The sequence below is a fragment of the Paramisgurnus dabryanus genome, chromosome 15, assembly GCF_030506205.2.
Source record: "Paramisgurnus dabryanus chromosome 15, PD_genome_1.1, whole genome shotgun sequence".
NCBI lineage: Eukaryota > Metazoa > Chordata > Actinopteri > Cypriniformes > Cobitidae > Paramisgurnus > Paramisgurnus dabryanus.
This window is the reverse complement of record NC_133351.1, coordinates 15,077,658-15,199,553: the sequence shown is the minus strand read 5'-3', so window position 1 is coordinate 15,199,553 and position 121,896 is coordinate 15,077,658. Positions and strand designations below refer to the sequence as shown.

The 121,896-nt window shown below is 38.0% G+C and overlaps 3 protein-coding genes across 4 annotated transcripts; 2 read left to right on the top strand and 1 right to left on the bottom strand.

The window, feature by feature from the left end:
- Nucleotides 1–24,667: 24,667 nt before the first annotated feature.
- On the top strand, nucleotides 24,668–98,271 carry clybl (citrate lyase beta like). Its single transcript, XM_065251772.2, has 8 exons — nucleotides 24,668–24,732; nucleotides 59,079–59,289; nucleotides 77,826–78,014; nucleotides 85,786–85,887; nucleotides 86,512–86,605; nucleotides 86,739–86,906; nucleotides 93,596–93,720; nucleotides 94,823–98,271. Exons 1-8 carry the CDS (start codon nucleotides 24,689–24,691, stop codon nucleotides 94,916–94,918), a joined length of 1,029 nt encoding a protein of 342 aa, XP_065107844.1. The 5' UTR covers nucleotides 24,668–24,688; the 3' UTR covers nucleotides 94,919–98,271.
- Nucleotides 98,272–108,802: 10,531 nt separating this feature from the next.
- zic5 (zic family member 5 (odd-paired homolog, Drosophila)) lies at nucleotides 108,803–113,790 on the bottom strand. The gene is made up of 2 exons (XM_065251773.2): nucleotides 111,908–113,790; nucleotides 108,803–110,278 (listed from the first exon to the last, which is right to left on the bottom strand). Exons 1-2 carry the CDS (start codon nucleotides 112,950–112,952, stop codon nucleotides 109,836–109,838), a joined length of 1,488 nt encoding a protein of 495 aa, XP_065107845.1. The 5' UTR covers nucleotides 112,953–113,790; the 3' UTR covers nucleotides 108,803–109,835.
- Nucleotides 113,791–115,596: 1,806 nt separating this feature from the next.
- zic2a (zic family member 2 (odd-paired homolog, Drosophila), a) lies at nucleotides 115,597–121,373 on the top strand. Of its 2 annotated transcripts, XM_065251775.1 has the most exons (4): nucleotides 115,597–115,727; nucleotides 116,963–118,525; nucleotides 119,916–120,079; nucleotides 120,417–121,373. In XM_065251775.1, the coding sequence occupies exons 2-4, from the start codon at nucleotides 117,547–117,549 to the stop codon at nucleotides 120,609–120,611; spliced, it is 1,338 nt and encodes a 445-aa protein (XP_065107847.1). In that variant the 5' UTR covers nucleotides 115,597–115,727; nucleotides 116,963–117,546; the 3' UTR covers nucleotides 120,612–121,373. The 2 variants fall into 2 exon arrangements, with proteins under 2 accessions (XP_065107847.1, XP_065107846.1); XM_065251774.2 differs by lacking the exon at nucleotides 115,597–115,727 and having other exon boundaries at nucleotides 115,737–118,525.
- Nucleotides 121,374–121,896: the final 523 nt, after the last annotated feature.

The following is a 121,896-nucleotide window of genomic DNA, read 5'->3' as shown; positions in this document are numbered from 1 at the left end:
TATAGATGCTATTATGTAAGCAAGAAATAGGGTTTGTCCATAGAAGCTATTTAGCCATACCTAAAATGCTGACTAAATAAAATCTTTCCAAACAACATTAGTTATATTTATTTTTGAGTTAGAATTATTTTTATTTGTAGTTATATTTGTGTTAAAGCAAAATCTTCTTGTGGTGCTTGGTGGCAGTTGGCAGACTAGCCCCTTAGTGCCAACTATTGAGCAGGAGGGTGAAGCACACTTCCTGTATGTGTACACTGTATTTTTTTTTCATTCAATTTACTAAATTATTTTAAGGTAAGTGGTTGCAATCAATTTATTTAAGCTACTTTTAAACAAAAGGTTTTTGTTTTGTTTTGCCTTTCTAATTTTTTTGTTTAAATGTAGCTTAAATAAATTGATTGCAACCACTTACCTTAAAAAATTGAGTAAATTGAATGAAAAAAAAAAAATTCAGTGTATGCAGGGGCGCCACTAGCAATAGGGTATATGCGCAACTTACTTCCGCATTTCTGTTCAACATAGTAGATCGCTTCCGGTTCTGTATGCTCTACGCTGAAATGGTGCCGTTTTCATACATAAAGCCTTAAGGATCTGACAAAGACGAGAATAACCAATGTCCAGTGGATATGCTTGTTAACATCCTAAACCTGTAAAAGAAAATGTAATAACTTTTTTAGACTTTATAGCTTTTGACAAAGGCATTTTCAGATATTAGAATAAAAAAAACATAACACAAATAATAATACTACGAATAACAATAACAAGCTACGATAGCACATACCGGGCGGCAAACGGAAGTGATCAACCCAGTATGTTTGTCTTGCCTAAAACTATTAAACCATCCCACCTTTGTAGTACACAAGGCTCATCATAATGGATGTTTTTAATGAAGGCTCACTGACGAAGCTTTGCAATTACACAAAATAAGAGGTGAATTCATTGGTGTATTTTATAGGTTTTTTAATCCCAAAATTTTACATACCTGACATATGGCTACTGCTATTGATTTTACTTCTTGTTTCTTGCAGTCTGGAAAAAGATCACTCCAATTTTTTTTATCTTTTTGCACAGTCGATCATACAATTACTTTTCCCATTTTAGACCTGTTTGTCACGCTATGCTAATGCTGTCGCTCTGACTTTTTGCCATGACATTAGTGTTGATTCTGGGACAACACAGTAAATGCGTTGTCCCAGAATCCACCCATCTCTGAGTTATTATTGAAACAACACATTTTGTGTTACTTTTAACACAACATGTGTTATACTTGAACACAAAATCAACACAAAACGACACATAATGTGTTAAAAACACATAATTTGTTAAAAGCTTACCGCACAATGATGTGTAAAAAATTAAAACATCCTTTCTAAGAGTGCACTCAGTGGACATAACCGCAGTCACTTTCGCCGAAGGTAATGTCATGTTCATGCCCTCTTCTTTACCGTTTTTTGGGCCCTATAAAAGAATATGAGGTTGGGCCTCGTACCACACCAATTTTCTACAAAAAATACAAGGCTTATTAAAAATCTTCTGCAATTTAATAATACAGACCTATTATGTTTGCTATTACTTTTGACCACTATTTTCAGTCTTTAAAGACCTATCATGTCTGTAGCTATAAGATGATTTATTGTGCAAAAATGTAAATTTAATTATCCTACATAATAAAAAGAACATTCTGTGAAAATATAAACTTGATATATTTAAGATTGACTGAGTAAGTTCATGTCAGACTCAGCAACTGAAATCTTTGAAATAAATGTTTGAAATCAAACCGGGTTGCACAAACGTCTGCTAGCATAATTTGCTAGGAGAATGCTGGCAAGTGGCTACAAATCAGGATCTATATCTGGACCAAATTACATCCTTCTCATTTTCAGCGGTGATAAAGGTAACCTGTGGTTGGCTAACATTACAGCAAAAGGAAGTTCCGTAAATAAATTATACCTTTCTTTTAAAAGTACTGGGTCATTTTCAGCCCATTGTCTCTCTCTCTATCTGACCTCTGTAGCCTCTCTTTAAATTTCTGATGTCAAGACTTATACTTCCTCGTTAAAACATCTCTAATTTGGCAGTTTTTCATTGGGGGCACGTTCAAGTTCAAACCGGTGCACAACTTTGTGCTACGGCTTCCGGGAAAAACTACTTTTGGCCTTCCGATTGAGTACACATTTCAGAACAATACAGGCCAAATGTTCGATTCTGTGGTGCACATTTTACGAAAGAACTTTCTAAACACGTGGGAGTTACAAGGCTGGATGTTAACAAAGCCTTTGTCTAAAAAGTTGAGCAATGGCGGAAACGTATCGTATCGTCCCACATCGGCCGTTGCGCAGGTTCTGAAAACAAACTCGACCGTACTAAAGGTTATGGCTAAAGCAGTATAACAATGCCGCTCCTGCAATCTCTTGCTAGCCCCATGCAATATACAACTTAGTACACAATTCAAACTATAACCAGAGGTTCAGGCTTACCACCATCTAGCCAAATACAGTTAAATCATATTACCATTATACAACTTAATAATAGCAGAAATAATGACCAGCTTATGACTTATCACTCTGATAGCCCACATACAGTATGATTACATAACAACTAAGTTAAAGGAGCATTTCACCCGTAGAAACATTAATCTTTATTGAAAGTGTGTCATATTTGTAGTCGAAATGTAACATACATTTAGAATTTGGTGCCTATTTGACCGAGAAAAGGGGTGTTTGTAGTCTCACCCCCTCAACAAAGATATTGGACTTCCTTCTTTCAATGATGCAAAATGATGACTGCATAACAACTTAGTTAGAGGTAGAACTTAATTAGCATGTATTAACCCCAATGGTAATAAAGGATATCGTAATACTTTACAGTAACTAAGAAGAGTCAATAATACAGAGCAAATTAGAATGAATGCAAACTGGTTACAGATTCCTCAAAAATAAAATAAAAATACTTGATGTTGTGTCAAAGAAACAGCATCATGGGGGTGCATTTCTACATTTAGAAAATCCCCCCGAACCATTTACAAACTTTTCCTTAAATATCCAGAGAGAACAGAGCATAAATGAATTTGGTACTAATTGGTTCCTGTGAACACAGGGCCGGCCTTAATTTGCATAGAGTGGGTGATTGGTTTATGCCTAAGAGATGTATCTATCAACACTGAGTGAAGTTTGCTTAAAGGGGACATTCCATGAAAATCAGACTTTTTCCATGTTTAAGAGCTATAATCGGGTCCCCAGTGCTTTTACCAACCCAGATAACATGAAAAATAGCAATCCCTGTATCTTTGTTTTGGAAAGGCTCTCTCTGCAAGCATGTGAATATATAGGTCATTCGGATTTCGCTCCCCCATGACGTAGTAAGGGGATCTTATTATAATGATACCGCCCCTTCATCTGCCGTATCCAACCATGAACGGCCTCACGAGTGCGATAGTCAGAAAGAAAGAATGACTGACAGCACGACGAGTTTGTATTCCCTCAAACACAAACAGTAGCCTACAATCTTATAACAACACAAGGATTAATGCACTGCAAGAGTGAGAGAACAACGCGTTTTCACTATCATACTCAATAAGCATAAATATGTTGTTTAATGTTTCTCTCAAGTTTCAAATGAATACGAGGAGTCATCAGAGAGACTGAGAGAAAGGCGAATGTGTTCAATCACAATAAACTAAAACATGTCATTTGATCTGTTTCTCTAAGGTTTTAGCATTAAACGTTTTATTACAGATCATTTAAATGTGCTGGTGTGGTTTGGTAAAAAGTAAACTTCTGAGTGTTTGTGGAAGAGTTTTTTATTGTAACATGCTGAATATCAGTGTGCCTGTTTAAAACACTGGCAGCAGGAGACCTAAAAGAAGTATTTATTTTTAATCCAGAATGTTCCCCATCTGCTGATAAACATGTATTTAGTATGCATAAAACAGATGATTGACTTTTTAAACTTGTTCACATATATAATGCTGAACATCGCTTACTAACTTCTTTCATGAGAGAATCTCCCTCTTGATGCTCTGTCTTGTCTACAGCGGAGCTCTAAAAATATTGGGTTGTTTATAACCCCGGGCTGGGTAGGACAGAACACATTTCTGGGTTGACCCAAATAATGGTTTGTTTTAACCCAACTGCCGGGTTGTTTCAACATGGTTGATTAGTACAAAAACCTTTATTTGGGCATTATTTGGGTCATTTTAACCCAGAAATGTGTTCTGTCCTATAGTTATCCAGCCCTGGGTAAAAAAAAAATTTAGAGTGTGGATTTAAAGGGATACACACAAAAACGGTGCATTTTTGCTCAGACCCATAAAGTGCCTATTTTAACATGCCACAATAAATTACCTATATGCAGGGCCAGATTAACACTTTGTTATACCCTGGGCAACAATATTCAAGGGCCCCATCATCACGACCCCAGGATCACCATAATATGGTCATATACAGAATATATTACTGTAATATACTGTACAGTAAATATACTCAATACTTCAAATTCTAACTGTCTTCAGGTGTATTTTGATTTACAAATATTTAAATGCTCATACAAATGCACTACAAGTCCACTATCAAAGACATTCACTCACATATGATGCTATGAAAACACATCAGCATCTGTATAATCTCCAGGCTGTAAAAGTAAGCTGGCGGTGTAGAAAAGTCCTGGCTAACTTAGCTGAGTTGTCCTCGTCGTTGACGGAAGCTAACTTAACAGAACTTTTTAATTAACACACATTTAAGATGACCATGGATTAACTCTAATTTGCATAGTCATTGATAAAAAGCTTATTTTTTTGCATATACAAGCATTGTCTAAAAATGAAAATAGGCTTTTACTTAATTATTATTACAATACCATCATATAGCCTAATATTAGACACCCAAACCAAAGTGAAGAAAATTATCTTTAATTTGCAAGTCTGAACTGAACATCAACGCAGACATGAATTTCCTCACAGAAGTTTAAGATCATATAGGCTACATCTTGAAAGTAGATATATAAATGAACACAGGGAAAGAAAGTTTAACACTGTGAAGCACAAGCAAACATGCTGAAAGGCAGCTAAAAACCATCAGGACATAAACACCGGCTTATTTTATTTTATTGGAGCCTTACCTCCAGATAATGGATTGATGATTTAAATGTTGTTTACTCACATGTGCGTTGTTTACTCTCCGGATTTTATGTTGCAGCACTCGTTCACTTCTCCACATGGTCTGTGTCTGTTTGTTTACAGTGTCGCGTGAGCACCTACACTGCAGCTTCGACTTCATTTGGCGCTAAGCAGACATCTTGGTGATGTCAAAGTACCGCGAGAGCGATTCAAAGCAGACTTCTCCATGTGATAACTGGAATCGCTCTCGCGCTACTTAGCTGTCACTCGCCTGTGGGTTCTCTGCTCCCCAATCACTTTCGCGCCGCTATAGTAATTTGATTTCATACGCCGATCGGATCGCGCAGATACCTGTGTATCACGTAGACTACACCACTGTTTATACTTTACATTTTCTGCGTTTCTGATGTCATTTTCCTTTTTTAATTTCCGCTTCGCACTCCCACTTAGCTCCGGGTCTCGTTTTTTTCTGTTGTACCAACGCCTTGCGTCACGTAATGCTCGGCGAACCTTTGACCCGCCTCATGCGGACTGACCAATGAGGAGAGGGTCTTAACCTGAGGCCCTCTCTTCATTGGTCAGTCCACATGAGACTCAACCGCTCTCAACTCACGTTCAAAGTCATAGGCAGCGCAGCGTCTCTTTTGCAGCGCAAAAGCCCGTGTTGACAGTTTGTTTAATATAAAGCGGCCAGCGGGAGATTACCAGATATAGGGCCAGATTTACTAAACAGGGCAAATTAGCGCATGAGCGCAATTCCAAAAATGCGCTGATGGGAGTGGTGATATCTGCGGGTTATTTACTAAAAAAGCGCTTTTTAAATAACACAGGCGCAACAGCTGATTTCCATAATAACCAACCAATCTACTAAGAGCAGCGCAAATTAGCGCATGGTTGCAAATAAGCAGAGATGATGCTCCTGCAGGTGCATGTGATATACAGGCCGATAAATAAAGGCAGAGAGACGCGTGAACTTATCTGGTAAAATGATCCTGGAAATCCTCTCCCTTCTACCATGCAGTCTCTGATTTCTGCGATGTCTCCTCCTAGCAACAACAATTGCAGCCATTTCGAGCGCAAAATGATTTAAGACATGCTTTTTTTCGGCGTTAAATAGTCGCGCAAATGCCATACATAACACATGCGCAAACATTAGTAAATCGCGTTGCGTGAATCATTTAAATAGTCTCCTCCCAAAATGTTTGCGTCTGAAAGGGAAACTCCTAGAAATGCATATGCAATCAGGTCAGTCGCAAAAAGAACTAGACCACACCTTTTCAGCGCTAATGATCCACTGCGCGTCTTTAGTAAATTCCGACATCGCTATTTACCGCCAAAATGATGGTTTACGCTGGCGCAAGCGCTTAGTAAATCTGGCCCATAGTATTTTGCTCGTGCCCTTGCTGCCCTGCGTATGGTTAATCCGGCCCTGCCTATATGGTATTTTGAGCTAAAACTTCACATATGTACTCTGGGGACATCAAAGATTTATTTTAATATCTTAAAAACGTCTTGTGGAATGTTCCCTTTAAGGTTTTACTTTAAAGTCGCAAAAGAGGATGTTTTTCGCCAACTGAGAATCCAAAAACGGTTACTGAGTTTTTTAAATGAGCGCATGCGTAAGAACAGCCTCCCTCCTTCACAGCTCATTTCTAGGGAACGCCTTCCAAAACTCGTGGACAAATATTTGAACACGTGTGTTTGTTTAACACCGGCATATGCTGTGTCGCGTGACTCGCGTCACCGGATTCATTATGTGAAATGATGATAATAAACAAATAAGACGTTAAAACGTTAGATCAGTCGACGCTACTCCCATTTCAACTAGCATGTAGCAGACTGGTCACTGCCTTACAACTACAGTACAAGAACAACGTCAATATACTTGAATAACAGTACAACAATAATTATTCCCCAAAGAAAGAATAATCACTGTTACCTGTCGGGAAGAATTTTGCGAACTGCGCGTCTGTCTTGCTCTCCAGCGTTGAAATGTTTCTCCAATAACGACTCTGTTTACATTACGTTCTTCTGACAATTTTCTCCTATTCCCAGCGGCTTAAAAAAGTCTTTTTTTTTGCGTCCTCCTTCGAGTTTCTTCTCTACCGTGGTGCAAATTCGAGGAGGAAAGGAGGATCGACAATGAAAACAAAACGAAACTTAAGACGGAGTTTCATGCACTATGCGCATGCGTCGCCTGTGTTTAGTTACTGGAGCGCGCACGTCTTTCACAAGGATCGTAATGGCAGTGATTAACAAGCCAGAGGGCCAATCACTTATGCGATGACCGCATGAGCAATTGGCTGATGTTTTTAAGGCCCTATCTTGTGCACAGATGACGTATATTAATAATATTACTTTCAGTGCAGCTAATAAATAGTCTTTTATCATTTAGTAAAGAAAGTTTCAAGTAATATTGCAAAAATGTATAAAACAAACATCCTCTTTTGCACCTTTAATTAACGTTAAAGGTGCAAAAGAGGATGTTTGTTTTATAAATTTTTGCAATATTACTTAAAACTTTCTTTACTAAATGATAAAAGACTATTTATTAGCTGCACTGAAAGTAATATTATTAATATACGTCATTCTGTTGTTATATTAATAAACCAAATTGTACCACTTACATTGAAACACTTAATATGACAGCAAAAAAGACCAGTTTCAGATACTTTGTGTATACAGTTTGTCCTGAGAGAATGTGAAGAGGTGGAGATGGGGAGGAAGTGAGGTAGAGTGTGACCTCACACCATGGAGTGGTTTTCTCGAGTTGTGAATTTGAGAGGGGTTTTAGATTACGTAATTTTTTTTTAATGTTAATTCAACAGGAATTAGAAAACATATCCCTGTGTATTCAGCCATTTGGTGCTGGTTGTCAGGTTTATTCAACTTATATCTTAACAAAATTAGACACATCAGACCAAGAATAAGGATTTAATATTTCTCGCGTGGGAGAGAATCAGAGAGCTGTCCCATAAGGATATGCTCAGGGTGTCTCTCTCTGATTCCCTCTCTGCAAGAGTTAACACCCACAAAGACAAGTCAAAGGAAACAATATGCGTCATGAATTTAACATGCACACACACATATCTAAAAACATATTAAACTGGACTATAGGTGAAAGCTGTGTGTTAACTAAGCAAAAACTTTCCAACACCCCAAAACTCTGTAGGGTGGGGGTGTTAAGATTCAAAGAACAGCACTCAATTTTACCTTTGTTGCTGTGAGGAAGTAGCAAAGTAATTGGTTATAAAGAAACTATAAATAAATCATTTTCTCCAACACTGGTCTAAGAAATATCTTTTGTCAGGGTTCGGCACCTCCTTACAGCTTGTCAGTGGAGACCAGGGGCGGAGTGGCAATCGGGAGAGTCGGGACTTTTCCCGGCGGGCCGGTAGTGTTTTAAGGCCGCGAGGGCCGGTCTGATAATAGCCGTGCTTTCAGTCTTTAGTCGTGCACTCCGGCCACACTAAAAACTATTTATCATATATTTAATATGCTTCAGCGCTCAAAATGTATCTGGCCGCACCGCTCTCTCTATCAAGCCCGTCTCCCCTGGAATTCTATCAGCTAATCAAAAAAACGAAAAGAAAGAGGCTTCACAATAGCCAATCAGAAAATAGCACTGTTGTATCTGGGTAAGATTTAATGCAACAACCAATAAAAAAGCATAGCCTCACACACCCATCGAGGAATGGAGCTCCGAGCATCACTTTGAGCAGCACAGAGTAGCCTAAGTCTGATCTCCTGTTTTAATGTTACAACAAATGCACAACTTTGACACAAACAATGACAACTTGACTGCTGTTAGAGAATGTTTCCCAGATAATCAGCATCAGTTTTTCACGAGTGTATGTAACTTAGCCAACAGTTTACAGCCTGTTCACTGACAACACCTGCTCAGAACATGTAAGTTGCGTTATATTTTCGTTATCACACGATGACTGACAAACAGGCTTAATAATTTTATAAGCAGCTGCTTTGCAACCATAGTAAGCTTAATCTTACCTAAAACTAGGGAACTGTTGTTGACTTTAAGATCTTTTAAATAATAGTTATTACACTTGGTATTTCATGTTGTTGTGCAGTCATTTTATTGTAATTTTAGATTTCAGCATTTGCTAATTTACAGGGAACCATTTTCTTTTTTCATTTTTTTTTGACCATGGAGGGCTGGTGGTCTATGAAATTTCCCGGTAGATTTTTGGGTCCCACTCCGCCCCTGGTGGAGACCTATCAGACTTTTAAAAATAAATATGGAGCCAGATATATATATATTTTTTTTTTAGAAAATATGACACATTGATGCAGATTAAACTACCCAACATTATGTAAAATTCACCAACCTTAGAAATATACAAAAGCAAAATGCAACACACACAATATTGCAGCAATAATATTGGTCTCCTCTCCACTAATAAGCTGGTGTGTGGTGGGCGTTCTGGCGCAAAATGGCTGCCGTCGCATCATCCAGGTGGATGCTGCACATTGGTGGTGGTCGAGGAGATTCCCCCATTCATATGTAAAGCGCTTTGAGTACTGAGAAAAGCGCTATATAAATGTAACGCATTAATTAATTATTATTAATTCACATCACCAAAAAATCATAGTAAAACAGTAACAAGGACCTTTAATTTGCAAAATATACACTTTTATTTAACAACAGTTTTGAATGTTTATTTCAAAATACCCAGACGTCACAGGCACACATTGAATCTTGGGATATTCCAGGCTGTGAAGGATATATCTATGGATCCTTGGTACAGTATCAGCAGAAAAAAGACCACATTTGGAGGCTTGCATGTGAATGAGACTTCGAATTGATACAGCTTCGTTGCGGCCCGGTGACGTCATTGGCCTTCAAATTTGGCTTTGGAAGGCCGTAGCCCCTGAAATATGCACCTCTTATACACTCTCAGAAAAAAAGGTACAAAACTGTACCTTTTCTGTCACTGGGGCTGTACCCTTTCAAAAAGTACAGCTTTGCACCTTAGGATTTCATTTTTTTACCTCAGAGGTACATACTGGGACCAAAGAGAGCTCATTAGTACCTCAAAAATACATATTAGTATTTCAAAGGTACATATTGGTACTAAATGTGTACAAATCTGTACCTAATGGTCAATACAATTACCTTCTTAAGGGTGCTGCCCCACTGAGAGCTAGGGTACATATTTTGACTTTTTTCTAACAATGTAGGTCCTAAAGGTACGGTAATCTACCCAAAATTGTTTTCTTTTTTTTATTCATGTAAAGGTACCAAACGGAAACTTGGGATACAGCCCCAGTGACAGAAAAGGTACAGTTTTGTACCTTTATTTCTGAGAGTGTAGCTAAGAAGTGCGCTTTATTCTCCTGCTCTATAGGTGGCGCTAAGAGGCTGGCCGCAACCAAATACTACAAGAAGAGCGGCGTTCTCATGTTTAATATTAACACTAATAATGTTGTAAATAACGTTCTGTTTCCTGCAAAAACAATCATGAGGTTTCAATATGCTTCATGAGGTGTCAATATGTCATTGGGAGTCGTGGGGATTACTTTTGTATTGGATACATCTGCTTTTTGAACTCTCAAAGTGGCGGAAACCACTTTGTTCTATAAGCAAAAAGTCACCCACAAATCAGATGGCATGAGGTGAGTATATAGCATATTTTATTTTTTGGATAAACTATCCCTTTAAATTACAATGCTAGCAGACTGATTTTATCCCTTTTTGACCCAACGCTGGGTTGAAAAAATGCCCATCACTTTTTAGTGTTTGTAAAACTATTCTTTTTATAAACTGTTAATGTATTTTTTTTTAGCCAGACAGCTTTGCCACCATCAGTATGTCATAAGAATTAAGGTACAGTAAGTACAGTTGTGGCCTGGCATGGTCACAGCTGGTGTCCACAATAGCTTCTCTACTGTAATTGAAGTAAATAGTTTGAGACCAGCAAAAGGTCACTTATCTTCACCAGTCATTTACAGTTATGATACAATACACACAGGTCACAACAATAATTCCTTGTGTAGACAGAAGCTAATACCACACATTAGATCAGTATTACTGTATGTGACACAGGGTTACAAAGCTTTTCTCCCCCCCCCCCCCCCTTCCAAAAAGTGTGCACCTTATTACCTCTACATACAAAAGGATATCATGCATGATATCCAAAAAAGATTTATAATCCAAAAACTTACAAATATGAAGAAAATATTTGCATTAGAAAACCAAACCAACTGCAAGCAAATGACTTTTCTTTGCATTTTTACTTTACCTTGTTTTAATAGTCATTTTAGTAAATGAAACGTTAGGTTTCCCTTTTTGTGACGTTTATGTGTTCAGCCCTGTCCAAATAGGCTTTATGCCCAACTGCACTACTTCCTGAACTTCAGCCAGCTCCTTGTTTCCTGTCTGCCATTATTGGACAAACCGATTAATCCAGGTGTGCCTGACCTCAGTAGACACAAACAAACTGATTAATCCAGGTGTGCCTGACCTCAGTAGTCACAACAACAATAATCAGACACACCTGGATTAATCAGTTTGTCCAATAATGGCAGACAGGAAACAAGGAGCTGGCTGAAGTTCAGGAAGTAGTGCAGCTGGACATAAAGCCTATTGGCACACTTGGAGTCCACACTTTGATGACATCATGTAGTGCAGCCTTTAGGGCCCCTTAACACGAGTCCACGAGGCTACCCCAAAGGCGTATTTTAGGACAGTGGCCCTGTCCCAAATGGCGCAATTCATGTTTACTTTCGGTTTCGTCTTCTTAAATCACACATGCTCGCTTAGTCTAGTAAGGTGTCCCATCTGCCATTTTTACGCTCAGAAATGTGCTCATCAGCACCCCTTCCCGCACGTTACCAACCCAGAAGTCCTTGCGAAAGAGCAATCAGACCAATCAGATGAAGGAAAGGGGGAGTTCACACTGATGGGCAACTTCTCTTCCTATTTCCGGCGTGACGCTCGAGTCTGTCCCAAAATACGACTCCGGTGTGCCCTCGTGGACTCGCATCAAGGTTCCCTATGGTCTGCACTTCATGATGTCATCAAAGTGTGGACTTTGAGGAAGTCCACAAGTCCAGAGTGTGCCATATGGGACAGGGCCAGACTTGACCGCATCAAGGGTGCAAAGGGGGTGCTGATGAGCACACTTCGGAGCATAAAAAGGACAGATGGGACACTCTACACACGTTATATGATGCTCGCAGGTGTAATTTATCAGTTTTATTAACTATTAAAATGTTTCAGTATGTTTTACAAATAAGAAGTCTACAAATACATTACCTAAAAAAATTTGGGGGTTGATACTTGTGCTAGGTTTGATGTACTATCTGATGCAAAATGCATTCAAAACATTTTAAAGTATGGCACAGTAATTATGAAATATTTTTGAGGTCATTGCATGACTCAGTCATTGTTCCAACCAGATGGCAGTCTATTCATTCTTGTTTTTGGTAAGAAAAAAACTGTTTCATGCTCTCGTTCATTGAATATAGGAAATGAAAGTCAAGCACACATGGATAGCTATACAGTACTTAAATAATAAGCAGAATCCGAGTTAGTGTATGCAGTGTTGATGGCCAAGTGACAGAAAACATTTTTGGATATTGAAGTGATGACCCAGCGTGAGATGAACATGAAAGTCGGTTCTTAGAAGTTTGACCTTTTTCTGTTTGTTCAGGAAGGGGAGGGAGATCAGGGTGAAACTGATTTGGAGGGTTTTTGCATTTTAAATGCAACTACAGCTGAAGAATAAAAAAACAGTGAAGCAGGATGCTATAAGCTATACGCAATTGCAGATTTCGGAGAATCGGTTTGCCAAAAATAATTTTATGCAATGCTTAGTTTCCTCCTTTTGGATTTCAAAACAACAAAGAAATGTAGTGCTCATTTACAACAGTACAGGATCTTTGTTCAGGTAATGCTGCTGCTATGAACTGTAATCCTGCGGTTGTATTTAAGTATTGTTTCACACTTTATGCAGTTGTCAAGGGTATGGTCTCAATCATCCACGCAGGGGTTCAGCACCTAAGACAGAGATAGTAATTATTAATGGATGTGAAAATGCCAAGTCAAATGCCATACCATGTGTAGAATTTGGGAACAGTTTTTTAAGTCGGTTTGGTTGAAAGGCTATAAATAATAAAATATTATTTTCTTATAATATAAGAAAAGAAGATGTTGGTAAAATACAGTTTCACCACAAACAGAAAATCTCAATTTACAAATGGTAATTAATTTTATGACCACTAGAGGGAGGAGCGTACTTGCCAAATCACTTGAATTTTAATTCACTGGAGCACCTGGCAATGCCATGCATTTTATAGCTGCTGCTATATTTATTTCACAAAAATAATTAGTGAACTGTAATAAATAATTATTTTCTGGCTCATAACAGTGGATATGCTGAATAGTGTATTTTTTTATTTTGCAAGCATGACTACCTCAACCAACTTGCCCCCTTAGATTTTAGCACACTGCAAATTTCCTTAAACAATAAAGTGTTTTTGAATATCTTAAGTTTACCAGCTGTATATGACTGTTTGTTTCTGTAGCTTAACTGTTAAAGCATTGCGTTAGCAGCACAAACCACATGGGTTTGATTACAAGGGAACACTGATAAAATGTATAAAACAAATGTACTTTAAGTCGCTTTGAATATACATGTCTGACAAATTCATAAGTGAAGATGCATAAATCTATTTCTATTATATATAAGACATTTATGAAGTATTGAAGTTTGTTTGTATTGTGTTGTGTTTTATTCTATGCATAACAATTCCAGCCATATAAAGGGTATGATGTACATAATCTTGAAAATATTAAAAGGACAGGTCAAGTTAAGGTAAAGATAAGTAAACTAATTACAGTATAAGTTGTCCACATGTGTAACCTGGCACGACCTGACCATTTTATTATTGACTCACCCCATAATCTCACACTATCTCGCTTTCATGCAAATGTTTTAATTCTTGATTGTGAATTCATCCAGGCAGAATGATAAGATAATAATAATATACCAAAAAATTACTTTTTAGAGAGCTCTGGGTGTGTGAAGGAGAAAAGAAAGATTCCGGCAGGCTTTGAAGTTGCCTTGCCCCTTTTAGAGCCGTCATCTCTCCCACCAGCCCTTTGTTGGTGACAACGGTGCTTCTTTGTCAGTGACCTCACGTGGCTTGTGTTCATTTCCATCATCACCAATTACACATGGCTTTTTTGGACACACATCTCTAGCAATGTCACTCATTTGCAATCGCGTGAAAACGCGCTACATACATTCAGCTGCATGTCAAATGTAGCACAATGTTTTTGCTCTTACAGGAAACCAGTGGTATGCTGCATTCTAGATCGCCTACTTATGGCCTGAAAGATTTGTTCATTGTCATTTGAGCTGTATGTTTGTTAACCTACTGTACAACGTGTCTTAAGAACCCACAATTATAATTTACTATATTTAGGTATTGTTGAACAGTTCATAGCAGTATTTTAAATAGATTAAGTTTTTGATTTTGGTGGCTCCGTTTACTTGGCCTCAACAGGATTGAATAGTGTCTACTCTTTTTGCATATTGAGGTTTCGGACATCATAATTTGGGGCAGAGGGTTAAAGGGCATTTCAGAAATGTGAATGTCAAAAGATATTACTAAAGGTAATAAAAGTCTCCTACAAATGTTTGCTTGTGTGCTCCACAGGAACTGCATTGCTGTGTTTTAGGCAGAGATTGTCTTTCAGAGTAAAGGCCGGTCTGTACTTCTCAACTGCACTCAGTGGGAGACAAGTGCTGTGCTCTCGGGAGATCACAGCCAGCTTGCTTTACACAGATGAGCCACGGCCCCACTGTCTGCAATGTTGAGAGAGACACGTTTATTCTACTACCGTTCATTATACAGTATAAAGAAAATATTTATCTTTTTTATGTTTTCAGGCATAAGTTGGTGAATAACATTCGTGTGCATAGCAAAAATGTCAAATGCACTCAAACCAAGGTTAAAAATAGTTTACAGTTTGCTAGATTGTAATTTTTTTAGCTTTTTCTTTGCTAGGTTTTTAGTAGATAGATTCACAAAGGTTTGGTTATTTTGCACATTATGTGAATGGGTGATACCTGTGTTACCTGTGTAATGATATTGATAGTAGTTTTACAACTCTTTTAGTTTTAGGTAGGCCTATGCCTTATTAATTTTGGTGGTTTTCGATTACTTAACTTCAATCTTTAACCCCTTAACTGTCACCCATCCCTTTTTGAGTGTGGGGGGGGCTTAAAAGGTGACATTTTAATGAGTATAACTCTGGCATTCTTTAGAAGTCTAATCTTGGTCTCTTTATAAAGTAGACACTTTAAAGTTTTAAGAGGTGTTAATGTAGTTGTTAATATTAATATTTATTAATACAAATCTATAGCAGATTAAGTTTATTTTAATAAATAAAAAACACAAAAAAATATAAATGTTATATTAAAAAATCTATAAAAATGAAAATATTTCAGACAAAAAAGCTATAGTTTCTCAACTAGTTTTGATCAAAATTTCAAGTTAAAATCACAAAAAAACGTTTTTAGTAGATTTACCAACAATGGCCACTAGGTGTCAATGGTTTGCTGCATACTCTTGTCACAAATTGATACATTACTTTCTCTGCACTATAGCAAAAAGGTTTTGAAATATTACTTTCTCTGCACTAGTGCAAAAAGGTTTTGAAATATGAAAACTATACATTCCTAGAGCCTTATAAAAAGTGACAATTTTTAGCATTTTTAAATATTTATGCACATAAATTAATCAATTACTATGCATAGATTATTTTATAAATATTATTTATAAAATAATTATTTTAAAATGTTTATAAATATTATTTTTATGAATAGTAACAAATATATAAATATAATTTTATAAATGTATACCCTGGTGAAATGTGTATTCTAATGTGTAGACCCCTAGACCTTTCCAATGATATACAATTTGTCATGATTAGATTAGATTTTAAGTGTGAAACATTAAAGTAAGGTGTTCCACTGGTGGAAAGGTGTTTTTAAATACAATAATGCAAGGCAACAGTTGTTGTTGGTGTATTGCTCTATGCCAGTGTTTCTCAAACTTTTTCAGCCCAATGACCACTTTATCTACCGATTTTTTTCTGAGGACCACCTAACAGAATCCGACTCTAACACGCCCCCAAAACACAACAAAATAGGAAAGATAAGCTAAATTTAAGTTTAATATGCAACTGTTTTAAGTCAAAAACTAATTTTTTAAACACAAATGCAATGCTATGTTCAGAAATTATTATATGAATTTTATTTCATTTGCAAAAGTAAATGTGAAATGAGTTGCACCTTAATATGAACAACAAACTGCACATTCTGTACTGTAACAGCCTAGGTCCCACTTAATGTCATTCCAAAGACATAGACATTAATTTAAAATTGAGGTGGTGGGTATATGAAGTTTATGGTTGTAACTATGGTAACAATAAAATGCTGAAAAAATTTTTTCCCCTTAATGTCCAAACTGCTTTCAGTTGATGTTTGATCTTTTCTTTTGACTCCTCTTTGGTTTGGCCACTGATCCATTTTTATGTTATTAAAACAAAATGCTAAGAACTGATATCACAGTTTCACAAGTGCATTAAAAATCAAATTAAATAAGTGACGATTGTATAAACACTTGCCTAGTTTAGGTCATCTTTTGGCGGACCACTGGGAGGGTTTGGAGGACCACTAGTGGTCCGCGGACCACACTTTAACAATTACTGCTCTATGCTTATAAAGCAGCAACCAGACTTAAGCTATAGTCTGTTTGAGCTAATTTCAAGCTGTCACATGCCCCATTTATGCAATACATATTAATTTAATTCAAAAATAGTTATTTTTCCTCAGTACTTACAGTTTTACTTATATAGAGATCCTTTGACTCATTTGTTTAACTATGATTTTTTTTAGTTCTCTTTTGTTTTGCTTTTCTTAATAAATCATCTTATAAGTTTATGTATCTAGTCCATAGACATGTAATTTTATATATAAGACCAAAATGGCATGTGCAAATAGTCATGCAAATAGTTTAAAAAAAATGGCATATAGGCTACTAAAACAAGGATCACTGACATGGATTCAGTCTAATTCCCATTTAACAAATATATTCTCAGTCTATTGAATATCTTGTTTTCATGTCATAAAAGGGAGGGCCCATATTTAAGATGTCATTTGGCTTTTATTGTATTGTCTTATTGGACTAATTATTTCAGTGGGCTGCTTTGCAGCTAACAGACTGACAGTTGGTGTTATCGGAGTGATCAGTCTGCTTCTAAGCCTGTGCCTTTACCCATTTGACATATATTAACAGTAATTGGTGCCACAGCCACAATGATGTTTTGTAAACCTTATGCCATTTTCCAGAAGGATGCCTAAGAGGAATTCAGAGTGGAAGCTGGTCTGTTGAAATGTCCCCAAACCCACACTTGATTTTGATCATAAACACTTCTGAGAAAGTTCAGGCGTACACACTCATCCAAAAACAAAAGGTCTCATCTCATTTGCATAATTGACAAGATCTGATGTAGTTTACATCTGTTCCCTCTTTTAAAACCTGGGGAATTTTTTTGCACACACTGTACATAAACACAATGTAATAAAATGGATAAGGCTTTTGCATATATCCGAAACCGAGTCTGAGTCAGCATCTCCCTCTCTACAGTATATACTGTACTGTAATGACATCATCATCCACAGTTCATGTTAAAGTCATACTGTACAATTTGTACGGGGAGCAGGTAAGGTTATCAACACACCTCTTTGGGACCATCCGTATGAAGGGCTTCCTTCCTTATATTGATTTTCTATATGGTTTATTTGCATGTGAATATTACCCAATGCACTCTTATAGTTTCTTTAGTAGTCAGCAGAGGAGTTTCATAGACTCCAGCAGGTTCCACAGCTGCCAGATTGTACAAGCGTACGCAGAGGAGAGATGTGTGGTGACAGCACGCCGCTCATTAAACCAAATCAGCATCAGGGGGGTGACAACTGGACAACTCAAGCCCTGCCCGGTCACTCGGCCACATTCTGCGGTTTTCTTACTGGTATCAGGTCAACGGCGGGCATGGATTTGACTCTCCGGGCTGTGCTTGTGATATCTATTTCAGTTTGACTCTCCACCTGACATGCGGGATTCCACGTGTGCCATGCCGCTTTCATCACGCTGTTGAGTTTCGGCATCTCCCACGTCTAGATCGCTTAGCCTCTAGTGGGCTCGCCTTCACCCATAGCGAGTCTCATTTGGGGAGGCTCAGACACTGAAGGAAACAGATGTGTGTTGATCTATTCAAAGGGTGGTTTATATAATTCTGCCTGTCTTGGAAGTGATGTGTGATCTTTGTGTTTTCTCCCTTGTGGGCCTTCACAGTTTAACAAAAGTGTCTCAGTCACTATACAGAGATGGAAAAGAAAGCAAATTCCACAAACTTCAATGACAGCTTGAAGTAGTTAATGTTTGGCAGTGCTTTCGATTACACAGCAGCAAATCATGTAGCTATAATGTTTACCTGAGAAGAAAAGCAGGAACTTAATAGTTTCAATGTAGTTCCTCTTTGGCCTTTGTCTAATGCTCTTTCAAGTAACACATACTAAAGTTCATCGAGATGGTCTCTTGTTTTGTCTTACAACTTCTTAAAATGCTAACCTTGACATGCCTAATTTTAGATTAAACAGTGCTTTTACTAAAATTGCGAAGTAAATGCAATGCAAAGTAATGAAGTTATGTGCAGAAGTGCAATGATTTTTTTCTAAAATCTCTTAATAAGTGTGTTAAAGGGATACTTCACCCAAAAATGAAATTTCTGTAATAATTTACACACTCTCATGCTGTTACAAACCTGTATAAATATCTTTGTTCTGATGAACATGAAGGAAGTTATTTTAAGGAATGATTTTGAGCCCCATTCACTTCCACTGTATTCTTTTATCCTATAGAAGTGAATGGGGCTCATGATCGCTTTGGTTACAAACATTCCTCAAAGTATTTTTTTGTGTGTGTGTTCATCAGGACATAGAAATTTAAATGGGTTTGTAACAACATGAGAGTGAGAAATTGATGACATCATTTTCGTTTTTGGGTGAACTGTCCCTTTAAGCATTGTGTACTGTATGACCCAATGTAAAGCAGTATGCACATATTCCATCCTGAACTTTGTTAGTGCACTCAAGCGTACATTTATGCAGTGTGTGAAATCAGTGGCATTGATCTGAATGAGAGAAAATGAGAAAAAAATAAAACGGTGTCAGATTAAACCCCATCTGCTAAGCTGCTAAAATTTTCTGAAGGGCAAATAGTAAGTGTTGGTGTACATTTTTAACGCCTTGTCAAACTTTGGCCTCCTGAACAGCCCACAGTGGTGAAAAATGGAAAACAAATGTTCTGCTGACAGCTTTCTTATGCCCAGGGTGGGAGGATATTTATATAAAAAAAAGGTGCGAACATTAAAGAGCTTTAGTCTAGAGATCAGCTAGTCAGTGTTAAGGGTACGTCAAGGAGCTCAAGCAAATTTGGCAAAAATTACCTTAAGCGCTTTTAAGTGTTAATTATGTTATTTTGTTACTGTAGCTGATGAATGGACACAATGCAAACAAGTCAGGGATTGTGTAAAATGGTTTGTGTATACGACTTGAGGAAAACCTGTAAACCTGTGACTAATCAAGTGGCTTAGAGAGATTTATACACTAGGTGGCGCAATAACAAAAAGTTAGTACATTTTAAAGCATGTATATTTAAATTAAACAATAGGACAATAACTATTGTGCAGTGACTTATTTTTAACCCTTTACCTGGCACAGCCCTTTTTGAGTGGGGGGTGAAAGGGTGATGTACCCCTTCAAATGAATATAACTTATTTTTTGGGTCTAGAAGCCTAATTTTGGTCTTGTTTTAAAGAAGACACTTTAAGGTTTATACGGTGTGGAGTGTCTGGAGGTGAAAATATTAAATAAGATTTTTTTATAGCAGTTTAAAATTATTGTAATAAATAAAAATAATATGGTTTTATTTTATACATAAAAAATTATTTAAAAAAATAGGTTTTGTTGGTTTGCTGCATACTCTTGTCACAAATAAAATGTTTTGAAATATGAAAACTTTGAGACCTTTAAAAGGCTCCAGGAGCAAAAAATAATAATTTTATATTTCTATTTTTGTTTACTTTTTATGGCAAATAAAAACTTCACTGCAAAAAAATAAAATAAGTTTAAAGTGTGTTTAAGCTATTCATAATGTTGTTTATTTTTAAAATAATCATTGACAAACCATAATATGTTTCCACATTATACCGTATTTGTTTATTTCTTTAACCTGACAAACTGGCTTCAGCAAATTTCAGATTTGCTTTTCATTTACAGAATGTCTTGCAACTTTTTTGACAACATTGTACATACTCAGCTAAAGAATTATGACCATTCTTGATAAGACATTGTGTCAATTCAAAGAATTTATGCATCGGGCATTGCATGCGCATTGGCGGTATGATAATCTTTAGCAAAAACTCACGGTTTCACGGTGTTGCGGTATTGCCATTGCAACCTTAAATTTTGTTATTTTCAATTGTCAGGTAAAAATAAAGCCTTTAAATGATAATATGCTTTCAATCAATATATAATATTTTTGTAATGTATATTAAATGTAAACATAAAATCAATCACATTAATAAATTTTGTATAAACACAGCTCATACCTTGGAGACGGTATCACATTAGTGTTTTTAAAACCTTTACTGTTGAAAACCTCGGTATACCTTGAAACCAGTAACCGGCCCATGCCTAATTGGCACCTACATAATTAGACCCAATTTGTGGCATGACCTCCATTAATGTGTCCGGCCAGTAGAGTAAAACCTGTTTTCACCTTTCCCCTCATCACCGGCATGTGCTTGAGGGCCAATGTATTCATGCTTACCCAACGGCTTTGGCAGTAGGGCATGTTTCCTCGCCCCAATAATATTTTAATAATCAGATACTGCCACCACTTGTCTTGCTGTCGCTGTTTGCTTGTTTTTCTAGTTCACGGGTCAGTGGAGAGGCATTTGGTGCATGTCCCCTGTGCAAGTCATGTCTGTACTAACTAGCTAGTTGTGACCACTGTGAAGAGACGAGCTGCTTTCATAATGTAGACTATGTAAGTGACAGACATGATAGGGAAATGCTTATGCAAAACTGAGCATGAATAATGAATGAACTCATATCAATTCATTGATCATACGACCATGGCATAAGCAAACATATTGTCCTTGTCTGTTTGATGAGAGGGAAAGGTCACCAGAGAGAAGAAAGAGAGAGAGAGAAAGGAAATGAGAAAAGTGAATTTATACAGAGAGGAAACAATGCAGCACAGGAAATAAACAACGTTGCAAAATGATAATACAAATATTTAAGCTATAAAGCTATAATGTATTAAAGGAACCAAAAACTTTCCCAGTCCTTTGTATTTAGATTTTTTTTTAATCTTCTAAATGAAAGCATCTGATGAATAAATTAATAAATGTTATTTAAGATCTCCTCAAAAATGTTTTTTCTTATTTGCACTTTCAAACCTGTTTTTTATGTTACCGGAATACTGTCATGTATGACTTCAGAAGACTTTTTCTGAGTAATTCATTTGTTTCAACATAAGGGCTTTGAATGAGATGAGGATACATCTTTCATTGTGAGAACGCAGTACATGCATGTTTACTTCAAACGTGGCAGCTGCTGAACTGTCCACTTTGATCATTTTCCTATTTATTTTCGTTGTATTTTTAAATGGACCCAAACCTGCTCATTAATTTAGTTAAATGAGGTGAAAAAGTTGTTTTCAGTGTGGTTGGGGGTGGGGACTCCTGAAAGCGTTTCCTGTGATTTTGTTAATGTGTTGACCAGGTCTATACCAACCCTGACTGCAAGCAACTGGCAATTACCACAATTTTGCTGTCACTATTCATTTTAGGCCTCTGTTGACATTGCAAGTTATGCTCAAATCACTAAAGTTCCTATAGTTATTCATGGATAGATTTCACTCGGTGCAATGTCTTATCTTTGTTAGTATGCATAAAGGATGAATTGATTGTTTTAAACTGCTATTACTCCATCAAAGAGCAGGTGTTTCTCCGGCATAGATCAATGTTGTTATCTTTGAAATCTAGGCAAGATACTATCACAGGCGTTTGTCTGTTAAAAGCACATATCGAAATTGTTGCTTAACCCAACCAGTGACCCTGCCACATGCAATCTCCCCCCCTCCATCCAGATTCACCAGCACACAAGCCCCCTTCGAGGCAGGCGATACAGGGTGTGTCAAAAAGGGCCACTAGAACCAAATAGGAAACCTGTGATTCACAAATCCGAAGGCTTGGTCCGTGGCTGCTTACTCATCTGTTAAAAACAGAGTGATCTGGAAAGTTTGTATGGGAGGCCTTTTGACAGAACCCTGCTGCTCTGTCAGTGCAGCACATGCTGTAGACACTGGCATCCCCTTTGCCTTCCAGGTCATTGGGCAGCCGCAGAGGGGGGTCTGCTCCAAACCCCATGCCAAGCCTCTGATTCGCAGCTGGATCTGTAAAAGGTATCATAGCAAATGAGTCGGTAAAACATCACTGAACTGAGGAGCGTGACAAATTGCCATGATATCATTTGTAATACCTAATCTGAGTGGTGGATAAATGTAGTTCAGTGATGATGGACTCTCTCTCCCCCCTCCTTTTCTCTCATTCTTTGCTGACGGCACAAAACTGAAATACCTCCTAATGCAAGAAGGCGATGAATAAATTGATTTTGTGTTTTTACAGGTTCTAGGTGTTGGGACCATGACACGGGTTGTTTGTGACATGTTGCCCTTCTTAATATCTGGGTTGGGGTCTTCATTATAAATGAATAGTGATAATGTCACTCTGCTGTCGAGTTAGGTCAGGTTGCGCAGCCCAGTATTGTTTTGGCAGTTTAGAAACCCCAAAAAACCCTCAAAAACAAAAAAGGGACACTCCAGGTGCATGAATTTGAAAGTCTGCAATGTGATTGGGTGTGTGTGATAAAAAAAAAACATTGGGGGAAACCACTGTTGTGGTTTAGCCTATTCTGCTTTCAGGGTTATTTTGCATGTGTGTAGCTAATATTTGTAACAAAATAAACTAATATTAATATGTACCACCAATATAATATTCATTAACATGCAGGTAGCCCTATAAAAACATTATATGTTTATTCTTGTACATGCATATGAAACATGTATGTCTGAGAAAGTTAAAAACTGAAAAACAAGCTTCCTGAAAATCACAAAAGATATCTTGGGTCTAAATGTCATGGTTTCATACCAAATCCGGTGACATTTCTGTGATGGGATGTACCCCTGGGTGAACATTGCCAACACTGCCAAGGCATTATGGCACTTTTAGGGAAGTATTGAGATTTGCATTTGTTAATATGGCTCCTTATAAAAAAATATAAGGAGCCATATTTTTTCGATATTGCATGAATTAAAAAGATACCAGGAAAATATTGATGCTGTATGATATCATTTTTGACAACCATATGTATTTTCATTGACTCTTAAATGAATTAACTTTTGCGAGCTGGTAAAAAGTTATATAGCTAAAAATATATTCACTAATTATGGGCAAATAATTATGTATAATGTGTAAATTATAGGGACTAAAGTATCAACATGCAGATGCTTAAAATACCATAATACATTGTTTACTTTTAATATTTTCTGTTGGTCTGTAAATGACTGTTAACATAATTGTTTTTTAGGATCTTCCAAAGTTCCACCCCCTCAAGCAATGGTGTGCAACCACTACGTACCCAGAAAAAAGGGTTTTGAAACCTGACATTTTCTCAAAGTCCCCTGCTGATTTAATCATGGCAAATATTGCGTGTCATTTGTTTGCCACGCATGGACCTGGCTGATGGTAGTAGTAGTAATTCACCACTGCTGTGCGCCAGCTCCTGGAGCGAGCTCCAGTGATGGTGTCGTGCACGTCAGAGCATAGACATGACAACCAGAATCACTACCAAACGGAGGCATGTTTCGAATGGGATATTAGCTTACTGTATACTGCCCAGTAAAAATTCCATTATTGTTTTTTACTTTATAAAAGTATTATATAATTACCTTATTAGGCGTGTTTAATATAACTGAGTCGGGCTGAAGAATGATCTTCTACTGAAAAATGCCATTTAGGATAAAAAAATTCAAATTCTGTGTAGTAAAGTTTTACCTCAGTCATATCAAATAAAGAGTTAAAAAATCTAACCCATTGAATTGTGGGATACAATAACTCCTGCAATGTGCTCTGGCACTGCAGATTTTGTCACATATTTATTTATGGCATATATAAGAAAAATAGAAATGTATTAAATATATTAATAACGGGTTTTTATCAACAAACCTTTAATTTATTTATTTATTTGATCCATGTATTATTTTCTATACAGTACATGGTATGGAACTTCAACCTAGAATGGGCGGTTCCTTAAGGCACCTGTTTTTTTGCCTGGCCAATCAAATGTCTTTAATTTTACACACAGCAACGCGACAGCCAATAGGAAACAGTTCTATGAGGACGCTGGAAACATGGCGCTGCGCATAGCTCATGCTTACGGAAGAGAAACACTGCTGTAAGTTTGAAGCAGCTCGACATTTCATATAATTTCTGTTTTTAGGATAAACATTGTACATACATGACAGTGTTTTATATCAACTTGCATTGAAATTATGGAGTGAAACTTTTAAAATGACCTCATATATGTGAAGGCAGAGAGAAGTAAAATCGCTTTATATGATCATGACATTGATACTGAATTTCTCTTTTCTGAAGGAGTAGTTAGTTATCAGTTTGTTTGTCTGGTTCAAAACGCAAGCATTAGCGTGAAGTGGTAGTTAAAACTCCACGATGGGTGTTGTTTGCTTATGTCTGTTAGAAACATCCTGTCTACAGATTAATTGTGAAAAAGCTGAGATGTCTCAGATGTAAACAGAAGCCGTGTTGTTATCGTATTCACATCATATTAAAGCATGATTTAAAGGGATAGTTCACCCAAAAATGAAAATTCTGTCATCATTTACTTACCCTCGTGTTGTTACAAACCTGTATAAATTTCTTTGTTCTGATGAACACAAAGGAAGATATTTAGAGAAATGTTTGTAACCAAACCGTTCGTGCACCCCATTCACTTCCATGGTAGGAAAAATAATATTATGAAAGTAAATAGGTTCCATGAACGATTTGGTTACAAACATTTCTCAAAATATCTTCCTTTGTGTTCATCAGAACAATGAAATTTATACAGGTTCATAACTATATTTTTATTTTTGGATGAACTATCAATTTAATTGTTTTATTGTATTTACGATTTACACTATAAAATACACTTGTGACAGAGAGATGTGGATTTAAAAAGTAAATAACTAGTAAATAAGTTATATCTTCATAATTTCTATTATTTATATCAGTGACGGCTGGTGACTTCTTTTTTTGTAGCGCACGATGCGAAGTTCGTCACAACATGTATGTAGCTTGTCATGTGTGTCGTTTGTCATTTCAAAATATGTGTTCTGCGCTTTGAGAGATCGTGTGTGCATCACAAGTCGTGCCAAAAAAAGTGCCTGCTGCCTTGAACTTGAAAGGAGACGCTCGCGTTTGCCAGATACTCGCATATCTCATGCATGATCACAGTTTACTGTTAAGGGAGTGTCTTGCGTGTATTTAGGGAACATGAGCGTCTCTTTTATTATAAACGGTTTTGACGCGTCTGCAGCAGGCACTTATTTTGACAAAACACGTGATGCACACAGAATCTCTCCACACGCAGGACACATATTTTGGAAAAGGGAACCACACACATGACAATCCGAACACTTATTTTGAATTAGCGCATCCTCGGAAGAGCAGCCACGAGCCACCACTGATTTATATATATTTTTAGTTTGCTTTATGATTATGTTTTCTTTATGTTTAATTCGTATTTTTAAATTTGTTTTCTTAGTACTTAAAAGGCTGCCAGACAATTCTAATTTAAAGATGAAAATCGAAATATATTTTTTTTTCAATGTACCGAGAACATTTGAATATAAAATATGAATTTAATTAAAACTAAATTAATTTCTATGCATTATAAAACAAATATGTGACTATATTCACAAAATATAACTATTGCTTAATTAAACTGACCTTGAATAAAAGGGAAATTACGTAGGCTTAAGCATTAGACAATATTAGAAAATCTTCCTAGTATTTCAAATCAAAACCTCTATAGCAAATTAGTACTGTACTTCTGCATGGTACATCTGTGTTTAATTCCTCTTGAGAGACTTTAATGAGGGACTTCAAACAGTTTAAATGTCAATAACAAAGAAGGCTTGGTTTTAAGGTCTCAGTAATCTCTCCGTATTGGGCATTGGTCATCAGGACATGGTGCCAGGTGGCTGTAATTCATAGCAGATGAATTTCCAGAGGCGCTCTACTGATAGACCAGCTAATCTACAGTGTGAAGTGACTGTCACGCCAGGGTTTGTCATATTTGCAGTTAGTATGTGAATATGAGATGCATCCAATGACATTTTCGGTGCCTGAGGTCGGCCAAGAGGATGTATTTAGCCCTATTAATTAAACCAGTATATAGTTCATATTTGTTAGCACTTAAATAAGGTTTTCACTTTTAAATCTGTATGCATGTTCACATTTAGACACAAGGAAGAACTGCATTTTGTTGGCGCTCTTGTGATTTTTTCCCCCTTCTCACAAAGCCAAAAAGCAAACTGATTTGGCTTGTAAGGAAGTATGAACACATGGCTAACTGCACGAGCTGGACTCAATTCTGAGACCTGCGAGCATAATGTGTGTGCATGTTTTATAGAGAGCCCAGAGCCATTGGCTCACAGGCACACTGGGATTTGTCACAAACACCCGCATGTCAAAGATGCATCAGCATCCTAAAGGAAACATGGATTGCAGCTATGAACTCGACAAGTGATGAAAGTAGCCTAGAGCTTGTCAATTACACTTCCCGGGCCTGGCCCCTATAAGTTAATGGGCAGCTTCCCCTTTTGGGGCCTGCCTGGGCTTTATAGTACTGGTTATAAAACCATGAAGTGTAATGTGCTACTATAACTTTTTCAATTAAGAGCAAACGCCTTTGGATATCTCAAAGCAATGGGAAGCAATTTTAGAGGGTTTTTTTTTGGGGCGATGGTGGTGTTATGGCAGTCTACTTTTATAAAGCATACATGCTAATGCAGTCTTGATTATGCTTATATTTTATGGTCTATTTGAAAAGATTTTCAAATTCAACTCACATTATTTTTTTACCTAAATGTTTTGCCCTTAAATATCCCTCTGTGCCCATCGCCATCAAGTTAATTGTTCATATTATTTGCTTTCAAACTACTACTGGATGAGATCCACCCTCAGCCTACGTTTTGAATTTTATATCAACTGCTTCAAACTCACTAGTGCATGAAAGGGATAAATTAGGGTTGTTGTTGTTTCCTGTTCTAATATTCTGTGTGTGTGCGCGTAAGGACTGTGACATTTCCGAACAAAGTCAACAGGAGAGGACAGATCATTTTAAATGTTCAAAGCCCCCAGTCCCCCTCATCTGGTGCCTTTTAGTGTAGCTGCAGCCTTAGGCATCCCTTAGGAAAATAAATGAGTGCCGAGTAAATAGTGATGTGTTGACAACTCATTTCCACAGTGATTGGTGCTGGTAACAGAAGCTGAGGTGTGTGGCCTTAATCCAATTAAAGAAGAGAGCTTTACTGTAACCAAATTCTGCAAGTTAGTCAGGATTACAGAATAGCGCTTTCAGACAGAAATCTTGCTAAACCGTCTGACTCGGTGCGATCAAAGCGAGCCTGAGATTATTTTAGTGTTACGTAGGTACGCTGCACTCAAAGATGTTTCCCTCATAAACCCTGTGAGGTTTTAGTCCAGAGTCAGACATGTTTATTTGTCTCCGTCGTACACGGATCCAAGTGAAAAAACAATATCCTTTTTCCATCATAAAGTGTTCTTCTCGCTCTCGCCTTTCGGAATAGTACATCAATAAATCGGTCTATTACCTATTGTTGACCCCCCCTTAGTTGGCCTTTGAAATTTGTTACAGTGCATTAACTTAACACATGTTCTGGGGCAAAACAAAGGGGAGGTAACAGGATTGAGAGCCAGCTGAGTAAACTGAATGTAGAGGGATGGCAGTTTAGAAGCGTTCTTGTCTCAGAGGTAACTGAGAAGGTCCATACGGCCAACAGATGGAGATTTGCGCTCCGAGTCCCCACCGACCCAAACAAGTGCCTCTGCTCTTGCATTAAAACCTTTGATCAACGGAGGGTCTCAGCCAGAGCGCGGCTCCTCAGATAGCCCGTGGAATAGCATCTGTATAAACATGGCCTTTCAGGAATGTGTGAACAATGCAACAATAGAATCTTGTTCTAGAGCCAGACCTCTGGACTCATGCGGTTCATAGATCCAGCTTGCCGCTAGGATTGAATGAACAGTTTTGGGAATATGCACTGTTTTCAGACATAACAGCTATGGGATGTTGAAACGTTTCACATGAATTTGGACTATTTAAAAAGGTTATATCAGAAAAGATTATTTTTGGTCAAGATTAAGCTACACTTAAAGGGATATTTCATCCAAAAATGAAAATTCAAGTCATTTTGAACTCACCCTCAAGTTGTTACAAACCTGTATACTTTGTTCTGCAGAACATAAAGGAAGATATATTGAGCAATGTTTGTAACCAAAAATCTTTTGAGCACCATTGACTTCCATGGAAGTCAATGGTGCTTCTGTTTCCTGCTCTATTACAAATATCTTCCTTTGTGTTCAGCCGAACAAAGAAATGTATACAGGTTTGTAACAACTTGAGGGTGAGTAAATAATTGGATGGTCTTTATAATGGGCCACTAAATGTGTTAGGATATCAATAAAAACACACTGTGCAAAATTTTTAATTGTTCCTATCTAGAGGTTGCTCAAAGCCTTTGAATATTTTCGAAATCACATAATTTTGCAAAAACTGTGCAATTTAAAAACGCACAACACACATAAAACTTGCTTCTTTGAGGGTAACTTTGTTATTTCAGTCTCTTCTGATCCAAGTAACCATATAGACTTGATTCGTGTTGCTTTAGCCATTGTCTCAATGTATTGTCTATTGTCTTCATTCACATTGAAGCTTTCTTGCTTTGAAAGACATATCACAACGAAAACAGTTTTACTTGCATGTAGCATGGCCAAATAAGTCCATTGCTGCCATAAGCATATATTACTAAACAATTATACATGCTAGCACAAAGTATCACATAATACGCAATGTGTTCAACTTCAAAGGTCTTGAGCAACTTCTAAATATTAATTAATGTTGAAAAATTTTGCCCAACTTGAATTTTCTTATTTAGTCAATGTTGACGAATTCTTTGGGTGAACTATCCCTTTAATAAAGCTCATGCATTTTCTTCCAACAGAAAACAAATGTAGTTTTTTAGAAAAAAAAAAAAAAATACACACCCTATTTTATATTTGAATAACTAAACTGTCTCTCCGCATGAACATAACTATAGAATCAAAACCATCAGAACTAAAAATAAATGCAGCAGTAATAATTTTCTCTGACAGTAAAGTGTTACACTGTCCGGTTGTTTATTAGCTCTCTAAATGCTTTTGCTTAACAAATACGCTTCATTGCTTGCCGGAATAACAAGACAAATTCTGAGAAACATTTATAGAGAAACCACTGAGTCACTGCTTGCGTCAGGTGAACTGGCTGGAGTGTGAGGTGTGTGGGTTAGCGTGCATGATCTCCTGCCACAGCATCTGCCATGCTCAGTTCATCATACTGCTGGAAGACCTCTGGAAAGACACCTGGACCAGCCAGCCTCTGCTGGGAATGCCACAGTGTGCCAAGATCAGTCGTAATCACCATGCATTTCCTGTCTTATACATCATAATCATTAACTTTAGCGCTACGTTTACAGCAGGCAGGATTTTTTCTGCACTTGTTCAGTTTGGAAACTGGGGTTGTGGAGGCAATTCTTTTAGTGTCCCCATGGTGTCAGTGTTGGCAGTGTTCTCAATTTGATTATAGCCCTGTTGTCACACATCGGTTAGGTATCCCTGCAAGTCAATGAAAAGTTGACATTTTATTGAAAGGCATACACCTGTATTCTATATTTGATATCCTAGCGTCTTCATTAAATATCAGTATAAAAAGTACCTTAACCATATTGTACAGATAATTCATTGGCTAGCATTTAAAATCGTTGGATTATTATTTTTAGGGTACACGCACTATTCATGCTTGACGTATTAAGAATATTGATCAGCCAAATAATGTTGTACCATCATTACTGTCTTTATATGTATATATACATTTTAATCAGTATTAAGTGCATGTGGCTGGCATATGCCAAAATACATAAATCTACTTCTACTCCACCTCTTAAATCACTAGAGACTGCAAATTTTATGTAGAAACACGGACCTTAAGTTCTAATTCAAAGGCCAGAGCAAACAGCACTTACAATGAAATTAGTCTCCGGCGATGAAGCGTGCAATGAAATGATATCCGTTCCTTTTTTTAATGACTGAATGAAATATTAAAAGAACATAAGCAATAAGAGAAGAGATAATAATGGGAGCAGATTTCCCATGGTGCAGCACATGTAAATGGGGAGATAGGAGCCCTGAGGTTGGGCCCGGTTTCCTCTCTCTGTGCCTGTAAGGTTCCACCAGTACGCCAACGTTCCACCGTTTCTCATTAGCTTTGGAAATGAGCACATCAGGGTTCAGGCTACGCAGCAGGAGGTTCGAGGGTTGCATTCGGCAATGTTTGAGAGACAGGTGGCGCTGAGAGTCTTCAGTTCAGCCTTCTTGTATAGCTTGAATATTAGGATAGTGTCTGTAGCTTATTTACATCCTGCGCATGGTTTATATTCTTACTGCATGCATTGGACTTTTAAAATACCAGTTTGTATTGGTATAAATACCAGTATTGGTTTAAAGCTTTTCCCCCATTGCAATCCCAAGTATGTTTCATGTTATTATGGGAGTTTGTAATTGAATTTAAATAAGTGATTAAATGTTAATTTTATAGTAACTGTTACATTTCAAATTTAGGTTATTAGAGTTATTAATAGGCTTTTAATACTTTGGGGTTGTGATGTTTGTGAGAAAAACTCCTGCTTGGGAATTCTCTGTTTCCTCAGGGAGTCGTCTCTAGTTAACACTTTTTTATCGTATGAATTAACAAGTAACACCACTTTTGTCATATTCACAGAAATGCTGTGCGTAAAGTGTAGTGACTGTGTACTGTAAGCATGGCAATTTTAATTTTAATGATATAGTTAAAGCTAGTAATTAGCTTAATTCTCATTTCTTAAATATCTGTTAATAATTAAAAGATAATTCACAGATAAAGAAAGTAAAATATTAATTCAGATTTGTTATTCATATATAAAATGCATGTTAATTTGTGATGACATGTTTTTATTCCTAAATTAAAAAATACCAAAAAATCTTATTAAAGCACCTGCCACTTTCAATTTACAGATAATTAGTGCTTTTTTTGCCACAAATGCAATACACTCTCTCCAATTTGATTTTCAAGGTTTGGCTAAACCTGATATCTTTTCAGGTATTCACACATCTGTGGGATTTGAAGGGAGCTAATCAGTTTTCCCTGGTTTCGGCAGACATGTGTTAGGTGCACGACGAACCCGAAAAAACCTACTAATTATGGATATCACCCCCGCAACGATTACACCTCACTATCTCTTTCTCCTCACACTTTCTCTGTTATGTGTCTTTTAGCTTAAGACCAAAGAAAGTAGTCAGCAACTATATATGTCATGGACATGTATTCAGCCAAGAGGATTTATTTCCCAGCAGAACTAAAGGTTATTCAGATGTGCTATTAAACTACATTTAGGTCTGCTCTGACCCCTTTTGCCCTTTACCTTCTGGATGTTTTCCGTTTAGAAGGTCTGTTAATCTCACCCTGCATCCTTTTCGCAGAGGGGTGAATGGGTGCGCCTGTTGGAGGTGCATGGGAGCCACGCAGGCAAGCGAGACCGTTCACTTGCGCCTCTTAATGGGGAGCGTGATGGGTGTCTGTTCACATCAGTGGAAATAAAAGGGTGACGCTGCCCCGCTAGTTCTGTAGCTCATTAGAACCAGGCCAAGATCCTGGCATACACAGGAAGTGGACTGAGTCAGTAACCTCATCACACTTGAGAGAAATCTGTCCTTTGTAGGACTCATCCGTCTGTAACACCAGCCCGTATCCATCCTTCGATTTGGTTACAGTTTGCGCCTCCGAATTTTCCTCCTACACACAATATTTGTTTGCTTAGTTTTTGTTTGTTTATTGTTTCCAGATGGCAGCCCTCAACTTTGCCTCCATGGCTTTCAAGTTCCCAGCGAGCGTTTTATAGTCTTGGCTGGAGTGCTTATCCTGTTTCCTAGACTTCGCTTTATGATGGGCGCTTTTTTACCTTGAAACTGGGAGCGACTGTCAAAAGCTGTCTGCAGTTTGCCGACGTGAAAAGGTGCAGTGTAGCTTTGTTATGACGCCACAAGGTTTACCCTAGGTTTAAGGGTCACTTGTGAAGGCAGTGGCAATTTATTTCTGTATTGGACACCAGCCAGATCCCCTTTGTTCATGGAGGTGCAGTGAAATGTGGCCCTTTTGTTATGAGAAGGGATGACGAGGCTGGAAACCTTTTCCCATGGCTGAATCTGGGCACCGTTAAAGCCACGTCACTTATTTACAGGAATACTGGGGGTCCTTCGCGGCTGTAAACGAGGGGGGTGGACGGCTTGCCCGTCGGATATGGTTAAAACCAGGGGCCCAGTCAAGCCTTGGAGGGATGTTTTTTCATTGCTCCTATATGACTGATTACTCTGGCATGCCATCTCTGCCTCTAATTTAGCTTTTAAGCTTTAAGTTAAGACTGCCGCCCATAAAGGCCCGTTTTGTTGTCGTGATGCGTACATTATGCATACTTTCTCCGGGAAAGCTTTCCTGTTGCAGAGGTGTTATGGTAACAGTGTCAGGCAAGGCTTATCTCATGTCACTCTTAATCACGGGAGCATCGTGTTGTTAAGGTGTCGAGAAAGCTGCGATACAGTATTGAGCGTAGCACCGCAACGCTGTCTGCCCCGAGGCTGACCCTGGGAAGAGGTGTGACCGTGACGTATAAGCTTTGTTTTTTCTCCAGACCACGCTGTCTGTTTAATCTTTTCCCTGACCGCTCAGTGGCTTGGGTTGGGAGGAGGACAGCGACTCTTGGCTGCACTTTTTCTGAACTGCGTTATCATGTCACGCGATTCTAGAAATAGCAGGGAATCCTCAGACGTTGCATGTTGAACCAGATTGTCAATAGTAATCCATGAATGTTGTGTGCCATGTGGTTTTTTGCATAGTATTTTCAAAGCCTTTGACTTGCTTTTTGACTAGATTTACTGAGAGGATTTTTACTCCTCTAGAAATAATTGTACAGAATGGATAAAAACGTTTTAAACAGTCTCAAGGCTAAACTAATAACAGAGGCAAATCAATGTGCCAGTCTGTCTATGGGACACTAGGGTGTAATACAGAAAGTCCCTGATGATAGGACTATTTTTCAGTTTTTCGAAGGTTGAATGGTTGTTTCCATTATGTTACAAATCAGTAGCTCAGATGGGACTCTATGAAGATGATATTATTTGCAATGCACTCTGGTTATTCTTGTTCTATCACTTCTGACTGCTTTAAACAGTGGGCTTTGGGTCAAATATATTTAACTTTATTGCTGATTTGTTTCGATTTATAAATAACTTTGACATTCAGATGTGCATCTGAGGGAAGGTTTAACCGTTACACGGGATGTAGAGATTAATTTGGGAGGTGGTGCGTAGATCAAACGGCTCTTTTCAAACTGTTTGCTTCTGAACTAATTATCACCTAATAGCTGATGTGCCAACAAACAACTCGGCTAATTATTCTCTGATTTTGTTTCCGCGAGAGCACAAAGTGAATTATTTTAGCACCTTTGTAAATGTCCCCAGAAGAGCGTTCCTATCAGAATCATCCGCCCCAGCTGCTAAATGCTCAAACAGGTGAGGGGGTTTCCTACAATTTTGCCTTACATATTCATTGTATCCAAGGAAGACACAATTTATGACGCAGTCACTTCATTTTATGGTTACTTGAGAACAAAGAAAAGCCTTGTGAATTAGCCAGAAGCATTTTTCTTTGCTCACGTTGTTTCAAAGAGTGAGGGGGAATGGTTTGTTTAGCTGAAAGGGTCCTCTAAACGGTTTAACCTTCCCGACCGGCCCAACAAACAGATAGGCTGAAATTGGTGGTGCCACGGCCAGCCTTTTCAAAAAGCAAAGGCCTTTTATTTGTCTGATCCGCGTGGATTTGTATTCAGTCGGCATGATTCGGGCCGCGATTATGAAGACGTGTGAATTACAGACCAGGTCATTTGAAAGTGACGACCTGGGAATGGCACCAAAGCCTTCAGAGTAACAGCCTTTTGAGGCATTTTTCCTTTATTTCTGGCACTGGCTTGTCCCCACAAACCCCCCCTTAGTCCAGTTGGCACAGCTTTGATCTGTCCATTTGACAATGATGTTTGCAAATCATGGCAACTGGACACCAAATATGAAAGGGAGTTAAAGTATATTGAAGGCCATTCTTTTGGTCCATGCGGTTCGAATAGACCTAAACCCAAAATATCAGCCTCCATCGGTTTTGAACACCTGTTGCGATGCCTTTTTTCATTCTATCCAATATTCGAGATTTGAAGCACATTGGATAGATCACAGAAAGCATCTTTCAGACACATGCCTTTTGAAACCGGCTGTAGCCATTCCCTGCTTCCTACAGGCCTTTGTTTACCCTCCTGGGCCCCAGCTGTTTGGATAGGTGATAGCCGTGCTCCTCGCCCCAAGGCCTTCCAAAAACCTGAGTCCGTGCACTGTTGCACCCCACAACCTAAATGGGCACATTAGACACAGCGCATTAAGAGGCTGCTGGTGTGGAGGTGGGTGCGTGTCCCAGGGGCCGTCGTCTCTCTCCTCCTTCACACCTCGGCCCCTTTCCTCTGTCTGGACAGATCAGGGGCCACGACTCTGCGAAAGCTCAAAGCAGGCCTTTGTCCCCCCAATTCTCCATTCTCATGGTAGCTTCCTGATTTAGATATATCTCTGCCAGTGCGAACGGGTGCCCATTGTTTGTTTCTTTTCTTTTTTTGCACAGTGTTTGATCTGCTATTATGTTAGCCTGGAGTGGTGTTGACTTTTGCGTACGCACAGGCGAAACAGTGAAATTACCCGGAAGCGGCGCAGGATTTTATCGTACAGCAGCCGAATTACGCCACAGCAGGGTTCATCTAAACTTGAAAATTTATTTCCTCTGTAATGCAGACAACAGCATTTTCTTGGAAAGACTTTATAGGCTCCGATACAGACCCTGAGTTGTGCAGCGCTTTTTTTCGTAGTCAGCAATACAACTGGAGTTTCAGCAAAATGTTACACTGCGAAAGCCTCTCTTTGATACAACATATTTTAATTCTGATCTGATATCAGTTGTTCATTTGCAATTATAATTTGGCATTGTGAATTGTTAATATAAATAAAAAACATTATTAATATCATACAAACTAAATTAACAAGCTTGTTGTTTTCTATTTATTTTAAACAATTATAGAAAATGAAAATTGTATTGAAATAAAACAGTGCAAAAACCTACAGTATACGTCAATAGCAAATGCCATATTTATGCAGTGAAAACAAGACATTTTCAGCTGTAAAAGGCAGAGAAAAACGAACATAAAGCAAACTGCCCCGTTTATCCCGAATAACAATTTTCTCCTCTCTAATGAAGTATATTTCCCCGTGGCTCACATTCAGCATTCTGATTTTGTGCCGATTCTGATTGGTGTTATAGCTGAGAGAGCGCGAAAGATTGGATCAATAACACAGGCCCGGGATCAGAAAATGAGGAAACCTGTTCCCAAAATAATGAAAGCAATGATGGTGTCTCTCCACTCGTAATGAACTTTACTATGAGCGTACTTGAGCATGACTTTGTCTCAGAGCAATGCAAATGGAATTGCCCCCTGATGGTTTGGAATGCACCCAGCTGGCCTTTAAAAGGTGATAATTGGAAAATACAGGATACAGCCGTGGTCAGAAAAGGGACTTCTTGTTCCACTGATTTAACCACTGCACGTTTGATAAAGGCTACGGCAAGCTTGCTTTTGAAGAAGATTTTTAGATTTTGCTCTTTAGTGTGTGACTTTCCATGAAAATGGGTCACTTTTTTAGTTGATGTTAGTTTTAACTTTGCGGTTAAGAAGTAGTATTTGTTAAAGGGCTGTACTGTTTATTTGAATGTAAGGTCATTCTTAAATTTATCACACGTATGCGTATTTTTAGCCATAGATGGTTTATAAACAGTGGTATAAACAAAAACAGTAAAAAGGCATAAAAAAAACGTTTTAAATATAAAACATATAGACAGTTTCAGCAGTAACAACACAAACAAACAGCTTTTGTGGAACAAATAACTTCCGGAAAACTCTGCAAGGAATCAATAACAACAAAGTCCTTTTAGAGTAGTTTATTTCTAAGCAAAATAAACAAGAAGTAGATTACCGTAGCTCATATTTTATAGCTAAAGCCTATAAAAACTACACTGAGGTAACGTTACTGTGTAAAATCAATGTGTACTATAATGTATACAATATTAACTACAAACAGGCTGCCAAACCTCCCTTCACATAGAAGTGATCCACGATCGCGTCTCCCCTCGTCTTAAAGCAACACCAAAGAGTTTTTTACCTTAAAATAACGTTTCCAAAAAAGTTTCATCCACTCGAAACAGGGTGAAGGGCACTTTCACATTCGATTTGCAGCCCTCTATTGGCTAAAACCGCACTAAAGAAGTTTCCAACCGTTGGGTCGCGGTCCTGTAGTTCGAGTGAAAACTACAAAAAACTTGCTTTACGGCAAGTGACAATCCAATCAGAGCCAGCTTTGCGGCAGTAGGCTAAATTATTTACGACAGTGGTAATGGACAATTCTGTTTCCAACCTGTAGGGGGAGCAAAGAGCAAAAACTCTTAAGTGTTGCTTTAAGGAAACCAAAAGATTTGTTATTTTCGACAAGGTATTTGTTCAAGAGTTCAGTTTAGACATAGTCAGACCATTAAACAAACAGGACCGGAAGTAAAGTAACTGCGACAACGTGCGTCTGATGAAACCGTCTATAGGGGTGGTTTCCCAGATAGGGTTTATCCTACTCCCAGTCAGAATGCATGTTTGAGCCTTAATTTTAAATCATTTTGTACAAACATATCATAACATTTATAAGTGTAATTTTTTGTCTCAAAATGCACACCAGTATTGTTTTTTGTAAGGTTTGTTTGTAAAACTACTTCAATGTCCTAATATAACTAAGGCCTAGTCCTGGATTAATCTAAACCCTGTATGAGAAACTGTCCCTTAATTTTAACATTTTGTTTTATTAAACACAAACCTAGCTTAATAATTTATTCATTAGTCATTTATTTACATATTTACATGTATTTATACATTTATGCATTGACTTTTAAGCAGTGCATTTGAGCTATTGTAAAAAAATTGCTGTAATTATGCAGCTGGTTGCCAGTAATTTAATGTAGAAGATAAAGACGGAAAATGTTTCATGTTCATTTAACTTTGAAGAAACTGTTGCCAGTAAATAACATAAATGTAAAATCTACAGTAAGTTACTGGCAATCAGCTGCCAGTAATACTGTAATTTCTACAGAATGTTCTAGGCAGATATTTAGGGCCCATGCTCCCCGTCCATACAAGATGTGTTTTTGTATTTTGTCTGCGATATGTTTTAACTATCAGCCTACAGTATGTTTACATGCAAAAACCAGCTTGCAAGTGGTTGCATTGCATGCAGTAGTTTTGTAGCATTTCCACCCCTGAGTGCTGCTTTTTTAAGACAACAACATCAAGTTAAGACTACTTTGAAGAATGTGTTTGGAGACCCTTGCACTTCATCACATTGTTTTTAAATGCGTTCTGTCTAGAGATCTATACTCATTCGATGCTGCCTGCTTTTCTATAAGTGTTGTGCTTTGACTTTTGTAATTTGGGATGAGCCGTTTTCTTTTAGAAAACAGCCCTAAATTGTATTTTTCATATTAGCTTATCTTGGTATTATTTTCTTGATGATATTTTTTGTGTCGAAATTATAATTTTTTTGGTGTTGACATGTTTCCAGAATTGAACCACATGTTACATAATGCATAATACTTTGCTATCATACCCAGCTTTCTGTCCTTAGATTTATGGCTTTTCTGGAAAAAAATTTTGGGGGGGGGAGTTCAACTTAATTCCAACTTTAAATTACTGCTCAGCTTTTTCCCAGGCTTCTGTATCAGATGAAGGTAAAGTGGTGCAGAAAAGAGGTAAAACCATGCCCCCTCCCCTTCTTCTGGCTTTATTGTAGTCCTACAGCAGTGCATAAAGCCAGGCGCAGCATTCCTCTACATCCACGGAAGGAAGTCATGAGGCCTGGGATTTTAAAAAGCTTCTGTCCCTTACAAGTCTAAATTGAAACCAGTTTGCCGCTCCTCCTTTACCTCGGGTTAAGGAGACACAGCCGGACTTCATTAGAGTTACTCTGTGGTGAAGCTCAGTTCAGACTTCCATTGACTCTGAGCACCGTTCGGTTTTGTTTATGGTTTGATTTGCGTAGGTGCTTGTAGAGTGATGCCATCCCATCTATTTTTGGACTCCTGTCAAAGCACAAACAAGAAAGATAAATGTTATCAATTGACTCCACACTTCAGCGTTCCAAGCAAAATAGCGTGTGTTTGGTGCCATCCTGCCTGACCTGGGTGTCAGTCGGCTGAAGTTTCCATCATTAGCGCATGATATTCCGCCTGTACAGGAAAAGCTTCTGAAATATCATATGGAACCTTTTCAAATAATTTCCTCTGAGCCGCGAGGCGTGCTGCCGGCGCTTAGTAAGTTAGCCGAAGGTGCCAATGCTGGATTCCAGTGAAAGATGCTCCTGGCCTTGCTTTTCTCAGGCTTTCAAAGTCACCCCAGCCAATGCTATCTCATAAAAGTCCTTTCTCAGCCAAAGACACCATGCTTTCTCGCCTTTGCTTACCTGCTCTAAATGCATGACGCATATTTTCCGCGCTGATGCGTATCAGGTGGTGAAAATGTTGTTGAGGTGGAGCTGGGAAGGAAGGGAGGTGGTTGTATGAAGCCCATAGCCAAGCACAACAGCCTATATCCCTCCCTTTCACCCTCCCTTCACCATAATGATAATTCAACTTACTGTAGGTGAGAATTAATTTTACTGAGCTACTCGGGAATTAACTGACATTGTCTGCCACTAACTTTACTGCACTAAATGTGTATCTACATTATTTTAAGAAGCATGGCGGTATTGCATGTGTCCAGCTGTGTAGGTTTTCCAGTAAGAGATTTGTATGACACAATGCTACATTGGTTTTACATAATGTCCTTTTAAATCAGTTTTATATATTAGGTTGTTTATTAGTAATTGTGACCCCGCCTGTGAAAACCCACCTAAAGTCATTTTTTTGTAATAAATCATCTACCATAATGCAAACATCATTCTGTGAAAATATAACATTCCCTGTAGTGTAGCCTTCTTTTCAGATCCACCATCCATGTATGCATTTTTGAATATTTATTGTGTCCAAACCTTTGTATGAATACATTTTGGTAATGTTGAATTAGAAGGTAATGTTGACTGATAAATCAAACTCCCGTGACACTCTACTTAGCTGTTTGGTGTTAGCTGTAATCTGTTGACAGTCTGTTTTAAAGAGCTGTTTGACTGTATGCATTTCTCCTTAGGGTTATTTTGCCCCCCTGCCCCCCTGGTTACACACTGACGTAGGCCTTCTGGATTTACTGCGGCGTTTCTACAGATGCTGTGAAGTTTGCTGTTTGCAGAGTCAAGGCGCCTGCTCTGCTATTTGCATCCACCTGGCAGTTTAGTAAATTCATTAGCCAGAGGCAAGAAAACAAACATGCTGCCCTTTTCCACCCTCCCACCTCCGCTCTGCATTTCCACGTTTGCTTTTATTCCCCCCTGCCCTTCGCTCGGCATTTGTATTCCAGATTCAATTCGTTTCTGTATGTAATAGACTGCATTTAGTGGTTTGCAACGTTGGGTTATAGCCTTAGCCTTCAGTCATGTTTCCATTGTCACGCTAATTAAACAATACCCGGTATTTACCTTTGAGAAATACACATCTGCTAAAAATCCTGCTCCAGTTCAAATAGCAAACCTATAAAGTATTTACAATGAATGTTTCCAGTACGGTAAGCCGTCTGATGTAATGATATGTTTCGCGTAAGTGGCGTACCGTACAGACCGCAGGTTTGCAGATCGCAAAGGCTACTGCACACAGAGCGAAGCGGGATGTCTGACACACACGTGCTGGCCTCAAGCGGTGCGCCGTACTCCAGGGCGCCGCAACGTATGGGTGAAAATGTGGCAGCGATAAATGTTGGTTAGATGGATTTGCTACCCTTAGTGCTACTACTGTCACTGTGGTTAACCTGAGGGAAAATGTTTAGATCATGTCCTTCTGTGGTTTACAGGAAATTATAGAGGAAATTAAGTTTACAGCTGTGCATTCGGCAGTTGTTGTGCACAAGTTATTACCATAGACCCAAATATTTAGACCGAATGTTTTGTGAGTGTTAGTTAGTAAATCCGTTTACCACAGCAATGCTTATTCAGAATCTGTCAAACATTGTTAAGAGCCAAACTAGCACCTGTATACACCAAAGCCTATTATTCAAGCAGATTCTTAACTAAAATATGGTTGGATTTTAATTACTGTCCTCGCAAGGTCTTGTGTGTGAGTGGAAGTGGGCGGCCTCTGTGGATTTGGTCACTGTGTTGTGGGGCAGAAGTAGGCTGGGCCTCAGGAAACTCCCCGTAGTGTCAAAAGCAATCGGGTCTAAGCCAGTATTAATTAAAGGATCTGGACTGGGCCGAAGGGAGGGCGGTGCGTGGGGGAGTCCTGCCTGCACTATTGCAATCACAAAGGCTGCTGCTGGGTCAAACACACTCACAAACACACAGATGCACACAACCATTACTCACTTGTGGTCCAAAAAAAAGCCCCAAACAGATTATTCTTTATCTGCTTAAATAGAGATGTTTCTATTTATGTTTTACAAATCATCATTTAAGTCTTACGTTTTTGTTTTGTATTGTGAACTAGAAATAAGACACTTAAATTTTCATTTTGTGATCTTTACTTTATCATTTACTTTTCTTTACATTTATTTTTATCTGTATGAGAACCAATGAAAGTAAGTGGTGACCACGGCTGTCAAGTATTTCAGTGCATAATGACCTTAATTTAAGTCAGTTTATCACACAAGCCTTTATGTGACTATGAGTCATGGTCTGCTTTATGATGCTTTTTTGTCCCTTTTGGTCCCCATTTACTTTTATTGTGTATGTGAACATTCTTTAAAACTTAGTCATAAGGTTTGGAACAAGAAGCTGAGTAAATGAATACAGTTTTTATTTTTAGATGATCTTTAAATATTCTTTCACTATTACATTGTGATTATCAGACTTACATATTTGGCTTTATACAGAGTTATATCTAAGCACAAGCCATGCGTGCAGCATTTGAATGGCCGTCCTGTTGATATTAGCTGGTTAGATGCTATTAGTGCAGGTCTTGTGGAAACATTCATGCCTGATAGAGTCTGAATCCTGTTTAAATGTGCAATAATGCTGTAAATGCACATGGTGCATGACAGGTTTCACCCTACCCGCTGACCCAGGGTCAGTTTGTGTCACGGGGTCTTTGTTGAGTAATGGCAGTAGACAGTTCTGTGTCTTCTTTGGGGTTACGGGCAGAAGGGATACCCGTGAAAAAGGCAAATCTCATTTGGAGTGCAGAAATATTATTTAAAGCATTCATCTCCATTACTTTTCAATACACGTGTCTGATTTCAAAACTCGGCTGTTTGTTCTTGTTTAGTGCGTTTTTTCATGATATAGAAAGAGCAAAGCTATTTTATTTAAAATATTTAACTGCAAATTATCACACTTAAGTTTGGTTTATTTATCAACAAGAATTGCATGATTTTTTTTTGCATTAATATCAAACCTTTACAATTATGCAATGACATTTTAATAAATGCCACATTTTGCTTTAATAATGTGAAATAATCCAGAATCATTTGTTAATGCATTAGATTTCTTCCGACGTCTCCACCCTATAATGTCAGTTGTTTAATGTTGAATAATAACTCTAGGCACCAATATGTTTTATGTATACCGTAAACCTGTTTTGATATCCCATATTATCATAAGCTTCAGCTGATGCACAGAAACACCTGCAGTTGCCTGTTGTACCACTAGAGGGCGAGGCAAACCCATCAGGCTGGTGTCTGGAGAATTTAGGGGAAGTGTTTTGGGTTAGATGGAACTGCATCCCCAAAAAAGAGCAAATTGTCTCACACAAACATGGTGCCTAAAGCGGAAACACACTGAAATAAGTCAGACCAAAGCTGATTTGATCTGGTCTACATCTGCACCTAACTCAGATATCCAAAAAGGTTTGAGTTGATGAACCTCACAGGTGGTACAGAAAGATCTTACCTGTGCTGATCTGTTTCTATCTGCCTGTGACTGCATTCTTACCGTTTGTTCTGTATTCGTGTGCCCTGCAGAAAACACATGAGCCGCCTCAAAGCTGGAGACAGAGTCTCTCTAACTCGTATCCTCCTTGCACCGGGCCTCACCCACCTGTGGTGCAGCTAGATCATCCATCTTTCCTCTACACACTCAGCGCTATGGGTTGTGCCCCCTGACAACAGTCATTCGGAAAGCGTACTGACGTCTTAATGTAACAAGGATAATTCACCCAAAAATTACATTTCTGTCATCACTTGCTCATGCTTTATTTTTTTTCCATGGGACATGATTTGAGAATCTTCTGAACCTTCAGAAGCTATGATGTGTTAGAAGAGGAATAGATTAATAAGGGCTCATCAAAGGAATCATTTTTTTTTTGTCATCTGTCCGAGATCATAGACATCATTGTTTGAAATGGTGACAGAATTTTTCTTTTTGGGTAAAATTACCATTTAAAGGAGATTTAAATTTGGGTGTTAAAATACTCGGTTCGTTTGAACAGCCTGACATAGCAACACTGGCTCAACCAATGGAGTCAATGTGGGGCGTGACTAACCCGGGAAAACTAGATTGGTTAATATTTTGAAATCACGGTTGGTGCCATTTGGGGTAGGCTACAGAAATAATATGTTTCACAATTAATCTCTTCATTGCTTCTGTTTAGTTATTGCTAAAAGAGTTTCGATAAATTCCAGTTTGTGAGACGATGGTAATCGACACCAAATTGCATGTTTATATAATTTAATTATTTTTGTACATTTGCTCATCTCCAAAACGCTGATTGTTAAAATGTTAAAAACATTTATAGAACTCCTATCCGTCTGGTGTGTGTGTGAGCAGAGAGATGAGTGTTATGCCAGTCAGATGGCGAGTGTTACGCCGTGTTTAAAAGCCAGTCTTTGGCGCCGGCATGCTCGTCCCTGCAGGTCGCAGTCCGCTGGGCTTTAGTCAGGTAGGCCCTCTATAGAGAGATGACTACAAAGGGCTCAGATCTGTCCATATGGCGGAGGGAGAAAGCAAGGCGTGCATTTGAGGTGCTCTGGAGAACCGCCAGAAATGTTGGGCAGGGCCCATCGAGAGCAATGGTATGAGAAAGCAATGCCGGTCTAGAGCCGAATGAGATTTTATATATGTGTCTGCACTGCTCACTTCAGATTTGTTTTGCCACCTGTGTGTGGGTGCACATAGGAGTGTGTGGGCGCATGGTTGCATGTTTACATAGACATGCACCTGCGTATCTTTGATGATTTTTTTCTTAAACTGAATCTAGGGTCTGTTCAATCCTTTTGCAACATGCAAGTAATAAACTTAAATTAAACTCATCTTTTGCAACATTTGTGTTACGGACAATACATTTTGTCCCATAAGCAATATCTTAATTGACATCTTCAGGATTTGGGGAGAGCTTGTTTTTCTTGCAACCATTTAGCAACCATCCAGATCAACCTAGCAACCAATTATCAATGCTTTGGTAACCATCTTTTTCCTCTCGTATATGTGAAAATCAAATTTGAGTTTATTGTCTCATGAGACAATAAATATAAGCATTATTTGATTTCTTTTGTTGTTCATGTCTGTGTGTGTGACAGGGACGACTCGGGGGCTTCTGCCAGCGAATTTGGATGTATTTGCGCGTGTGGAGAGGAGTAGACGCGCGGAAAAAGCAAGCATTTGACACGCGTCAGAGGTAGGGCTGGGCGGTATGACGGTATATTCCGTTACCGCGGAATAAAATGTCAGACGTAACAGATTTTTCTATTCCGTCTATTCCGCGGAATGCAAATAAGTGGGCGTGGCCAACTCTGCCCTCAAGCATGTTAGACTGAGTGTGACGGAGAAACATGTAAAATAGTTCACTTATAAAAAATGAACGAGTTATTTGTGTAATTTTTATAATAAGTGCCAGTGAATTCACCGCGGGCCACGCAGCGAGAGTCTTGTCTTGCTTGCTCTCGCGCTCTCTCTCTCTCTCGCGCTCTCTCTCTCTCTCTCGCGCTCTCTCTCTCCTCATGCAGCAGCCGACCGTTCTCTCGATGGGGAAGAGGTCTCTCTAGGCAAGCGCAAGGAGCTGCGACGCCAAATAAAGAGTTCTTCTCGCACATAATGCTAATAGTTGTAAAGTTTTCTGAACTTTAAGCAAGCTAAGACAAAACTCGCGTTTATATCAGTGACACGTGCGCTGCTGAAACAATGTAGTTTGACGCGCCATTTGCTTATACAAACATATTTGATCGGAAAGACGAGAAAGAGATGCAAATGTTAAGGTCTAATAGAAAGTAAAGGGCGTCAAGAGTCAAGACCTTAAAACAAACTTTGATCATCACATCTTAGCACCTGTCACATTTATAATATCTAGAGCTTCTTCTCTCATATACAGGTATTTATCCTGTCTGTAGGTTTTTGCATATATTTATACCTGTTCATTTTACATATTGCATATGTTTAATGTAATGTATGCATAAATACAAAATATGATGAAGCCATACTATAGCTTCAATAGTCTATAAAATTAATAACTCAATTAAAAACAAGATTCTGTCTAATCAAGACTTATCTGTTGTTATCTTCTGGGCATTTTCACTTTAACATTATTAACTTTAAATTGCTCATATTTTAAAACTGTGATGAGCATTTAGTTAAAAGCTATAGAGTGGTGTATTTCTGTACATTTTTATCATCAAAAAACAATATAAACTGAAAAACATGTATACCGTGAAATATTCCGTTCCGTGAAATAAAATGACTCATTCCGTGAAATAGATTTTTGGTCATTCCGCCCACCCCTAGTCAGAGGCAAACTCCGCTTCTTGTGGGAGGGGCAAGTGCTATGCGGTTGTCTGTTTGTAGGATGACTTATGTTGACTGTGCATTTATTGAGAGAGTTACCAGTTTGTATTTGGTAACCTTACTATAGGGGGAAAATAAACGGTGCGGGTCAATAAACGTCACGTGACTCAAAAGTGAAGTGTGTATCACAACTTAACAGGTTGCCCAAAGTTCTTACTGACACTCTTCCAAGCGAGGTCCTTTTTATTCCTGTCTCCTCTATAGAAATAAGAACTTGTGTCGTATAGCTCTGGGTGACTGGGGCGGGGCTGCCACCACAGCAGCAGGCAGGCTCCTGATTGGTTAACGTGGCGCGAAATTCCGCCAAAGTTCAAATTTTTCAACTGGGGCGTCAGACGCAAATTCGCGTGAACCGCAAAATGCACAAAAGCACAATTCGTGCGTACCGCGCACAACGCTCAACTCGCGCGAGCTTCCGTGCCGCGGGACCTCTTGACGCGCGTCAATGCGTCTTCACATTGACTTAACATTGAAATCCATCGCGCTTCTCGCCTTTACCGCGGTTGGTGCAAACGCAGCATACGTCCTTATCGATCTGAAATCACTGTTAGTTTGAGTCGTTTTAAAACATGCATTTGAAAAAGCAACATTCGTCAAACATAATCATTATACATATTTTTTTTATTATCATGAAAATACCTGAAAAGGTTTGAAGAACAGCAATATAAATATATCCTTAAGCCATTTCCTGGAGCTGCGTGTCATAGCTGCATGTGTATGGTTCTTTGTCTGCAGCGCATATTGAGTTTCTGCACGAGATCGCTCTCTGGCTTTTGGATGTTGCGGCATTTCATCGTAATTCATTGAGAAGCAAAGCAAGCATCATCGGCCGATATATCGGTGCACCAATATTTTTTTCAACATTTATTTACCTCATTTATTTATGACTCTTTTCTTCCGTGGAACACACAAAAAAAACATTTAAAGAAATGTCTTGGTGGTTTTGTGCCCATACTATGAAAGTCAATCGGGGGCCAATGTTGTTATGTTACCAACATCCTTTAAAAGATTTAAAGATTTGAAATTACATAAAACAAGAGTTCATTATGAAAGAATAAAAAAAATTAAACTAAATCTGGCAAATTTATGTGAGTTTTTCAGGAACCTATATAATAATTACACTGAAGTGAATTTTTTAACACATGACAAAAACGGCGGTAAACCGCCACCTATCCCGCAATGCAACCCCGCAACACCTCAGCGACCAGTAAAAAACGCTTAGCGCCTCAGACGGCTAACACCTCGCGGACCCCGCTGTCAGGTTAGTAAAAGCCCGGATCTATTTGCATGAAATAAATAAAAGTGATTGCACGTCAAGCCATGCTGCTGTGGCAAAAGGTTTCCTCGTCCAGGTGCAGTCTCCATCTGTGCCTTGGCCACCCGCTCTGTCACGTTACGTCTAAAATTATTTAACAAAAGCAGTACTTTTTATCAACATTGTGTTGTTTTTCTATTTGTTTCTCAATCTTTCGTCCATTCCACTTCAGTTGCGTCCTGCTGAGAGAACGTTTTGTCTTAACGGTTTGGAACTATAGGCAGGTGGATGTGGACTAATTAATAACGTGTTGGATAATGATGATTAGCGAACATAGAGCTTCATTCTGCCTCACGGCTGATGAAAAGGATGAGGTTTATTAGTGCTTCCAGAGGAGACTGACCCACTCAACTGTCTCTGTCTCCCTCAACACGCCCTGTCTGCCCTCTCAGTAGAGGGTTGAGCTGAAGGGACGATACGCACACAAACGCGCACGCACACACTCGAGAACCCAGCGCCTCCACTGTGATTTAGAGCGCCCCAGATAATGAAGCCATATAAGCCTGTTATTTGCTGTTTTACAGCTTGTTTTATGAAGGTGAGCTGACAAGCACCGTCCATAATAGTTCCTGTCAGTTAAACTGACAGCATTACCAAGAGAAAAGGGCCCAGAGAAATTCAGCGCCCCAGAGAATAGCCGGCCTCTTTATGTGGGCTGCGCTCCTTTGATGGCCATCAGGCTGCAGGCTATCATTTTACATTTTATGTCGGCTGCTATTGTCAGGAGACTATTATTGCCGCTGAACTCTGGTTAAATTCACACCTTGCCGCTAATCAATTACAGCGTTGATCCATTAATCAGCTAAAGTGAGAGGAAAAGAAAGAGTCCTGGGTTAAAAGTGGGATCCTCTCGGTTGCTTGGGGCAGCGCTTCACTGAACCAATGGCTTGATCGGCAGAACTAGTTGCCTGGGAATGCACAGATCTGTTATCAGCTGTTGTATCTTAGTGGTCAAATTTATATGCTTCTTTTTTGAAGGCATACAAATACAAATTGATAGATAGACAGACTGACAAACAGACAGACAGACAGTGTAAATATACAGACAGACAGAAAAATAGATAGATAGATAGATAGATAGATAGATAGATAGATAGATAGATAGATAGATAGATAGATAGATAGCAGTGTTTCCCACAGGAATTTGGGGAGACTGTGGTGGTGATGACGTCACCCGCTTATTAGCATATATATGACGTCATCATGTTGTGTTTGAGTTTGATCTAGTGTTGGCACCTGAAATATGTTTCACTTCTACTCATTGATCTGTATCTGTATTTGATCTGTATTATATATCAAATTATATTTTAAGCCGAATTAAGCTGTTTTAAATGGTGAAATAAAAATGTAAATGGGAATCATGAAAATTCTATTTGTGGGGGCCAGTGTTGATTCTGTGGTGGGCCACCACAAATAAATCAATGTATGGGAAACACTGGATAGATAGATAGATAGATAGATAGATAGATAGATAGATAGATAGATAGATAGATAGATAGATAGATAGATAGATATAGAGATATAGAGATATAGAGATATAGAGATATAGAGATATAGAGATGGATAGATATAGAGATAGATGTATATGTAGATAGATGTATATGTAGATAGATGAATATGTAGATAGATAGATAGATAGATAGATAGATAGATAGATAGATGTAGATAGATAGATAGATGTAGATAGATGTAGATAGATGTAGATAGATAGATGTAGATAGATGTAGATAGATAGATGTAGATAGATAGATAGATAGATAGATGTAGATAGATAGATAGATAGATGTAGATAGATAGATGTAGATAGATAGATAGATGAAGATATATAGATGAAGATATAGATATAGATTGATAGATGTAGATATAGATAGATATAGATTAATAGAGAGAGATAGATATAGATTGATAGATTTAGAGATAGATATAGAGATAGATAGAGCTAGATAGAGATAGATATAGATATCTGCAGGGTCGCGGAAGGGTTTGAGCTTTTCCCCCCATCATGGGCCATATGCAGGAAACAACCTGAAAAAATGGCCAATATATCGCAGGACCCTTAGATTTGATTTTTTTCCTGAATTTTTTTTTTTTTTTTTTTTATTGGAATAGATAAAAAAGACATGTATACATATATATATACATATATATGAAATACAAATATCAATTCCTTTTGTTTTTCCCTCATTAACAAGTACTAAGGGTTGACACAAACATGAACAATCCCAACTTTTTCCTGAAAATTAAATGTTATTTTGAAGTACATTTTATGATCTTTATAGTTTCAATGCTTTACTTCTGAATCTGATCTAACTTAAGAAAGTTGACTTGCATATAAGTTTTAAGGACAAGCACGCGCACAACATTTCAAACTATGTTATGCATATCTCAAAATTGTTCTTTCTGTATGCATATCAGCATTAATCTTTCAGGCCGAAGATGTGTGTCAGAGCATGCAAATGAACCGATGCGGGGGGAGGCGGCCATCGTTCGGAGAGATTTTTTAAAAACATGTCAAACCAATCAGTCCCCCCTTTCCTCCTCGCCCGCTTGCATTCAGATGCTCTCAGTCTTGGAGGTGACACGATTTAACTGTAAATGAAGCCCTGCCACTTATTAAAATGGACAACGCAGCTTGGCTCCGCTAAAAGAATCTTTTCTGTTCCAACAAAGTGTCTGCAATAAGCAGGGGAAATGTTAGTGGAGGGCATGATAATTGTAGATGGGACTTATTTAGGTCTGGAGTCACGAGGGCTTTTTGCCAGGACGAGATGAAGGCAAACGGCTCTTTAAGAGTCATCCACATGTTAAATGGGTAAGTGGGTGGGGATGAATGTTTCTTTGGGGGTTAAAAGCTAATTGTGTTGATGCACAAAGAGGTACTTCAAAAGTCCTGGAAAAGAACAGAGCCGGCGTCAGGAGTAGCGCCGCTGTGGCAGAGCTTTCACTGTGGGAATGCATCAGGGATCCAGCATCACCTTTAAAGTGTCTAACCAGACAGGAGTGACTTTCTTTCTCCTATTCTGTCTGTCTGTATGTCTTGCATCTTCATGTCTTTCCCTCAAAAGCGAGCGTGCGTTTGTGTCACCCTCTTCTTGTCATTTTCTTTGAAAATTCGCTGTCAGTCCTGCGTCGTTTCTCTTGCGGCTCCCTCGTCCCCTTCCCCTGTAAGACACCCCGGCCCCTCTGCCATCCAGCAGTTGCTTGTGGGTTTTTGTGAAGTGGGGAGGGAAGCACTTCTTGTGTAGATTTTTCCGTTCTTCAGTGTGTCATTTGGCCGTGAGGGCCATTGTCTACGGCTCCTTTTCTCCGCGCCCCTCTGCCGCAACGAGTTGTGTCTTTCCCTCATGATCAGCACTTTTGTTGCCTTTGTTTCTGGCTGTACCTCAGAAGTCCATCTCCCCTTTTATCTCCCTCCCATTCAAACCGAAAGGGAACAGTTGTGCTCTGTTGTGGAGATGTTCCACTGGATTTTCACCAGTGGGGTTTCCTTTCAGACCCTTCAAAGTGCTACAATGGAGCTCCAAAGGCCTGAATGGCTATTGCCGAGTGCACGCTCTTAGTTGGATCCCTTATTTTGTTTTCCCGGAGTCAATAAAAATGCTAAGTTAAAAGGTAACCCCGTTGCCCTCCCCACACCCAACGCTTGCAGCCTCCTTTTGATGGAACCTTCTCAATTATTTCTAAAGAAAAATTAATGGGAAAATTTTCAGTGTCGAACCTGCTGTGAAAGAGAATCGAACGGCCAGTTGGTTTGCCACGTCAACTCGGGATAAAACTTTATTTTTTATGTGTTTATTAGCGCGCGCACATCTGCAGCTCCTGGCAGAAGTTGGTGTGGGACCAGGTGGGTTTTGTCAATGTGTTGCCGTCATTATTTTGCCGGTGTGGTGAATTGAATATAGACATTTCTTCTGCTACGGACAAGCAGTCATGAGCCTTTAGTCCAGGAAACAAAAACACTCTGATGCTTGACAGCTGAGCTGTCTGTAGTCTGAGCCTTTGTGTGGAGAAGAATTAGAGCTTAGAGTTTGCGGTTTGTCGGCCTTTGTGTGAGTGCAGCTTTGTGGAAGAACAGAAAGAAAGAGCGAGTCGCCCTATTCCAGAAGGATTACAGGTAGATGCGTAAGCCAGTGCACATAACTGCTATGACTTCAGCCTCATTGTGCAGATTAGGGCGTAAAATCCATTCTAATGAGAGGACGATGGAAAAACGGAGAACGGGCAACTTCTGATGTACTGTTGCCAGGGTCACCAGCCACCAGCTGATCCTGTTACGAGAGGATCAGATATGTCTGACGGCCCCTTAAGGGACAAGCTGAAAAAAGAGGGAGGGGTGGAAAAGCAGAGGAGAGAAGAACGTTTTACTTCGCCCTATGGACCCTATGGTTAATTTGGCCACATTTTTAGCACTGGCCCTCGTATCTTTAGACTGGTAAACAAGGCCGATCCCATGCTGAGAAGCAGCTTTCATTGGGATTGTTTTAGCCTGGTGCCAAGAAGTGGCGGGAGGGGAAGACAAGGCCTGAAGATGGGATAAATATTGATGGCTCCTTGACCGTTTATTTTTCCGCCGTTTCATGTTTATGCAACATGGCATTGATTTGTATGTCGTTGTTTCCCCCGCCTTCTGTTTCGTCCTTTTACCCCCCCAATTTTTAAATTTAATTTAAAAGCCTGAACGCGACAGATCCTGAAAATAGTTTGCATATTAAAAAGATGCTGATTATCGTAGAGTAGAAACACCGATCTTTAATTTTGTGCATTTTAGACACAGCTACTGCTGTTGCTGCCAGGCGCTGGAAATAATTGTAAAATCTGCATATTGAGAGGAATGCAGTTGACAGTGCTTTCACGAGACGGGAAGGTGGGGGGTTAAATTGGACAACATATTTATCCATGCTTCCGTATCGAGGGCTGTTCATGAATACATGAAACAGAGAAATTTAAAGGCTGAAATGTAATGCTTTAGCAGATGGCTAAAATGAAGTGTAATTTTGTTCATTTGGAACTGCAGTTATTATTATTTGATTTTCAAGTTGGCCTATTGTTTGTTTTGTCGATGCAAGGCAAGATAAAAAGATGGTCTTTTGGTTTGATCATAAAATGCACTTTTAATCTAAAGTTGTATAATACACATAATATTCAAAATGTCACCAACACATTTTTATCTTAGGAGAACTCAGTGGGCGGTTAAAAGATTGCATTTAAAGTTGTTTGGTATACAGTATCATTAGGAAAACTATAATAGCTACTTACTGTATGCAGATGTTTCATTCCATCCTTAAATCGTGTTTTCCAGTTGGCATTTTGAAACTGAGGGCATATGTCCCCATACATACCCTCATCTTCTTCTTGCAGTATCATCTTAAATTTAGAAGAAAAACACTTTACATTACATAAGAAGATCTGAGAAATGTTAATGGTCATAGTTCATTCCTAATGCGTTTAGATCTGCATTACAGAAGCAATAGCGCTGTTTAGGTAGTAGATGCAAATCAGAGTATTATCAGCGTCTCCACCGGAGGTTTCTGTATTCTCTCTCCCCTCTGATATAAGGAAACCAGACTCGCATATAATGAGGACCAGGCCTGTGTTGAAGCATATAAAAACCGCAAAGAGCAGAAAACCTCAGAACTCTCACCAGTAAATCCACCAACTGCCTTGTGTTATCATAGCCTTTAAAGTCCAAAAAATAAGGACTGGAGAAATGTTGTCTGCATCAGGGATTGCTGAACTTATAAAATATATATCATAGTTTAATGACAAGGAAAAATCCAGGACAGATGTTTCAATAAAACGCTCCAGATTGCGTATCTCGGAAGCACTGTATCTGGTTGGGAAGGACGGCGCTCCTCGAATGGTTCCCGAGCTGCCGTAGTGCTGTAATAACATTTATTGCTTCTTGTTTTTATTGCTCATGGTCTGTGTTGCTTTTATATGATTTATTCTTCACGTAATATTGGCCACTTGAGTTACCACTGCGCTTATTAATTTCTGGGTTTTCCTAGCTGAGTGCGGATCCAAAGGAAAAATGGCCAAATCATCTAATCAAATAAATCACTGGGAGATAAGCTCATTTTCCTGCAGTGAATGAATTGCCATGGTAAATGTTGGTATAAAAATCTCATTAGCCATTGTTACGTGGATTTCTGGTTGGTTTATAATGTACGAGTGGTGTGCCACAAAGTTTTAAGACTTTCATGGCTGAGTAAGCCAAAAGTGCAAGCTACTGCATAAGCTAATACTAATTAGCTTTGTGGTGCTTGGGCATTAGAATTATTATAACTTAAAAGTGCTATATTGTAAACTTTGAAAACGTTTCGGTTTATAGGTGTTTCATTAAAAAGGACACACATTGTCTTTTTCTGCCTGACATGCCTGTGGTGTTGAAACATATCTAAGTTTCTGTGTGAATAAGAACACTATTCGTATAACACATTTTTTTGGCTGGACTCTGTCAATCAATTCTTTCACCTGAGAATTAAATTCCCAAGTCAGAGTGAATTTTAATACTCTGTGCTGGTAAGGCTGGTCTCTCTATTGGTGTTCTGGCAGCATTACAGCTGATCAGCCTAAGACACCTGCTAAACCAACCTAGCACCAACATGGCCAGACTGGAAGAGCAGCTTAAACCAGCTAATCCCAGCAAACCATTCTAACAGCATTCAATATGTTTTTAGCATTTGTTTATTTTTTCAAACCCCTAACTTAGATACCTAAAGTATGCATGGGTCAGAAAGAGTGTGGGAGATGAAATATTTTTCTTGTTTGTGTCATGATCATCCGATACATCTGTCTTCATGCAGCTTGGATGAGATCTCTTGTTATTAAAAAGCCTGATGACATGGTCATGTGCATGTATACAGCTGAGGAACACACAGGCAGAGGCCTCCCCTGACGTACACACAGCATCACAGTCGACCACAGCACGCGCTTTCGTGTGAGGGTTACCCTGTGCTTTTGAAAACACCAAAGACCTTTCCCTCCTCTATTTCATTTGAACATAAACGGGTCAATGTCAAACCAAGCTGCTAAAAACATATTTTTAAACAAATGGCATGCCAAACCAAAGCTCAGGTCTTAGAACAATGTGTTTAGACAGGTGTTTATTGAACAATATTTCAATACATTTTGATCTTTTCTTTTCACAGTATTTTTGATATCCCGTTTCAGAAAATGTCAGGTGGTACAACCAATCATTTGCCAGATAAGTTTTAATGTGCTCCCTGTGCCATGCTCATTGTTTGTTTATTTTTGACAGTGGCACTTGAAATTATAACCCTAAAAAATTGTTTAAATGTATGAAACAACTTCACCATAAAACTAACATTTGCTGGGCCGTTCGGGTCCGACACTGTCGGTAAACCCCATCGACTCGGCGTTCGGGTCCGCCACCGTTGAATGTTTGAGAACTATAAATTTAAGAACAATAGTGCTGGGCAAAGATTAATCGCGATTAATCGAATACACAATAAAAGTATAAAAGTGCATTTTTGCATAATATATGTGTCTGTGCTGTGTGTAATAATTATGTATATTAAAACGCAGACACATACATATATACATTTCAGAACATTTTTTATTTATATATATTTTTTTGTTTATATATAATATCTAACAAAATAAATAAATAAATATATACATATACACACACATGTAAATGTTTTTTAAATACATACATGAATGTGTGTATTTATATGAGTGTGTATATATGTATATATATATATATATATATATATATATATATATATATATATATACACAGCACACACTCATATGTGCAAAAAATCACTTTTATGTTGTATGCGATTAATCGCGATTAATCTTTGGCCAGCACTACTAGAGAACCTTAGCTTGCATTTATAAAAACGTACATTTTAAACTAAATTATTTTAAAATCTAAAATTGAATTTATAAATAATTTAGCTTAATGTTTTTTATTCCATTGGTAGCACTCTTCTTCTCTTTTCTTGTTGCACCACCTGACCTGAATGTACTTTTTAAATACAATAAAATGTGTTTGATAAAATAGCATTTTTTTTCTAGTTTTACACTGGTTGTATCACCTCACACAGAAAGTGTACCAGCTTAGACCTTACATTAAAGTAACTATTGTTTTTTTTCTACAAACCTACAAAAAGTTACAAACCTAATCTACAGAAATCTACAAACTTTTCAATTAGCCACAAAGACCACCTTACACTGAAAAAAAATATTCATTCAATTTACTACATTTTTTTTTTAAGGTAAGTGGTTGCAATCAGTTTATTTAAGCTTCATTAAACGTTTTTTGTTTTGTTTTTTGTTTAAATGTAGCTTAAATAAATTGATTGCGACCACTTTCCTTAAAAAATTGAGTAAATTGAATGAACAATTTTTTTCATTGTAGGTTCACTGTATGATGTGATTTATATTATGTTTACTGTATATACGTTAACCTCTTAATAAAATGCCCATAATCGAGGTTGTGCTACCTTGACATTTGATAACATCAATTATCTGAACATCCAAGCAACTGATATTTGTGAAATTTCTTTATAGGTAAGGTTTCAAAAATAAAACAGTGCAGTATCCTTTTGTATTTTTTTTTATAATTTAAACACAATTTTTAACATTTGTCTTTAACTGCTAATTTGTATGGACAGTTGTCCTGCCATTTTAAAAGTTCAAGATAAAAAAAGTTGTATTTATTATTATACTGTAAATGTATTTAAACTAAATAGGTTTTTTATAGAATAAAGTGACGCATGTCATAAATGTATCAGTTCTTTTTATAGTACATAATGCCCCCAGATACAAAATATGCATGTTGTGTCACTGACCCAAAAACGACAGTGACAACTAAACACAGCAAACTTCACTCTTTTCCCCTGTGGCAGCCAGGTTGATGCTAAGTGAGACCCCTACTGTGTTTTGAAAAGGCATAGATAGAGTAGCACTGAATGGTGTCTCTCTATTAGACTTCTTATACCTCCGTCAAGCGATCCGCTGTCCCTTTCTTTCTCTCTCTGATAAAGATCCATCAAGGCAACTCCACTTCCCCATGGTGATTTTTTATGTTTTTCTTCTCTTTTATGAAATCTGTTCTTTAATTACATGTGCTATCATTTTGTAAGCCTCCTACTTACAAGATAATTTATTTCTTTTTCAAGTGCCCACTTAAAATGCCTTTTTAACATTTCACCCTGCAGCACAATGCATCGAATTTAGAAGATTTAATTTGAAACCTCCATCTCCTTTTTGCTTTATACTCATTCTTGTCAACCCCCTACACGTGCATAATGCCCAAATATCGCCTTCACAATTTTAATTTCCAATTTCACCGTTTGGGTTCTTCATTACCAATCCATTGCAAGGTTTGAGATATTGCGTAATGTTAAGTTCCTATCTTCTTTCTCTCTTCATCCATCCACTGAACCTTTCTCTTGCATAAAGGTTCTTCAGACTATGAAAAGGTGAAAATGGTTCTTCTTTGGCTTTGCTGTGAGTGCTGAATATACTTTTTATTATATTTATTTGCATTTCCTTTTTGGAAGGAACTCTTGTTAAGTGTCACACCAAATCTGAACACTATAGTATTGAGAATCCCTACTGAGAGTCTGTGTACTTAGGCCTGTATAGTACTCACAGCCATATCTGAATTGCTTTTAATAGCCTGGTGTAGCTACATCATCTCAGTGAAGAATATGCCTGCTTGGTTCTTGAGGGCAATTGTAAGCATGAAAGATGGGATTAAGTGGCTATTGATGTGACTTTAGCTTCTTTTGACAACAAAGACCCAAAGAGGATTCTTAAACCCCCACCACCCCAAAATCACTCCCTACCCCCTTCTTTATTTCAAGGAGGACAGGGATACAGTCAATACATACGATCTCTTTATGAGCAGTGGCAAAAATTCGACAAGCGAAGACGGTTGTCGGAGGTAATTAGTTGTGTGTGATTCCAATTATTTGCTGCATTTATTAAAGCTAATTGTTTGAACAGCCAGATTATTAGTGTATGTGATAAGATGTGCTTGAAGAAAATGAAGCCATAAATGAGGCCCTCTACAAGCCCACTGATGTTGAGAAACAGATATTTTGGGTCTCTCCGACAGCTGTTTATATAGATGTTAATAGAAGTCATTTACCAAAGTAGCACACAGATTTGCGATCTTGTCTAAACTTTTGATTGTTGTAGTGAGGTTTGTAATCTCTCTGAGTCTCTTTCAAATCGTAGTGGCTTGGCCTAAATAGATTTTTGTTCAGCTGTGCTTGCTGATCCTTTGTAAATTAGCATTAGAGAAGAAGCGGTCGCTCTGATGTTGTCAAAGATAAGAGCCTCAGGTCAACAGTGCTTATCTATTAGGACGCAGAAAAGAAAACAAACTGTCAGTTTGTAAAGATTTGGAAATTGAAATTCAGTCTAAGTCCTAAGATTAGGTGCTTTGTTGTCATAATAAAGCTCTTTAAAAACTTTCGGTAAACACGAAGGTAATTACAAGTAATATTGCTTGAAATTTACATTTATGCGTTCTGTGCACACCCAAAGTGACTTAAAGTGCATTTAATTTACACATTTTATAAATATAGCCCTTTTCAAACAGACATTATGGAAAATACACAGAAAATGCGTCTGGGATTTGTCCTGGATCATTGGATTTTTTGGTTTCTTCACACTGCCAATGATTTTCTGGAATCAGAAAAGATTCCGTAAAGATACGTGATGTGTTTAAAGTCCTGCACTTGGTAGGTTTTTTTAGCAAGTCTAAAGTTTGCATATTACAGTATTTTCTGGACTATAACTTGCTCCGGAGTATAAATCGCATCAATCAAAAATGAAGTCATGGAGACGAAAAACATATAGTAGTCGCAATGGACTACACATCACATTTATTAAGAAAATTATTTTACAAAATCCAAGACGAAGAACAGACATTTAATCTGAAAAGGCAAGTTATTCCACTAAACAATAGCACACAGAACAGCAGGCTGAATAGATGTCCTTACGTTAACGTAACATTATCAGTTATTTACATGATACACAATAGCATACTGGACATACAGTACCTGGAAAGCTGAATAGGCTAAATTAACAGAACAAGCCAATGATCATCAAGTTCGCAGGCTTGTCATTCCCCATCACTAAATCCATTGAATTATATAAATACAGGAGCAGCATAGCTGACTCTCGCGGCTGTAGATGGTAATGTTGTCTATTGGTTCATATATGTCAAAATTAATTCATACTGACTTTTAAGTCGCCCTGACTAGAAGCCACAGGACCAGACAAACTATGAAAAAAGTTAGACTTATAGGCGGAAAATACGGTATCTGTGATTTCTCTCTTGAGAGAAACCACACACGTGCATTTTTGCTTATGATAAGATCATAAAGGAGCACGTAATGTGCTGTTCTTGTATGCTAGTAGATGATCAGAGTGGATATTTGATGAGCTACCTGATCTCTGCTTCAGTCCAGTTTGCAGAGATTTCTCATCGTGAATGTAAATCTGCATTTAAATTCCCTGTTTTAAAGAGCTGAACCATAACTTCTTGTTGCGATGACATGCGCATCCTCACTACGGCACACCCCTGTAAATGTAACTCTTTCTGTAAAACCAATCTGTAGTACCAGGTCCTCTTTATGGGAGCGATCCCAGAACATTTATGGGACATTTTCTGGGATCAAAGTGCTGTATGAATGTGGTATCAATTGGAAATCAAACATATCACCTTTGCACTGTTAACATGATGCTTTACCAATTAAATGTATAGTTCACCCTTATGTTGTCCTAAACCTGTATGAGTTTCTTTATTCTGTTGAATAAAAAAAAAGATATTTTGATAAATGATGGTAAGTATGCGTTTGATGGTATCCACTGACTCTCCAGAGTAGGAATAACAAATACTTTGAAAGTGATTTGGTACCATCAACTGTGTGCTTACCATCATTTATCAAAATATGTTCTTTTGTGTTCAACAGAATAAAGAAACTGAGTAAACAATGACAGCTTTTTCATTTTGGATGAACGATCCCCTTAAGCTACAGGCATATTAAATATGTTTGAATTGAAATTTAATTTTTGTGTGTACATGTGAATATTCTCAGGGGGATCAGTCGGAGACTCTTGGCTGCTGTGCCCTGGTGTCATTGTTCTCAACGTGCCCACCATACTCCTGGCACCTCTTTGAAGTACGTACCCCGCCGTGCCGTGCTCTATGTACCGGGCAACGATGAGAGAAAACTGCGGAAGCTGACAGCGCTGGACGTGGACTGTGCCGTTTTCGACTGCGAGGACGGGGTCGCCCTCAATAAGAAGGTATCGACCGCCTCAATCTCCCATTCTTTGTGCGGCACCTGACGCTGTGAGATGTAAACGCAAAATCCTCATCATTTAAAGCTCTCCTTTAGCCAGGTGCTGATCCTTAATCACTCCAAAGAAAGCTACCTAAGAGCATTGCTTAAAACAAGCACATTTCCGTCCCATTATGTGCCGATAAAGGCAAAAATGCCCCCCTATCACATTCCCTTGAAACAAGGTGCCCACTTCACACTGAGCAAACAGCAGGAAGTCAGCAGATGCTGCAGGTTAAAAGCATTCTCGACCCGCCCACACAGCCAGCCAATTGGCCCTGTTTACCCCTCTCCGTGAAATTGTGATTGGTGCAGGAGCTAAAGGAGAACCAGTGGCTAACAAAGGTTTTAAGTCATGTTAATAAAGATGATTGATATGGCCAGAGGCTATTCCTGCTCGAGTGGGAAAAAGAGAGTTTGACAGACAGCCTAAACTATGACCTCTGAGGAAAAGGTGACAGAGACCCAATGTTTGGTAACACCCACTAATTTCTTTATCACTGCTAAGTGGGGGAAAGGTTTCAAAAAGAAACATTAAGTATCTGGTAAAGCCAAAGAAATGACTAGATGAATGCTCTCGTGTTTTTTGTTTAGTTTCAGTGCCTTGGTTACAAATTAATCCGTATTTAAGTGATGTTCTGGTTCTTTCTTTTTTATGTACAAAGCATTGAATATTCCTTTCTGTACAAAGCTCTCTGAAAATGGCAAAAGGGATAGATTAATGACTCACCCATATGTCATTCCAAACTCTTAAGACCTCCGTTCATCTTCGGAATTTTTTTAAGATGTTTTATATTTAGTCCGAGAGCTTGTTGACCCTTCATTGAAAATCTACGTACGGTATACTGTCATCAAAGTAGTCCATGTGACATCAGTGGGTCAGTTAGAATGTGTTGAAGCATCGAAAACACATTTTGGTTCAAAAATACCAAAAATGACGACTTTATTCAGCATTGTCTTCTCTTCCGCGTCTGTTGTGAAGTGCATGCGCGAGACTAAAGTGACGTGACTGCAGTGACGCGGATGACGTATGGCGAGGCTGACGTGTTATCTGGTGCGCCCCAGCTGGTTTTTTTATGACTTCGGGCTTCGTTTACAGTCTGAGGGAGATGCACGCTGTAAGTTTGAAAAAAAAACTTTGCAAACATGTCTGAGGATAACATGTCATCCGCATCACCTCAGTCAAGTCACTTTAGTCTCGCGCATGCACTTCACAAAAGACGCGGAAGAGAAGACAATGCTGAATAAAGTTGTAATTTTTGTACTTTGGACCAAAATGTATTTTTGTTGCTTCAACACATTCTAACTGACCCACTGATGTCACATGGACTACTTTGATGATGTTTTTATTACCTTTCTGGACATGGACAGTAAACCGTACATAGATTTTCAATGAAGGGTCAACAAGCTCTCGGACTAAATATAAAACATCTTAAACTGTGTTCCGAAGACGGTCTTACGAGTTTGGAATGACATGAGGATGAGTCATTAATGACATTATTTTCATTTTTGTGTGAACTATCCCTTTAAAGGAATAGTCTACCCTTTTGCCATATTAAACTATGTTATTACCTCAACATAACGAATTAATAAATATCTATCTTTTTTCAATGCGTGCACTGTACAGCGCGTCGTGAATGTGTTAGCATTTAGCCTAGCCCCATTCATTCCTATGGTACCAAACAGGGAAGCCACCAAACACTTCCGTGTTTTCCCTATTTAAAGACTGTTAGATGAGGAGTTATACCAGTAAGTATGGTGCCACAAAATAAAACTTTTTTTTGGTACCATAGGAATGAATGGGGCTAGGCTAAATGCTAACACATTCATAACGCGCTGTACAGATCACGCATTGAAAAAAGATAGGTATGTATTCATTCGTCTAGGTTGAGGTAATAACATAGTTTAATATGGCAAAAGAGTAGACTATTCCTTTAACTTAAGCAGATCAGCATACATGTCTTGCAGGTCTTGTAAAAGCAACCATTACTTTATAGCACTAAAGAGAAATTAAGATTTTAAGAAGGATGCTGTCTGTATGGGATTATATCAATGTTAAGTGATCTGTAAGGGGAAAATAACCGAGTGTTCCTATCTAAGCTGAACGTTTTCTCTTTGTTAGCTCATGTCCCTGTCAGGATTGATAAAATAAACTGCGTTTTAGTCTTTCAGATAAAAATGCTAATAACTCACTCTGGAAAAATAACATTGTACTTTGCGAATATAATCCCATTGCTGTTTAGTTTTTCAACGGTGTAAATCTGTTAGGGCCGCAAGCGCTTACAATCCGTACAAGACGCAGTCAATTTTAAAGACCATATGTCAGCTTTAAAGAGCCTGGCATAGAACGAGGAAAGCTGCGATCCATTATTTATTTGCTAGAGCGCAACTGCGTAATGTAAAAATGAGTTATTAACTCAATAATAAAACACTTCGCTCCTCTGCACTCGCTCTTTCACTTCCCACACTCTCAGCTGTTTTCCCCATTCTGGCAATTGGAAATCCATGGGGGTTTGTGTATACCTATAGATAGATATTTTATTTTCTGCCCTACTAAATGACACTTCTCCTGTAGCTAGGTTTCTTTTGTATGGACCTGTGTAGAAGATGGAATAGGAGAGGATCTGTAAATAACTTTTATGATTAAGAGTTACTTACATGAGATGATATAACCAACAGGTTTCTGAGATACTCCTGTAATCATACATCTTCGGAATAAAAAAAATGTTAGACTTGTATTTTCTTGCTGTTTAATCTAAATTTGAAAGCCACTTTTTTAAGAAGAGAATGGAAAAGATAGGAAATAAGTGAGGGTTGTGACTCATGCAGAGCTTTCCAAATCACGTATGAGGTTGCGTGGTGGTTAGGATGCTGCTTTAAAAAGTAGTATGTAGGCTGTACTAGTGAAGCAACTCGGAACAAAGCTAACTTTTCTTTTATCATATAAAAAATTGACCCGTGGTAAAATCACTGTAATGCTAAACTTGCGTTTTGTGCATTTAAAAGTTTTTGTGTATTTTGTCTGGTGTGAAAAGTGAGGGTACTCAACAGACTTAAAGTGTTGGTAAATACTTGCTTATATTATAGTAACCGTCTGTTTGCCACAAGCATTGTTGTCCCTTGGCAAACCAGTGCCAGCCCCACCCACTGGGTGCAGACAGTTCAGACTACCCAGTAACTGCTAACCACCACTCTCATACTATTATTATTTAAAAAACATCACTCCTTACTGATAAGAAGGGGTTGAAAGTCCACTTTCTCTCCCTCTGGCTGGGCTGACAGCTACACCTGTCTTTTTCTCGCTCTGGGGGCAAGTTTGTTTATTTGTGTGTTTTGTGGCATAGATGCCCTATAGACGGCGGCTCAGTTTGGGGCATTCCACCCGGCGGCTCAACCCTCCCAACCCTTTACCGCCCGCCTTCCCTTTCTCTCCGCGGCAGTCTCACTCCGCTCTGCCCCCCCCAGCTCCAATCCCTAGAAGTTTGAAACTAATGAACTGACTGCTGAGCTGCCGCCACGGAGCTTGGTCCCAAACTATACTGTACTTCACACTCGATTTATTCTCCAGATGGCAAGACTACGCAGCCCTGTCGGAGGGGGGGCACCTCTTCCACTGAAGTGTGAAAGTGGACGGATGTTGTTTTCGGTTTCTCTGTGATCAACTCTTGAGCTCCCGAAGCCGCCCGACATCGTATGTAGAGAATAAATCCCCCCGCTAACGGGCCCACTGAGGCTGTATGTCTGTGTGTGCCCTTGGTGATTTTGATTTGGTGGTGTAGTGTCACAAGCATCGGCCTCTGTTATCTGATGCACTCATCTGCGGGTGGTGATGGCTGATGCTTGGAATCATGACAGTTATCCCTGCCCTCTCTCTTTTTTTAAACCTCTTCTTGCTTAATCTCTCCCTTATTTTTATGCTCTCACTATTTCTGTAAACTCTTGCACCTTTGCTGAGCAGAGCAGTTGCAAGAACAACTTGCTAAGCAACAGGTTTGCTGGTTCGGCCCAGCCTTAAGTCCTTAATAATTTTTTTTATTTAAGTTTTTAAGGGATGATTCACCTGAAAATGAAAATGTTGTCATGATTTACTCTCATGCCATTTGATCCCCAATGGCTTTCTTTGTTCTTTAGAACCCAATTGCAAATGAAATTTGTTTTTGGTTTTTCTGGTTACTATGGAAGTGGTTCAAGCTTCAAAGCACCCCAAAGGTGTTAAGTGAATAACTCCACTCGACTTATGCCATATATTTTACGTGTCCTGAAGACATACAAAAGGCTATGGTGAAAAACTAAAATATAATTCATTATTTAATAGAGTTTGGTTCCAAAACGCAATAAATCCATTTTGACTAATTTCGGTAAAAACGTATTTTCTATACCAAGAAAGTGACAAGATAAAAACCACTATTTTCTCATACAAACTTTCACATAGCTTCTTTAGGTTATGAAAACGTTAAAAATTCAAATCCATAATTTGATTTTTAAAGATTTATTATAAAAACTGATAATTTTTTCCACAAAATGCAATAAATGAAAATCCAAGTTTTTTTTTCAAAATGCTATAAATCTATTGAATCAATATATAAATGTGCATTCATCTTTGCCATGTTATATTCATTAAGTTGACTAGTGGTATACACCGAATAAAAAATAAACATTAATGGCATTATTTAAAAAACTTATATTAATAACACTGTCATTGCTGCTGTTATGCTTGGGACGTCGACTCACCACTGAACTTTTTTGACAGCTGTAAAATGTTTTGGTCTTGCACGATTTTCATTGACTTCGCTTAAAATAATGGACATTTTTTCATAAGATCCCCTGGGGTCAGTGTGTTAGCATGACAGAAGCTTGATGTTGTCGGGAGAACAAGCAATCGGCATTTTTCCAACTTCCGAGTGCCTCTCCCGTAAGATTTTGATGGATTATGTTTCTTTCCCATCACAGAAAACCACCACAGGTTTAGTAATGCCATCAAATTTTTTTGTTTGTGTGTTTGTTGATCACAAAGTACAAAGTACAAAGATGCGGAAAACTAGGATTCTGTGTATTCAACTTGCCGCCATTATTGTTTACAGTGCGTGGAATGGTGCGCTGTGATTTGTTGAGCGGATTTATTGCATTCTGCAGAAAAGGAGGACTTTCGTTTATTGCGTTTTGGGAAGAAAAGGGAAAAGATGACAGAATAACACGGCAGATATTGGATTTTGCATCAAATTAAGAATTTTCTTTTTATACTGACCTGATAAAATAATGATTTTGGCGGTAACTCATTTTTATCGCATTTTGAAGCAAAACTCTTCATTTGATGAAAGTCTTCATATGTGCCTCAGTGCACTATAGCTGTGTCCCAATTCAAAGGCTGGGACCTCCGAAGGCTGCATTCTAAGACCGATTGCATCACAGCAGTGTGACTGAAGGCTAGTAAGGCTTAAAATGCAAGATTTTTTTGTATTTATAGTATGCTGTGTATTTTGCGTATATTTCTAAGGTTGGTTAATTTGATAGAAGCTGTGTCCCAATTCAAATGCTGCAATGCGAGGCTCAGAAGTCGAGGACTCTGTCTTTGAAGGGGGCAACCTCCGAAGTCCACGAAGAGAACTGAAATGAGACGATCTAGCCTTCGGAGGATCCATAATTTGCATCACCTGCTGTACGTGCCCATCGCGACTGTCAGCAGGACACAGCAGAGACGTTTCTTATTTATTTAAATAAATATGGAACCAGAAAAATATTAATTTTATTTTAGAAAATATGACACCTTGATGTAGATTAAACTAACCAATAGTATATCAAATTTATCAATCTTAGAAATATACGCAACATACACAGAATAATATTAATTCAAAACATAAATTATAATAGTAAAACAGTGACAAGAATACACACTTTTATTTAGTAAAGGTTATTAATGTTTATTTTAAAATATACATCTATTATATTCAGCCGTAACAGGTGCACAATGAATCTCGGGATAGCCTAGGCTGTGAAGGATCCTTTTGTTCTATCTTTAGCAGCGCAGAGAAATAAAGCCGCATTTTGAGGCTTCATTTTAAGCAGCCTTTGAATTGTGACAGCCTTACAAGCCTTTAGTTGCGCTGCTGTGACGCAATCGGTCTTAGAAGGCGTTCTTCGAAGGTCACAGCCTTCGAATTGGGACACCGCTATTCTCTGTGTCTGAACTTTGTTGAGGCAGTTTTAGGGTGTTTACTTTTAAGTTATGTGTAACAACTGAAACATCTTCAGGACACTTAAGCTATATGACACAAGTCAAATGTAATTTATTTAACACTTTTGGGTCCAGCATCAACGATTTTCTGGACCGAGGCATTCACCATCCACTCCCATGATAACCAGAAAACCCAAAACAATGCTTTAACAAAAAAAAACTGCATTTGGCCTTTAAAGAACAAGGAAAGATATTATGAGTTTAATTGACACACTGTAAAAAATACTTTGCTGCCTTTTTTGTTGAATCAACTCGGATTTACAAGTCATTTCAACTTACTATTATTTATCTTGACTAGAGATGAGCTGTTATAACTACAGGTGAGTTGTTATAACTTATAAAATTAAGTTGACTTTTCTCAACTATATTTTATAAGTTGTGACAACTCATCTCTGTTTTAAGATTTTAAGGCAGCAAAGTTTTTTTTTTACAGTGCATGAGAATGAGTTAAGTTTTTGTTTTGGGATGAACTACCTTTAAGATCCGCATTAGAAATGTGCATTTGAAAATTAACCAAAAATGAAAAAAAAAAATTAAATCATGGCCTAATTAAACCCCGGTATATTTGGCTGATTTTTATATATCTGTTTTTTTTTTTTGGAGACTAGAACAGAGAACAGAGAATGTGGTTATGCTTCCGAGATGATGAATTTAAAGAGACGGCAAAGATTTTTTTGTGCAAACTGATTTCCTTACAGCACATCTACTGCTGTGAAATCTTTAAAATTTAACAAACCTAAATCTACTCTAATCTACTAGTTGGTTGTTGTAATATTAGACCAGATTTGTTGCTTAAAATAAGTACTTACATCTTGTAAACATCTGAACATATTTTTCCAAGCACAGATGGATGTGAAGATCACATTAAGCTATAAAAGCTAATTGTCAGCCATTAACATTTCATTACAGTTTCCATCACTGTGTTTGGCAGCAGACTGTCATGTTGACATTCTGTTTATATTTGGTCTGTTCTTTATCAGCCCTGGTGGTGGCAGTAGATGAAATGATTTGAGAAAAAGTATAGCAGAATGTCTAGATTTTTTTTTAAATAATGCTGCATCAGAAATCAATGAAATGTCAAGCATTGGATAGCTCCATACCTGCACCGTGGCGTGCTGTGTGAAACCGCTTTTGTTGTCTTTTGCTCTTGTAAGCCTTCACAAGTAGTACTCATCTTCTGTTTGTCAGGACTGGCTCTATAATACACTATTATAGTCTTGGATTTCAGTTTGAGCTTATTTGAAAGTGAAATACTTTGGCTTCCTGTCAAGATTTCCAATTTACCATAATTTATGCAACCAACTGTTATCTGATATAGAAGTCCATAACCCAATGTCTGTATTTTGAAGTCATCTCAAATTTCTTCTGCCACACTTTCACTGGGTCGGTTCAAAGAGGAAATGCCACAATGGATCGCAGCAGATATGTGTTTTTGTGGAGTCTGCATGACAAATACTGCAAAATAGGATGTGGCCTTTTTAATTTTAGGTGGGAAGTTTCTGTAGAAAACTTTCCCGGTAATCATGGGTGCACAGAGAAAGACGCCTGTGTCTTAAAGCAATAGTTTCCCCAAAAGAAAATGTTTTACAAAGCAATTACACAGATTAAGAAGACTATATGTATGTACAGTATGTATTATGGCTGAACACACTTTTAGTTTTATAGAAAAGTCCATTTTGTGAAACTCAAAATTTGTATTCCACAGAAGAAAAAGGTTTGAAATGACACGAATGTGATGACAGAATTTTCATTTATAGAAATCTATTCTCTTCTAACTACTCCTTAACCAGAAATGGCACAGCTAAGGAATGTTCCAGAGAAACACTGGGCGCTCGGCTGCCAAGAAATACAAACTGCGATCTAAAGGCGCTCACACAGAAAATGAATCCCCAGCATAAGTGAACTTTGACAGTATGTGTGTGCTGACAGAAACTGCCTGCCAGTCAAACCTGTGTGTGAATGTCATACCTACAGTATATCACAGGAGCTGTGTGTGTAGTTCTGTTAGAGGGGTCAATATGGAGGGCTGTCCCAATTGCTTGAAACTAAATAAGCGATATAATAACTTTAATATAATATAATAATATAATAACCGTATTTGTATTAATAGGCTACATTGCTCACTGGAATGAATGCTTATCAGAGGTGTTGCAGGTGAACGGTTATAACAGCTTCATATAGGATAAACCGATTATTGTTGATCAATCTTTGAATAAAATAAAAGCAGAACAGGACAGCAGAGACTAGAATGTCACAATTCTGTCAAAATGTGATTTGTGTAGTTTGTATTATACCCCATCAAACAAAGATTCACCTTTGATTGAAAGAGTTTTATCCAGCATATTAAATATTATGCATGTTATTTTGCAGTTCAAGGGTCAGTGACGTGTCTTGAAATCATCAATCTTTATGCATTTTGACTTATTTTGAATAATTTCATATCTGGCAACGGTGGTTTGGCTAAGAGTGGGCAAGAGTGGGTGTACCCTATACAAAAGCGCTGTCTTTTCATTAATGGTGCGTTCACACCAGACATGGAAGAGGCGGCAAAAACACGCTTTTCGCGCGTAGTTGGACGCTTGAAGATTTGGAGTTTACTCACTTTATTCGCGTGTGAAATTCTAGTCATTCCAGACATTCACGCAGAAATTTGCATCGTAAAACGGGCTTCTGCAACTCCGCTCGCTTCCTGTAATCACGTCACTACTAGAGCAAGCTCATGATTGGTTAACGTGGCGCAAATATCCGCCAAAGTTTAGATTTTTAAACTTGCGCGTTTCCCTCAGCAACGCTTAATTCGCCTATTGGCGTCTTTGCATTGACTTAACATGTAATCACTCGCGCTTGCCGCCTCTTCTGCATCTGGTGTGAATGCACAGTAAGAGTGTGTGCACTCCAAAGCTTTTAAAAGCGGCTGAAAATGCCTGTAGGACGCCGAATGCCAGCTGTTTTTTTCAGCTGAGCGCCAGCTTTCTTCAGCTGAGCGCTTTGGTAGCTATGATACTTCTGCTTTGTTTATCAGTTGTTGTACGATGTGCCAGTTGGTTGTTGTGATATTTGTCCCGCACTTCCTCCACTTTGATTGGACGGCCGAGTGAGAACTGACATTGACGAGCGGAGATTTTAACCCAAAGTTGAATCTTTTTCAACTCACGGCGCTCAGCGCCGAGTGCTGAAAACCGCCGAGAGCTGGCTTTCAACGTGAAAAAACCGCTACCCACTGGCTTTTTTTTTTAAAATTGCGCTTCCATTGGAAACAATTAAAAACATACGCTGCCCATGAGTGTAAAAGCTTTGGTGTGCATGCCCCCTAAGGCTATACATTTTATCAGTATGTGTGATCCTTCTGGTCGAACCCATGACCTTTTGAGCCCCTAATCCAATGCTCTGCCAATTGAGCTACAGGAACACGTGTTAGCAAAGATTGTCTTTTACACTTTGTGTGTATTTGTTCATTATAGTCAATGTCTCCTATTATACATTTATTTATACATTCTGTAGTTAAAGTGGCCGTTTTTCGTGATCCCATTTTTCACATTTTAGTTGGTTGGTAAGGTTGCTGTTAGAGCATAAATAATGCCTGCAGAATTATAAAGCTCAAAGTTTAATGCCAAGCGATATTTTCTATACAGATTATAATTGTTCTAAAACAGAATTAGCTTTCAAGGACTACAGAGAACGTTCGATTTAGACTACAGCCTTCTACTTCCCGAATATATGAATACTTTCAGGAATACGCCAGTCGCCAGCTAAGCTCAAAAAGCTCTGGCTAGGCTAAGCTGCTGTCGAATCATAACACACTAAATCAGCTGCACAATCAGAACTCATTACAAATTTCTGAAGTGGGAACTTCATAGAACAAGGAAGACATCAACCCGTTTTTAGGAGAGTGAAAACAGCGTATCAGTATAGAGATAAGTAAATTGTGTGGAAAAATGCTTCGTTTTTTACACACGAAACTTGAAGATGTGGTATATTGCGCAACGTAAACATAATCAAAGCTTCGAAAGCACAGGAAAAACGGGACCTTTGAGATAACAGCAAAGTGCTTTTATGTATGGTGTACATTGAGATATCATTACTCAGATCTATATGTCCTGTGGAATGTTTATTATTATTTTGATTCACTTGTGCTTCACAGCTGCAGGTTGCATAGAAGGACTTTGTTACAAAGCTCTGACCCTGGCAGCAGGTGTGAGCAACTCTAATGACTTGAAAATTGAAAGTCAGTTACTGCTAGCAGTCCTTGTACCCCATGTACTCGATGTAATGCCAAAAAATAAAAAACAGCCTATGGTTTTATAAGTGTACATAAATAAATAATTAATCCTTTCTGAGCTTTCTGTCAGGAAAAATGCTCCCAGGCTGCCATTGGGGTACTACTTAGGTCCTAATATGTGCCATTTAGGTGTAGACAAAAGATACAAAATTTGTCACTGGGATGGTACCTTTTAAAAAGGTCCTAATATGTACCATCTGGGTACAGATATTTACCTTTGAGGTACCAGTATGTACCTCAATAGCAGTGGTTCTCAAACTTTATCGGCGTATGACCAAACATGTTCTTCGAAGTACTAATATGCACTCGTTGGTGCCAATATGTACCTCTGAGGAACATGAACTCTTCAGTTGCAGAGGTTTACTTTTTGAAAGGGGACCGCCCCAGTGACTGCTAGGGAACATTTTTTTGACCGTTCTTCTCACAGTGTGGAGATTTTAAAGAGCACCTATTGTCCAATTCGCGATTTTACATTTCCTTGGGTGTGTAAGTGTGTTTTAGTACATGTTAACGATATTCAAACCCCAAAGTAAACGATGACGCAAGTCGTTTCCAACGCAAATCTTTTTTCTTGGACTGCAACAAACACACGGATTGTAGGCAACAGTTTACTTCCTGGGATTGGTGATGTAGACAAGACCGACATTATCATAATTCCTCCCGCTTCAGACTCAGCCTGTAAGTTAACTCCTGTTAGCATTGCATTGTGAGCGAATCTTTCAAACATGGTAAGGAGCGTCACTTTTCCGGCTGATGTCAGAGGTTTTCAAGCCAATCACAACGTGCAGGTTAGCTGGCCAATCAGGACACAGAGCTTTTCAGATTGATGAGTTTTGTACAAAATCTGTGTGTTTCACGAAGACAGGGATATCTGGAGCTACAAAAATTTACGGTATGTGGAAAATAATGTTTTTTAACCATAAACCACTTAAACTATGTTTCGATTTGTTAATGGTTAAAAAACCACATTATTTTACTTACAGGACATACAAAACCCTTTAAAAACTCTACTTTTAGAGATTCTCACTTACTGCCTGCATTATAGAAATCATATATACGCTGTTGTTAAACATTATGGGCCCTATTTTAACGATTTGAAACGCAAGTGCGAAGCGCAATGCGCAAGTGAGTTTGTGGGCGGATCTTGGGCGCTGTTGCTATTTTCCCGGCGGGAGAAATAACTCTTGCGCCAGGCGCAAATCAATAAGGGGTTGGTCTGAAGTAGGTTCATTATTCATAGGTGTGGTTTGGGCGTAACGTCAAATAAACCAATCAGAACGCTATCCAACATTCCCTTTAAACGCAAGGGCGCAAGTTCCATGGCTGGTTGCTATTATATGACGGATTTACCAGGCGCACGCCAGGAGCGGTTCACAGCCGAGGAGACTGACGTTCTTGTAAGAGCAGTCAAAGACAGAGAAGTTGTTTTGTATGGGGATGGGAGAAACCCGCCCAAATCAGCGTCGGTTAAACAGGCGTGAGAGGAAATAGCCACAATTGTTTCATCAGCTGGCATCCCCATCATTGTGCCAAGCGCTACAATGATGTCAGGAGACGGGGGAATCCCAAGCTTGCCAGCATAAATCGGGCACGCCATGTAACGGGAGGTGGATCTGCCTCTACACAGATTTGCGTCCACCCTCACCGCTGAAAGGGTTTGGGGGCTTTGAAATCGGACCCAAGAAACGCAAGCAAGGTCCAACCCCAAAGAACACTTACAAATCAAGTTCATATACATTAAAGTTTCTTATGAAAACAATTTAATTATTATTTACATAAAATAAACGTAATACAGCCACACAACAAACTTATGAAATTATTTTAATCGTTATTTGCATGATATTTTTTAACGCAGTCACACAAAATAAATAAAAACTATCACCACAATGCTCACCACAATGATTTCCCTTATCTCATGTGTTAATATTTTTATTGTAACAATTTATGATTTGCAAAAATAACTGTTGCATCTGTGCGCGTTGTGCACGCTATACATTATGGTCAAGCATGCGCCCTTAAAATAGCATAATGAACCACGCGCAACGTAGTTTTTTTTTGGTCAGTGGCGCAATTGTTTTTTGAAACTGCAAAATAGCATCAGGGATGGTTTGCGCTGGAACACGCCTCCTTTTTTGCGCTGAACTGCCCAGTGAGCGCAAGTTTATTCCCTAGTTTGCCGACGTGCGTCTGTGGAGGGAAAAACCCGCTGTGCGCTGGTGCAAAATACGAATGATACATGCGTCACTGACAAAGTCAATTGCGCTGGGTGCAAGATAGGGCCCTATATGTTTAGGTTGATGTTTGCACAGGTCCGTTTTTCACTTGTATAGAATGTATTGCTTAAATCCAGGTTTCGACGACAGATGCGTAAAGTGCTATGGGAACAAAAGTAGCTTCCTGGAACAGCATCTAACCAAGTACACAAACAGCAAGCCTCCATGGTTTTTAGCAGATGTTGAATGTGGCTTCATCATGGTGGGGGCCTAAGGTCCCAACTGAAGTCTCCTTTACTGGAACCTTTCTATCATTTTGATGCTGGGAGTCCAGTCCAGCACAACGTATCACAAAACACTGAGTTTCAAAGAAAAACCTCCCTCTCTTATTATCGAATTACAGCAGTCTGTTTTGATTGGCAGAGCCGGGCGGCCACACAGTCATGTAATATTCGAGCCGCCCAAGCAGCGCTCTGAAAATGTAGCAGCCCCTGGGCCGTTCTTTAACCTCACAGTGTGAGAAGAAGTGGCGGTTTTCAGGAGGTTGAGAGCATCTATCGTCAAGCCTAGAGGGACGGGGTTTCCTCTCATGTGGAACCGGACAAATGCGGAATGAGGAGAGGATCAGATGTCGGATCTGTTAATCATTCAGCTGGAATGGAGCTCCAGATGCCCGGTGCGTCACCTGTCAGACCTTGTCCGTGTGACAATTGTTCGCATGGAGTCACTACCCCTCACATAGTTACAGGTCATTTTCACCTGTGTTGCAAGTGTCATGGTGGGTTGGACGACATCAGAAATAAAAAATAAAATTACTTAATTAAGTCTAATAGGTACACTGTAAAAATGGTATCATATCAACATATATGCCGTTTTTACAATTTATGTCAAGTTATCACAAGTCAGAACTTAAAATAGTAGGTTGAATTGACTTGCATAACCAAGCTCCTTATACTTCATGCTGCATTTTTTTTACAGTTACATGGAAACTCACTGACCACGGCTTATGTATCCACAAGTGCTCTCAAATATCCCAACTGTTAGACATGTACAGTAAAGGTCAAGAAATAAAAAAAGAAAAGTTTGTGGTTATTTATGCAGGTTGGAATTTTTCTCTATATTAAACATAGGATATTATATGCAGAATTTCTGAAAAAAAATGCAGGGTTGAAATCCAATGCTACGTACACACCAAACGCGGGGCATCGCGTTACACGCTCTAGATTACTCGCGGGATTTAACTTCGTGTCATGCAAATTTTCCGCTCGAGTTGAATATTTTCAACTTGGGCGAAGACGCATTTAAGGCGAATAGCGCATGTTTTTGCAGCAAACGCGTCACCCATATCACATCATTCTCATCGTCCCACGCAGGGATACGTCTGATAGCATCTTTGCATTGACTTTGTATGTAATCTACTCGCGCAAATCGTTAAACTCACGTCTGGTGTGAACCCACAGTCATAGAGAGTAAATTGTGACAAAATGTTAAAGGTGACATAGAATGATTGAACGGAGTATTTATCCTTGTTCTGTGATGTGACATGTAGACAAAAAAAAATTTGTTTGGGTCTGTAATGCCTTAGAAGCTTCCTAAAAACCTCTCTCAGATAGCTCTATTAGGGTGGGGGATTTTAAACAAGTGGTTTTGCACCTATTTGGCTCCCCCTACTGGCTTAACTTGCAATCTCATTACTGATTGGCTGACTTTGCTGCCACTCAAAAAATGTAGCCAATTATTTTAAAGTGGAGGGGCAGTGAGATGCATGTGATGTCATAAGCATCAGTTTTTCAGATTGGGCCGTTTTCTGGCTGACATTTCTAAAAGAGGAATTTCTATGAGACTGAGATGTTTAGCATGTCTAGCACTTTTTCTATGTTCGTGAATGCGGGTAGACTACCATTATTCAACAAAGACAAGGTAAAAATGGTTTTTAATTCTCTGTCCCCTTAAATTTTTCCGTGAACTCTTACAATGTCAGATACTGTAAGTTTTGTTTTGCATAAATTATTATTCTTTCCTTTTTCTTTCTTCCTCCCTCTAATTTCTTTGAGTGTTACTGTATAGGGAATTCATTTTATAATTCTGATTATATTTTTCTGTGCTTTTGATTTAAACAATGAATAATCCAAGCGTAGACCCATTTCTTAGCATATCACGCAGTTGGAGTCTACATTTTCTACAAATATGAAGTATATGGCCTTTTAAAAAAACTTGAAAGTCCATCTTTTGTTTGGAGTGTTTTGTGACATGCTGTCATGATACTGTGTTGAACTTTAATGATGGGCTTGATAGAAAGAATCAAAGATCCCTCAAACCTGTGATTCTCCTGGTCACTCTGTGGGATGCTGGGTGATTGGGGAAGGGTCTTTTGAAGCAACTAGTTGGACGTGCTTCCATTAATGTAAAACATTTCGGTTTTCAAAGTACTTTATTCTGGCACCAAGTGGTTGAGGGCCCTCAGAAACCGATCCCTTCTCAATAATGTTCTTTCTGTCAATTTTTGGTGAGAAGAGATGAGTTGGCTAGCCCTTCCCACCGATAGAAATTCAGTTTCTAAAAAACGTTTTTTCTGTCTTTGACTTTAAAGCTTTAAAGTTTTAAATAGGAAAATATTAAAACTCCTTGGTTATTTTTGAGCGCGATGCTAAACGGTCTAATCAGATTCAATGAATTATGCTAAGCTATGCTAAAAGTGGTAGCGCCAGACCCGGAGATTGGCTGAATGGATTCCAAAACTGTAAAAATCAAATGTTTAACTCTAGGGAAGGCGGAAAATTAGTAAAAAAGTAGTTTCCCTTTAATTCTTTGTAAAACTTCAGTATGAATCTTTTTTTTTTGGTATTCCATAGTTTTGATGAGTTTACTTTTATTCTAAAATGTGGAAAATATAAAGAATTAATGTTTTTAAACTTTTTAATGTTAAAATGTGATACCAGTTATGCGGTTTGAAGTGGTTCAGCAGCATCTAAGACCCTGGATCAGTGGATTATACCCAGAGTAGAGAACTCGGCATTCATAAAGCTGTTCCATGGTAGATCCAGCCTGAGTTATGGCTTCATAAATCCATCTTAAAACAGCTGTGAACAAGTGTACTATCATGGAGGATCTCTCTATGTTTGTTTGGTAATCAAGCAATTCTTACCATACACTGTAAGTTGAGGTCTGTAATGTTAGTTTAAATGTGAGTTATGTCTAGATTGCATGTTGGTTTTGATCTGCTTTGCTAGTATATCTGCAACCCTTCAGATATCATATAAGTACATTCCTTGTAAAAATGCTTGATAATGTTGCTCCAGGTCAAATGACAGGGATTTTATGGTCCAGACTAGACTAGAAGACAGGGATACAGATCTAGACTGACATCAATGCCATTTATTACAAGGCCGTCATGGTCTGGACTGAAAGTTAAATAGTGTTTGGGTGGAGGTGACCCTGGCTGTGGCTCCTTTGTTGATGGTGTGAAGATGACCCAGGCTGAGGAGTTCCTCATTCAAGTTGAATTAACCCCAAGGCCTCTCTTCTCCTCCTCTCTCTTTAGTGGTCACTCTCGTCCCTCCTCTGATCTAACCTGACATCTTCTGAGCTACTGTTTCCTCTTACCGCTTAACTGAGACCACATTTCCTTTCGGACGGAGTGCCGCTTTCAGACCAATGGAAGCCTCATTGTTAGCCCCTCTCCCTCCCACCTACCTTCAGTTTCTTAGGGCCGCATCTGGTTTGAATCTTCTGGCGTGTGCTGCTGTGTCACAGTTAGGTCTTGGAACTTGGCATTAACTTTGATTCTACCTTCCTCCACTTCCTTTGGTCATGTGTCTTTGGTGTTTGCGGAGAAGACTTGTGTGCAGGGATTTTCACTTTATGGTCTCGGGTGCATTGGCTCTAGTGCGGTTAATCCTTTCGCTAGATCTTGCTCTGCACCGTAATCCCAGGCGCCAGCTACCACTTCCCCTGTAAATTCACATAGCATCCGCTTTTCCAAGATGCTGTATCTTTATCTTTTTACAAGTGCACTAGTGACCAGTGCTTTAATTGATACTTCCTGTGTCGCATTTTTATTGCAATTTCTTAAATGTGTCGTCATGTTTCTATTTGCAACACAAAGCATTGAACTGTAATGCAAAGGCAAACAAATTCTGTCTAACACTTGTGTGCCAATTTACAACCAAACAAGAATACACAAAAAAAAAAGATGCTTTTGGTTGTGCCAATAGACTATCGACGATAGTCAGACATATCACTGATAGCATTTATGGTGATTTATGGCTTGTTTGCTCATTAATGTTTTAAATTATTATTATGCCATTATTATTATTAAAATAGTTTCACATTAACGCATAATAACCTGCACTTGCCACACCAACTCGCATTGAATGTGAACTTTTCTTCACACTTAAGCTTGTATTGCAGGCAAGAGAGTTTGTTATGTGTGCATAATCCAGTAAGTGAGTTGTTCCCCGGGCATCAATGATGCAATTGTATTAATGGCAGGTTCTGTTTTTGTCCACCAATCCACTGGCTTGTTAGAAATAAATGAGTGAAAAAATATTAAATAAATAAATAAGAAAACTATTGCTCTATACTATCGTGGCGATCTCACTGTATGGAGAATATTTTCTATGGGGAACCTTAAAACCTTTTATTTTGAATCAAGTTTTTATCATTTCTATTATTAAGCCTATTAATGCATTTTTGTTTGATGTCCAGTTTCATTTGTCCAAAAAATAAATAAATAAATAATTTGAATTCAAACCATATTTGAAGTATCCCCAGTAATACCACCAAGGACCCCCTGTTGAAGACCCAAGCAGTATGCATTTTCTGAATGTTGAATCTAAAAAACATGACATGAAAATGATAAAAAACAAAACTACTGACAATCAAGTGTTTATAGTTTATAGAGTGTTGATAGTGTACGAGACGCAACATAATGGGGTTTACAATGTAGTTTGATTCATAGTGGCCCTCGGTTTGTGTTTGAAAAGGTTTATGAATGATGACATTTTAGTAATACAAAAAAGTGAGCGCCAGAGTGATAAACCTCTGTGTTTGATTGAAATTGACTGTGTAGTACAACAAAGGTAGGGAATGAGAGGCATCTGAATGTCTAGTGTTATATGAATGGATTTGCGCATTTAGATAAAATTGCATGATTGAAGCATATTAAAGTTAAACAGAGTCGAAATATTAAGTTACTTTAACAGTGCAGCAGATGAAGCAAAGTTATAGAAAAGGTGGCAAGCTTTAAAAATTTCATTTGAGTACTCCGTGAAAGAGTTTGATACGGTCCAATTTATCCATGCAGACTATCCACAAACATGTGTACAGTCAGATAGAATGCATTGTCCATCCTGAATTGTCTGAATTATGTAACACAGCCATTCAGTTGTACTCTTGCAAGCACATTTGTTATTTTGCATCATTCTTTCAATTCAGTCACCACTCATTTTAAGTAATTTCCTTTGTTTATTGTAAATTCTGGAGAGGTCAATGCTTTTAACACAAATACACATAAGGGCAGTTTCCCAGACATGGATTAATCCAGGACTAGGCCTTAGTTACATCAGGACATTTCAATACTTTTTACAAACAACCCCACCAAAAACATTACTGGTGTGCATCTTGAGACAAAACAGTGGCACTGATATATTTTAAGATATGTCAGTGCAAGATGTTTTTAAATGAAGGCAGCTCAAACATGCTTTTTAGTCTGGAACTAGGATAAGCCCTGTCCAGGAAACCACCCCATCATTTTTTGTTCTTTGTGTGTCTGGCAGGATGCCGCCCGGAAGACCATACCAAAAATGCTGGCAGAGCTGGATCTGGGGCGGACAGAGAAGTGCGTACGGGTGAACTCTGTGTCCAGTGGCCTGTCCGAAGCCGACCTGGAGGTTATTTTACAGGCGGAGGTGCTGCCCACGGCCCTAATGCTGCCGAAGGTGGAGGACACCGAAGAATTGCAGTGGGTGAGTGGATCATGACTCTTACGAATAGTCCAAAAATTAAAAATTGAATTTACACTAATTTAATATATGTTATTTGTTTTTCAAAAATTTTAGTACATTCATCAGACTCTTGAGTTATACATGGTAGGGTCCTGTTTTAATATTAAATTTAAGATGATTGCAGTTAGATTATAGTTAATGTTATAATAATTACATTTTATTCCCAAAAATTGAAGGCTCTGCCCAATCTAATTTGAAAAATGAGAAAGTATAAATACATCTGATGTGCTCTTGCATTTTCCATCATTTGTAAAGAACACAGCCTCTGAACTCACAGGGTAAGAAGAAACCACAGCTCTTTTCAAAGCAATAATAACAGTCTTTTCCATTACACTAAAAAGGACTTGATCCCTGTAGTTCAGCCCAGAGAGAGATGGGCTGTATTTCTTGGCATCTGCTCAAGAAAGCCATGACATCTGAAATTGGCCTCAAAAGACAGATGTCACCAAATACACTCGCTCAGCCTCTGTCCCCGGAGACACACAGAGTTTCTTGAATAAACCTTCCATAAGTTCACTAATGTTGAGAGTTGATGGGGCAAAATATTAAATAGCCCTGTATACACTGTTAGAAAAAATGTCAAAATGTGTACCCCAGCTGTCACTGGGGCAGTACCCTTTAAAAATGTCCTACCATTAGGTACAGATATGTATATACTTGGCACAGTGCCATTTTACAAGACCATTGTACCTTACCTTCTCTGTATGTTAGGGCTGGGTATCGATTCAGATGTTCCAGATCGATTCGATTTCGATTCACAAGCTATCAAAACGATTCGATTCCGATTCTCGATTAAATTTTCGATTCCCGTTCTCAGGTAGGTTTTTATACCGGATTCTCGATTCAACTCAATGAATATAGATTTAATACACATACTATATTAATAAAATAGAACAGTGAACAGCAGTTTACAAGTGGGTAATTAATAAAAAGAAATTAAAAGCCACAACACGTCTTGCTTGCGAAATCTAAAATGCTTCCATTCCTCCGTTCAATGTTTGCGGAAATAAATATGAAAAAAATCGATTCTGCTCTTTGAGAATCGATTTTTAATCGACCACTTTTTAAAAAACGATTAATCGAAAAATCTGTTTTTTTTTTTTTTTGCCCAGCCCTACTGTATGTATGTTTAAGGTTAAACTTATATTCACTTTGTAGGTGCAAAGCTGTATTTTTTGAAAGGGTACATATTTTGACCATTTTTTGACCCAAAATATAGGAACATTTAAAATATTAAACCAAGATTTTGCTCAAAACGATGCTAAGAAAGGATGATTACTTTTCTTGACCATTTTTGCAATTGTATTTGAGCAAACATTTTGACCCAGGACTGAATTCATTTGATGAACGAATCCTCAATGTACTGAAATGCCACTTTTATACATTTTATACAAGTGTACATTGCATAAACTGGGTCTCTGTGATTATGTTTACAGTAAAAAAGATGTTTTTTCAGAGTTTGATCTCAAACCTATAACTTTATTCGAATGTCTAAGGATAAAATCGAAGAGCCATGTTTGTATAAAAGAATATGAACATGCCACTGTTAGGGTGCAATATGGTTCAGTTTCATTAAGTTATTGCACTTTTAATGAAGTGATGTTATCACATAGGTGCTGTACATCTGGCAGTTGATTTCACATTGATGGTTTTTGTTTAAGTAGGAACACCTGTGAATCTTAGAAGAGGTGTTCTTCTGGACCTCTGTCCATCCATCAAAACAGGACTGTCTCTGCCAGGAGGCCCCTGGTGGCCCCTGGCTATGCCAACACACCAACCCCCAAATCCCTCCAGCTCATTTCCCCCAACCGGCCAACCCAGCCCAAATCTGCAGTATTCAGCTGCTCTGCATGACCACTGAAAGGACCTAAAAGAAGCCACAATGTCTTAACTAGGTAGATGAAGGGAGGGAGGAACGGAGGTAGAGAGATGGAGGGGCCCCGAGTTTGTTGCTCACAGTTAGTTTAGGCTTGAAGCAGGAAGTTTTTAACTAGTGGATTTAATTAGTGCTAATATATTTCCTGGGCCGCTTTTCCCCGCTTTTAATTGCAGACAGGTGGTCATATTTCTCTCTCATTTGCGTTTGTTAGCGTTTTTGTTTCCTCCAAAAATGTCTGACATCCCCTGTGAGTATTCCATTAACAATGCTGTTGTTTTAAGAAAGCGCACTTGAAGACCGGGCGTTTGTGTAAATTATCAGAGATTATATATGTAAATATATATATATATATATATATATATACAAATACTTTTTGCTACACTGAATGCAAGGAATCCCCTCTCAGCCCCACACGAAAAAACTCCATTTTGAGAGTTTTCTCAAAATAACATTCACCAGAATATCAGTCATTCACTCCCCACATAGCCACTCAAAAATCAATACAACCTCCAAACATATGTCACACTGGCTAATACACAGGGAGTTGTGTGTGTGTTAAAAAAGGTGTACACATATGTGGTGGGGGTTAGAACATGCACTCCGCATGGTTTGCACACGGTCGAGCTCATAGCCGCAGCAGGATACGGAGGATTGTGAGCGGAGAGGAAGTCGTGTAGCACTGACCTGACATGGGCACACTGCTTTGAAAGTGGCATGAGACAAACATGAAAAGAGAGAGTGATTCGCTTGTCTTTGCTATTTTTCTATGCTCTGATTTTAGTTATATTGTCATACGGTTCCTTACAGCACCTGATATTTAATTGTTGCTATACAGTAAATTTGCATCTTGGTATTAACTGTACTGTCGTAAAACAATCATTAAAAGGGAAGTGGGTGTTTTTATATTTAAAAATTATGTTTCGTCCAATTCAGGTTAGTATCCAAAAACAGAATTAAGCCATTCATAGGTTTATTTAAATGCTGTGACTACAAACATAGCAAAGACAGGGGTGTGTTCGAGTGCATGTGGCAGAGCGCAGACCAATCGGCGACGTTTGCATTTGCAATCAAGGGAGAAGTTAAAGACGGAGCCTGCTGCTTGCCGTAGTGACACGTGCGCCTTGTTTCCTTTTTTTAATTGCAAATGACGTAAATTAGATCAAAAAATATTTTATTTAAAGTTGCAAATAGTAACTCTTTAAATAAAATATTTTAGTTGCTGTTTATACTGTATGCCCGAAAATAACAGGAAACATAAGCCTATAGGGGGTGTGGGACACAACCTAACGCTTTTTGGTTTAATTTTATTATATTTTTACACAAGCAACACACACATATCTGCTACAAATGACCATTTAAATTTTGTTTCTATCACTTAGCATTCTTGGACAATTACACCAAACGTGACAAAAGTGCAAACGTTACAACTTACCCCATAGGTCGGGTAAGTTGTAACATTTGCTAAAAATTAAGTTTGCAGGCAAATATTTCAATACTATAGTAGTCAACATTTGAAGTGGATCAAAAACATTCATCAAACTTGTCCTAAGACAAGAACGGGTACTGGGTATTGGTTTTAAGACAACTTTTAGGAAAGGTTTTGATCCACTTCAAATGTTGACCAGTGTATTTTATCTATATACTTGAAGTGGATATTGTTCATATGTCTATAATAGATGGGTATCTACACTATTCATCCCTCATCTAACCATAGTTCAATTATAAATAGATACAAATGTCTAAATATGTGAGAAAAGCAGCACAATTATGACAAAAAAAACATTTTTATATGTGACACAGTCTGTAAAAACCATACTAAAGTTTTAAAATCAAAGTATGAGATAATGAAAATCAAAGTCTGATTTAAGCCATTAATTTCACATTAAAGGCACATTAATTTTGTTGGCAGCCAGCAATCATTCGTGTGTAGCCTATTTAAGACAACGGCAAGAATTACGCTAACGTTATCGGTTTTAATATTGTTATTGCTGAGGGGTTAGTTGTAACACAGCGTTACAATTAACCCCGCTGGGTCAAAATATTTTCACGCCTACCAAAAAAGTTGCTAAGAGCTGCAGACATATTTCAAAATGATGCTATGTTTTAGTCAACAAGACACTGATTAATATGACATAGCCTTGGATTTGGTATCTTACACACGCAACTTAGAAACCGAAAAAAACATATGATGAAAAAATTTACTTACATGCCACCAAAACACTCATCAATAACTATGGATAAACGTTATACCATTCCATAAATTTGCGGGAGACCATCTTTTGTCAGCGTGAAAACCATATGGAAAAAACATATCACTCAACCCTGTGCAACAATGTAAACGGTCCGTGTTACATCTAACCCCGCATTAGTTTTTGCCCCGCGCACCCCTATTATTATTATTGTTGTTTATTGTTGTTTATTGACTTTATCAGCATCGTTACAGGTACCCAAAGACGTTTGTCATAAGGGGACACTGAATTATTTTGCTGTTACAATGAATGTCAAAGCATATTTACTCAAGTTACAATACAAGATTAAAAGAAAAAGAAGAATAAAATACTTAATAAAGGTATACAAAGTCGATTTAAAATCCATAATCATTTAAAAGTCTACACATATATGGAATAGGTGATCTCCTGAATTGTTCCGTTCGGCATCTGGGGGTTGTCAGTTTAGAAGAGTTCCTCATCTGGCGTCCAGTCAGCTGCTCCCTGAGTGGTGGTAGCCAATCTCTAAAGCTAGACTTATATAGCTTCCTAGCAAAATCAAGGCACAATTGGTCTCGTCTCTCTGCTAGTGTACACAGTCCAAGAAAGGAGAGGGCATCAGAATATCCTTCGTACCTTCGTCCCAGTATGATTTTACAAACTCGTTTCTGCACTCTTTCCAACCTTTTAATTTGATAAGTGGTCAAGGAATTATGCCAAACTGGGACTGCATACTCTAACACTGGACGTACGTACCCAGTATAGATGGTAACCAGTTCTTCATCATGAACTCCAAATTTCTTTAGTGTCACAGTCTCATGACTCGGCACCAGCTCAAGTCGGACAAAATTTCTAACCGGCATGCACTGCTTCAACCCAGCCAATGTTTGTCTGGACAGCGCCGCATGAAGTCGAACACACCTCTAGACTCAACCAATGGTGTGACTTAGGGCTGGAACTATTTGTGTGTTCATCCAATGGCTGACGGGGGGAGTGTTTCAGGTGCCCGTTTTAAAATAAATTTGGGCAACTTTTGTTGTTATGTTTGCAGTTTTGCTAATGATACTTCCACTTTAACCTCATAAGACTTTTTTTGTTGTTTGCACCATAATACATATTTCTGTTTAACTGGAACCTGTTGTACACAAGCGTGGACAATTGCACTGCTTCATGTTATTATATTTATTATATTTATTGGTTCTTCCTATCCCCAAATAGCTGGAAGAAATCTAAAATGCAAGCCAAACCAAAGCTTGGGTCTTAGGAGGTTAAACATAATAAAATATAAGTTCAGAATAATTTAGACGTTGTGTATACAGTTTGTGTTCGTTATAATTTTACATTAGTAACAATAACTGAAATAACAATGGTATTTTTGCAGAAATTGTACTGTAACTATTAATACATTTTGCATGAAAAATCATTTCAAGAACAATAAATATTATTATCATCAGCTTTTTTTCATACTTGAGATATTAGTAGTAAATAGGCAAATCCAGTGGTTGACTCTGAAATGAAGAAAATTGTTCATTCTTTTTCTTTTGATGCCACACAATAATCACCTGCTATCAAGTGCTATTGTGTAGCATTAAATATCTCTCTTTCCCTCTCCTTTGTGCGTGTCTTGTGTCTGTGATAGGCAGTCAGCGAGTATCTAATCCAACGCACAACACAAAGTCGTACCACTACAAGCCTGATTATCTCTCTCCTCCTCCTCCTCTTCTTCTCTTCTCTGTTGCTGACCCTAAATCCCTCTGTTGTTTATTTTCTTTCCTTTTTTTTCACGTAGATGAGCAGAGGAACCTCTAGACTGATTTGTTGCTAAAAGATGGACTTACTTGTTTCCTTTTGTGTGAAAATCTTCTACTCTCCCTTTCTCTCCTCTCTTTCTGCTTATTTGACTGACAAGGCTTATTGGACTATAACAGGCGTAACTCTCCCCCCCTCCTCCTTTTGTCCGCAGACAATTCTCCCACAGATTCAGAGCCGTGCGCATTCTTTGGCCGCCACACTACCGAGTCCTGAAAAGAACCAGCTCGAGTCCCGTCCCTCCCCGTCCGCTCCTAATTCTCTTCACCCCCACACGGTGAAATGAGCACTTCAGCAGGCCGGAAACATTTAATCTGGCCCTCTTTTGAAGAGAATTAATTGAAACTTATCCACTTGCCGCCTTTTTCGCTCTAGCGGCTCCCTCGCCTTGAAATCCGTGCGTCTTTCTCTTCCGGATGGGGCTGATGTGGCACTTGTTGTTGAGAAGTGTGGGTTTTAGAAGGCTGAAGGACCACTGAAGTAGTCTGGCCTCTATAGCGCTATTGACGACCGGAAAAGCCCTCTTCTCTTGACACCTGAGAGTGGTATTACCGTTTAAGCTGAACTACTGCGTTTTTGGCGGTTGTGTAAATATTGAAAGAGACAGATCGGTCCTGATTTATCAGCTCAATAAAAGCACACCTGTAATTTATAGTCTCTCGTGGCACCGCATTGGCACGGCGGCTGTTCGAGACGCATGTCGTGGCAAAGATTTTTGTGTTTTTTTTAGGGCTACATAAATGCTTAATTTTTGTGCAAAAATACGGGCCCGTTGGAGAGGGCAGTGTGTTGCATCTGATAAAAGAGATGGTGAGGAAATGGAAGGGCCACTAAACAAGCCAATCCCTCTCCCTCCCTTTTTGGCGTTCGAGGGGAATATTATGCTAAGCCTTTGGCGTTTTTATGTTGCCATAGCAGCGTTACCCCTGCAGGGTTGTGACCTCAGATGATTACAGTACAAAGCTTATTGGGTCTTGAAAACCCCTTTGAAGATGAAAAGTCTTTGATGGTTTATATTTATGCAAATCTCTCAGATATGATTTATCCTACTGAGATTGAATGGGGAGATGATTAAAATTCCCCCATTAGAAAAAAAATCCCTCAATGAAGGCATATTCTTTGAGCTAATAAAACAAGTGTGTGTGGGATATTTTTGCCTTTATTTGGAAAACTAGCCTTGACGTACCTGAGGTTATTTTAATCTGCTGTCCCCAATGTGTGAAAGAGAGACGAATGGGGAACAGGGAATTACACTTTTCTGCTTTGAGTTTTTTTTTTTCATTTCCACCCCCCTCCTTTTTTTGGTACAGGCTTTAAAAGAAAATATCTGACAGAGGGAGCTTTTGTGTGTTTCCAGATGATAGATTTTGGAATTTGGGCAACCCCACTGGCAGTCCACAGCTAGCTGTGAACTGGTCTGTTGGAAAAAATCTGAACGCTTTGGTCTTCAAAGAACCAAACTTCATTTTAAAGCCTTCTTAGGTAAGCTCGAATATTAGCGGGAAAATGAATGGAGCGGTGAAGTTTCGTGTCACACACCGAGTCCTTTCACCGGGGGAAGCGAAGGCTCTGCATTAAACTGAAATGAAATGCACTCCTAGACACCTCGAATCAAATCCCTTTTCATATTCAGCATTTCTCCGTGATTTCAGACAGGAACCTGTAGTATATCTCAAGGGCTTCTGTGAAACACGAAGACTTTGTGAATCCTGTCGAGTCTTTGTAGCAATATTTTTCTTTCTGCTAACCACCAAGTCAGAGGTTTTTAAATTGAATTAGCATGGGTTTCGTGTAATCTGTTTAAAGGTGATTTTAAGTGTTTGTGTCTCGGTTTCAGTTTGTTGACAGGTTTCAGCAGTACCTAAAAGGCAGAGAGCTTAAGGAACCCATCCGCTTGGTCACCTTTGTGGAAACAGCTGTAGGTCTGCTAAATTTGAAGGTAAATAACAACAAACCTTATATAAAACCACATCCTTGATTACTTTGTGTCTTTAGAAATTTTTATATATATATATATATATATATATATATATATATATATATAAATGAAATTTTTGTTCCTATAAAATATGCAGCTCCTTCTTTTTCCCCTTGATTATTTTCGTTTTCCCCCTCCCCCAAACCCTCTGTTGTGCTGGCTAGACAGTATCACAGAGCCAAGACAGGGAAATATTGCAGAGTCACAGCGAGAAGTGAAATTAATTTGGAGCCCAACAAAAGCATTCAAGAAATTCCATCTGCTCCACGCCTGACACGGTCACATCACATTCCAGACTTTCACCGGTTTTAGTTGGGTTAGTTTCGGCTTTGAACACTCTTCATAGATTTCTAGATTTCTCCATCCATGGGGACAGGGACGCATCAGGCCATTAATTGTGTGTAGGTTTTTTTTGTATCTGATCAGGTTCCATTTTGAAACACTATATGAGAGGCATGGGCAGCGATTAAGGGAGTTTTGGGGAAAATTAGAGCCGACTGACTGGGTGACTTGATTGAGTGCCAACACACACAGACACACAGACACAGTCACACACACACCGCTTTTTATTTTCTTCTCTTGAAGGCAGTGTGTGAAGCACTTCGAGATTTTGGGCCAAAGGCAGGTTTTCATCATGATGGCGTTGTCTTCGGTTCAGATGACTTCTGTGCCAGCATAGGTCTGCTGTCTTTCTTATAATTGCTAATAATGTTATATATAAAATGCAGGTTTGCATTAATTATTTAAGATTATCACTCACCACAGTTATGTTTTGTATGACACCTTTGTTCATGTTTTTTTTTAAACTGTAGGAGCCACACGTACCAAAGATGCTAAAGAGCTCTTGTACGCGCGGCAAAAAGTGGTGGTCACCACCAAAGCGTTTGGGCTCCAGGCGATTGACCTTGTTTACATCGACTATCAGGATGTGGAGGGGCTGAGGCATCAGGCCAGAGAGGGCGCGCTCATGGGATTCACTGGTATGCTGACTGCTACTGTTGTTGTTTTGTTTTTTTTTTTGTTCACTCACTGTACTGTATTCTGGCCCGATACTAGAATAATCAGAATTTCAATGAAAGCACATTTACTCACATATGTATATTCTGATTTAAATGGTAAAAATGTCTGCTGCTGCCTGAGTAAAACAAGTTAGATAACCAATAATTGGCAACAACCATAAATAAAAATACAGTACTGTGCAAAAGTTTTAGGCCACCACCAGCTTTGTTGTTTTAGCAAAGTCCATCCATATTTATTTTTCCACTCTTTTTATTAAGATACAAACAGAAAATACAGGAAATATGTACATAAAATAAAAAAATCAATTTTCAGGCATCGGTCAGTATTTTGTGTGACCTCTCTTGGCACGAAACACATCTTGAGCTTTTTTGAGGAGACCGAAGTCCTGAAGTTATTTGATTAGAATTAGAAATCATTTTATTTAGGTTTAAGAGATCCTGCAGTTTCCTGCTATTGCTCAAGTGGAAGGGGAGTTTACCCTAAATACTTGACACTTTTATACCGTTTTTAATACTGCATACACATTTCCTGTATTTTCTGATTGTGTTCTAATAAAGAACCTGATAATTGATTATATTTGATCACTATAACATTGCAAAAACCACAAATCTAATGTTGGCATGGTTGCAAAGACTTTTGCACAGTACTGTATCTCTTAAAAAAATTCAATGGAAAATATTTTATGAGCTTTCACACCTCTTCTTGCATCTGTGCATTGAGTTCCTTTCTAATAGTGGTTGAATAATGGCAACAAACTTTTATTTTGTAATACAGGTAGCGCTTCCGATATAGGTATGTTGTACGTGCCTCTGTAAATATAGAGATGTTTTACTCCAGAGATCAGCATAACCATTATCTATTGCATATCAGAGTTTTCTTATTATTTTTCTTACTGATATTCTGATATTAAAATAAAATAAAATTGCAAAATTTTAACAATTAAATGAGTACCTTAAAAATAGATTTTGCTGTCTGCTGTACAGCTCATACTGCTGTTAATACTTTCTCTGAGAAGCGGATACAAATGATACCCACTTGACGTTTGTCTTAAAGTCTGCTGAGTCCTTTTTAATCAGATATGGTAATCTAATTGTTACGTTTCAGTCAAGTTAAGAGTTGAGTTCTTTATGTAAAATTTTATCTTGTTTTAAAAACCTTTTGTAGTGTTGCCCAGTTAATTTGAAGGTTTTTGTGTTGTGCCGCAAAAAGTTTACTTTGTTTGCCTGCGTACGCATGCATGCTTGTCTTTTTATTTGTCTGTATGTGTATGCGTTACTTGCAAGTGTGTGTGTGCGAGATAGACGTATGTTTGCAGCTCGGCACTATGTGGGTTTGTAGCCAAGCAACGTGTATGTGTGTGTTGTGTCCTGGTGAGCGGGTAACTGGCCACGGGAGGCGAGACACAGCCCTCCTCTGAGCCTCTGCTAATGAATATATAATTGCTGTTTGCAGAATGCACACTGTTCTCCCTGCACATCCCTGTATACACTTAAACTGCCATTCCTGCAGAACACAGCACTCCTCTGCTCTGAAGATCTCACTTTTAATCTCTTTCTTTTTTTTTCTTTTTTGCGTCTCTTTGAAATTTATCACTATTCACATTATTTGTTATTTTATTATAAACAATATGTTATTTTATTTTAATTTATTGTTAATTCTAGTTATTAAATTTATTCAACAAAAATAATTCTGCTAAAAATATTTAGGAACATTAATTTTTGAATGCCATCCCGTGGCATCTATAGATTCTGCCAAAATGCCATATGTGCTAAAGTTATTATTATTATTGTAAAATTATGAAGTGATAGACTACTACTTGATCAGCTATCATACTAAACAAATTAATCAGATTTAAACTGTAACAGACTTAAATTTAAAAATATTTTTAATAGTTTTACTGATTTTGTTCTAGGAACTTTAGCATTCTTGTAAGGTTTACATGAAGAACTTCCTTATTTCTTATAATTTTTTTTGGCTGGTGCTATCCAAGAAAATCTTTGGAAATAGTGTTTATATTTTCTTGGTGGCAAGTCTTGATCGCGCCATGTTGCGGGCCATCAGCGGGGCTCCGTTCGGCAGCCTGTCATTAGGCAGGTGGAGTCGGGTTTGATGACTCTCTTCTGCCTCTTGTGTGAGTCTGAATCAGAGCAGCTCTCTATCGTGTGCCTTGAGCTCACACCACCCCATTTGCCACTGCTAGTCTCTGTGTGTGGAGGCCTACAGAAACACTGTTTACAGTGTTACACCCTCAGTGTGAAATGTGTGTGCATGTGTTTGTAGGAAAATAGGAAATTGAAATTACATGCTGATAAATATCCTTAGGTTGTTATGAATGCGTGGCATGAACAGTGCATTGGGGCAGGAACAAATCTTTTACTTGTTTACATGTAATCTAACGTTCATAGATTATTTTGTAATATTAATAAGGTTTATTTAAACCACTTTTTATCTATATGTCTGTTTTTCTGTCTGTCTCTATCTATGTCTTTCTGCCTGTCTATCTATCTATATTTTGGTGTTTTATGATTATTTCAGAAATAATTTGAGACATTGCATGGCAATCGAATAATTAGTTAATTAATGTAAAAAAAATTATTTACAATGAATACATTTTTAACAATATAAATAAAGATTGAATCTGCTGTAAAAAAGGAAAGGTTTAGATATAATTTAAAAAATCAGATGAGCATCAACATGTATTTTATCGACTCTTATGTGTCACACCACATTGTGTCCAAGCATTTTTTTATTGCCCCTGAACTCCCTGTTTATAACTTTAGATGCATTATTGAGTACACATATATTTTTGTGTAATAAATAAGACATTAAAATAAAAATAAATAAAACGTCTACTACAAAGACAATAAAAGGTACTTTTTTAATCGTATTAAGCATTTAGATGTTCAAATTAAGTTTTTCTTTAATTTTTTGTATTTTGATTATTATTCCTGTTATTTCTTTGTTTTATTTCTAACAATTTAGTATGAGGACCAGTTCTTACTTTTTACTAGGTGTTTACTAGTGTTAATAAGCACATGCTTTATTTTGCATGACCATATTCTACATCCCTTAATCTTACCTGATAACTAAACTTAAACTTTACAACAGCTAACTTACTAGGCATTAATAAGAGGTATTAGGTTAGTTTATTTGAGGCAAAAACCTCAGTATATAGTGAATATGTGTTCCCCACAATAAAGTGTTATAAGTTATATATATATATATATATATAAGTTAGTGGCTATTTTACTACAATAACCTCATGTTACTTCATATCAGTGATATTTCGCTATATTGTAAGAAAAAAAACATTTATTTATGTAGCACATTTATTTGTTTGCCATTTATTTTTTCATAGATATGTCTTTGATAGATTTGAAAACCATCAGGACCCCTTTGCTAAATGGTAGTGAGCCAACCAGACATACCCAAACCAGATGGCACCCCATGATTGGCCGGTTGGCATTAGGAAGCAATAATGATGCGCCCATGGCAGGCCAATGGCAGTGTGGCATAAGGCCTCACCACGCCCCCTCTGCTCACTCTGTCACTAGCTGGCTCAGAACAGAGCGCTCCTGAACAGGTGGCAGTCTGGGGAAGGGGCATATTTTGTTGATGTGAGGGAACTACCCCCTGCCAGTCTTTTCTGGGATGGGCGTCACAAACACGGACCTTGAGCCTCGGCTTTAAGGTTTGATCCAACAGGCCATCTCCTCCAGACCCGCAGAGGGATGGTACACGTACGCTCTGGTCTTCAGCCTCCACCATTCGTCCGTCTGCGGCACTGTGGCTGAATAAGAAAAGAATAGTCACCAAGCTGCTTTGGTTTATTTATATTGAAGCGCATGCCTTGCTTTAACCCAACGCCTCATTCACTCTCAATTGCCATGTGGGAACGCGGTGCCATATTTGTTTTTGACAATGTGTAAAAGAAAGTAACACCTGCATGGCATGAGCGTGTTAACATGTGACTGACATTATGCTGCAATATGTAACATTGTGTGCTGAATTATGTGTGAACTGGAATGGATAACACATGGCAGAGGCTTGTTTCTGTGAGGTCAACCGAGGTAAGACTCACAGATGGAGCTAATGGTTTTCTCATGTATTAAATTCGGTGACGGCCAGCTAGCTACCTTACATTGTTTATTCTTCGGAGACGAGCTAAAGCAGAAAAATAACAGTGCCTGCTGTCACATCTCAAATGGAGTTTCATAACCCAGAAGTTTGATCTGGGAACATGTCCCTGATAATCTTGGCGTAATACTGGACAGATGTTATTTTTGAGAATAAGGTTTCTGGTGCCTTGGCCATAATCCGTTTTAGCTTCTTAGTCGATGCTCCAAAGTAAAGCTGAGGAAAAAGATGTGAAAATACCTCACAGATGAAACTGAATAATTGAAAATGAAATTAAGACATGAAGATGTGGGAACTAAAGAGAGAAATCATTTTAATCGATCGAATTTCCTTGATGTCCTTGATGTTGACTTTATATATAAATATGTGACCCTGGACCACAAAACCAGTCATAAGCGTAAATTCTTTTATATACATCATTTGAATAAATAATCTTTCCATTGATCTGAGGGTGCAAAAAAATTCAACATATGGAGAAAATTGCCTTTAAAGTTTTCCAAATGAGGTCCTTGGCAACTGCATCCACTCTAATAAATAAAGTATTTACATATTTACGGTAGGAAATTTACAAAATAACTTCATGGATCCTTACATAAAAGAAAAATCTATCATTTTGACCCATGCAATGTATTGTTGGCTATTGCTACAAATATACCCATGCTACTTATGACGGGATTTGTTGTCCAGGGTCACACATAAAATTTCATAGTCATCCACTGTAGTGGCCATCAATATTTTATTAACACACAAAATATAATTTGCTGCTTTATGACATCTATATCTGCGTTTGTGTAGGCACGATTGTAATGAAGTGTGTATTGAATTTCCTGTCTGTGTGTGTGTGTGCGTGTGAGCAGCTCACACACAGTCTGTAATAAAAACAGCGAGTGAAATCTCACAGAGGCGGCCTCAGATTGAGAGTGTAACTAAGCGTGCAGTAAAGTTTGGAGTTCAGCGGGGCACAAGGCGAAAATCGGGATGACACCCATAATTCATAGCATCCGTCATCCCTGCTGTGTCCTTAAATTCCCTCTTGGACAAAGAGGAGCCAATACCCACAAATTCCTGTCCCTATACCACGCCTGCAGGAATAATCTTACATTTTCAGGTTGCACAGAATTCAGTCACCTCCTGTGAAATTGTTTTAGAATGGATTTCACTGTTAAAGGTGTAGTAAGTGACTTACTGTTTAAATTAAAGGGTAGTATACTACAGCAAGTGCGCACAACGATACCCTATAGCAAATCAGTTAAGACTACTGGTGGAATATTACGTTTCTTGGCTTTTAAAGTTTATATACAGTTTCAGCAGTAACAACATAAACAAACGGCTTTCGTGGTCAACACGTAACTTCCGCTAAACTCTGCTAAGATTAAATAACAACAAAGTACTTTAAATGTAGTTTATTTATATAACAAGCAAAATAAGCAACATGTAGATTACCTAGGAAAACAAAAAATTTGTTATTTTCGATGAGGTATTTGTACAAAAGTTCAGTTTAGCAACTAGTCAGACCATTTAAAAAACTGAAACGGAAGTAAAGTTCCAACCAGACGCGTATCACGTCACCGCACGTGTGTCAGATGAAACTGTCTATACTGTGTTCCCTGTTTTAAAGGGGCCATGGCACAATACTTTTTTTAGATGTCAAATAAATCTTTGGTGTCTCCAGAGCACTTATGTGAAGTTTTATCACAAAATACCATATAGGTTATTTATTATAACATGTTAAAATTGCCACTTCGTAGGTGTGTGCAAAAATGTGCCGTTTTGGGTGTGTCCTTTAAAATGCAAATGATCTGATGAAATTCAAACACTGATCACAATGATGGTGGTTTGTTGCAATTAAAACTCAATTGTGCTTTACTCTGCACTAAATGGCAGTGCTGTGGTTGGATAGTGCAGATAAAGGGGTGGTATTATTATAATAAGAGCTCCTTATGACATCATAAGGAGAGCCAAATTTCAACGACCTATTTTTTCATGTGCTTGTAGAGAATGGTTTACCAAAACTAAATTTCTGGGTTGATCTTTTTCACATTTTCTAGGTTGATAGAAGCGCTGGGGACCCAATCATAGCACTTAAACATGGAAAAAGTCAGATTTTCATGCCATGGCCCCTTTAATGTTTTTTCGAGTTTTTACACTACATTTGATTTTGATTTAAAGCTTCTGTGTTAGATAATTTGTAGGCTTTAAATAATCTACATATAACCAGTGGTTGGTTACAGGGGTCTTGCTTAAATTGAAAAAGAATACTGTGCACCCTGCTCCCTTGGGCCCAATATGTCAGCTATACCATAGAGTCGAGCCCTTTGGCCCTTACCCATCTTGGTTGTCCCCCCACTAAGGGTCTCTAGATTTGTTCCGTATGCATCATGGTGTGAAATTAAAACATAGCATTATGTTTTGTTCATTTAAAAATTTCTTTATCGTTATCTGGTATCTACATGATCAAAGCAATCTAGTGTTTATATTGCGTGTCAGTTTTCTTGTATTCGCTTCTTTCTAGGAAAGCAAGTGATCCACCCCAACCAAATCCAAGTTGTTCAAGAAGAATTTGCCCCCAGTCCAGCGAGAGTTAAGTGGGCCATGGAGCTGATCGCTGCGTTCGAGGAGCATCAGAACTTGGGAAAGGTAAACACTCGCTAGTCCCTGAGCTTCCATACAGAGATCTGTACTATTTTCCAGCGTGGCGTAACATCAAGACGTCTTCCGCGACCCATGCTGCACTGTATCTTTCAAGCTCCCGACGAAGGAAAGCAAATGAGGTGTCGAATATTATAGTTCCTAATTTAGTGCATCATTGAGTCCTGCGTTTTCTGCTCGGTAGGGCTGCGCGTGTCTGAGATGTGCTAGTAATGTACAATCTGCCAGTAATTCTTACGCTAAGGATGGCCTGGGGGGTGCGTCAGCATCCCTCTCCTCACTCCTCACTTCTCCGTCTAGCCAAGATTCCTGGACGCAGTTGCTTGATTTACTTGAGCTCTGCCACCATTTTTCCATACGCTTTTCAATCTTCTTGCAGATTTGTTACAGAAAATATTTGTATAATACACACCTGAGGTTTAAGTGCATGTCACCATTGCATTTTTAGCATGGCGCCAACATTAACATACTCTTATACAGCTGAGTAAATGTGTAGTTTTTTTTTTTTTGTAGTATACTTCATTTAGCCCCTTCATCTTAAGAGGTTATTATTAAGTAAGCTAAATAAAAAACGTCTTAAAACAGACTTCATTTTGTCAGTGCTGCATTTTTTGCTTGCAATCTTAAACTAGAAAATGCATTTCCAGAGGAACTGCGAAAGTGTGCTTGCTCTGGTGCTGCCGATTTAGTTTTTTATCTTGTGCACATTGGAGTCGCAAGTTTATGTACAAAGTTTGGTTTCAATACCTGAAAGCATTTCTGAGATATGAACGACTTCCTGTTTGGCGGCAAAACATTTTAGAATGTTTTTTTATGTTCTGCATCCTCACATTGGAGTCCCAAGTTCATGTACAAAGTTTGGTTTCAATAAGGGAAACACAATTAGTTAAACACAACTTAAATCTAACATTAATTTATTGATCTACTGCTAAAAATAGTTTTCTTGTATTTGTGATGTTTATATCTTTATTATATATAGTCAAAAAAAATTATTTGTATGCTAATAAAGGTGTTTGTGTTGTATATATTTCAGACAATATGTCAGCGGACTTTATTTTATTCAACCAGTGCTCTGTTCTCTTCTCCTCAGGGAGCCTTCACCTTTCATGGCAGTATGATTGACATGCCATCTCTGAAGCAAGCTCAGAACATTGTCACGTTATCTTCAGCTGTTCGGGGAAACTGATGCAAACCCGACTTCCTCAGACATCAAAATCTGCACCACGCTGGTTGCGCCTTGCACTTCACATCAACACCCTGAAATCTACCTGTGCATTGTTTAACCAGCAGCAGAGAACTTTTGGTTTCAGAGATCCATTTTTCTGAAGATCTGTTTAATTATTGTGTTTGAAGTTAATTATTTTGACGAAATGTGTTATAATGTTGCATTTGTGTGTTAATTTGTTGTTTGTGTACGCGGTGTCCACCCCCTGCGCCTCTTGCGTCAAAGCGGATGATTGTCCGTGGCAAAGGTTGTGTGTGCCAGTGAAAGGGCAACCAAACAGAGCTGCCCTGCCGTTGAGCTTCCATTCAGCCTGAAGGCTGCTCCAGGCCGCTGCACATCAAAGTCCTATTTGCCAAGAAGCCTCCATGAATTTACCAAAACCAACAGAGAGAGAATAAGTCTGCGAGCCTGCTCTAAATTGTAGGCCTTTGTTTCAAGGGACTTTAAGGTCTGAATGCGTCTGCGGTCTGGCTCTGAGCTGACCTGCTCAGTGGCACGCCACACGCTCGCTCCCTCGCTCACAAACATGTATACAAAGGGCTCTGCAGTTTGTCCTTTTCGCTCTATGTAAATATCAGCAGTTTTTCGTGCTTTCCTTGGCTTTGTTACCCGGTCAGCGGGTCCCACCTCTCCATCCAGCTCCTGAATCGCCTCGAACGTGCCCGGGTGCTGTAAAGACGTGCCGCCGTTGCCCATTTCATCACTGTTCCACGCACACACTTTGTCAAGAATGCCTCTTTTCAAATAAAGCTCCAGGATGTCATTTCCAATGAATGACCATCCTTATTACCCTCAAGCGTGTTGTTGTTGTTCTGATTTTTTTTTTTTTTTTGTCATTTGTCATGAATGCATCCTACAGTAAACTCCGTTCCCACTTTTTGCTGCTGGTCTTCGGCTCCCACGGGCCGATGAGATCTTTGGCAGAATAGATTTGTCTGGGATGGGGGTGGGGGAATGGTTGATGGTTTAGTTGGTCACTATGGTAATGAAGGCCTCTACATAAAGCGTGATCAATAGTGTCTGCGGTGAGAGTCTCGGGTCGAGCTCTGTGCCAGCAGACAGAAAGATGGAAATCGCTGCTGTGAGCAGCCCTAAAGACAGACAGTAAGCTGACGGCCTGGCACTTGTCCCACGCTTGTCTCCTGTACCCTCTCCCCTGTGCTCTTTGCCTTTTGCGCTCATTTATTTTACATTTTCTTTGGAATCTTCTTTTTGGACTCATGTTGGACAAGGCCTTTTGCTCTCTTAAGCGCTCCTAATGACTTCCAATCAGAGACATAGGATCAATAGGCCAGTGTAGAAAGCTAAAAGATTCATCCAAAGCCGTCCTGTATTATTTAAGCAAAGCAGTTTATTTTACTCAGAAAAGCATGATTTGGTTAAAGACTAACATAGGAACAGCTAAATTAGACTAACCACAACACGGTCACGCATAAGCTCGGGTGATGCTGACCCTTAAATTTGTAACATAACCCTCTGTAGGAAATCTGTATGATAGACATTTGATTGTTGATTGATATAAAACTAAAGGTGGCAATTTTTAAGGGTTGCCTTTATTAAATGTTTATTTTTTTCTTTACTGTTACCCATGAATGTGTTGATTTTATTATTAGCAGCTTATTTAAATGTAAAGTGAAATTAATAGAATTAATCCTGACCCACAGGCATTGTTCATTTTATTTATTATCCTGAAACTGATATGTGCAAGGTTTAAGGGATTTGAGGACTCCGCTCCACGGATCAGTGAAATGCAACTTCTAATTCTTTGTCATTTTTCATGACATTTCTATTATGCTTCTAACTTGACATAATCTTTTCAGCTCACAAGGCAGAATTATTTAAATACATTTACTAGTATTCCCAAAGAGAGTACAATACAATTAACACGAATAGGACCTTACCTAATCTTGACAGCACTCAATTAGGCTTGAAACACAGTCCTGATGGTTATGTGCTGAGATTGCTCTCATAAATTATCTGATATCAACCCAGCGGAGAAAATGCATGTATGCAAAGTGCTTTCTGAGGAAAATTAAAAGGAAACGTTTTACATATTTTTCATTAATCTCAATGGGACCCGTGTGGCAGAAAGGATTTTGCTCGCCTAATTTCTCGCCAAGGGATCTCCCAATAATGACTTCATTCTTTTACTAGACAATATATGACAAACTCATTTCAACAAAGATGATTCCACTGCAATAAAACCAATCGTTTACAACAGGAGCAGGCGGTTACCGTTTTGGAAATAATGTCTAATTGAAATGAAATTGAATTTATTGGCAATAGGGCTAATGAGTAAAATTGAACTCTAATAATGCTATAAAGAGTCTTTGTTAGGATAACATAGAATAACAGAGTAGGTCTACAGCAAAAACATTCGCAAATGTGATTATTTAAAATCATTTTGGATTAATATCAATATTAAGCTCGACGTTAACAGCAAAAACCAAACGCATGTGTTATTTTAACAATCATGTTAGCTTAAATATCTTTCAAAAAATAATCATTTAAAAATAAAAGCACTTGGGGCAAAATGGCAATGTTTTAAAAATATTAAATTATTTAAACATGTTTTTCTTAGATTAATTGGTGATGATTGCAAAAATAGCTTTAAAAGTTGCTTGGGTTCGTGTACAGACGCGTTTATAACCCGTTTATAGCATTTCCCCCCAAATGTAGCCTATTTAAAAAAAAAAACCTTTTTTTAATCTTTTTTAATATTCTTTATATTTCCCTTTAATGCTATTGCTACAAAAATAAAACTTGTTGTATGATTATGGTAGTAACCTATGAACGCATCAGACAGACATCAGCACATTTTTTATATGACATATTCGTTTTTGTTTATTTATTTAGTGAAAGATTTCACAATTTTCACTGTTATTATATAAATTAAACATTTTAAATATTTATTTATTCCTGTATCGTAACAGTTATGTTTCGGGGGGCTGCTTGAGTGGAGGATAGTTGTTTCTGAATAACCGAAGACTTTGAGCTGACTCTTTATTTGAAATGGAGACAGATCAAAGGACAAACCCCAGCAAACCTCCTCCGGTCTTTGTCTGCGGTTGCCATGGCTTCGAGTGGAGGGGCCACGTAAATCACACTCCTTACAGTGCGACAAAAAGTCTTTATAAACTTTTCATGTTTAAACCCTTTATTTCTTTTCTAACCATTTGTTATAATTAATAGTAATAACGTCAAAGGTTGTTTGTTTATGCGTTGTCAATCAAAGTTAACTCACCATCAGTCTCCTGGTAATTTATTTATTTATTTAAACCCCAATTAGATACTATTATAGTTTAAAATTGTATTGTTTTAGGTTGTTGTTGTGTTCGTTTTTAGCATTATAATATTAAGATAAACATTGATAATTATAGTAATTCACAACTTTATTATTACTGTTATTACTGTTGTCACGTTTTTTGAACAGATGTGAATGACTGCATGATGAAAAATAATTGTCAAAGTTTAGGAGTTTATCCTGCACCCCGATGATTATTTTTAAATATTTTTTCCTTGGAATACGGGCAGATGTAATTTCCACCTCACTGTTCAGTCTTCGGAACAACCCATGGGTGGATTCCCCAATTACAGGCCCATGGCAGCCCCCCTTCAAATTCACTTTTCCTTCTGTTGTGACAAAATGGTGCAATTGTCGCGTAGCCTCCAGGATAATCAGAGCATCATGGTTTTATGTATATTATGGCGGCTGGCTCATTATCACAGAACTGCTCATGAATTAGGGAGAAATTAAAACAATTGCGCGATATCTTTCATGGATGCGATAAACGAGATAGGCTTTTGAGTGCTGGTGAGCTTGCTGTGTATCTTGACTGCTTGGCGCAGCTAGTACCATCTCACCCACTGGCTTTCTGATGAAAGAAGAACAGAACTTTAAGAAGTGTGCCGCCGGATGCTGTCAAAATTGGGGGCAGAAAGAGAATGGCTGTTCATAAAGGCGACATTTATTGCTTCTTGGCTGTTAAGACTTTTGCTGTTGAACCCCCCTTGAACGGTCCAGATGCATCCAGACAGACCAGTGGATATGAATATATGATCAATATATACTCATATGGGTTCTTGTCTGGTCATAGCTGTACTTACTAATTATAATAAGTAACAGGTGTTCTCAGAGGACTAAAGGCGAATGAACCTGATTTGAGTATCTAAAACATCTATTTAAAAGATGTGCAAGAAAATGACATATTTGTTTAGTCATCGTCTCACCAAAAATCTAATATTTAAAGCATCTGCTATTCTATAATGCTTTAAGCTTTTGTTACAGTATATATAGTGTCATCTAAATTGTAACCTAATAATATTAAGTAATTCAATAGTAACCCTTATCAGGTATCAAGTTATGCTTGCCGCGCAAATGTGAATACGAGCCGATGCTTCATCGCCTTGCCTGGAGTCAAGTTCTGCTAAAGTGCTCTTTGCGTGACCACCTTGTGCTTATTGTTTAACAAGCCATGCAGGAAACATAAACTTGAAGACTGTATGGACAGATCTTCTTTCTTTAAAATAGTGTTTGTTTCTTTATATAAAATGGAGACACTGAATAATTTTCATTAGGCTTATAAACACACATTACATGATGCTGAACACCATTTCACGCATGCGAATGTCGTACATTTAATTTATATTTTTAATCAGGCATTTTTCTTCTATTTTACAGTAATCTGGGATAAAAACAAAACCATAAAAGCGTCAATTCACATGGTTAGTTTTATAATAACAAAGTTAGAAGATCCACTATACTGCTCATAAATGTATTTTAAGACAGTGAAGGGTGGACGATCGGTCTGATGGGACAAATAAACAGTATGTTCTGTGTCTGTTAGGCTTTCTGACCTCTCTTCAATTTAAATCAATAAATCAATCAATTTGGGTTAATCTAAATGTTTAGAATACAATTTAAGAATACATTTTACTTTAGGTTTACATGTTATTTATTATTTTTTACTATTATTATTATTATTTAGAAATAATAATAATTATTTTATTTTCTTCTGTTCTTTTGATAAAATTACCTTTAAATTATCTTGTTTTGCACTACTTGAAACTCCCTTTCCTTACAGTATTTCTAACATTATAACTATAATTATAACTATTATTATAAATAGCCAACATGGAACCTACATATTTGAAATATATATATATAGTAACATTTTTGTTACAGTACTTATTTTTTTATAGAGCTGTGCTTAATAAGTTAAGCGCGTGTCTGTGTTTGCACAGTCGAGCCTTTAATTGTAGTTTATGACATCATCTCCGCTAATCCAATTAAACATGTTTGTCCTATAGAACAAGAACTTTGTCAAGAGTGAATACCGCTGTTTAACGAATGGGCAGCTGACAACTTTATGGCTTTGAATTAGTCAAATACATTTCATTCGTTAAACCTGCTTTGCTGTACTTTTTGTCCGTTGCTTCTGTATTATTACCTGTTTTGGGGGAAAAAGATGTTCTTTAATGCTATTATTATTTTATATGTGAAATGCATGAATGCTTTATTTAATGTTTGGATAATTGCAAAATACATTTAATGTAAAGACAATTACATTTATTTACTTTTATAAAATAATTTTGTAAAACGTATATAAAAAGAACAATTAATAAAGTTATCGAATTTTTTAAGTGTAAGGTCTGGATAAGTGTCTTTTTTCCACTGAATCTAGTAAAGTGAAAAACCTTCCAAACCTTTTAAATTATAATCATTTTAATGTATTTATCTGACAGCACCAAATTTCCTAAACCATAATATTATTCGTATAAAAGCTTAGAGATGGTATTATTGTAAAAAAAAGTCTAATTATTTTTAATATAAAGTTAAATGTAATTCAAGATCAGTGCGATATTTTAAAAAATGGCAATTTCTATATTAGTATATTCTTTTATTGAAAAAATATTGCCCTACAATAAAACAAATTAGTTCCCGATATATTCGATAGGGAAATGTTACAGAGCTATTATGAAAATATATTTAATTAAAAAATAATTACTTCCGCCAAATAAAATGTGTCAATTTATCACTTACACTTGAAAAATTAAACTGACCTTTCAAACTTTGCTTTAATACAAAGTGTCTTCTTTAATACAATGTATTTTTGGTTAATTTGGTTTGATTACTTTTGAGTACTAATGGCATTTTCTTGTTTATAAATCTTCAGTAGAATTATTCTATCATCTATAGGGAACTATAATATGTTTATTTGATTATATGAAAGCTGATCCTGAACTAATACACTAACCATTAAAGTTGCCTTTTTGTAGATTAAAAAAAAACTTAATTTGTGAAACTGTCGAATTGATTCCGCCCAGTATGTAAAAGACGCATAACACTGTAAAGTGGGATAAGGAACATGAATCGCGACTGAATGACAACCCTATCAACTAGTTTATTATTTCAAATTAAATTATAGCAAATTGTTAAAATACACTACAGCACTACTGGTGTTTCCCCTCTTTTCTTTTATACAGTTATTTATTGTTTTATTTTTTTGTCGCAATACATAAATCTTTTATAAAACCATTTGTTCTACAGTCCAGCAAGGTTTTTTTTAATGGGGAAATGGGTTACTATTTTCTGTATGCTAATCATACAGAAAGCTCTCATAACTGAAATGTCCACAAAGCATCCTTTGCATATCAATAATAATGTTGCCTCTACAACAAAGAAACCGCATGGGGTGATTGAACTTAATAAAACCTCACACTGCCAAGCCCTGTAAGCTGAAAAGGCAGCTTTATTGAAGAATGCTAAAAATACACATATATTGCAAAATCTTGCTACCAAACTAAAACCCAAAACAAATTTAAGCAAACATCTATCTCAAAATACACTCAAAATACCAGTCAGCCACTTTCTACAACAGTATTTTAATAATTTGTATGTTCAGCAGGCTGTTGTTGGGTATGAGCTGTCATATGAGGCTGGTGAAGGCGCTTATGTTGTGATTGTTGAGGCAGTGATGCCCAGGTAAGGAGCTGCTCTTCTCTGAACCACAGTACAGCTGACTGCTCCAGGAGCCAAAGTAATGAGGGTTCCACTGGGGACCGCATAGCTGGAGAGGTGGCTTAACCTGCTTTTCAGTCAGAACCCCTTGTGAGCAAGCGGCCCTCAAACATTTTGACAATGCTGATGATGATCAAAAGCAAGTCATGTTTGAGAATTGTGGTTGTGTTCTGTGGATTGCAGCATAAATTTGGAATTTGGGGTTTCACACAAAGACAAACATTGTCCATTTTTGGGAACAATTAAATTTAGGAAATGACCTTAAAACAAAGCTTTATGTATGAAATATAAAATGCATAAACTGTGGGTTACGGTTCTTCACTTTCTTATCAAAATGATTTTTTTTTATTGGGCCGTCTTAAGACATTAAAATTTATTCATGAACTCTTCCAATATTACATATGCAAATGACTCTAATGTTTAAACAAGTTGCTTTTCATTCATGTACAAATCTCCCAGGCAGGCCAGCTTAGGAATCATGATTATCTTTATAATCAAATGCCATGTTCTCCCACAGGTGCACATTGTCATGTAAAAAGTACACGTCAAGGGACTTTTCCAAATCTAGACAATTAATACAAGTGTAAAGAGAATTCCGCTCATGTCACCAAGATGAATTTGCTCAGTTGTTTTAGCAAGATATGCTGTCATTTACCACTGAAGATGTCAAGAAAGGGGCAAAGGTGGTCATCCCCTAAGAGTTGGGCCTAATTATATAATTTGTCTTGTGCGTGCGACAGACCACTGTAAAGTCTCCACTGGGATCACATCTTCAGCAGCCCAAGTCCATCATCAGTTTCATCAAACCTCATTTATGTGAGGGCACAGTGAATGAGTTCATTTATCTCTTTTTCATCCACAGGAACTTGTCAATGCATGCTGATATTCAGTGGCCTAAAATTATTTAGCATGTTTTAGATTCACATTTACAGATGCCTTTATCAAAAGCATCTTAAAGGGATAGTTCATCCTCATGTTGTTCTAAACCTGTAAGAATTAATTTTTCTGATGACATAAAAGAAGATATTTTGAGAAATGATGGTAAGCAAACAGCTGATGGTAACCATTGACTTCCATAGTAGGAAAACAAATATTGTGGAAGTATTGTGATAAGTGATGAAGAAGATATTTTGATAAATTATGGTATGTACAAAGTTGACTGTATCGATAGAATTCCAACCTATTTGTTTTCCTGCTAGGAAGTCAATGCTTACCATCATTTATCGAAATATCTTTTTTTGTGTTCATCAGAAATTCATACTGGTTTAGAACAACATGAAGATGAGACAATAATGACAGAATTTTCATTTTTGCATGAACTAACTCTTTAAATGCATTTAGGCTTTACATTTGATCAGTACATCCATTCCCTGCAAATCAAACCCGACTTTCGCATAACTAGAATCTAGTTTTCCTGTGGTTCCACTTGTATTGTCATTTCCATATTATGGTGGGCAGGTAGATACATTTGCTTCTTAACCTTCAGACCCTTAACAAGTTATTCTGAGCTGTTGTCATGCGCTAGTAAGCCAAATTGCTTATCAATGTTGAACATTAGCAGCGTGTTCTTGGTCCTATACTATTTTTGAGATGCACAAACACAGCACTGCAAAATCGCATACCATGCGGCTTGGATTCGCACCTGCTGAGGGGGAAAGGAAGCATTGCATTCTGGAGATATACGGCCTGCGAGCAAGCCTAGCATACCTACACGAAATGTCACAGCAGTTATGAAAGCAAGTCATTATCAACTCAGGGGGACCCTTGACACTGGTTTATGAAAGATAGTTCCAGTAGTTCAAAACCATGTCTAATAGCCATTACAAGGTCAGCTTGAAACAGAGAAAGTGGCTTGTGATGTTTAAGAACATACAGCCACCCTCGTGAAGCCAGCAATATTCTGGTAGGTTTACTGTGTTAGGTTTATCAAGAGTAAACTGTATACGTCAACTTGTGGGTTTTGACAGTTTCTCCTTTCTTTCTCATCTCCTTATTTCTTACAATTGAGACTTATGTATTTGTTCTTTCTCTCTTTCTTCTTATTTCTGACTGAGATGATCCAGCACTTTGGTTGTCCAGCTGTGCAGATGATTTCCTCTCACTGAATGTTGACCTTTTCCTCTATGAAAGACGCTTTATACAGAGGCACAACTCTGATGTGCTGCTCATGATAGTTCATAAGATGTGGAAAAGGTTTAGGATCTACAGAACGTAAAATCAGAATGGAAAGCCAATGAAATACAGAGTTTGTCACGTGAATGCATATCATTTCAGATCCAAATACTGTATCTTACACCCATTACAAAAATTCAATGTCTGACTTTTCACAAAAGCAACTAAATCATGTAAGTTTTGAATGGCGTAGGGGAAAGTAAATGACAACACTCATTTGTTTTTGGCAATCTGAATAACCCATCTATATCACTTTAACATTTCACTCATTGTTGTAATGTATAGTGACCAACAACACAGTGGTTGGTACATGCAAAGTCGACCAAACACACTTTATATCAAACATTTTAATCCTCTTCTAGGACAGGGCCTAGCCCAACAAATGCCTCTGAACACTTGCCACATAAATGCAATGTTTTATCTATTGGAAGTCCAGACCTGCATTTAAACCTATTTAAACAGAACCTGTCAAATACAAGGCAAGCAGAGAAGTGGTCGCGTCGCTTTGAGGTTTAGTTCATGTGCTGCATAGGCTGAATGGGCCAGGTGTAGAGCTCTGTCTCTTGGACATGTCCGTGGACGACCTTGCTCTCATCACCAAGTGCCTTGGAAAGCCTCCCAATCCTGGGGATCCATATTTGGACCAGCACCAAGTTTGGATGCCCACAGATGTTGTGGAAAGGCCAGATATTATGACAGTTTTCTCATGCAGACAGACAGGATTACTCATATGCTTTAAAGATAAAGGGGATTATCGCTGGTGTGGTGCAAATACAAGTACTATAGCACTTTGAATTAGGAACTTTGAGAACTTTTTTAGCTTTTTACAGTTGTTAGTGTACATTTTTAAATAATCATTAAATAAGACTGTATTATATGAGTTTTAGAAAGGCCTTATATCACTAATTATACAGACAATTATTTATAATATGTAAATATAGTATTTAATAAAAGTGTAGATTGGTTTAAATGATCAATGTTTTAAAGTGCAAAAAGTTATTGTTTTTTTTTCAAGGTACTGTTTACAACCACACAATACAGTATATTCAGATAAGAGACTTTCCCTTACGAAAATGAAACATTTTTACAGTAACCATAATTTATTGGCCTATTGATGTAAACAAGGTATTTCTATTGTTATTTAATAGTAACCATGTTTTTTTATTTTTTACCTGCAGTAAAAGCATGATTAATTGTCCATAGGCCATAGATTTAACAAAACGTTGAGACAAAACGTTGAGCTTCTTGCTGGCTGCTATATCTAAAAGTTTGCTATGATTTGCAATGATTGCATGCCTTGCTAATAAAAAACCCTGCTACATTAAATCTAAATGATGCATAGCTGATTTTTGCAATGATAATATTTTATTACCAGTTATGATGCGAATCTGAAAAAAAACTATCTGTAATTGTACAATGCACTTTAACAAACATTGCTAATTTTTAACAAACCGTTCATTTGTTAAGACAACAATTGTTGGGCGTATATTCATATGTTAACGACATATTCATTAAAACTATTAAACAGTGTAACTTAAAGAGTCTTTTTCAAAGATAAGTACAAATGAATTATGATGTGCTCAAGAAGTAATTGATTTAATGAAGTTCCTATGAAACTATTAAAAGCGAGTGGAGGTCATGCAAGCGGCACCCCTGAGTGCTCATTGTCAGATGTTTAACTCAAGCAATCTTTTGGGAAAGACATCGGGGCTAATAGGTGAACTCACAGCTGTCTGAGTCGGGCTTGAGCTTTCAGAGCAAATAGCAAACAACTATTCATCCGGCCTCTAACTTAATGGGACGGCAAACTTTCTCAACAACTTCATTTTAACATGCACGCTTAAGAGAAAAGCACGAGACTTGATCGATAAACTGCGCTAAAACAAATGCTATTTAAATCGAGAAACGCATGCAACAGTTTCTCTTGAATACTGAGCTCATAAAAATGTACTCACGTTGGATTGTATAAACACCTCATAAGTTTTCGCCCATGCATCAAAAGTTTTCATGTCCGTGGTTTAGAGTTAAATCTCGGAGTGCAGGGAGGAAACATGCAGTCCTGCAGCTGCAACTGGATTGTGTTTTCTCACTTATTCGGGAAACTTAAGATAGTAGGCAGGTAGGGTGCTTGGAAGAGTTTGGCAGATTGCCTGGAGAATGATATGTGCCCAGTTTTCTTGGTCTTCAAAGTGTGCTGTGGTAAAACATTCAACGGATGTTTATAATACCTTGCATACTTGAAGTAATTATTTGGTTATAGTATAGAAGAAAAGAACTGAGTTGTGTTTTTCATGTTTTTCAAGTGTTTAAGGCATGCTCTTTATTTCGTGTTGGTCTTTAAGACTGTCCGGCTGTCAAAACATTTGTTTTAGGCCTTTCAAACGTTTCAAAACGTAAAAAATGTTAAAGTATGCTAATATCTTAATATTTTAAGTTCACTTACATGATTGTGTGTTAACACGATTTCAAGTCTTCAATAAAAGTATAAATTAAATGAAAATAATCTTAAATTTAGCTTTTCGATTATGATAAAATTAACAGCACTCTTGGTTGTTAGATCTAATTATTTTGTGCTGTATTATAACATGGACGTAAAATGCTAATTGTTTTATTGGTGAACACAACCGATTCATTATTAGATATTGTTGACAACTGTACAGTTTAATAATAACCAGATTAAAAGTGCACCAAGCCAAAATAGAAATTAAAACCAGCATGCACAATTCGTTTAATAAGATTTAATAAAACAAATATTTGTATAATTTAATATTTATTTCACGTGTCTAATAACGCCTCTCTCCCCACAGACCCGCAAACACCGCGGCGTATATTTCATTAGTGCCGTAATTTACCTCTGAGACTTTGCAAGCTCTCAGAAGAAATCTGGTAGTGTAAATTAAACAAGCAAACGCTTATCAGACGTATAAAGCGTGAAGTGTTTATGCTAATGGAGAAAGTTTAAACTTCAGTTGCATGTTTTCCCTACATGTGCTTAGCATGTCCTCGTTGCAACGCAAAAAAGGGTGCACAATGACTTGGGTACTTTGAGCCCTCGTCAAACACATAATGAGAAGCTGACGGTGTGAAATTTGACTAGACTGTAGTAAACAGGCTCCTCTGATGTGATCATTCTGTCCAATAAAGGGAAAACGGGAGAGAACTCGCTGCGTTTTCACACTGACTTCTGCTTTGTCTTTTGAAAAGTGGCGTCTGAGAGTCTGACTCTTAGAGTTACTGATTTGCAGGCTGTATGTTAAGGTAGACCATGTAAGTGATTTCCACGGGCATTGCACTAAAGGAGAACAAATCGCTGACAAAGGGGGTAGCTTTCGATTCAATAGCGTCGTTAGGACGACCGAAAAGTATTCCTCAGATAATAAGTTCTACTTCAAAGCGTCTCCCATTCAGCTGTGACTGCTGCAGCTTTTATAAAGTCCCCCTTTTCATTCCGAGGGGACCATCCCTTTGGTTATTTTTCACCGTGTTTATTTTGCACTATTCAAAGGGCACTTGTTTTAAATAAATAGAAGATCATTCTTTCCTCGGGCAAATAATAGTTTCCGGACAAAGGCTGGGCAGAGCGCGCGCTTGTTTCCAAATTAAACCTTAATGCGCACGGGGATTTCAAAGATTTGGAAACAAAAATATGAGCGATTCTGATGGAGTGCGAATTGACTGCTCTAACGTAGCATGAAACTAAAGGTCAGTGAGACTGTATCTTAATAGAGTGTCTCCGATTCAAGTGGCCTGTTTCCAGTGGCCGGTAAACACACACTTTATGAAGTGCCCTTGAACTTCACACTATTAATGGGGCGTTTCATTGACACGAGAAATTACAATCTCCAATGAAGCACCAATGTTCATGCTTTATTTTATGAACCGGGTATAAACCAAGATGACGTATGTTTTAATGTGGTTGCATTTTTAAAAGGTTTGACATAAAGCATCATGTAACTTTTTGATAAACTTTCTTTGGAAAAATATTTATCTTGTAAAAAATGTTGTGTAGTGACTTTAAATAAACGTGAGACGTTTCTGCTTTGATGATTGACCATTTAGTGACAGTTAGTAGTTTTTCTACCATAAATATTCAAATGTTACCCATAGAGTCCTAACGCACCGTGCAGTCTTCCGTTCTGATGTGGATCTCTTTGAAGTTGTGCAGAACTTGCGCTGGTCAATTCTGATTCTATAGTCTGGGACAGGGGGGTACTTTGAAAGTGTGATTGTGCCTTTTAATGAAGGAAAAAGACGGGGACTTGTTTCATATTCTCCATACTAGATTCTTTTTATTGTCAGGTATCTTTTATGTTTTATATTCCCATGAATGATTCATGTATTGGTAGCTTTGTACTATTTTACTTTATATAGGCGTTCCAATTTGAAAGGACACTGAACAGAAAGGAAATATGTGTATTAAAGGAAAATGTAGTAAAAAATTACATTCGTAGCGCAATGTCTAAAAAATAGTATACTTCAGACCGTTTCTGTTTTGTTTGATTTTCACATAAATTGGATTATTATATGATGCAAAAAAATAGTCATTTTGTAGTAAGTGGGCATTTTCAAAACCAGAACACCTAAATGTGCTTAATTTAATGACATACGCACATTGATAAATGAACGAAGGCCTTTTTACTGAAAAGACCATATTTACACATCTGCTTTTATTCAAGTTTTCCATATAACTATACACAAACATCACATTTCTTCACGACCTTCTCACGTTATTCCATCAACACCATCATGCAACTCAAAAAATAAAAATAAAGAAGTTACTACACAGGTCATGCGAATGAATCTTCACATTATACAGCCTATTCAAGTAAGACCTTTTTTACAGAACACGATAAAAAGCAACACTTCATTTCACCAAAATTATATTATTCTTTGGTGTATCTGTACGTCCATACCAACAATAATACCAGCAAATAAATTACAATGTACAAAACTTGTTGAGACGCTACAACAACATTCACAAGCATCAATACCATATAGTATTTACAAATCAGTCAGGGATAGGCCTGTCAATGATACAATTATTTAGGGTCTCAGTGGACATATTCGTACTCTTTAATCAAAGTTACACTGATTTTGCATAAAATATAAGTTAAAATATTTTAAATATCACAAAACAGCCCTGACCACAGTTATTGTATAAACTTTAACAAAGACGTAGCCCATTTTAAATTCTTTTTTGTCTTTGACACTGACAATATAAGTAAAAAATAAAAAAACAGTATTGTCACTGCATTATTTTTTTAAAAATGCCGATCAGACGTGTAAAATTCTTCTATAAAAATGTATGTGCATCGAAAGAGAAGTAATGCTGAAAAAAAACCAACCAAACATAACTGCTGAATCTTTTGAGCTTTTTCGAAGTTATTTGATAACACATCACATTAAATCGTAACAACAAAATTTGATTATTTCACGTGTCATATTTAAATCCCACATTTCACTTTTATGTTGCATGTGACAGCTTATAAATGTGATTAACAACGTAGTGACATAAATTGCATCAGTGCTCTAAACATGTTTTAATGGCAAACTGGGGGCAATATTTCTTCAACCCACTGTCATCCACAGGCTGTTTCACGTCCTTTAAATTGAAACACTTAAAATTTGTGTTTGTGTGTGTTTAGATATGGACCATTCATCATGAATATATTCCTTGCTGTTCAATCAGAGCATTGCTCTTGCATCTGTGTGTCTGAAAGAGTCCTCGTCGTCGGATTCCGACGTTGGCACATCGCTGGAAGGGGTGTGTAGATTATTTGGTCCGGCACTTCCTTGGCACACGTACCACTCGTTTAGGTTGGTCACCTGAGGCGAAAGGTTCGACGAACGGTTTCTGTGGGGCTCCAGGTTGGGGGAAAGGGCAACACCGATCGTCGTAGAGGGATGGTAAGAAGAGCCCGTGTTGGCGGAAGGGGGCGGAGGAGACTTGCAGTGAACCTTCATGTGTTTGCGCAGTGAGCTCGGATGAGTGTATGACTTGTCACAACCTCTTACTTTACAAAAGTAAGGCTTATCACTCGTATGGACGTGAGAGTGCTTCTTCCTGTCACTGCTGTTGGCAAATTTCCTGTCACAGCCATCAAACTCGCATTTGAAGGGCTTCTCGCCTGGAGGAAAGAAAAACAGAGATGATATTGATATGGCCATAATAAAAAAAAATCAACCATGCATCATTTAAATCATCAGGTCCTGGGAAAGTTACATTTCTTTTTAGAGAAAAGAAACTAACTTATGCTTTCTTTCTCGGTTATCAGCAGACATAGATGCCTTGCTAAAGTGTTTTATGTATGCTTGACATTGAGGCATAGCATTGATAGAGAGCTTTAAGGGACTTTAGTCACGTTATAATTCCACAGTATTACTTTTCGTTGTTACATTTGGCAACTTCAGGCATACCACATGGCGTTGTGCACCCACACTGTAAATCCTTGCATCTTCTGCTAAAGCTTGCTTTTCAAGCATTCTTGTCGTTTTTCTATATTATTAGTAGTGGACACGCCAGTGAGTTTAACATTTCGGCCATATGTATCAGATTGCCTGTATAACTACTGACCCTGCTTTACGAGCTATTCAATGTATCTCATGTCATACATTAAACGTTAGACATTGGTTCACGGTGTCAAAGCGTGATATTTTTACGCATATTTATTGTTGATTCCAGATATCATGTGCACAGTGTCTAAATCGACTCTGGCTATGTTTGACACGGTAGCCTATATATCCATCATGACAGCACGTGTTATGAGTAGAACATAAATGCAGGATAAAATAGTTTTAGAAAAACTTTCAACGCCTAAACAACTTCCAAAAACACATTGCCTTCCACTCCCACACTTTTCTGAATCGTACTTTATAATGGTTTGGGGTTCACGTGACTGCATATTTGTACTTATTGGTGTCATAGTCAAGTATGCATTGTTTATATCTAATAAAACATGGTCTGGTGCAATATCATGCATAGCTACGGCCACTATATTCATTAAACAATGTTAGAATATAGTACAGTACAGTACAGTAGCTTAACATCCATGGCAAAGGCCTTGCTTGTTTTGTAAAGTAATACCAGCACAGGTTTTTTTTGGTAGCTTACAATAAGGCACTAATGCATTTTCTATATTTACTTTAGTGTGGACCTATTAAACTCACTGATAGCATTTCTCTGTGGACTTAAGAGATAAGCACGTGCCGAAAACTAAACCATAACTTCGAGAAGAAGAAAAAATATCAAAGAGAAATAAAACTTCATATTCGAGAATTATTTAAACACGTAAAGCATCTTAAATATTGCAGCTATGTCTTTTCACATCAGTTTTGCACGTCTCCATATTTTAAAATGCATGCATCAATAAAAACCGTCATATCAGTGTTGAATCCGTAGAGTACTTTACTGCCATATGTACAAGTAGCTACAATTCTAGTCGTATGCACGTTGATCTCTCATTGAATTTATGAGACTATAAACATCAAATGGTTCTTTTTAGAAGATGAATTTGCTTGGCAAAGACACGACGCATAAGAATGAGCACTGTAAACAAACAAATCCTCTCCCTCGATCGGTTCTGTTTGTAGAGGGGGGAATGTGCATGGGGTGGGAGGACAAGAAAGTATTTCTTTTCCCACATAACGCTGCTACATATAAAGAGATTACCTGTAAAGTACCACGAAACATTTCGTCCGCAGATATAAATAAACAGTGAATAAAGTTTATGGCAAGTCATTTGTGCGTTTTAACTAACCTGTGTGAGTCCTCTTGTGGATCTTGAGATTTTCCGAGCGCGCGAATACTTTGCCACAACCGGGAAATGGGCACGGGAACGGTTTCTCTCCCGTGTGCACGCGGATGTGATTGATAAGTTTGTACTTGGCTTTAAACGCCTTTCCCTCGCGCGGACACTCTTCCCAAAAACAAACGTGACTGCTCTGCTCGGGTCCCCCGACGTGCTCTACCGTAACATGGTTCACTAGCTCGTGCATGGTGCTGTAAGTTTTGGAGCAGGGCTTCTTAGAGGTCTGCTCTTGATCAATCCATTTGCAGATTAACTCTTGCTTGATGGGCTGCCTCATGTATCGCAAAAACGCTCCAGTGGCTCCGTGAGGAGCCGTGGCGAGGTTCACATTTAAGTTCATGGAGTTGTAGCTGTGAAGAGAGGAAGATCCATAGTGCTCGGGCCTGTGGCCGAAGTGCTCTGGCCTGCCGTAGATGTCCCCCGGTAGACCCAGACGCATCTGCCCGTTAAGGGCATGGTGGTGATGGGCACCTGGGGCCGCTTGCTCGTGCAGTCCAGAGAAAAGTGGATGGGCACCACCTTCCGCGTGCCCATAAGCACCTGTTGGGGAAATGAACATGCCATGGTGATGAGGGGAGGAGGCGGAACTATGCTGGTCGCCAAGTGCATGCATAGCAGAGGCTGAGAGCTCTCTCCTGAGGATGAAGTCCCTGCTGGTGGTGTAGCCTGTGTGGGGGTGAGCCACGGGGAAACCGACAGTGGTCTGAGAAGACGTGAAGGATGCCGCGGTCTGGGCTTCGGGATGGCTTTGAACAGGCTGAGATGGACTAAGTTTGAGAGCATTGGTCTGTGCCATGTGCTCGGGTCCAAATGGAGTGAGAGCCACTCCGGGGTCGTTGCCCATCTCCCCAGGGTGGAGGTGGGCATGGTGGGAGTGCGGGTGATGCCCCCCTATCCCCGGGAAGCCTGTCATATTCTGATGAGGAAGGGCTTGAGTCGATGCCAAATCCGCTAATCTTATCGCCGAATTCCTCTTGCTTAAAGGGGGCTCCATCACTACGCTGTCATGTCCACCCTCACTGCTATTGTTTTCCTAAACTACAGGCCTACCGAAACCATTAAAATATATGTATATGGCCGTCTATAGAACTTCTTTTGTCCTGCCTCTAACTCTGCTTGCTCCTTTTCCCACTCTGTCCTCAAGCGATTGGCAGAACATACAACAGTTGGAGGACACAGTGGGGAATAGAGTTTAGAAATGGCACTGCGGGTATTGGACAGATTTCGGTGACTGGCAGTTAAGAGAACGAAGCGATTGGCTGTCTTTCAGCGCAGAGGCTCAGCGGGGTTCCGCCCCCTCACTCTCTTCATCACTGTTCACTCCAGAAAGTTGTGCTCACAAAGTTACAGGCAAATCTGTTTACCAAGACACACACGTTCACACACATGTGGAAGGAGGTTTATTTCTTTGCACACAACAGAGTGATACAACATACATGAAACATATTGCACAAGCCATCCCCCGCATCGCTTGAATAGACATTAAATAAAACGTATTTTTAATAACGTGTCAACAGTATGAATCCAGCAAAAAGTATAGGCTAATTCTGTTTTGTATATATTTTTCGAATGCCTTTAGCATCTTGAATAGGGATACTACTGAAAGTGAATGATAATGATAATATCAAAAACATATTGTGATTCACACCAATACACGTAGAACATGCTTTCTTTTTAAACATGTTACTTTATATGCAATGCAAATAATAAAATATATGGTAAAACCAATAATTCAATACAAGACAGTAATCTGGTCAGAGCTCTGCAACCACACAAAATATAGCATTTCTTAAACACACAAAATACACACAAATGGCGATGAGCACATTCATGAAGCTGTTTCTCAATTGCTTTCTCCAATAAAGTTTATTTTCATTCAGCAACATTAACATGTAATTTCAACACGTCAATTTCCAAAATCAAATGCAATATATGCCTTTAATATATGAAATATGTGTTTATAAACTTGAAAATAATTGGAACTTCGGTGAAAAACATGCACTGGTCTCTGTCAGATATTAACAATATCTTCCTGTGTGAAATACACTATAGACGGAATAATTCGACCCATTAATATATTTGAAAAAGTTATTTGATAAACTCTTGCAAGCTTTGATAAACGCCTTCCTTAAAGTCTTTCAAGCGTGATTTTTAAGCTGTTTAAAAAATAGTTTTTTCTTTTCGTTTTACATATTTTGTTTGTTGTGTATGCTGTACTTATGTCACGGTGCACGTCCACACCCTTTCAGAATCCATGTTGAACTCAGCAGGAAGTGTATGCCATGGATTTAATATGTCTTAATTCAAACACAGTTTTGAAAAGCCTTCAGGGCAATTTTACCATATTCCAAAGAATAATTGCAAAAACTAATTAAGTGCAGTAAATGTTAACCTAGTACAACAGGTACAGTTTTGAATTTTAAAGGTAAGAATTAAGAAATAATATAAATCTGGTGCTATAAGTATGATGTCACGTTTCATTCAAATAATAAAATTATTTCAAAATATTATTTATTTATTTGTTGCTTAGACTATGTAAAACAGGAGACTTGACGACAAATGACAATAATTTAACAAAATATAAAAATTGATCTATTTAAATTGATTTTTGTTTATGTTAAATTGCTTCCACTGCAACAAGCTGCAAATGTAAATTTTCTGCACAAAATATTAACATGTCAGATTTATTAAGGATTTTAATTTAACGTAAATGGTAATAAAGCGCCAGCAGCAATATAATCAATGCATTACAATTAATATTTAAGACATCCCAATTTTTACATTTGAGTTGTATTGAAGTAGTGTATGTTTAATTTAAGTAAAATGTGCTGCTGTATAGTATATAATATTTACTTTATTATTATATTATTTTAGTCAATTTACAATAAATGAATAAATATGGTTGAAACAAAATTTGACTGTTCCTTATGTTTTTTGGTGGCTGTGTTTATGAAAACGACATATCGGAGGGATATGGCTAGCACTTGTCCCCTTACAACCTTTGAACAGAAAGGATTTCTTAACATAATAAGTTCAAAGGATAACATATGTGGTCTCCACGGGTCGGAGGTCAAACACCCTTGAAAAAAGGTCACTAAAAGTAACCAACAATGCGTCGCCATATTGATAATGTCCAACTTGAAAGAAATGCCTTGTTGCTTTGTCTAAGAGCATTCAACATTATCGGAAAGCCATATTTCATGTAAAATAGAGTTATGCCTATTACTGTTCACATATTTTGATTTAAAGGTTAGTTTGATTTTCAGTTTTCACATGAGAATTTTTTTGTATTGAGTACATGTATATTCCAGTTACATATAAACATCACTCGTTTAATTTAAATGTCAGTTGTCGTATGTATTTTGTTTAAGTCTATTATAACTTCCCTTTCCTGAAACATGAGAAAATAATAAAAACAGCAGCTATGTATTCCAGGCCGACTGCACTCTCTGTCTCATTTCGCTTCTTCTCCCTGCCCATTGAAAAGGAGAAAGGTTTTGTGGTTTTCTGGAGAAATAAAGAACTTCTTAGAGAGGTCGGTAAACGTGACTTTGAACTTGGATCAGATCCTGCGTTTCCTGTGGAGAGGGTAGAAATAGTCTTGGAAGAATGGTACATAACGTTCAGACAGCATGGCTTTGAGCTGAGGCACACAGAATTTCCAAAGTTTTATACATCCTTAGCCCTATTATTTACAGCTTAAAGTGTTCAGATGCCACGAATACAGAAAGTGTGTTGGAAAGGAACTTTATAGGACTTCAAATGAATTGTAAGTACATTTCCTGTAACTGTATGTTAGCATTTAAATAAACTCTCGGACGCTATATGTGGGACTTTGTTAGATCCGAAATAGTCCCTCGAGTAGCTTTTGTACATTGACCTGGGCTTCAAAACGTAACCCCTTCCGCACGGTCATGGATAACTTCACTCGGACAGTTTCATTATTGTCAGGGAATGTACGAGATAACTTGCAAGGTAGGTAAACAAGCGTACATATGACACAAAATATACTAATGTTATTTATAAACCATACAGATATCCGTATTACTTCAATTGGTAGGCTCTTGGTGACGTCACAATTTTTCTTAAATTTGTTTTAGATTGTGCTCGATTGACATCAGAATGTTATCACAGCCAGTATACTATATAAAAAATAAAACGAAGAGATAGGCTATTAGCTGTTAAAATGTATTAAATGCATTAAATCACACAGTATGTATGTCAGGTCCAGACACAGTAGGCTACATTGTAATAGCAGCTTATGAAATATATGTTAAGCGTGCTATCTATACATGTTGTATTTTATTGTTGAAATAATAAAACGTGTACATGGTACAGAACAGTAGCAAAAACGTAGTACTCTATGTTTTCTACGACATAAAAAACAGTGCATTTTCAAATCCAATAACAGTTTTTGTAGGCTATGTAATGATAATGATGAAAGCAACAAATATGACATTGACTTTTTCTGCTTGCATACAATTGCCTTCTTTTCCCCAACAGTATATTTTTCATGTATTCGTTGATACAACAAATTTTAATAGGTGATGTATACCTAAATGTATAAACATTATTTATATACTTAGTCCTATTTTGACATGTCAGTCCGCCCGTATATATCTTACCCTCGACATTTATTCAGACGTTGACTGACGACTATATAAGCTAGGAGCAAACTGGCATTTTTCAGTCCAAAATATTTTATCATTTTGATACTTACGTGCGGAATGGACCAAAGCACCTTGAGCAATGTTTACCAGTTTAACAGTGTTGACCTAAAGTACTTCATTAATGCTAGCGTCGTCTGTTTGTTGAATTGTTTGTGAAGGTAATTAATTCAATTTCCATATAAGCATTTTTTTTTTACATAAACATGTTTAAGCATTGTTTTTACAGTACCTCCAAACAAGTATGCATTACGTATACTTTTAAGATCGCTTGGACATTGATTTACACTTTTTAAGCGGTCTGACGCAAAAATTTTGCTTTCCCTTCCCCGAAAAGCCTCTCCGAAAAGTAGGCGGTAATTGTAGGTGGAAGATGGCGATCAGCGATTAGTTGCCAAACGAGCGCGTTCGATTGGAGGTGCAACTGGGATTGATGAGGAGCGGCGACCAATGAGAATGCGTCAAATGAATGACCGGGCTCCAGTTAAAGGGGGCGTAAGAGGAGGTAGTGCCAGTCCACTGAGAAAGAGGGACCCTCCGAGATAAACATAGACAAGCGAAAGAAATAAACATTTCAAATCGAGATGCTGCAGGAACAGAGAAGACCCAGTAAGATAATTATTCGTATATTCGTCTAATCTTAGAACAACGACATCGACTCTGTTTGAAAGGACAAGCGCAAAGGAATCTTCTCATTTCTATGCATTGGGGATTTTGAGTAACAAGTTATCCACAAGAAAAGCATAGACTAACTCAATGCGAAAAGCTTTTTCCTATGAACGGATCGAACTTCATCGCCTCATGTCGTGTTATCAAATCTGGAAGTTAATATTCACGTAGTGCATTATATTGTATTGTATGTTTTACTGAAGCGCCGCGCATAGACTGCTTTAAAGAGAATTGTTTTTGGTTAACAAAAGCATGTTGCTGGACGCTGGGCATCAGTTCCCCGGTTTGGGAGTGGGCACATTTGCCAGGCATCATCACTCCTCCAGTGATATGCAGGAAAGAGACTTGAGTTTAGCGCAAAACAGCTTTGTCGACTCGGCGCACATGGGCGCCTTCAAACTGAACCACGATCTCTCTCCCGGACAGAGTTCTGCATTCACTAGCCAAGCGCCCGGTTACCCCGCGGCGGCTCTTGGTGCGCACGCGGCTCATGTCACATCATATGCAAGCTCGCCGTTTAACTCCACGCGGGACTTTCTCTTTCGCAGCCGTGGATTTGGTGAGTCCTCACCGGCGGGCGGCCAGCATGCGCTCTTCGGCCCCACTGCCGGCTCCCTCCATCACTCTCATACAGATAGCCAAGGCCACATTTTGTTCCCGGGCATCCACGACCAGCATGGATCTCACGGCTCTCCAAACGTTCTTAACGGTCAGATGCGTCTCGGACTACCTGGGGAGGTTTTCGGGCGATCAGATCAGTATCACCAGGTCTCCAGCCCGAGGACCGACCCCTACTCAGCCGCCCAGCTGCATAACCAGTACGGCTCCATGAATATGAACATGGGGATGAATATGGCAGCGCATCACCATCACCCCGGTGCCTTCTTTCGCTACATGAGACAACAGTGCATTAAGCAAGAGCTAATCTGTAAGTGGATCGATCCGGAGCAGCTCAGCAATCCCAAGAAGAGTTGCAATAAAACTTTCAGCACCATGCACGAGCTGGTCACCCATGTCTCGGTCGAGCACGTTGGAGGACCCGAACAGAGCAATCACATCTGTTTTTGGGAAGAGTGTCCCCGGGAAAGCAAACCATTTAAAGCCAAATATAAACTGGTCAATCACATCCGAGTGCATACAGGGGAAAAACCTTTTCCCTGCCCGTTCCCTGGATGTGGCAAAGTCTTCGCAAGATCAGAAAATTTAAAGATTCACAAGAGAACACATACAGGTAATTATGATATTTATTGTTGTTATTTATTCATGTTAATATGTTCTGGGACTGTTTTTAGAGCAACGTTGTTCAATTTAACTGTACTTAAATCATATTTGGTATCCAAAATAGTGTTGCTTATAAAAAATAAGATGATTATACGAAGTTGGTGTATTTTTAGACATTAAAATCACGTACGTAGATTGACGGTTAGATTTTGATTTTTTTATTATTTTTTTTTAAAAAAAACGGTTCCAGTATGAGTAAATATTCAATTTGTCCGTTGAGCAGCCTTTATCACGGCTGGAAACGATTATGCCCGGTCTAGTACGGAGTAAATGTGCGTTTTGTAACAATGTACTGAATTATGTAAGAGGCTGTCGAGGGTTTGTGGTTCATAAACTTTAAACGGGTCAAAGGCTATTCGAGGGCTCATCGCGTGAGCAAAAGAGCCGTAAATCTCTTCAAACGGTTTGATGTTTGCGTGGACCAATACTTTGGCAGTACGTCAAGGTTTTGAAATGTAATCTAGTTTATTGTGCTACTGTTTTTGGCCACACAACTTAGCATTTAAATAGTTGTACAATAAAAATGTATATTTTTGCATAATAGTAGCAATAACAGTGATCAACTCTGTAATTGTTTTCAAAATGTTCTATGCAAACAAAGTACTTTACATGGGACATAAAAATGCACATACACACACACGTATGAATATGTACATTCATACATATGTACGAATTTACAAGTAAATACAGAACATTACCAACACAAAGAGAGCGGCATAGAAATGAAAATGTTTCCTACTTTAGGAATGGGCGATCTGTGGGCCTATTGTTATTCTTTCCATTGCACTGACAATCTATGTGTTAGACAGGCCATTACCAGGGTTGCAATTTCCTCTTCAGAATACACGCAGCTATCAAGTCTTCTATTTGCCAAGTTGTTAATTACATTCTGATAATTTTTAAACAAATGGTGTGGTGGTTGATGAAAAAATTTTAAGTTACGTATTTCCCCTTTATTTTAATCGTGGTTTTTGTTTAAACAAATGGCCAAACACAGTGAATTCCTGCAATTTACATTGCTTTTAATTTATTGTTGACACTACACTGTTGATGTTTTGTAGATAAGGTTGTGTAAATGACCCCCTGTGTTGTAAGGCGTAAAGCTCTGTATTCGTAAGCACGACGTACGATGTGCATGGTAACATCTTGGGCATTTTAAAATAATAATAAAAACCTCGCAGTCTGGTTGACTTTATTGAATATTTAAGTTAGAAATAGTTACTTATTAATAATTTCCTGAAACTATAGTTGGATGGTGGACTCTTTGTTATTATTTAGACTATGAAATACTGTTTAAAACTTAACTAATTCTGTGCATTTCTTTGCGTTTTTCCTTGTAGGGGAGAAACCATTTCAGTGTGAGTTTGAGGGATGTGATCGGCGGTTTGCGAACAGCAGTGACAGAAAGAAGCACATGCACGTTCACACGTCAGATAAACCGTATCTGTGCAAAATGTGTGACAAGTCCTACACTCACCCAAGCTCTCTTCGAAAGCATATGAAGGTAATTTATATTGAATAATAAATAATATATTTTTTAGTCTATAAAAGTCTGCTTTCTGTATTTATATATCATTAACAGTAACACTATATATTAACTGCAAATAAAGACAGTAACAGACATGATTTATGTCATGTTTAGCAGATCATTAGCTTGTGTAAATTTAAATGGTCGATAAATTAGATGCTACTCTAATTCAAACATTGCCATATATTCTAATTGAAACAACTACTGATTTTTAATGATGTTTTTTCTTGAACAAGTTGTTTGGTGAGTTTATCACTCGCTGATCACAAGTCATTCTGTAGGTCATTAATTATTGAATTCTCAATTTTTTTAGGTTCATGAATCGGCTCCATCTGCATCTGACTCGTCGCCAGCGGCAAGTTCTGGTTATGAATCTTCAACACCCCCTGGTTTGGTGTCCCCCTCCACTGAGACCCAAAGCAACAACAATCTGTCGCCTTCTTCAGCGGTGCACAGTTCCAACAACCACAGCAGTTTATCGTCCAATTTCAGTGAATGGTATGTTTAAGACTGTGCCGTCCCAAGAGGAACCATTTCAGAAAACCAGGAGAACCATGCAGCTTGTACAAAATGAACGCTCCTATATTATGCGCTTGTCCAACAGGATTTAATATACCCACTTCAACAGAAGAAACACTCCGTTTTTGTACATACACGGTCTCTTTCCCTAATGGTTGTAATAGATTTTGTCAGTTTTTTGGTGTATAGATGTTCCTTCAATGGTAGCTATTTCTCTAACTGGACTTTTTAGTGCACATATTACCATAAAGTTGTATTATCATACTGATTATTGTGATTCCATAAAAGGCAAACTGATTGTAACTAAACATCTATTAACTGGAAAGAGTGCCAAAGTCAACATTTAACGAAGACAGACACAATATTTGCTTGTGAATGTATATTTAGTTTGCTGGGCTTAACTTGTGACGTTTTGTGCTTTGCAAGTTTGAATTGTGAAATATATTTGGAAGATTGTGGGGCGAATAAATGTCGTGCCGTTAAATATCTGTATCTACACCCTTCTTTTGTAAATATCGACTGCCATATTTATCCACTTGTAATTAAATTATGGTATTTACTTGCTACAGATGAAACAATATTTATAAAGAATGTTTCTTTACTATAAATATGTACAATTATGGGCTGAACAGGGGCAGTTGTTTTGCTATGTGTTTTTGTTCAAAGTTTGAAAAGTGTTTTCTTCATTATTGTGATAAAAATTTTACTGCATACAGATATAATAAAATGTGGTGCAAGTGTATAATCTTTACAGCGCTTTTGTTTCTTTCCTCCACATTACGATAAAAAAGAAAAACTTGTAGGCCTTACTTTAATTCATTTTAGAGTTAAAACTCAATATTAGGTTTCTCTGTTGAAATCAGCGTGTCTGTTTTTTGTAAATTGTATTCAGAACGTAAAGGCTATGTTCACTGTAAACCAGAATTGTGACCCTGACATATTAGTGATAAATCATCTTAATTATTAATGAATGTAACGGTTTAAATTAATCTTAATATAACTATAAAAAGTTTTACATAAAAAAAGAAACAGAAAAGTTTTAATAGTGATACCGCATCAAACATGCAAGTTTTGAGTGCAGGATGACGTTCATGGATAATAAGGAAAACCGATCAGTAACTGGCGATCCTCAGCTGACCTTTCTGCATATTATTAGGCAACAATGTCATTTATGTGAACTTTTGCCCCAGTGTAGAAGTGTGGCATCGCTTCTTATAACGCTCGTTTAATTTGACTGAGCAATACTATGGCCGTCCTCCCCTTTCTATCCATAC

Coding starts and splice junctions, on each gene's coding strand:
- clybl (XM_065251772.2), top strand. CDS start 24,689: ATGGCGCTGCGCATAGCTCATGCTTACGGAAGAGAAACACTGCT. Junction 24,733..59,078: donor TACGGAAGAGAAACACTGCT/GTAAGTTTGAAG, acceptor GAATATTCTCAG/GGGGATCAGTCGGAGACTCT. Junction 86,907..93,595: donor CGCGCTCATGGGATTCACTG/GTATGCTGACTG, acceptor GCTTCTTTCTAG/GAAAGCAAGTGATCCACCCC.
- zic5 (XM_065251773.2), bottom strand. CDS start 112,952: ATGGAGCCCCCTTTAAGCAAGAGGAATTCGGCGATAAGATTAGCGGAT. Junction 110,279..111,907: donor CCACAAGAGGACTCACACAG/GTTAGTTAAAAC, acceptor TCTTTCCTCCAG/GCGAGAAGCCCTTCAAATGC.
- zic2a (XM_065251775.1), top strand. CDS start 117,547: ATGTTGCTGGACGCTGGGCATCAGTTCCCCGGTTTGGGAGTGGGCACA. Junction 118,526..119,915: donor TCACAAGAGAACACATACAG/GTAATTATGATA, acceptor TTTTCCTTGTAG/GGGAGAAACCATTTCAGTGT. Junction 120,080..120,416: donor CTCTTCGAAAGCATATGAAG/GTAATTTATATT, acceptor CAATTTTTTTAG/GTTCATGAATCGGCTCCATC.